The sequence below is a fragment of the Leucopleurus acutus genome, assembly GCF_964270905.1.
Source record: "Leucopleurus acutus genome assembly, chromosome: 11".
Lineage (NCBI taxonomy): Eukaryota > Metazoa > Chordata > Mammalia > Artiodactyla > Delphinidae > Leucopleurus > Leucopleurus acutus.
Genome location: NC_139152.1, coordinates 31,424,750 through 31,568,928, shown reverse-complemented (window position 1 = coordinate 31,568,928; position 144,179 = coordinate 31,424,750). Strand labels below are relative to the sequence as shown.

The 144,179-nt window shown below is 35.0% G+C and overlaps 1 protein-coding gene across 5 annotated transcripts; it reads left to right on the top strand.

Annotated features, from left to right (window-relative positions):
• Nucleotides 1-30,793: 30,793 nt before the first annotated feature.
• Nucleotides 30,794-106,982, top strand: ABCD2 (ATP binding cassette subfamily D member 2; the record flags this gene model as incomplete). Of its 5 annotated transcripts, none has more annotated exons than XM_082850885.1 (10): nucleotides 30,794-31,729; nucleotides 33,238-33,415; nucleotides 46,482-46,603; nucleotides 49,333-49,501; nucleotides 50,229-50,323; nucleotides 53,795-53,940; nucleotides 78,454-78,599; nucleotides 88,632-88,716; nucleotides 97,084-97,209; nucleotides 106,763-106,982. In XM_082850885.1, 10 exons carry the CDS (start codon nucleotides 30,794-30,796, stop codon nucleotides 106,980-106,982), a joined length of 2,223 nt encoding a protein of 740 aa, XP_082707011.1. The 5 variants fall into 5 exon arrangements, with proteins under 5 accessions (XP_082707011.1, XP_082707012.1, XP_082707010.1 ...); XM_082850886.1 differs by having other exon boundaries at nucleotides 33,238-33,418; nucleotides 46,488-46,603; XM_082850884.1 differs by having other exon boundaries at nucleotides 33,238-33,418.
• Between the last annotated feature and the right edge of the window lie 37,197 nt (nucleotides 106,983-144,179).

The following is a 144,179-nucleotide window of genomic DNA, read 5'->3' as shown; positions in this document are numbered from 1 at the left end:
TTCCCCCAGTACGTGGGCCTCTCACTGTTGTGGCCTCTCCCATTGCGGAGCACAGGCTCCAGACTTGCAGGCTCAGTGGCCATGGCTCACGGGCCCAGCCACTCCACGGCATGTAGGATCTTCCCGGACCAGGGCACGAACCCATGTCCCCTGCATCAGCAGGCGGACTCTCAACCACTGCGCCACCAGGGTGCAGTCCTCACCTTTAATACCATCTTCAGCTAAAGACAAAAGAGGATGTTGGGAGTAGTGGTTTGGGACTTCAAAGGGAAGAAAGGCAATTCATATGGAGATGGAAAAGCAAATGTTTGGTACATAAATGTTTGCTGGGCCATGTAGACAATGGGACACAGAGTGGACTCTGATCTGTAGGCCCTGCCAATTTTCCCACACCACACCTAGACGATATTTGCTGATATCTCTGATGATAGCTCTGTTCTGGGAACAGGCTGTCTATCTGAATTCTTTTAGGCAATTAGGAGAAAGGTCAATGTTTCTTCCTGAGTCTTTTGGGCCTAGAATGTTTTCAGCTTGAAATAATCTGCATGCCAAAGAGATATTTTGGGGTGGAAGATTTTGCTCCCTTACAGTGGCAATATAAGAGGTTCCTAAGCTTCCCTCTTCGCACAGACACACCCAGTGTACAGCTACACTTGGAGCATTCCCTATGAAAGAGATACAGAAACTAGGTGAGTGACTCCTGCACATTGGACAAATGATAAAATTTCCGCATAAAAATGAATAGGAAAGGCTGAGACACACTGTTACCATAAACCCTACCCTAGCACAATGCCATATAGTTGGGAGAGAACCCCCAACTCCTAGCTTCTCCCTGAGGAGCAAAGGGTTTGGACTCCATATCTACCACTCCAATCCACAGCTAATATTCAATGGTGAAACACTAAAACCTTTTCCTCTAAGATCAGGAACAAGGATGCCCAATCTCACCACTTTCATTCAACACAGTAAGGAAATCCTAGCCAGAGCAGTTGGGCAAGAAAAAGAAATAAAAGGCATCCAAACTAGAAAGGAACAAGTAAAATTGTCTTTATTTGCAGATAACATGATATTATAGATAGAAAACCCTAAAGATTCCACCAGAAACTGTTACAACTAAAAAATTCAGTAATGTTTCAGGATACAATATCAATGTACAAAAATCACTTGTATTTGTAAGCATTAACAACGATCTATCAGAAAGAGAAATTAAGAAAACAATCCCATTAACAATGGCAGCAAAGAGAATAAAATACTTAATAAATTTAACCAAGGAGATGAAACATCTGTATACTAAAAACTATTAGACACTGATGACAGAAATTGCAGAAGACACAGCTAAATAGGAAGATATTCAGTGCTCATGGATTAAAATAATTAATATCATTTAAATGTCCATACTACTCAAAGTGATCTTCAGATTCAATGCAATCCCCATCAAAATTCCAGTGAAAGATTTTAAAGAAATGGAACTAATAATCCTAAAATTTGTGTGGAACCACAAAAGACCCCAAATAGCCAAGGCAATCTTGAGAAAGAACAAAGCTGGAGGCATTACACTGCTTGATTTCAAACAACATTACAAAGCTATGGTAATCAAACAGTATGGTACTGGCATAAAAACAGGCACATAGACCAATGGAACAGAAAAGACAGCCCAGAGATAAACGTACATACATATGGTCAATTAATTTATGACAATCAAGAATATACAATAAGGAAAGGATAGTCTCTTCAATAAATGGTGTTGGGAAAACTGCACAGCCATGTGCAAAAGAATAAAATTAAACTACTATCTTACACCAGACACAAAAATTAACTCAATATGAATTAAACACTGGAATGTGAGACCTGAAATCATAAGATTCCTAGAAGAAAACAGAGGAAAAAAACTCCTTGATATTGGTGTTGGTAGTGATTTTTTGGATATGGCACCAAAAGGATAAGGAAAAAAAGCAAAAATCAGTAAGTAAGACTACATCAAACTAGAAAGCTTCTGCGCAGTAAAGGAAAGCATCTACAAAATGAAAAGGCAACCTATGGAATGCGAAGATATATTTGCAAAGCTTATATCTGATAAGGGGTCAATATCTAAAATATGTAAGGAGCTCATACTATTCAATAGCAAAAGACCAAATGACCCAACTTAAAAATTGGCAAAGGACCTAAATAGACATTTTTCCAAAGAAGACATACAAATGGCCAACAGGTACATGAAAGAGTGCTCAATATCACCAATTATCAAGAAAATGCAAATCAAAACCACAATGATTTATCACCACACAACACTTAGGATTACTTTTATCAAAAATAAAAAAGATAAATGCTGGGGAGGATGTGGAGAAAAAGGAACTCCTGCAAACTGTTGGTAGGAATGTAAATTGATGCAGCCACTATGGAAAACAGTACGGAGTTTCCTCAAGAAATTAAAAATAGAACTACCACATGATCCAGCAATACCACTTCTGGGTATGTATCCAAAGATATGTATCCATATCTCAAAGCGATAGCTCTAGTCACATGTTCATAGCAGCATTATTAACTATAGCCAAGATACAAAAACAACCTAATTGTTCATCAATGAAAGAATGGATCAAGAAAATGTGGTATATATATACACAATGGAAAGTCATTCAGCCTTTAAAAAGAATGAAATCATGTCATTTGCAATAATATGGATGAACTTGGGAGCATTAGCATAAGTAAAATAATCCAGAGAAAGACAAATACCACATGGTAACACTTATATGTGGAATCTAAACAAAAAAGTCAAACTCAGAAACAGAATAGAAAAGTGGTTGCTGAAGGGTGGCGGAAATAGGGAAAGCTCTGTAAAAATGGTACAGATTTTCAGTTACAAGATGACTACAGTCTGAGGATCTAATGTATACCATGGTATCTATAGTTGATAACATTGTACTGTATAACTGAAATTTGCTAAGAGAGGAGAACTTAAATGCTTTCACCAAAAAAAAAAAAAAAAAGATTGGTTCAAGATGGCGGATTAGAAGGACATGTGCTCACTCCTCCTTGCGAGAACACCAGAAGAACAACTAACTGCTGAACAATCATCGACAGGAAGACACTGGAACTCACCAAAAAAGATACCCCACATCCAAAGACAAAGAAGAAGCTGCAATGAGATGGTAGGAGGGGCGCAATCACAATAAAATTGAATCCCATAACTGCTGCGTGGGCGACTCACAAACTGGAGAACACTTATACCACAGAAGTTCACCAACTGGAGTGAAGGTTCTGAGCCACATGTCAGGCTTCCCAACCTGGGGGTCCAGCAACAGGAGGAGGAATTCCTAGAGAATCAGACTTTGAAGGCTAGCAGGATTTGACTGTATGACTTCGACAGGACTGGGGGAAATAGAGATTCCACTCTTGGAGGGCACACACAAAGTAGTGTGCACATTGGGACCCAGGAAAAGGAACAGTGGCCCCATAGGAGACTGAACCAGACCTACCTGCTAGTGTAGGAGGGTCTTCTGCAGAGGCGGGGGGTGACTGTGGCTCACCGTGGGGACAAGGACACTGGCAGCAGAAGTTCTGGGAAGTACTCCTTAGCATGAGCCCTCCCAGAGTCTGCAATTAACCCCACCAAAGAGCCGGTAGGCTCCATTGCTGGGTTGCCTCAGGCCAAACAACCAACAGGGAAGGAACCCAACCCCACCCATCAGCAGACAAGCAGACTGAAGTTTTACTGAGCTCTGCTCACCAGAGAAACACGCAGCTCTACCCACCACCAGTCCCTCCCATCAGGAAGCTTGCACAAGCCTCTTACATAGCCTCATCCACCAGAGGGCAGATAGCAGAAGCAAGAAGAATTACAATTCTGCAGGCTGTGGAAGGAAAACCACATTCACAGAGAGAAAAAATGAAAATGTGGAGGACTATGTACGAAATAAAGGAACAAGATAAAACCCCAGAAAAACAACTAAAAGAAGTGGAGATAGGCACCCTTCCAGAAAAAGATTTCAGAATAATGATCATGAAGATGATCCAGGACCTCAGAAAAAGAATGGAGGCAGGGCTTCCCTGGTGGTGCAGTGGTTGAGAGTCTGCCTGCTGATGCAGGGGACATGGGTACGTGCCCCGGTCCAGGAAGATCCCACAAGCCGCAGAGCAGCTGGGCCCATGAGCCATGGCTGCTGAGCTTGCGCATCCGGAGGCTGTGCTCCACAACGGGAGAGCCCACAACAGTGAGAGTCCCACGTACCACACACACACAAAAAAAAAGTATGGAGGCAAAGATTGAGAAGATGCAAGAAATGTTTAACAAAGACCTAGAAGAATTAAAGAACAAACAAATAGAAGAATTAACAATCAGAAATGAATACAATAATTGAAATGAAAAATACACTAGAAGGAATCAATAGCAGAATAACTGAGGCAGAAGAACAGATAAGTGATCTGGAAGACAGAATGGTGGAATTCACTGCTGAGGAACAGAATTAAAAAAAAAAGAATGAAAAGAAATGAAGACAGCCTAGGAGACCTCTGGGACAACATTAAACATAACAACATTCACATTATAGAGGTCCCAGAAAGAAGAGAGAGAGAAAGGACCCGAGAAAATATTTGAAAAGATTATAGTCAAAAACTTTCTGAACATGGGAAAGGAAATAGCCAACCAAGTCCAGGAAGTGCAGAGAGTCCCAGGCAGAATAAACCCAGGAAAAACATGCTGAGACACATAGTAATCAAATTGACAAAAATTAAAGACAAAGAAAAATTATTGAAAGGAGCAAGGGAAAAAGGACAAATAACATACAAGGGAACTCCCATAAGGTTAACAGCTGATTTCTCAGCAGAAACTCTACAAGTCAGAAGGGAGTAGCATGATACATTTAAAGTGATGAAAGGGAAAAAACTACAACCAAGAATACCCTACCCTGCAAGGATCTCATTAAGATTCGATGGAGAAATCAAAAGCTTTACAGACAAGCAAAAGTTAAGAGAATTCAGCAACATCAAACCAGCTCTAAAACAAATGCAAAAGGAACTTCTATAAGCGGGAAACACAAGAGAAGAAAAGGACCTACAAAAACGAACCCCCCAAAATTAAGAAAATGGTCATAGGAACATACATATCAATAATTACCTTAAACATGAATGGATTAAATGCTCCAACCAAAAGACACAGGCTCACTGAATGGATACAAAAACAAGACCCATATATATGCTGTATACAAGAGATCCACTTCAGACCTAGGGACACATACAGACTGAAAGTGAGGGGATGGAAAAAGATATTCCATGCAAACGGAAATCAAAAGAAATCTGGAGTAGTAATACTCATATCAGATAAAATAGACTTTAAAATAAAGAATGTTACAAGAGACAAGGAAGGACACTACATAATGATCAAGGGATCAATCCAAGAAGAAGATAAAACAATTATAAACATATATGTACCCAACATAGGAGCACCTCAATACATAAGGCAAATGCTAAGAGCTATAAAAGAGGAAATCGACAGTAACACAATAATAGTAGGGGACTTTAACACCTTCCTTACACCAATGGACAGATCATCCAAAATGAAAATAAATAAGGAAACAGACGCTTTAAATGACACAATACACTAGATAGATTTAATTGATATTTATAGGACATTCCATCCAAAAACAGCTGATTACACTTTCTTCTCAAGTGCGCACGGAACATTCTCCAGAACAGATCACATCTTGGGTCACAAATCAAGCTTCAGTAAATTTAAGAAAATTGAAATCATATCAAGCATCTTTTCTGACCACAATGCTATGAGATTAGAAATCAATTACAGGGAAAAAACCGTAAAAAACACAAACACATGGAGGCTAAACAATACATTACTAAATAACCAAGAGATCACTGAAGAAATCAAAGAGGACATCAGAAAATACCTAGAGACAAATTACAACAGAAATATGACGATCCAAAACCTATGGGATGCAGCAAAAACAGTCCTAAGAGGGAAGTTTATAGTAATAGAAGATTACCTCAAGAAACAAGAAAAATCTCAAGTAAACAATCGAAACTTACACCTAAAGGAACTAGAGAAAGAACAAACAAAACCCAAAGTTAGTAGAAGGAAAGAAATAATAAATATCATATCAGCAATAAATGAAATAGAAAGAAAGTAAACAAAAGCAAACATCAATAAAACTAAAAGTTGGTTCTTTGAGAAGATAAATAAACTTGATAAACCTTTAGCCAGACTCATCAAGAAAAAGACTGAGAGGACTCAAATCAATAAAATTAGAAATGAAAAAGGAGAAGTTACAATGGACAACACAGAAATACAAAGCATCATAAGAGACTGCTACAAGCAACTCTATGCCAATAAAATGGACAACCTGGAAGAAATGGACAAGTTCTTAGAAAGGTATAACCTTCCAAGACTGAACAAGGAAGAAATAGAAAATGTGAACAGACCAATCACAAGTAATGAAATTGAAACTGTGATTACAAATCTTCCAACAAACAAAAGTCCAGGACCAGGTGGCTTCAAATGTGAATTCTATCAAACTTTTAGAGAATAGCTAGCACCCATGCTTCTCAAACTCTTCCAAAAATTGCAGAGGAAGGAACACTCCCAAACTCATTCTATGAGGCCACCATCACCCTGACACCAAAACCAGACAGAGATACTACAAAAAAAGAAAATTACAGACCAATATCACTGATGTATATAGATGCAAAAATCTGCAACAAAATACTAGCAAACAATACAACAGCTCATTAAAAGGATCATACACCATGATCAAGTGGGATTTATCACAGGGATGCAAGGACTCTTAAATATATGCAAATCAATCAATGTGATACACCATATTAACAAATTGAAGAATAAAACCAGTATGATCATCTCAATAGATGCAGAAAAAGCTTTTGACATAATTCAACACCCATTTATGATAAAAACTCTACAGAAAGTGGGCAGAGAGGGAACCTACCTCAACATAATAAAGGTCATATACCACAAACCAACTGCAAACATCGTTCTCAAAGGTGAAAAACTGGGGCTTCCCTTGTGGCGCAGTGGTTGAGAGTCTGCCTGCCGATGCAGGGGACACGGGTTCGTGCCCCGATCTGGGAAGATCCCACATGCCACGGAGCAGCTAGGCCCATGAGCCATGGCTGCTGAGCCTGCGCATCAGGAGCCTGTGCTCCACAACGGGAGAGGCCACAACAGTGAGAGGCATGTATACTGCAAAAACAAAAATAAAAAAGGTGAAGAACTGAAAGCATTTCCACTAAGATCTGGAACAAGACAAGGATGTCCAGTATTTTTTTGTTTGTTTGTGTGTGTGTGTGGGGGGGGGGGTACGCGGGCCTCTCACTGTTGTGGCCTCTCCCGTTGGGGAGCCCAGGCTCCAGACGCGCAGGCTCAGCGGCCATGGCTCATGGGCCCAGCTGCTCTGCGGCATGTGGGATCTTCCCGGACCAGGGCACGAACCCGTGCCCCCTGCATCGGCAGGCGGACTCTCAACCACTGCGCCACCAGGGAAGCCCAAGGATGTCCACTATTATTCAACATAGTTTTGGAAGTCTTAGCCATGGCAATCAGAGAAGAAAAGAAATAAAAGGAATACAAATTGGTAAAGAAGTAAAACTGTCACTGTTTGTACATGACATGATTCTATACATAGAGAATCCCAAAGATGTCACCAGAAAACTTCTAGAGCTAATCAATGAATTTGGTAAATCTGCAGGGTACAAAATTAATGCAGAAAAAAACATTTGAATTCCTATACACTAACAATGGAAGATGAGAAAGAGAAATTAAGGAAACAATCCCATTTACCATTGCAACAAAAAGAATAAAATACCTAGGAATAAACCTACCTAAGGAGGTAAAAGACCTGTATTCAGAAAACTATAAGACACTAATGAAAGAAACCAAAGATGACACAAACAGATGGAGAGATATACCATGTTCTTGGATTGGAAGAATCAATATTGTGAAAATGACTATACTACCCAAAGCAATCTACAAATTCAATGCAGTCCCTATCAAATTACCAGTGGCATTTTTTACAGAACTGGAGCAAAAAATCTTAAAATTTGTATGGAGACACAAAAGACCCGAATAGCCAATGAAGTCTTGAGGTTAAAAAAAACGGAGCTGGAGGAATCAGACTCCCTGATCAGACTATACTACAAAGCTACAGTAATCAGACCAATATTGTACTGGCACAAAAGAAGAAATATAGATCAATGGAATAGGATAGAAAGCCCAGAGATAAACCCACACACCTATGGTCAACTAATCTACGACAAAGGAGGCAAGGATATACAATGGAGAAAAGACAGCCTCTTAACTAAGTGGTGCTGGGATAACTGGACAGCTACATGTAAGAGAATGAAATTAGAACACTCTCTAACACCATACACAAAAATAAATTCAAAATGGGTTAAAGACCTAAATGAAAGACCCTCCAGTATAAAACTCTTAGAGGAAAACATAGGAAGAACACTCTTTGACAAAAATCACAGCAAGATCTTTTTTGATCCACCTCCTAGAGTAATGGAAATAAAAACAAAAATAAACAAATGCAACCTAATGAAACGTAAAAGCTTTTGCACAGCAAAGGAAACCATAAACATGATGATAAGACAACCCTCAGAATGGGAGAAAATATTTGCAAATGAAGCAACAGACAAAGAATTAATATCCAAAATATATAAATAGCTCATGCAGCTCAATATTAAAAAAAGAAACAACCCAATCAAAAAATGGGAAGAAGACCTAAACAGATATTTTTCCAAAGACATACAGATGGCCAACTGGCACATGAAAAGCTGTTCAACATCACTAACTATTAAAGAAATGCAAATCAAAACTACAATGAGGAATCACATCACACCAGTTAGAATGGGCATCATCAGAAAATCTATAAACAACAAATGCTGGAGAGGGTGTGGAGAAAAGGGAACCCTCTTGCACTGTTGGTGGGAATATAAGTTGATACAGCCACTATGGAGAACAGTATGGAGTTTCCTTAGAAAACTAAAAATAGAACTACCATATGACCCAGCAATCTTACTACTGGGCATATACCCAATAAAAAACATAATTCAGAAAGACACATGCACCGAATGTTCACTGCAGCACTATTTACAATAGCCAGGTCATGGAAATAACCTAAATGTCCACTGACAGATGAATGGATAAAGATGTGGTACATATATACAATGGAATATTATTCAACCATAATAAGGAATCAAATTGGGTCATTTGTAGAGGTGTGGATGGATCTAGAGACTGTCATAAAGAGTGAATTAAGGCAAAAATATAAAAAAATCATATATTAATGCATATATGTGGAACATAGAAAAATGGTACAGATGAACCAGTGTGCAGGGCAGAAATAGATACACAGATGTAGAGAACAAACGTATGGACACCAAGGGGGGAAGGTGGTGGTGGGGGTTGGTGGTAGTGGGACGAATTGGGAGATTTGGATTGACGATTGACATATACACACCAACATGTACAAAATAGATAACTAATAAGAACCTGCTGTATAAAAAATAAATATAATAAAATTCAAAAAAAAATTCTGTGAGGTGATGGATATGGTTATTAACTTGATGAGGAGATTACTTTCACAATGTACACATATATGAAATCATCATGTTGTACACTTTAAATATCTTATATTTTTTATTTGTCAATTATTAACTCAATAAAGCTAGAGAAAAATAAAGATAGTAACAATGGGAGAACAATACCCCTATATAATGTGGGAAACTATGTGGAATTTTATGTCTAACAAAAAAGAAAAAGTCCACATAATTAAAACACCTTGCCATATATAAAATATGAATCCCCAGAAGTCATTAGCTACTTTGTCTACTGCAATATTAAATATATACCTAACTACCAGATTTATATTTTGAAGTCTCCTGGATTTTATGCAAATATTCTCCAATATATTTTACTATAATAGTAAGCACAAAAAAATGCAGCACTGATTATTACTTAGGGACAGGACTTCCATAGCCTGTCCATCCCTTAGATTTCAACCTTGTTTTCCATTCTTCCACTTCATGTATTCCAACACCCAACCAAATTAAGATATATGCTTCTCTAAGTCAGAAAGGGAAAAACAAATGCCGTATGCTAACACATATATATGGAATCTAAAAAAAAAATGGTTCTGAAGAAACTAGGGACAAGACAGAATAAAGACACAGATGCATAGAATGGACTTGAGGACTCGGTGGGGAAGGGTAAGCTGGGACGAAGTGAGAGAGTAGCACTGACGTATATACACTACCAAATGTAAAATACATAGCTAGTGGGAAGCAGCTGCATAGCACAGGGAGATCAGCTTGATGCTTTGTGACCACCTAGAGGGATGGGATAGAGAGGGTAGGAGGGAGAAGCAAGAGGGAGGGGATATGGGAATATATGTATACATATAGCTGATTCACTTTGTTATACAGCAGAAATTAACACACTGTAATTATACTCCAGTAAAGATGTTTAAAAAAATAAAATATATGCTACTCTTCTTCATATATAGATACTGCTTCCACCACATTTTTTTATTCAGAACTTTCAGTACCTTCAAGACCCCGTTCAAAAGCCAGTTTCTTCATGAAATTTATATGTACTTTATAAAAAATAACTTTAAGAGTTTTTCTAATATTGCCTTGAAATTTTAACTACCAGAGAATTGGGAGTGGGGAAATGGGAATGAGGCTCATCCTTTTAACAATTATTATTTCATTCTAGAAAATGGATTTTTAAAGTCACATACCGCAACCATCTCTTTCAATAAAAGTCTGAATGAACACTATTAGTTGCCATTATAGCTACATACTAAAAAGAAAATCAGTAGGTCATAACCTCTTCATAAAACACTACAAGTTATCAATTATATGAAGAAAGAATATAGATATTTGTTACATTATTTTTTGTTAAGCAAAAAGAATAAAGTAAAACAGAGAGGTGTAAAAAAGGTTAATTGAGGGAAGGTAGGGAAAAAAGGGGAAAATAGTAAGGGAGAGAGTGAGGGAGGTGCAGAGAGAGACAGATACAGAAAGTAATAAAACCATGCTGGGAGGGATCTTCAAGATGGCAGAGGAGTGAGACATGGAGATCAGCTTCCTCCTCACAAATACATCAGAAATACATCTACATGTGGAATAACTCCTACAGAACACCTACTGAATGCTGGCAGAAGACCTCAGACTTCCCAAAAGGCAAGAGACTCCCCACGTACCTGGGCAGGGCAAAAGAAAAAAGAAAAAACAGAAACAAAAGAATAGGTATGGGACCTATCCCTCTGGGAGGGAGCTGTGAAGGAGGAAAAGTTTCCACACACTAGAAAGTCCCTTCACTGGTGGAGACAGGGGGGGAGTGGGCGGGGGAAGCTTCGGAGCCAGAGAGGAGAGCGCAGCAACAGGAGTGCAGAGGGCAAAGTGCAGAGATTCCCGCACAGAGGATCGGTGCCAACCAGCACTCACCAACCTGAGAGGCTTGTCTGCTCACCTGCCAGGGCGGTTGGGGGCTGGGAGATGAGGCTCGGGCTTCAGAGGTCAGATCCCAGGGAAAGGACTGGGGTTGGCTGCGTGAACACAGCCTGAAGGGGGCTAGTGTGCCACAGCTAGCCAGGAGGGAGCCCAGGAAAAAATCTGGACCTGCCTAAGAGGCAAGAGACCATTGTTTCAGGGTGCGCAAGGAGGGGGAATTCAGAGCACCGCCTAAACAAGCTCCCGAGACAGGCGTGAGGCACGGTTATCAGCGCAGACACCAGGGATAGGCATGAAACACTAACGGTACTGCTGTAGCCATCAAGAAGCCTGTGTGCAAGCACAGGTCACTATCCAGACCTCCCCTCCTGGGAACCTGTGCGGCCCGCCACTGCCAGGCTCCTGTTATCCAGGAACAACATCCTCGGGAGAACACACGGTGTGCCTCAGGCTGTTGCAACATTACGCCGGCCTCTGCCTGCTGCAGGCTCACCACGCATTCCGTACCCCAGCCTGAGTGAGCCAGAGCCCCCTAATCAGCTGCTACTTTAACCCTGTCCTGTCTGGGCAGGGAACAGATGCCCTCAGGCAACCTACACACAGAGGCAGAGCCAATACCAAACCTGAACCCCAAGAGCTGTGAGAACAAAGAAAGGGAAATTTCTCCCAGCAGCCTCAGTAGCAGTGGATTAAATCTCCACAAGCAACTTGATGTACCCTGCATCTGCGGAATACCTAACGAATCATCCCAAAATTGAGGCGGTGAACTTTGGGAGCAACTGTAGACTTGGGGTTTGCTTTCTGCATCTAATTTGTTTCTGGTTTTATATTTATCTTAATTTAGTATTTAGAGCTTATCATTGGTAGATTCGTTTATTGATTTGGTTGTTCTCTTCCCTTTTTTCTTATATATATAAATGTATATATATTTTTTCCTTTTCCTCTTTTTGTGAGTGTGTATGCGTATGCTTCTTTGTGTGATTTTGTCTGTATAGCTTTGCTTTTACCATTTGTCCTAGGGCTCTGTCTATCCGTTTTGTTTTTTTTTTTAGTATAGTTTTTAGCGCTTGGTATCATTGGTGGATTGTTTTTTGGTTTGGTTGCTCTCTTCTTTTTTCTTTCTTTTTTAAATTACTTTTCTATTTCTTTTAATCTTCAATAACATATATTTTTAAATTATGTTATTTTATTTACTTTTTTCTTTCTTTTTTTTTTTCTCCTTTTTCTTCTGAGCTGTGTGGCTGACAGGGTCTTGGTGCTCTGGCCGGGTGTCAGGCCTGAGCCTCTGAGGTAGAAGACCCAAGTTCAGGACATTGGTCCACCAGAGACCTCCCAGCCCCACATAATATCAAATGGCGAAAGCTATCCCAGAGATCTCCATCTCAATGCTAAGACCCAGCTCCACTCAATGACCAGCAAGCTACAGTGCTGGATACCCTATGTCAAACAACTAGGAAGACAGGAACACAACCCCACCCAGTAGCAGAGAGGCTGCCTAAAATCATAGTAAGTTCACAAACACCCCATAACACACCACCAGATGTGGTCCTGCCCACCAGAGAGACAAGATCCAGCCTCATCTCCCAGAACACAGGCACCAGTCCCCTCCACCAGGAAGCCTACGCAACACAATGAGAAAACCTTACCCACTGGAAGCAGACACCAAAAATAATGGGAACTATGAACCTTCAGCCTGCGAAAAGGAGACCCCAAGCACAGTAAGTTAAGCAAAATGAGAAAACAGAGAAATACACAGCAGATGAAAAAGCAAGGTAATAACCCACCAGAACAAACAAATGAAGAGGAAATAGGCAGTCTACCTGAAAAAGAATTCAGAGCAATGTAGTAAAGATGATCCAAAATCCTGGAAATAGAATGGAGAAAATACAAGACACATTTAACAAGGACTGAGAAGAACTAAAGAGCACACAAACAATGATGAACAACACAATAAGTGAAATCAAAAATTCTCTAGAAGGAATCAATAGCGGAATAACTGAGGCAGAGGAATGTATAAGTTATCTAGAATATAAAATAGTAGAAATAACTACTGCAGAGCAGAATAAAGAAAAAAGAATGAAAAGAATTGAGGACAGTCTCAGAGACCTCTGGGACAACATTAAACACACCAACATTCAAATTATAGGGGTCCCAGAAGAAGAAGAGAAAAAAAAAAGGGACTGAGAAAATATTTGAAGAGATTATAGTTGAAAACTTCCCTAATATGGGAAAGGAAATTGTCAATCAAGTCAGGAAGTGCAGAGAGTCCCAAAAGGATAAATCCAAGGAGAAACATGCCAAGACATATTTTAAACAAACTATCAAAAATTAAAACAAAGAAAAAATATTAAAAGCAGTAGGGGAAAAGCAACAAATAGTATACAAGGGAATCCCCATAAGGCTAACAGCTGATCTTTCAGCAGAAACTCTGCAAGCCAGAAGGGAGTGGAAGGACATATTTAAAGTGATGAAAGAGGAAAACCTACAACCAACATTATTCTACCCAGCAAGGATCTCATTCAGATTGAAAGGAGAAATTAAAAGCTTTACAGACAAGCAAAAACTAAGAGAATTCGGCACCACCAAACCAGCTTTACAACAAATGCTAAAGGAGCTTCTCTAGGCAGGAAACACAAGAGAAGGAAAAGACCTACAAGAACAAACCCAAAACAATTAAAAAATGGTAATAGGAACATACATATCAGTAACTACCTTAAATGTAAATGTATTAAATGATCCAACCAAAAGACATAGACTGGTAGAATGAATACAAAAACAAACCCCGGATGTATGCTGTGTACAACAGACCCACTTCAGACCTAGGAACACATACAGACTGCAGGTGAGAGGATGGAAAGATATATTCCATGCAAATGGAAATCAAAAGAAAGCTGGAGTAGCAATTCTCATATCAGACAAAATAGACTTTAAAATAAAGACTATTACAAGAGGTGGGATGGGGAGGGTGGGAGGGAGACATAAGAGGGAGGAGATATGGGGATATATGTATATAGAGAGCTGATTCACTATGTTATAAAGCAGAAACTAACACACCATTGTAAAGCAATTATATTCCAATATAGATTTTTAAAAAAAGAAAATTAAAAAAAGAAAAAAAAAGACTATTACAAGAGACAAAGAAGGACACTACATAATGATCAAGGGATCAATCCAAGGAGAAGATATAACAATTTTAAATATTTATGCACCCAATATAGGAGCACCTCAATACATAAGGCAAATGCTAACAGCCATAAAATGGGAAATCAACAGTAACACAATAATAGCAGGGGACTTTGACACCCCACTTTCACCTATGGACAGATCATCCAAAATGAAAATAAATAAGTGAACAAAAGCTTTAAATGAGAGATTAAACAAGATGGACTTAATTGATATTTACAGGACATTCAATCCAAAAACAACAGAATACACTTTCTTCTCAAGGGCTCATGGAACTTTCTCCACGATAGATCATATCCTGGGTGACAAATCTAACCTTGGTAAATTTAATAAAATTGAAATCGTATCAAGTATCTTTTCTGACCACAACACTATGAGAGCAGATATCAATTACAGGAAAAAACAGTAAAATATACATACACATGGAGGCTAAACAATACACTACTAAATAAACAAGAGTTCACCAAAGAAATCAAAGAGGAAATCAAAAAAAACCTAGAAACAAATGACAATGAAAACACGATGGCCCAAAACCTATGGGATGCAGCAAAAGCAGTTCTAAGAGAAAGGTTTATAGCAATACAATCCTACCTCAAGAAACAAGAAACATCTCAAATAAACAACCTAAACTTACACCTAAAGCAATTAGAGAAAGAAGAACAAAAAAACCCCAAAGTTAGCAGAAGGAAACAAATCATAAAAATCAGATTAAATAAATGAAAAAGAAATGATGGAAACAATAGCAAAGATCAATAAATAAAACTAAAAGCTGGTTCTTGGAGAAGGTAAACAAAATTGATAAACCATTAGCCAGACTCATCAAGAAAAAAAGGGATAAGACTCAAATCAACAGAATTGGAAATCAAAAAGGAGAAGTAACAACTGACACTGCAGAAATACAAAGGATCATGAGAGATTACTATAAGCAACTATATGCCAATAAAATGGACAACCTGGAAAAAATGGAGAAATTCTTAGAAAAGCACAACCTGAACCAGGAAAAATACAAAATATAAACAGACCAACCACAAGTAACATAATTGAAACCGTGATTAAAGATCTTCCAACGAACAAAAGCCCAGGACCAGATGGATTCACAGACAAATTCTATCAAACATTTACAAAAGAGCTAACACTGATCCATCTCAAAACTCTTCCAAAATACAGCAGAGGGAGGAACACTCCCAAACTCATTCTATGAGGCCACCTCACCCTGATACCAAAACCAGAAAACGATGTCACATAAAAAGAAAACTACAGTATCACTGATCAACATAGATGCAAAAATCCTCAACAAAATACTAGCAAACAGAATCCAACAGCACATTAAAAGGATCATAGACCATGATCAAGTGGGGTTTATCCCAGGAATGAAAGGATTCTTCAATATATGCAATCAATCAATGCGATACACAATATTAACAAATTGAAGCAGAAAAACCGTATGATCATCAATAGATGCAGATAAAGCTTTCGACAAAATTCAACACCCATTTATGATAAAAACCCTCCAGAACGTAGGCATAAGGGAACTTACCTCAACGTAATAAAGGCCATATATGACAAACCCACAGCCAACATCATTCTCAACGGTGAAAAACTGAAACCATGTCCACTAAGATCAGGAACAAGACAAGGTTGCACACTCTCACCACTATTATTCAACATAGTTTTGGAAGTGTTAGCCACAGCAGTCAGAGAAGAAAAAGAAATAAAAGGAATCCAAATCAGAAAAGAAGTAAAACTGTCACTGTTTTCAGATGACATGATACTCTACATAGAGAATCCTAATGATGCTACCAGAAAACTACTAGGCCTAATCAGTGAATTTGGTAAAGTAGCAGGATACAAAATTAATCCACAGAAATCTCTCACATTCCTATACACTCATGATGAAAAATCTGAAAGAGAAATTAAGGAAACACTCCCATTTACCATTGCAACAAAAAGAATAAAATACCTAGGAATAAACCCACCTAAGGAGACAAAAAACCTGTATGCAGAAAACTATGACACTAATGAAAATAATTAAAGATGATACAAAAGATGGAGAGATATACCATGTTCTTGGATTGGAAGAATCAACATTGTGAAAATGACTATACTACCCAAAGCAATCTACAGATTCAATGCAATCCATCTCTAACTATCAATGGCATTTTTCACAGAACTAGAACAAAAAATTTCACAATTTGTATGGAAACACAAAAGATCCCCAATAGCGAAAGCAATCTTGAGAAAGAAAAACAGAGCTGGAAAAATCATACTCCCTGACTTCAGACAATACTACAAAGCTACAGTAATCAAGACAGTATGGTACTGGCACAAAAACAGAAATACAGATCAATGGAATAGGATAGAAAGTCCAGAGATGAACACACGCACATATGGTCACCTTATCTTTGATAAAGAAGGCAAGAATATACAATGGAGAAAAGACAGCCTCTTCAATAAGTGGTGCTGGGAAAACTGGACAGCTACATGTAAAAGAATGAAATTAGAACACTCCCTAACACAATACACAGAAATAAACTCAAAATGGATTAAAGACCTAAATGTAAGGCCAGACACTATAAAACTCTTAGAGGAAAACATAGGCAGAACACTCTATGACATAAATCAATCACAGGAAGATCCTTTTCGACCCACCTCCTAGAGAAATGGAAATAAAAACAAAAATAAACAAATGGAACCTAATGAAACTTAAAAGCTTTTGCACAGCAAAGGAAACCATAAGATGAAAAGACAACCCTCAGAATGGGAGAAAATATTTGCAAATGAAGCAACTGACAAAGGATTAATCTCCTAAATTTACAATCAGCTCATGCAGCTCAATATTAAAAAAAGAAACAACCCAATCCAAAAATGGGCAGAAGACCTAAACAGACATTTCTCCAAAGAAGATATACAGATTGCCAACAAACACATGAAAGGATGTTCAACATCACTAATCATTAGAGAAATACAAATCAAAACTGCAATGGGGTATCACCTCACACCAGTCAGAATGGCCATCAACAAAAAAATCCACAAACAACAAATGCTGGAGAGGGTGTGGAGAAAATGGAACCCTCTTGCACTGTTGGTGGGAATGTAAATTGATACAACCACTATGGAGAACAGTATGGAGGTTCCTTAAAAAACTAAAAATAGAACTACCATACGACCCAGCAATCCCACTACTGGGCATACACTCTAAGAGAACCATAATTCAAAAAGTGTCACGTACCTCCATGTTCATTGTAGCTCTATTTTCAATAGCTAGGACATGGAAGCAACCTAAGTGTCCATCAACAGATGAATGGATAAAGAAGATGTAGCACATATATACAATGGAATATTACTCAGCCATAAAAAGAAACGAAATTGAGTTATTTGTAATGAGGTGGATGGACCTAGAGACTGTCATACAGAGTGAAGTCAGAAAGAGAAAAACAAATACCACATGCTGACACATATGTATAGAATGTAAGAAAAAAAATGTTCTGGAGAACCTAGGCGCAGGACAGGAATAAAGATGCAGACACAGAGAATGGACTTGAGTACATGGGGGGGGAAGGGTAAGATGGGACGAAGTGAGAGAGTGGCATGGACATATATACACTACCATGTAAAACAGACAGCTAGTGGGAAGCAGCTGCATAGCACAGGGAGGGGTGGGATAGGGAGGGTGGGAGGGAGAGGCAAGAGGGAGGAGATATGGGGATATATGTATATGTATAGCTGATTCACTTTGTTATACAGCGGAAACTAACATACCATTGTAAAGCAATTATACCCCAATAAAGATGTTAAAAAAAAAAAGTGAACCATGCTGACTACAGAAATGTATCAAGGCATTCTGCCCCTTGCTATTCTTTCTAATAGGAAAAGCTTTAAAGGAAATGTTAAAGAAATACTTTCTTTAAAAAAAGAAAAGACAAAAGTAATAAGGTTGTCAACGTAATATCAAAAAGAATACTGAAGTACATTTTACATGGAATATGCAGGATATATTGAAACTACATTAGGGATTAAAAACTATGGGTGCCTTATGCCTTAATTGTCAGTTAGTCTTAAATTGTTCTTTTTTGTTTCTTTCATTTTGTTTTGCTTTTTAGTTTGCTGCTTATGTTTTTCAGTGGCATGATATCATGCAAGAGAAACTGTTCTAGATTGTTAAAATTTTATAATACCTTACGTATAATTAAAAGTGGAAAATGTAAATAAAATTAATAGAGCAATAACTAAAAATGAAAAATAATATTTTATGGTTCGTGTTACACCGAAATTAATATTAACCTAAAACATCATAATCTAGCACTGTTAGCTAGCAGACTTATTAAGATTCAGGGCAGTAACTAGCCTAGAAAAAGTACTTACATTGGCTTTCCACAAAACTAAAGCAGGTCTACCTGATGCGTTAAGAATAGTAATGATATATTTTAGAATATTATAGCTTTAAATAAATTCTTCTCTTGTAATACAAGAAAAAAGTTTTTAGATGTATGAATTACAAAAGGTAAAGTATTGTGAAAAAAATTTGGCAAATCAATAGGCAGAAATCCATCTAATACTCAGAATACAGAGGCTAATTAAAAGTAAGTTCTTAAGAGACTGAATTCTTATAGTATTTTCACACAGAAAACAATGTTTCACAGTTACAGGCTGTAATGATAAACATGAGCCGCCATCTCTTGAGTCACACAGTGGAAGAGATTTTAGAATGTGAATGATACCCCAACATAGGTGTATATTTCACAATTAAGTTTTAAAAACATTATTTCCAATAATTATAATTCACTAAAACCTTCAAAAGTTGAAGTTTTTTCCCTCCATTTAAGCACTACTTTGAATAAAAATTTCCAACTGTTTGAACAAAATGTCATCAAAATTTAGAGGACTTGCTTATAAAAATGTTCAATAACAATGTAGGACAAACAGACTGATTTATAAAGTAATTCTTAAAGGACTCAAACGTTCATGAAATTCAATTAAGGAAAGGCAGCAAAGAGAAAAACTTTTAATGACATGCCAAAGTATTCTTTTTGTATTCAACATTAGTATTGTCTCAAAAACACTGTAATTCAGTTACATTAACTGTGCATATATAAAATTGTTTGAAACTGTGACAAGTACGGCTTCTGTTTGGTAAAATATAAAGCCTCTTTGGATGCAACTATGAAATATATGTAAACCACAACCAATTCCAGGTATATCTTGGCTACATAGGTACATAATTTAGTAAGAACCCTGTTTTACCCATGATGCTATGATCCATCAAATTTGTATTCATATTATTATTGCAGAAGTAATTTTACCTTTAATGTTCTTCAGTTCCATGTGTCAAATTACTGTCTGCAGCTATAATCGCCTTAAAATAACTACTATATCTGAAAGTAAATCCTGATGCTTTTCAGGAGGTTTGTGGCTTCAGATTGTCATGTGGTCAACGACATAACCATGAGAGATGATAAATGTTGGCACACATCTTGTACACAAGTTACAGATTCACATCAACTTGACTGAAAAACAAAATATCAGAACTTAATTTATCATTAAGTATTTATTCTTCGTTATTTGAGCTCCAGGCTGCAAAAAAGATTACAAAAGCATTATCAAAAAATATAAAAAAAGAAAATAATTGTTGGCAAAACCACTACAGCAACAACAGTTCTACTACTCTTTTTATGTTCTATCACAGGACTGAAAGGCCCCAATTCCTTATAGATATTTTACTGACAACTAATATAAAATTTCCCAACCCCAGCCATGGTGGCTGGACAAATCTCTCCGACCTTAGCATGCAATGGTACAACTAGCTGGTACAACAAGTGGCCAGCAAGGATAGCAGCATTAAATACTTCCCACCCAATGCAAGTTAGTTGCCCCAAGCTGCTCATGTCCCAGCACACTTAATTTTATCAGCAAGTGCTGATAAAATAAACAGCAAGGTCCTACTGTATAGCACAGGGAACTATATTCAATATCCTATAATAAACCACAATGAAAAAGAGTATGTGCGTGTGTGTATATGTGTGTGTAACTGAATCATCACTTTGCTGTATACCAGAAACTAACACAACATTGTAAATTAACTATACTTCAATTAAAAATAAAAACAAAACAAAAAACCTCCAAGAACAAAGCTGAACTGGGCATGCCACTAGGACCACAGGCTTAAACCATGACTGTCCCAAGCAACTGAGATGATGTTCACTGTACATTTAAGTATTATCCCCATTTAACAGATGAAGAAAGAGATGTATAGAGACAGAGGTTAATTTATTTTGAAGACAATTTATTGTAAAGCTTAAGCTTCAGGGCACTTCACCTGAATATGCATGCCCTTTCCAAGCCCTGTACATAATTTTGTAGTCACAATTTTGTATTCTTTTTCCATAAAGAGGGCTCCTTACAACCTGGATCTGCCCCTGTACAGAGGTTTAATAATTAACCCAAATTCACATAGCCCACAGTACCTAAAAAGGAGTTAACACTGGTATTGATTTGATTTGGAGAATATACAGTCATATCAGAAAATGAAAAAATAGTATTAGTTGTTTTTTTCCCCCCCAAGCAGAATCCTAACTAGTATTCCTACCCTGGAGTCTTTCCCTGCTATATTCCAACCTACACACCACTAACATCACAAAGAGTCATAAAATACCACTTTCATTGCGTTACTTCTGAATTTGAATGAGTCTTCAATAACAGATCAAATTTCAACTTCTCAGTCTGTCTTTCAACCTGTCAAGCAAATACCACACACACTGTAAAATATTTAAATATATAATCTTATCTCCAATTAGTTATGTAATGTTTATTTTCTTCTTTGTCTTTCTCCATCTGAACTTTCTTTCATCCTTGTTTCTGATTTGCCAAGCCCTATCTAAAACTACCCCATGTTCTACTATTATTCACAGTATCTATTTTTTAAACCACATATTTTGGCCTCTGACCTTAAACATTTTCAAGCTTAATAGCATGTCATATTCCCCCTTCCCCCGATAAACTATAAATCTATCAGAAAGAGACTAAATTTTGGTTATTTTGTACCCCAACCTGGCACAGCACCTGGTGCATAGCATTCAACAAATGTTTTGAACAGGTGAACATTTTAGGCCTACATTTACAAAGGCAAACCTCTACCTCACCTAAATTTAAACAAGATTTTAATCTGTGTTTTTCTTATGACACTGGTCACATTCTTCAATCTAAGTTATAAAAAGGCGATCTCATTCTGAATAGCATATTCTGGCCCAAAGACTGGTTACATCTTTATATTCTACTTCCTCTCCTCTATCCTACCACCCTCATTTCTGAGGTGGCTATGAATTTGGTGAAACAAGTCACCAATCAATAAATAAGGAAAATAAAAGAGAAACTTTTCCAAATTTAAAAAAATCAGTTGCTTATACCTGACCTCTCTCAAATTTATACCTTAACCTGACTAGGAAAATACAGGGTCTCAGCGGTGACTTGTAAAAAGTATAAAACAAAAATTAGAGTTCTAGGTCAATGATTCCCAAATAAAAATAATTTTTTTAATTGGTAAGACTGACAAATTACTGATATTTTAATTTTGTCAAGAGAGGACTTAAAGGGGGAGAGGTACTTTAAAATCAAAAAAAGTAAGAGAAAAAAAAGTAAGAGGAATATAATTTTAAAACAGTCCTTAAATTGAAAAACCTGACATTATCACTGATTAGCAAGTTTCGGGACAGTAGATTGGGAACTGCTATCAGAGACGTATAAATTAGTTTCAGCTTAGATCAAATATCTTTACCTTAAATGAGACTTTGTTTGAAATGAAATGTTATGCCATCTTGCAAAGATGTCCACAAACCATAACACTAAAGGCAAACCAAGTTAAGTAATTTAAAAAGGAAAATAAGGGAAGCTTAGCCCTTTCCCTCACAAAAGAAGACATTTTATGTCTTATATATAACTGGTAGAGTCCCTGAACTGAAGAGCAGCAAAAAGTCAAATACCAAGAAAAACTGTAAAGACCTTTGCAACTATAAAGATGCTCCTATTAGATGATTCTGTAATTACACTTAACATATATCAGATTCCTATAATATACAAGAATACTCTCCCTCAGTTTAATGTATGCAATCAAGTTGTTATGACCAAAACATAAACTTGCTATAGCCTGCATCATTCATTCCCTTGACAAAAATGTATAGTCCCTTAAGTGTTTTCCTGTCCTTATGCAGACCCCCCACCCACACACACACACTGCAAAATAATCCTTTCAAGTTCTTTAATACCTCCCCTCCCAATCCATCTCTTCTAAGAACTCTTGCTAAAGATTAGGTCTCCAACTTGATCAATTATTTATCTCACATCCTTTTCAACTTTTAAGAACCTGTATTTCATTGCTTCTCTGTGGTGTTTGTTCTGCTATCCTTCAAGGCTTAACATAATTTCCTGTTTCTCAATTCTCTAAATATCCGCAGCCCTTTATTTATCCACAGGCCACTTTTACAATACACATGTTTCTATATAGCACTGTGTAGTAGTTAAGCACACTGTTCTCTAATCCTAACTCTTGTCACTGATTAGCTAGGTGACCTTGGGTGAGTCACTTAACGTTAATGGTTTCCCCATCAGTAAAATGGGGATAACATCTGTACATACCTCATAGGGTTCTTGTTAAGAGTAAATGAGCTAATATACAAAAAGCACTTAGAACAGTGCTTGTTATATATTAAGTGCTATGTATCTAGTATTATAGTCATTTACCTAATTCTAATCTCACCATTCTACCATATATTCTTTTTGTGGGCCAAAATTATATCTTTTCACTTCTGAGCCCTTACAGCTTAACACCCCCATACAGCCTAACAATGTCCTAAACATGTAGGCATGTAAAAATATACTTGTTGAATACTTAATGTTGAATGTTATAAGGGAGCAGTTGTTCTGAGGGGACTCTGTAAATGTTCTCCAGTTATTTCACTTGTCTATATTTTAAGTTCCTAACAGTTCCCAAAATTTTCAACCACAAAACCATCCTAACATCAGAGGGGAAGAAATAAGTACTCCAGGATGGTCTGGGATAAGAATTAAAATTTCTATTCTATAGTAGCTCCAATCAGCTGCTAGTGATTACTAAGCATTGTCTGGGATTCTGAGGCCCTTTAGGGTCTCATGATCAGATGCCATGATCAACTAATCTTGTCAACTGTTATAGTAGAAAGTGGAGGTACTCATCTTTTCATTACAAATCTGCGGTTTGACCCTAAGGAGCCCCTTCACCTCCCTGCACCCCCCACCATGCACAAAAAAATTTATTTTAAATTACATATTGTACCTTAAAATTTCACAGGAGTTTTGTATTTTGCTCTATAATGTATCCATGTTAGTTTAAATTTTAAAATATATTTTTCTCTGATCTCCGAGGAGATCTGATGCTCCAAGGAGATGTGTCATGTTTCTTCTGTGGTTTCTTAAGCCCCCTGGTACCTAATACCTCCAGGTACAGCACCTACCTCACTTTGAGAAACACAGTCTTTGACTACACGTCTCCTGTAGTTTACTGCTTTTACATCCTCCCATAGCAACTAAAATATTACTCCCTGAATAACCAGAAGTTTGAGATATATAACAGAATAAGAATAGCACTTTTACATTTTCATGCTTAAAATGTAACACACTTGGGCTTCCCTGGTGGCGCAGTGGTTGGGAGTCCGCCTGCCGATGCAGGGGACACGGGTTCGCGCCCCGGTCCGGGAGGATCCCACATGCCACGGAGCGGCTGGGCCCGTGAGCCATGGCCACTGAGTCTGCGCGTCCGGAGCCTGTGCTCCACAACGGGAGAGGCCATGACAGTGAGAGGCCCGCGTACCAAAAAAAAAAAAAAAAAGTAACATATTAAATGCTTAAGCATTTGTAAAATGACTTCATATCTCATTTAATATTCACATTTTAGAAAATATTATAATCAAATTGTATGAAATTATAGTCATATATCAACTAAATCTTGTGAAGCCTGTAAATGAATTTTCACTTTTCTCCAAAGTGGAAGTTTGATGGTAGAACACTAGCCAGGAATAATCAAGATAAATTTCTAAAATAAAATGCTAACATATTCTTCAACAGGATAAATGTGCCTGCTAAAATTATTGGGCACAGTTACAATATTTGGTGAATACAAAAACTGTCTTTCCTCTTACAAATTCGTTAGAATTTAAATGTGTTATATTCTAACCATATACCACTCTCCTGGGTCTACTTGTGAAAAAAATTGTATTTAATGGCTTAGAGTTTCAATCAAAACAATTTTTTTCATCAAGGAATTTGATCAAATGAAATTATAGACCCACATGATTTCCATCCTAGTGGACTTCAAGGTCAATAGCAATGAATAGGTTATATAAAACTAAATTGTCAACCCATTATGTTTTATGTGATTACTCCTAAATACAAAGTACATTGTAAATTCTCTGTAAGTTATTAAAGTAAAAACTATTTATTTTATCTCACTTTAAAACAAACTATATTGGATTTTTATGGTTGATAGTGCCCCCCCATCAATATATTTAAGGGCCGCAAGGAATGTCCTCTTCCATAATACTTTGCAAATTCATGCAAAGATTATATATTGACCTAAAAGAAACCGCTCCCAAGAAAGAGGGGCAGGGCGGGAAGAAGGCAGAAAAGGGCTCAGGTGCTCAGAGGCCTCATTAGAGGAGGACGCGGGACACTTGGTAAGCAGAGAACCGCATGGAAAGTAGCACCACCCGTGAAGCCTTTGGAAACACAGCGGGGAAAAGCTGGATTGCTTCTGGTTTAGGAATAGAGACTTTGTGCTAGGATCTCCCATCTCAGATAACGATTGAAAGCCGCACTCCTGACAAGTTCTTTCCAGCTAAGTCTCTGCACTCCCCACCAGGGCTAACGGAAGAGGCGCCATTATGGGAATGGTACTCAAATGCTACAGTCTCAGGCTCCAGTAGCACAACTCACCGGGACCCCCCGACCCAATTCATCTCTTCAGAACTTCAGAGCAAGAAGACACCGCGGTCGCGACAGGCTGTTGCTCTGACTTCTTCGTCTTGGGATGAGCGACACGTTCTTAGGCCTCAGACAGCCCCTTCTCGGCTCCAGGGAGTATGGCGCAGCCTCCCAACAGCCTCTGTGGCCTCGGGTAGGCTGCTTCCGGGCCTCCCGACAGCCTCTGCGGTTTCTGCGGAGAACGTATCCTGACAGAGCCGCAAGCGAAGCTCTGGGAAAGCAGTCAGCCCGCCTCAAGGAGGAAGAACACAGATTTAACAGCTCAGGCAAGGGAAACCTAAGTAAATGAAATATTGGATTGTGGCCACAGGGTTAGTGTTTCAAACCACCTGCACCATAATTTTATTTAGTTCTGTATTGGTTTCAGACTTTTCTTTCAGGTCAAAGACCAGACTTGGTGGAGAAAAAGAGAGGACAAAGTTATAGATCCATAATCCTAAAGATAATATTTCCTTTCCCACTTACCACTCTTTCTCCAAATCCTTTAAAATCTTTCACTTGTAGTTTTAATATTCAGTAAACAGTTGTCTGTTAGAAACATTGCACCATAGTAATTGATTATTCTGTATATTTTGTTATTTTTTGAGAGAACTTCATCAAAACTTAATTTAGCTGTAAAGGCCCAAAGACTTTAAACTCCTTACTGAAAAAAAACCTCAAAACAAAAATTGGGTTTAGCTGTTCATATCTGTGTTATGTTTGTATGTCCTTACAAAAATTTATATTACAAAGTGTTCTATGATATTTTGGTTAGAAACTAGGAATCTCTTATCCCAAACAAATGCACAAAATACTTTTTTTTTTCCCAATTGTCATGATTGTTTTCCACATTTTAACCTGGGGAATATCTCATAATTTCAAATATAATACGTTTTCTGTTGTCCTTAGGAAATAGTACCTAAAATAGGATTATATCCCAGGATATACATCTTGTGTAATCATATAAATACTGAGTTTTATAACAAAAATTCAGTGAACTAAAAAATTAGACTAGTTGGGCTTCCCTGGTGGCGCAGTGGTTGAGAGTCCGCCTGCTGATGCAGGGGACACGGGTTCGTGCCCCGGTCCGGGAAGATCCCACATGCTGCGGAGCGGCTGGGCCCGTGAGCCATGGCCGCAGAGCCTGCATGTCCAGAGCCTGTGCTCCGCAACTGGAGAGGCCACAACAGTGAGAGGCCCGCGTACCGAAAAAAAAAAAAAAAAAAAATAGACTAGTTATTAGGTAGTTATTTGTAACAGCTGAAATGTTGACTTAAGATATCATCAATGTTATGCCTCACATGAATAAGGCTAGCATGACTGATAGATAATAAGAGCCAAAGACTGAGCTGTTTTAGGGCCAGAGGGCAATTAGGTAACCTCTTGGGTCAGGAAACTGTTCAAGAAAGAAATACAGCACTGATAAAATATTTAGCATTTGTTGAAAAGGAAATCCATCCAAAATTCTTAAACCTTAATTTATCTTTATTACTAAAAATTATTTACTTTCTGATGATTTACTATCTAAACACATAAGCATATATTATCTACATGATATATATTTTTATTTACATACCTGTATATGTAGATCTCTTTATTATAAAAAATTACATTTTACAGTTTATAAATCATATAGTTTTCCTAATATATGTAAATATGTGTATATGTTCTCTAACATATATAAAATGTATTTAATCCTGCTCTTCCATGGACATTGGTAGTATCCACTTTGACACGGACATTGAGAGTATCTCACTTGAGAACAGAGTAATTTAATAATTATTGCTTAATTTTATTATTATTATTATTTTTATTATTATTATTTTTTTTTTGCGGTACGCGGGCCTCTCACTGTTGCGGCCTCTCCCGTTGTGGAGCACAGGCTCCGGATGCGCAGGCTCAGCGGCCATGGCTCACGGGCCCAGGCGCTCTGCGGCATGTGGGATCTTCCCGGACCGGGGCACGAACCTGTGTCCCCTGCATCGGCAGGCGGACTCTCAACCACTGCGCCACCAGGGAAGCCCTATTTTTAATTTTTATTTACTTTCAATATCTTTGTCTAAGATTATTTCTTCCCTCTTAAGAAAATTTTAATACTTCCCCATATAAAAACATGTAAACTTGACAAGCTTGAGTGGAAATTAGACTGAACTATGTTTACTATAGTAAGCAGTGATTTTCTTTTCCACCTCCCTTTTCTCTAGTTTGGAACTCAAATTAAATTAACATTATCGCTGCTTTAATTGCATCATGCCAGTATAAAAAAATGAAAGAAGTACTTTGACATTCGTAGTTTCTTATTTAAATGGCATATATTCCCAACTGGAATTACCTATCTGGTTTTCTATCATCTCTGCCTTTCCTGAAGGCTTGAGCCTAGTCTCAGATGCTCAAATCAATCCTGGCCTTTGGGGGCAGGGTGGGATAAAGGGTGGGAGTGGAATTTAAGTGGTGATAGTTAGGCCTGTACTTTAGTGGCTTAACAAGTTAAATCTTATATTGACCTTTTCCCTAGTTTTAGTAACTGGACTTCAACCTTCCTTGTACCACATTTCTGGCAAACAAATTTCTCTTCTTGATCATTTTCTTTATACCCAGTTCCTCAGTCTAACAAGGCTTTCACTCCAGGCTTTAAAAGCTTTTTCCTGTACCCCAGCTTCATTACCAGTTGGTAAACTGACCTGCCTACATATTTAGGCCTGCATATTTAGGTCTCTAATTTTCTTTGCTTCTAGATTTCCCACTGCCCTGCTCCTCCCCTGATCTTGTTGTCCTATGCCAGTGATGCAGGCCACTTCCCTTGACTGCCAGCTGCTTTCTGACCCATGCATCCCTCTGTGTATCATGTTCTGCCAGCTGAACATCCTACTATCACCCTCAGTTAAGTTTATCCTGACCCTCCACATGTCCTATCATAGTCAGGAGATGTGACATAAAGAATTAAAATTTATAAATGTAAGGCAGCCTTATTTTGACACATGAAAAGCATGAGATTAGGAACAAAAAATTTTTTGAATATAATCACTATGACACTATGATCTCTATGTACAGACTTAGAAAGTCTTAATGGAATGATAGATTACTGTGCTAATATGGCCAGCTATCAAAGAACCTTGCATGAATTTGCTACTCATGTATTAGTAAATCTGCTGAATTGAATGCAAACAAATGAAAAGAGATCTGTGATGATTCTTGGAACTCATATAGGTACCTGGAAAAGGAGGAGTTTGGAAAGTTTAAGAATACGGTTACTAATAAAAGTGAGGATAGTTCTTTATTCACCATAAACTGAATAATGAAGATCACAACACTGAGGCAAGTTTTATATTCTAGCACAGGGTTTGGCAGACTTCTCTAGAGGGCCAGATAATGAATACTCTGGGCTCTATTTCATCTACCCAGTTCTGCCACTGTGGCTTGAAAGCCAAGAAGTAAATAAATGGGCGTGGCTTGAAAAACAATAAGTAAATAAGTGGGTATGGCTATATTCCAATAAAACTTCATTTATGGACCCTGGTATAAAAATTTCATATAATTTTCACATGTCACAAAATATTATTCTTCTTTTGATATATTTTCAGCCATTTTTTAAATATAAAAACTATTCTTAGCTCATGGGCTATATAAAAATAGGTGGTGGGACAAATGTGGCCCACTGGTTGGGTTGTAATTTGCCAACCTCTGTTCTAGTTTAATGCATATCTTCCCAGGCTTCCAACTGACTAGATATGTGTGTGTATGTTGTGTATGGGGGAACAGGGGCAGTGGAGAAACAAAAATGTTTTTGCATTTTTGAGAATAACTCATCTTTGCCTAAAAACATGCCTTTTACATTTTTAAAAATATCAAAATTTTGCTTGACTGTTTAGCAGCTAAGTTCTCCATTAGGGATGTAGAGAATTTTTTAAAACACTTTTGATTTTTATCAAATAATCAAAATGGAAATGGGAAGTAGCCAGTAGATTATCTGTAAACCTAAACAAAGCAAAAGCTTACAAAAGTCAAAAACTCTTGCAAAATGAGGTAAGATCCTGGAGAAGCTATTTCTACCATCTAACTCCTGTTTGATTCCCAAATGGTTAACTTTTGATTATAAAGTAACATACCTCTAAGTAACAACTCTAAAGGACCCAAGGGGGTGGTAGAAGTGAAACACTGCTCTCATTTATTTAATAGTCACCTTGTAAATAATCACCAATGCATCAGATCTCTATTGCTAAAAATAGCAGTTATGGGGCTGGAAGATTTTCATTATAAGGACAAGTAAACTTTGGAATGGATGCATAGCAAAGAATTATTTTCTATTATACAGAAGACTTATCTCCTATTTATTTACCAAAAAATAGGCTCGACTTGTCTGATAGGTTCTGGGACTTCATGTGAAATTACAGAGACGGAAAAAAAAAATTAATGGGGGAGGGAGGAGTGCAGAAAAACAGATCCAAGTACTTGATACTTTGTTTTTTTCCAGTGCCCCTCCCATTTGTCACTTTCATCTCTCTCCCTTTCAGATTCATTCCATACTCTTTTCATTATATGTTGATCCTCTTGTCTCTCTTCCCTCATCTCCCCAGTTCCTCCTCCCTCATTCGTTTTTAAGCTCTTAGAAATCTCCCTTTCTTTTTGCTCTTCCTCTGTGGTATCTGCTGAAACCTTAGAGAAGTGATGTATTTTCTGAAACTTCTGTGGGTTTCTAAGTGACGCTGAGCATGCTCAGTCGCTAGGGCAGGTTTTGTCGCCAGCAGCTGCCCTGATTCGACCTCTCCAAAAATAAACATTTAACTCTCTGAACTGTTTAAGGATGTAATTCGTTTTGCTCTCTCTTCATTTTCAAGGTTCAAAGGAAAGCGGCGAGGATTCCAGGGGTCCCGTCGCCCCTACAGCCAATGAGGGGCCTGAGAGGGAGGAGCTTGGGGCTGCTTGGTGCAGCTTGAGCTTCTGAGGGAATCATCCTCACTAGACGCAGTGGAGTCTGAGCTGTGCTGCATGTCACAGAACAAAATCTTAAAAAATAAAAACAAAAAACAGAAGAGGAGAAACGCTGCAGAGTATGGAACGCTATAGAACTTTCTGAAACATTTGCTTGGGATTCCCGGGGAGCATGATCTTTTAAAACCAATTCTTTCTGAAGCCGGTTTGGGTAACTGGGAAAATGATACATATGCTAAATGCAGCAGCTGATCGAGTGAAATGGACCAGATCGAGGACTGCTAAAAGGGCTGCCTGCGTGGTGGCTGCAGCATATGCTCTGAAAACCCTCTGTCCCATCATTGGCAAGCGTTTAAAGCAATCTGGCCACTGGAAGAAAAAAGAAGCTTACCCGGCTGCAGAGAATAGAGAAATACTGCATTGCACCGAGGCCACTTGTAAAAAACCTTCGCCTGGAGTGAATGCAGATTTTTTCAAACAGCTACTAGAACTTCGGAAAATTCTCTTCCCTAAACTTGTGACCACTGAGACAGGATGGCTCTGCCTCCACTCGGTAGCTCTAATCTCAAGAACCTTTCTGTCTATCTATGTAGCTGGTTTGGATGGAAAAATCGTGAAAAGCATTGTGGAAAAGAAGCCTCGGACTTTCATCATCAAATTAATCAAGTGGCTTATGATTGCCATCCCTGCCACCTTTGTCAACAGTGCAATAAGGTACCTAGAGGGCAAATTGGCCTTGGCCTTCAGAACTCGCCTAGTCGACCATGCCTATGAAACCTATTTTACAAATCAGACTTATTATAAGGTGATCAATATGGATGGGAGGCTGGCAAACCCTGACCAGTCTCTTACTGAGGATATTATGATGTTCTCTCAATCTGTGGCTCACTTGTATTCCAATCTGACCAAACCTATTTTAGATGTAATCCTGACTTCCTATACGCTCATCAAGACTGCTACATCCAGAGGAGCAAGCCCAATTGGGCCCACCCTTTTAGCAGGGCTTGTGGTATATGCCACTGCTAAAGTGTTAAAAGCCTGCTCTCCCAAATTTGGTAAATTGGTGGCTGAGGAAGCTCATAGGAAAGGCTATTTGCGGTATGTGCACTCCAGAATTATAGCCAATGTTGAAGAAATTGCCTTCTACAGAGGACATAAGGTAAGAAAGAAATTAAGGTGACGGGTGAAATGTGAGACTGTTCAAGCTGCCACTGCAGTGCTAGATACCATCTGTTGTACTGTTGATGGACCCACTTCTTTAGGGTTTTAGATTCTTATGACATTCAAACCTGTATTAAAATATATGCTTCATTACCCTTTTTAATCACAAGCTGTTAAAGAATTATATGTACAGTGCAAACTTTTCTAAAGTTTCATGAAAATAACATTTTCAGCATTCTAAAACAGTCTACTTAGTCTCAGTTATCCAAATATGCTCAGAATTATCTCTAAAGCATTTTCTTAAAACTGAAATCCTAAGTAGATGGTCCTAGAACATTGAAGAAAATATATGTTTAGAAACTAAGTAAACATACTTCCACTGAGATGGAAAATTTAGGATGGTATTGTTTGTTTGTTTGTTTATCAAGAGAAAAAAAAGTGCTTTCATATGAAAGACAGGTGTGACAGTTTTGCATGCCTGGTCCATGATGGAGTTCCTCAGTTCTAAGAAGTGCAGGAGAGTGGCTTACAAATGGCATTTCCATTACTCTTAATGTTCAGTACCATGTTTTGACACAAATTAAAAAAGGTGGTGAAATGAAATTTTGTCTAGCTTAGAGGGAAAAGCTAAGATTAGAGATGAAGAGGAAAAAAGGAGCTCCAGAATGTTATTTTTAAATATTAAAGATTTTCAACATTAAGCAGGTCCCTTAAATAGTTAACCTGATTACATAAACTTGCAGTACATTAAAGACTTTTTAAGGTGATGCATCTGAAATCTTAATACAAATGACTTGGCAAATGAAATAGTAAGTTATTCTAAAGTTGAAATGGTATTATAATTAAAAAGCAGAATTATTTAATTTTGAAACATCATCAATAACAACAAAAAAAGGAATTTTATAGTAGTACCAATCTGAAGAAGAAAATTTAAAGCAAATTTAGGACTCCTATTCCCACTTGAAAATTGGCTTATATGTTGTAGTAATCATATTTATGTCATTCTTGAATCACTGAGCTCAGTGATATAAATTATAGCATGTTGTAGGCTTCTTGCATTTAAGACAAAACCCAGTAAATTGAGTTAATTCAAAAGTGGAGTCTAATTACACATAAACATGTCATGTGTTTATTTTCAGATATTTTTGCTATAATCAAAAAGGATAAGGTTCTAACTGTTTATTCATGTCTTATGGAATATCATTTAATTTTAACACCTTATACATATAAATTTGAAAACATAAGTATAAATCACTTGTATATATTTATATTTAACATTATATTTACTGAATATCGACATTTAAAAAATAATACAGGTGTGATTACAACTAAGTAATGACTAATTCTGACATTAATCTGTATTTATTGGTTGTTAGAATCACAGATAATAGTATACTAAGTAAAACAAAATAATATGTAATTATCTTTAAAGAAAGTCCTCAAACATACGTTATTTATTTTTATAGTTCATACTAGGTTAATTCTTATCTCTTTTTGTCTCCATAGGTAGAAATGAAGCAACTCCAGAAAAGTTACAAAGCTTTAGCAAATCAGATGAACCTCATTTTATCCAAACGTTTGTGGTACATTATGATAGAGCAGTTCTTGATGAAGTATGTTTGGAGCAGCAGTGGACTAATTATGGTGGCTCTACCTATTATCACTGCAACTGGCTTTGCAGATGGTGGTAATGGCATTTATGCTTAATATTAAATATATGTTTCTGATTATTTCTCTTTAAGGTGTCACTGCTGGAGTTATGTCAGTGAATTGTGTAGTCATCATTCTATAGTCCTTAATGGTCAGAAACAATGGCAGACTTTGCAACATCCAGTAATAAGACCAGCAATATGAAAGAAGTGACTCAAAAGACCTTTCCAGTTCTGTGATATTTCAGAAACCTCTGATGTAGTGTTTTTGGGAGATGATCTTGAGCAATTTTAATTATACTGCCTAATATAGAATGATTCTCTAGTTTACAGTTCAACTCAACACAAATTAATACCTTCAAAAGGAGGATAATAGAAAGTCTCCCCATGTGTTGTAAATTTCAGTTCTGCACATAGCATGCATTTAGTCTATAAATATTCTATAACTAGATTTGCCCTGATTTGTGATTTGAATAGTTGGTTGACTACATAAGACAACTAATAATACTGTTTCAGGGAGAGCTTCATGCCATGGAACAAGGTCTCCTCTACTTGTAGGTAATATAGAAAACCTCCTATTTGGTGGTATTGTGGGGATAGGGATTGTCAAGTTTCAGGGGTCTAATTCTATCCTACCACTGTCCCAGTGTTTTTTTTAATCAACATTTTTCATCCTTTGGAACAACTAAGAAAGATAAAGACAAGGAGGACAATATTAAAATGTTATGTAATACTTGAGATGGGAGTTTGGGTCTTAATTGGCAGGACAAAAGGGGATTAATTAAAGAAGCAGCATTTTCCTCTCTTTTTCCAAAGTAAAATATTCCCCCTCCTCTTTAAAAACCACTTGACCAAAATTGGTCTTAGTGTTGAAAGAGCTAGACAAAAACATGGACTTTGTGGTGAGACAGAGCTTTGCTCAAGTCTTTGCTTTCCCTCTTTCTGTCTGTGTCCTTTTAGTCATGTTAATTAAACTGTCTAAACCTCAGTTTCCTCATCTGTAAAATGAGAATCAGAAAGGCTACTTCAGAGTGGGGTGGTGAGGATTTAGTAGAATAATGTATCAAGAGCATGTATCAAGAATATTGACATGGTGACAATTATTGCCTAGAAAACAAAAGGCAACACTAAGAAAAATGTAACAGAATTCACACTATTTTACAGTTATTTTTGGTGTAGAACTAAGTATTAATAGTTATTTGTTTGAAGTCATCCAATAAAAACAAGTAAAAAATTACATATGCTTTAATATTTTAAAACAGTGCTTTAATGCTTTACCAATTCTCACAAAAACACCTGTCAAATTTGAGTCATTCTTAACCTAAAATTGTTCATTTTGGTAAAGTAGGATTTGTCAATCCCTTGTGGTAAGTGCTATACATATACCAAATGTACTGTGCAACTCAAATGTCTAATAGTGTATTTAGACCACTAGGAAAACTGAATTTTATCTGTTTATTTAATGTTTTCAAAATTCGTTTTAATCATTTTTAAAAGCTTCTATTGAAAAAGGCATTGTTAGTATTTTTAGATTTAATCTTTTCATAATGAAATAAAATAAATTGCTTTTTCAAAAGAGTATTAGAGAAAAAAACACAAAAATGTATGGTCTTAAGATTAGTTTTACTAAGAAATTTAACAAAATTGTCAGATATTCATAGTGAATATCTATCCATCAGTGTATGGATATTTTAAAAGTTTCATGTATAATGTATATTAGAAACTACCCCAGTGACAAAATTATGGTGGTGTTCTGTTAGCCTTTGGAAGAACCGGTCTTATTAGAAAACCCTGGAGTATTCAACATAGAACAGAGAAAATGCAGCTATTAATGGTGACAAATTAACCCCACAGAGACCAGTAAGAAGTAAACAATGTATGCAAACAATCTAACAATCTTCTGTAGGTGATGTAATAAGATATTTTAAAATAAATCCTACAAATCTTGAAAATACAATAGTAAATTAAAGAAACAGCGTTAAAATTTTAGATTGAAATTGTGATAATAATCACATTGATGCAAGTGAAAGAAAATAATTCTTAAAGCTTCTTTTCAAAAGAAAATTTTATAAAAAGAAAAGCAATGTAAGAATTTCATAGAAGAATAAAATGAATTCATATGATAATATTAAGAGAGTGTGTCTTGATATCTTCTATAATTTCTAAGGTTACTGTGTGTATGCTTATAATGTTCGTATGTATGTATTTATGAAATATATTTGACTTATGATGACATACCACATGAAAACACTAAGTTATCATTTTACTCAGACAAAATAATTAAGTTTTTTTTTAGATAATGATATTATCTTTGAGGCTTTAGATCTTGGAATTAAATACTATCTATCCTAATCTAGTCTTCAATCTTAATTTATACTTATGCCCTGAGTTGTCTCTTACATTAGAGATAAATTAAGCGCATGATAGTACATATTTTAATGCAAAAATAGATGGGAAAAAATGGATGAATAAGAGGGATGGCAAAGAGGAAAGGGAGAAAAAGCAGAAAAGAGGAAAGAAAGAGAAGAGTAAAGGAAGAAACAGGCCACTGTTCAAATCTTGACTCTGCTATTTAGTAGTTATCCATCCTTAAGAAAGTTACAGAAACTTTATATGCCTCAGTTTTCCTTTCTTAACTATTGGAATAATAATATATATTTTACAGAATTGTTATGAAATTATAAATAATGTATTTCATGTGCCTTGAAACAGTCCATGGCAAATAGTAAGAATTTAGGTGGAAGCAACGGTTAATATTTATTACATTCTTACTATGCGGGCTCTGGTATCAGATTGCCTGGGTTCAAATGCTGGCTCTTTTGCTTATTGGGCTGTGACTTTGGACAAATCATTTAACCTTTTTGTGCTTCAGTTTCCCCATTTCCAAGATGGGGGAAATTATAGCAGGGTTGCTATGAAGATTAAGGAAAATTCCATGTGTAAAATTTATAGCAATGCCTGCATCTTAGGAAATGCTCAGTAGATGTTTGCTGGCCTGATCATTGTTAAAAGAGCAAGGCATTTGAAAGTGATTAGGAAGTTGGAGGTAAAGATGCAAATAGGAGGAATAGCCTACATAAATTGTTTGAGAGGAGAAAAGAAAAACAGTTCTGGAGTAGATTGGTTACACCATCTAGCTACAACTTTAAGTAAAATCTTGCGGTAAGGACAGGATTATGTTTATATTCAACTTCACATTACAAAACTGCATATGGTATCATGTCATTTTCATGTCAGAAGTGGAGCTTACAGGTGATCTAGTCTGGAGCCCCAGGCATGCCTAAGATCACACAAATGGTTAGTGGAAACACTAAGGATAGAAGACATTATGTAGTTCCTTGTGCTTTGCTTTTTTCCCCTTCACTATGCTGCCTCTATATTAGCTATATTAGAACTTATTCTATAAGGGACTTAACTTATTTGAGACCAAGTAATCATGGGAGCAAACGGTTGAAAAAGGCATTGAAATAGTTGATTTTGTATCATCTCTATTATCTGTATAGAGAACATTACCCCTTTATTTGCTTCATATTAAGAGAAAGACTGAAATTATGTGAAGAAAATAGTTACTTGGGAGCTATAATCTCAGTTGTTTAATGTTATAGGCCACTTCCACTTTTCTTCTCTTTATATCAAGAGCAGTTCTGGGCAAGGCCAGGGAAAGCTACTTATAGGTCTCTCCTGCCAGACCTTATTACAGACACCTAACGAGTAGGGAAGAAAGCAGCTAAGCCACTGGCACTGCCAGTGTTGGTAATCTGCTAGTGTGAGGTGGCACATCAGAAGTAGCAACTGAGAGATACTGTTCTTAGGAATAGAACTATATTCTACCCATCACCCTAGTAACATGGGTGATGTTTGTATTCTCAAAATGTACCTGCAACAAGATTCTATCCATAGCTCCTGCTGCATTAGTATGTCTCATATTCCAATGTCAAATTATTCGAATAAAATGTTATATTATAGGTCAGTTTAGATATGATTACTCTCCTGTCGACCAATAACAGTAATTATCAATATATATCAAAGACATACTTTTAGTTGTAAGTAGCTATGCATATATGTAGTTATGATTTTAAAGTATAACACATATCTCAACAAGACACAATCATTAGTGTACCACTCAACCAATTGTCACAAAGTTAAGACATATACATAATCACGACTCAGAAGAAATAGAACCTTACCTTCATGCCAGAAGCCTCCATACCCCTTCCCAGTCCTATCCTCATCATTAGCCCCCCACCCCAACTCCACTTACTCCTGCCCTTGCCATGCCACAGCAAAGATAATTATTTTACTGACCATTCATTAATATTTACTGGTTTTTGAATCTTCTATAAATAGTATCGTATAGTATGCATGAGCATTCTAGTCGCTCCACATCTTTGTCAATGTTTGACATCAGTCTTTTTCGTTTAGGCATTTTTTTCAGCTTAGGCATATGGTGAGTGTATCGTGGTACTTTACTGTGGTCTTAGTTTTAACTTCTTTGATGACCAATAAGATTAAGCACGTTTTATTCATTTATTGGCCATTTGGATAGCTGTTCTTATGAAGTGCTGATAATTTTTAAAATTAATTTTAAATTAGCTTATCTGTTTTTTTCTTATTGATTTGTGAAAGCTGTTATGTATTCTGTAATAAGTCTTTTGTCAGACACACACACACAAAATCTCAAATATCTTTTCCCACTTGATTCTTCCTTTTTCAGTCTCCTAACAGTGTCCAAGAGAACTTATCATTTTAATATAGTTCAATTTATCAATCATTTTCTTTGTGGTTAATGGTTTTATGTCCTGTTTAAGAAACATTTGTCTAACCCAAGGTCATAAAGGTACTCTCCAATTTTATCTTTTAGAAATTTATTGGTTTTTCTTTTCACATTGATATCATCAATCTATTTAGAGTTGATATTTATATATGGTATGAAGTAGGGTAAGGCTATAGTTTTTGCTGAGATTTGTCAAGATGACAAAGGTAAAATGTAAATGAAATTAAATAAGCTCAGATTAGAAAAGCAAAGGATAAAAGTACAAAAGAATAGCCTACTTTTTTAACTTTTAAAAATTAATAGACTTAAACCTGAGTTATAAAATTCTTTCTCATCTTTTCAGTGAAATAGCAACAGATGTGACTGTTTCAGTACATACTTATTATTAGCAGTGATGAAAAGTAGCAGTAAAATGAGCAGATATGTTAACTATTAAATCCTTAAATGTGGAACTTTTGAAAAAATATTTTAAATATTTGGTGAGGAAAATGAAATATGTTTACCTAGGATACAAAATAGGCGAGTGCTTTAGGTCATGAATTTATATCTCTGACACTAAGGAATCTGGCCTTGTCATAGAAGTTATTTGCTTAATGTGTACATGACAAAATACTCTTGCACTGCTCTCAAACTACCTGCCAAAGAAAAACCAGTAGAATAAGTCAAATGAAGTCTTTCCAGAGCTATTTGTAATTTTGTTACAAATTTGTAATTTTGAAAGCATGGAGAAAACCCAGTAGATAATAGTCTGCCAAAGCAACATAGAAATTACCATGCCATACCAAACACCAGTCCATCTGTGCTAGTGTTATTTCTTTTTTGAATTTTATTTTATTTATTTATTTTTATACAGTAGGTTCTTATTAGTTATCTGTTTTATACATATCAGTGTATACATTTCAATCCCAATCTCCCAATTCATCCCACCACAACCCCTGGGCTTTCCCCCCATGTTGCTCATACGTTTGTTCTCTACACCTGTGTCTCTATTTCTGCCTTGCAAACTGGTTCGTCTGTACCATTTTTCTAGATTCCACATACATGCATTAATATACGATATTTGTTTCTCTTTTTTTGACTTGCTTCACTGTGTATGACAGTCTCTAGGTCCATCCATATCTCTACAAATGACCCATTTTCATTCCTTTGTGTGGCTGAGTAATATTCCATTGTATATGTGTACCACATCTTCTTTATCCATTCATCTATCAATGGGCATTTAGGTTGCTTCCATGACCTGGCTATTGTAAATAGTGCTGCAGTGAACACTGGGGTGCATGTGTCTTTTTGAATTATGTTTTTTTCTGGGTATATGCCCAGTAGTGGGATTGCTGGATGGTATGGTAGTTCTATTTTTAGTTTTTTAAGGAACCTCCATACTATTATCCATAGTGGCTGTATCAACTTATATTCCCACCAACAGTGCAAGAGGGTTCCCTTTTTTCCACACCCTCTCCAGCATTTATTGTTTGTAGATTTTTTGATGATGGCCATTCTAACCAGTGTGTGGTGATACCTCATTGTAGTTTCGATTTGCATTTCTCTAATTAGTGATGTTGAGCAGCTTTTCATGTGTCTCTTGGCCATCTGTATGTCTTGTTTAGAGAAATGTCTATTTAGGTCTTGTGCCCACTTTTTGATTGGGTTGTTTCTTTTTTTAATATTGAGCTGCATGAGCTGTTTGTATATTTTGGAGATTAATCCTTTGTCCATTGATTTGTTTGCAAATGTATTCTCCTATTCTGAGGGTTGTCTTTTTGTCTTGTTTATGGTTTCCTTTGCTGTGCAAAAGCTTTTAAGTTTCAGTAGGTCTCATTTGTTTATTTTTGGTTTTTATCCATTACTCTACGAGGTGGGTCAAAAAAGATCTTGTGTGATTTATGTCAAAGAGTGTTCTTCCTATGTTTTCCTCTAAGAGTTTTAGAGTGTCCGGTCTTACATTTACGTCTTTAATCCATTTTGAGTTTAATTTTGTGTATGGTGTTAGGAAGTGTTCTAGTTTCATTCTTTTACATGTAGCTGTCCAGTTTTCCAGGACCACTTATTAAAGAGACAGTCTTTTCTCCATTGTATATCCTTGCCTCCTTTGTCATAGATTAGTTGACCATAGGTGCGTGGTTTTATCTCTGGGCTTTCTATCCTGTTCCATTGATCTATATTTCTGTTTTTGTGCCAGTACCATATTGTCTTGATTACTGTAGCTTTGAAGTACAGTCTGATGTCAGGGAGCCTGATTCCTCCAACTCTGTTTTTCTTTCTGAAGATTGCTTTCACTATTGGGGATCTTTTGAATTTCCATACAAATTGTGAAATTTTTGTTCTAGTTCTGTGAAAAATGCCATAGGTAATTTGATAGGGATTGCATTGAATCTGTAGGTTGCTTTGGGTAGTATAGTCATTTTCACAATATTGATTCTTCCAATCCAAGAACATGATATATCTCTCCATCTGTTTGTGTCATCTTTTTTTTAACACCTTTATTAGAGTATAATTGCTTTACAATGGTGTGTTAGTTTCTGCTTTATAACAAAGTGAATCATCTATACATATACATATATCCCCATATCTCCTCCCTCTTGTGTCTACCTCCCACCCTCCTTATCCCACCCCTCTAGGTGGTCACAAAGCACGGAACTGATCTCCCTGTGCTATGCGGCTGCTTCCCACTAGCTATTTTACATTTGGTAGTGTATATATGTCCACTTTGATTTGTTTCATCAGTGTCTTATAGTTTTCCGAGCACAGGTCTTTACCTCCTTAGGTAGGTTTATTCCTAGGTATTTCATTCTTTTTGTTGCAATGGTGAATGGGATTGTTTCCTTAATTTCTCTTTCTGATCTTTCATTGTTAGTGTATAGGAATGCAAGAGATTTCTGTGTGCTAATTTTGTTTCCTGCTACTTTACCAAATTCATTGATAAGCTCTAGTAGTTTTCTGGTGGCATCTTTAGGATTCTGTATGTATAATATCATGTCATCTGCAAACAGTGACAGTTTTACTTCTTCTTTTCCAATTTGTATTTCTTTTTCTTCTCTGATTGCTGTGGCTAGGACTTCCAAAACTATGTTGAATAATAGTGGACATCCTTGTTTTTTTCCAGATCTTAGTGGAAATGCTTTCAGTTATTCACCATTGAGAATGATGTTTGCTGTGGGTTTGTCATATACGGCCTTTATTATGTTGAGGTAGGTTCCCTCTATGCCCACTTTCTAGAGAGTTTTTTATCATAAATGGGTGTTGAATTATGTCAAAAGCTTTTTCTGCATCTATTGAGATGATCATACTGGTTTTATTCTTCAGTTTGTTAATATGGTGTATCACATTGATTGATTTGTGTATATTTAAGAATCCTTGCATTCCTGGGATAAATCTCACTTGATCATGGTGTATGATCCTTTTAATGTGTTTTTATATTCTGTTTGCTAGTATTTTTTTGAGGATTTTTGCATCTATATTCATCAGTGATATTGGTCTGTAATTTTCTTTTTTTGTAGTATCTCTGTCTGGTTTTGGTATCAGGGTGATGGTAGCCTCATAGAATGAGATTGGGAGTGTTCCTTCCTCTGTAATTTTTGGAAGAGTTTGAAAAGGATGCTGTTAGCACTTCTCTAAATTTTTGATAGAATTCACATTTAAAGCCATCTGGTCCTGGACTTTCATTTGTTGGAAGATTTGTAATCATCGTTTCAGTTTCATTACTTGTGATTTGTCTGTTCATATTTTCTATTCCTTCCTGGTTCAGTCTTGGAAGGTTATACCTTTCTAGGAATTTGTCCATTTCTTCCATGTTGTCCATTTTATTGGCATAGGGTTGCTTGTAGTAGTCTCTTATGATGCTTTGTATTTCTGCGGTGTCCATTGTAATTTCTCCTTTTTCATTTCTAATTTTATTGATTTGAGTCCTCTCAGTCTTTTTCTTGATGAGTCTGGCTAAAGATTTATCAAGTGTGTTTATCTTCTCAAAGAACCGCTTTTAGTTTTATTGATCCTTGCTATTGTTTTCTTTGTTTCTATTTCATTTATTTCTGATCTGATCTTTATGATTTCTTTCCTTCTCCTAACTTTGGGTTTTGTTTGTTCTTTCTCTAGTTCCTTTAGGTGTAAAGCTGATTGTTGATTTGAGATTTTTCTTGTTTCCCGAGGTAGGCTTGTATAGCTATAAACTTCCCTCTTAGAACTGCTTTTGCTGCATCCCATAGGTTTTGGATCATTGTATTTCCATTGTATTTTGTCTCTAGGTAGTTTTTGATTTCCTCTTTGATTTCTTCAGTGATCTCTTGATCATTTAGTAACATATTGTTTTGCCTCCTTGTGTTTGTGTTTTTTTACGATTTTTTCCCTGTAATTCATTTCTAATCTCATAGCATTGTGGTCAGAAAAGATGCTTGATATGATTTCAAATTTCTTAGATTTACCAAGGCTTGATTTGTGACCCAAAGTGTGATCTATCCTTGAGAATGTTCTGTGTGCACTTGAGAAGAAAGTGTAATCTGCTGTTTTCGGATGGAATGTCATAAATATCAATGAAAGCTATCTGGTCTATTGTGTCATTTAAAGCTTCTGTTTCCTTATTAATTTTCTGTATGGATGATCTGTCCATTGGTGTAAGTAAGGTGTCAAAGTCCCCCACTATTATTGTGTTACTGTTGATTTCCTCTCTTATAGCCATTAGCATTTGCCTTATGTATTGAGGTGCTCCTATTTTGGGTGCATTTATATTTATAATTGTTTTATCTTCTTTTTGGATTGGTCACTTGATCATTATGTAGTGTCCTTCCTTTTCTCTTATAACACTCTTTAATTTAAAGTCTATTTTATCTGATATGAGCATAGGTACTCAAACTTTCTTTTGATTACTATTTGCATGGGATATCTTTTTCCATCCCCTCACTTTCCATCTGTATGTGTCCCTACGTCTGAAGTGGGTCTCTTGTAGACAGCATATATATGGGTCTTGTTTTTGTATCCATTCAGTGAGCCTGTTTCCTTTGGTTGGAACTTTTAATCCATTCTCATTTAAGGTAATTATCGATATGTATGTTCCTTTTACCATTTTCTTAATTATATTGGGTTTGTTTTTGTAGGTCCTTTTCTCCTCTTGTGTTTTCTGCTTAGAGAAATTCCTTTAGCATTTGTTGTAGAGCTGGTTTGGGGGTGCTGAATTCTCTTAGCTTTTGCTTGTCTGTGAAGCTTTTGCTTTTTCCGTTAAATCTGAATGAGATCCTTGTCGGCTATAGTAGTCTTGGTCGTAGGTTCTTCCCTTTCATTACCTTAAATATATCATGCTACTCCCTCTGGCTTGTAGAGTTTCTGCTGAGAAATCAGCTGTTAACCTTATGGGAGTTCCCTTGTATGTTAGTTGTCATTTTTCCCTTGTTGCTTTTAATAATTTTTCGTTGTCTTTAATTTTTTTCAATTTGGTGACTATGTGTTCAGCATGTTTCTCCTTGGGTTTATCCTGACTGAGACTCTCTGTGCTTCCTGGACTCAGGTGGCTATTTCCTTTCCCATGTTAGGGAAGTTTTCAACTATAATCTCTTCAAATATTTTCTCGGGTCCTTTCTCTCTCTCTTCTCCTTCTCAGACCCCTGTAATGCGAATGTTGTTGCATTTAATGCTATCCCAGAGGTCTCTTAGGCTGTCTTCATTTCTTTTCATTCTTTTTTCTTTATTCTGTTCCATGGCGGTGAATTCCACCATTCTGTCTTCCAGGTAACTTATCTGTTCTTCTGCCTCAGTTATTCTGCTATTGATTCCTTCTAGTGTATTTTTCATTTCAGTTATTGTACTATTCATCTCTGTTTGTTTGTTCTTTAGTTCTTCTAGGTGTTTGTTCTTTAAATCTTCTAGGTCTTTGTTAAACATTTCTTGTACCTTCTCAATCTTTGCCTCCATTCTTTTTACGAGGTCCTGGATCATCTTCACTGTCATTATTCTGAATTCTTTTTCTGGTACGTTGCCTATCTCCACTTCATTTAACTGTTTTTCTGTCGTTTTATCTTGTTCCTTCATCTGGTACATAGTTGTCTGCCTTTTCATTTTGTCTGTCTTTCTGTGAGTGTGTTTTTTGTTTCACAAGCTGCAGTATTGTAGTTCTTTTCTTCTGATCAGTTTTATTTCTTCTTAACAGAGGCTATCAGTGAAAGCTATTATTCAAACTACTTTTAACCCAAATTCATAAAATCCCATAATTATTTTAGATCATCAGCCAGATTCTCTGAGCCAGAACTATTCTTAGCACTTTAACTGATACAGCAGTTACTATTTTGGTAGCTTGCAAGAATCCTTTGTTAATTTTTTGTGGCTATCTAAATTTTATCCCACATTTAAATGTGTTTAAGAATATCTACATTCTGTTCCCAGCCATTTTAGCCATTCAGGTCTTTCTCTCATCACTTATACTAACAGTCAAAGCCTTTCTTTTTTCATTCTTCAAGGAAACAGACTAACTTCAAGGGAACTAAAGATAGTTTTCTAGAGCAGTACTTAACTCTAGAACTGGGAGGTTCCCATGAACTCATGGTTTTTCTGATACACAAGTAAAATCAGTGCTTAACACCAACCCATACTGTAACTTGACCAGGTTATTATTCAATTGGCATTGCTTGAAATTTCCCTTCTTTGAGACATTGCTTATGCTGTACTTGTGATCTTTTAAAATTGTATGCAGTCTTCAAGGCCTCACTCCCAGTCTACTCCTCCATGAAGCATTTCTTGTCTCTTGCAGAGAAATTATTTTTGCATCCTTCAAATGTGTCATATTAACTCTCCTCATAGGCTGCCCTGCATTGTTATTTGGGAACTTGTCTTCTTTCTCCTATCAAACTGTAAGCTTCCTAAGGAAAGAATCTGAAAATTACATTTAATCCTTGCATATCCTGTAACACCTTGCCTAATTTCTTGTAAATCCTGCTGTTCAGTAAATATCTGCTGAGTGAATTTTACCTTATATTATGCATGGATCTCTTTCAAACTCAGCTGAGCTGTCTATGAGCAAGTAAAGGTGAAAGTATCCAGTAGTTATAGCAGGGCACATGTTAAATATTTGCATGTCATGGAGAAAAAAAAAAAAAACCTTTTCACTGAGATAAATCCAAGCAAAATAAATAGCAAAGTGGGCTCATGGCTATTTATATTATTCTAATTTCTTCATTAATTTACAGCTTTCAATTTAGAATTTTGGTGATAGTCCATAGAAAGACTGGATAGAGAATCAAACTGATGCCAAGATTAAAGTAATGACCTGGAAAGAATAATTTTAAAGAATAATACTAAATGGAGTAGATAATAATAACAATAATAACAATAACACTTAGAGAAAGTAATAACACCTAACATTTAAGAGCAATTATTATAAACTATGGATTAGGCTAACACTTTGTTTACATTTCCCCTTTAAATCTCACAACAACCCTCTGAGATAGAATTGTTTGAGATAGTACTATTAATTCCCTCATTTACACATGAGGAAGTAGCATGGAGAAGATTAGTGGCTTGCTCTACTAACCTTACTACTTGCCAATAAGTAGTAGAGTCTGGACTCTAACCTAGTCTGACTTCTGGCTTTTAACCATAATTCTGCGTTGACAGTAATTTAGGATATTTATCTATCCATCCATCCATTCAATACACATTAAGGAGTATTGTGTTCTAGACACTCTGGTGAGTACTAGGAATAATGAATAAAATACAGTCTTGCCCCTTAAAGAACTTATAGTCCACTGGAAAAACCAGACAAGTGTTTCCAGGGAAACCTGTACTAAAGAGTTAACTCTTTAAGAAAGAGCTTGGCAAAAAAGAAAGTATATTAAAGTCAGAAAATATTATATATGCAAATACCAGAGAGTAAGCAGAATATTGCATGGTTGGGGTGTTGCTAAACTGTAGGGTGAAAGTTGAAACAGGTAGACAGAGCTAGATTATGAGGGTCAGCTACTTTGCATTTCTATTAAAGAAATCACACTTGAAATATTTGCTTAGATTCTAGTTAATGGTATTTTATTGACTGAATCAGTAGTATTTTATTACCTAGCTCTAATAAGGGCAGGACGTTGACTTTGGTAAGGGTTGAAAGAATGCTAAATGAAAATAGTCTTAATTTCTATAGATTTAATTCTTCTAACTCTCCTTCTAGAAAAATAATAAGACAAAGGAAGATTTAAATAAAATCTGGTACAAACACTATTTTTTAAATAATTCATTAATTTCTAGGAAATTGCTGATACTAATGAAAAATTTTCATGCGGTTGTTTTAGTCACAGTCTCATAGTACAAAACAAAACATTTAGTTACTTAAAAAATTCAACAGTTTTGTAATTTGCTTTTAGATCTAGAGGATGATCGAAAGCAAGCTATGGTTAGTGAGCGGACAGAAGCGTTTACCACTGCTCGAAATTTATTGGCCTCTGGAGCTGATGCTATTGAAAGGATTATGTCTTCATACAAAGAGGTACTTGCATTTCTTGTTATCAATTTGATTAAAATAAGATATATGGAAATCAAGCAAAAATGTAAATTACCACATATGTTTATTATTTTGGAAACATCTTTTCTCTACCAAAAATTGCTAAGAGTATAATCAAGATAAAGGACAACAACTCCCAAGTCTATTGCTGCTAATACCTTTCAGTTTTTATACTCTCAATTGTCAACTCCTTTTTCTGTCTATAGTATGACATATTTGCTCTTAAATTTTACTAAAATGTCCTTTGGTATGGATTTTGGAGCCAGAGTGCCTAAATCTAAATTCTTGCTGCAGTATTTACAAATTATATGAACTTGACCTGTTTGTGTCTGTTTCTTCATCTGTAAAATGGGGATAATGATAGTGATGACTTTGTAGAGTTGTTTTGATAGTAAGCACTTTAATAAGTGTTAGCCAATAATATTACTTATATACCTTGCAAACTTTTACTTATACTTCAGGACAAGTCAAGCCTTACCAACCACGTATAAAAAACCCTTTTGTGATTCTACTTTCTTTCTGACTTCCCTGCAGAGTCTGGGTCTTCCTCCTCTGTGTTCATAGTACATCTGATGCTTTATTTACCACATTATAATTATCTGTCTTTTGCATAAGACGCTGAGTGGAAAGCAGGAACTATCTTATTCATCTTTACATTCCTAATATCTATTTTAATGCTTGGAATATTGTATATGGTCAGTAGATATTTGCTGAGAGAATGGTAATAAGACCTACAGATAGCACAGGGTTAAGATTAAAAATCACTTTATTCAATTCAGATATTAAATAATATTCCCATGGACAGTCATTCTCACTATTAATTACTCTTGTGGCTTTTGTATCAATATAAATTGCCAGAGCATCATTATAAATTTAGCTACCTATTAAATTATCCTTGAATAAATTATATAAGATAGTTGCAAAGTTTGTGATTTGCTGACAAAACTTTTCAATCTCATTTAACAACTGATTTGTTGAATTGGGTTTTTTTAAAAAAGGTAAAACCAGTTGTTTAGGGCCACAAAGCAAGACAACTCAATTAAAACGTTTTTTTCAAATAGTAATTTTGATAATCTGGAGACACAGTTTTGGGGATAGCTTTTTCAGCTAATAAATTACTTATTATTAAAGTTAAATGAGAAATCAAAATTTTTATATATCTCACATTCAATTCATTTTGCCTGTATGTACATTGAATCATAGAACTTTTACCTCTAAAGAATCTTATTACTCCTGTGAAAGCACATGAAAGCATCATGGATTCTCCACTAGCTCTAGAGGGAACAAGGTTTCTTTTTAGACAAACCCCCTTGTCTTATATCCCAAAGTAATTTGTCCACAGTCACATTCTCATTTCTTTTTTTTTTTTTGACACTCTTTGTCCATTCATCCCTGCATCCTGGTCTACTAACTCAATGCCCCCTGCCTTTCTTTAATTGACCTCCACATTTGTTTCAGACTTTTTTAATGCAACTATATTTACTTAGGTTTCTTTTGGATCCATATTTTGTTAATCCTTAGTTCTGATTTCCTCTACTTGGGAACTCAAGAGATTCTTCTAGATAACAGTTTAGAAATTATCCTATATAATAGCTATAACATTAATATATAGAAATGAAATACTAATCTAATTATAGACCTCTCACACAGTAGAGACATGTGGTAGAAAGCTTTTAACAATAATACCTGCTCATTCACTGTTTAAGTTTTGCACACACAAAAATCTTACACAATGTTGGTAATGTATTAGTCCATAGTTTATTGTTTAAGAGACATTTATTAGTGACATGCCTTGCTTATTGATACCAATTTCCTACTAAACAGTTCTGTAAGGGAATGGTTTTTGTTGCTTCCTTTTCACTGAGAAAGATGGTCTTGACAGGCCATGAGTCACCTTTCAGATGAGTCACCTTGATAACAAGGTGTTCTTTTAATAGAAAAGCAGCAGAGATTCAACCTAAATTGGACAACTGGCAGAATAGGAGCAATATACCACTCTATTGAGCCTTTTGAACTAAAGCAGAGATTTATCTCATCTAGAAAAAAAGTCATATTTAATATTTTTCTTTGGGCATATAAATCATGTTTGGCTTGAAAAGAAGCTGAATTTTGTGGGATTTGGACTGAAAAGGATTTAAAGCTTTTCACTGAGGTCACACCCAATATTGGTATGCACTAGCAGGGGTATTTTCTCTGACTAAACTTAGGAATTTTGACAATCAGTTTGACTAAGAAATGTCATTTCATAATAAGAAAAATATGCATTTTTCTTCTATTTAAAATCTATTTTTAATTGAAAAAAGATATCAAAATAAAGAATCATTATTTCACTGAATGGATTTAAGCTTTTCACAAAACTTCTAATTTCTGGAAATCAAATTTTCTTGCAAACAGGGGCCAAATCAGAAAATTGATTGAAAGATTTTTAAGTCTCACTAATATTCTGAAGTCTTTACATTTCACTTTGAACCCTGACGTGAATGAATAATTTTTATGTGTTTTTTAATTCCAATCAAACTTAAGCTGTCAACTTGCTATGCTGCTTTCTTGGTAAGTTTTTTAGTGTTACTGGCTTTAGTTATCAGATGTACTATCTACTTTTCAAGTATAATAAAATATGATCTTTAACATTAAATCAAGAAGCTTATATGATTGCATATTTGTTTAAAAGTCTGTCTTGAGTATACTGTTTTATCTCCCTATGTTGGTTTTAGATAACTGAATTAGCAGGCTATACTGCTCGAGTATACAACATGTTTTGGGTCTTTGATGAAGTAAAAAGAGGCATTTATAAGAGAACTGCTGTCTTGCAAGAGTCTGAAAACCATAGCAAGAGTGGAGTTAACATAGAATTACCCCTCAGTGAGACATTGGAAATCAAAGGTATTAAACTCAAATGTTTTTATATTTTTTCTATATTTAAATGTTTATCAACAGAACCAAAGTTTTTTAGAAGATAGCTTTGAACAGATGTAAGGAACCAACATTTAGTTATTTAAACAGTTATTCCTAAAGTTAGTGTTGCATTTTGAGAAGTAGTGACTAATGTTACCATAAAAAATATTATGCTACTTTTATTTAGGACAAAATGTCTAGAATTATTTTTAGAAACTGCACATATGGCAAAATGAATTGTTTGCATTTAAAATTCAAATAACAGAATTAGAGCTAATGTCATACTGTTCTCCATCATTCTGTCATTTGGTTTGGTTATTATAGTTTTAAAAATTAGTTTTCTATGTCTTAATTTCCTTTTTACAACTGTTTTTTTCTATAGGAAAGTTTAATTGAGAGAAATAAGTAGTTATAAACAGTGTGGCTGGGTTATACCAGATAGAGTTTAGCTTTGCTCTTATTATGATATTAACATCATATTACAGTAAAATAATATTTCTGAGAAAGATTTTCCAAATAGATATGTCAAAATGTGCAAATTTACATTAGACTTTCTTTAGATATAGATGTCTATATTTACATTTATTTCTATGATTCATTAATGTGAATTATCTTTATAGTGAATTTATCTGTTATGCTACATTATACTTTAAGTTATTTAATTAGCAATAACACATGATAGCTTTTGAAACTTAAACTCTTCCTTAACTTATAGGAAAAGTTATTGATGTGGATCATGGAATTATTTGTGAAAATGTTCCCATAATTACACCAACGGGAGAAGTGGTGGCTTCCAAGCTAAAGTTCAAAGTAAGATGATATTCAAGAATCTTCTGATTGTTGCCAACACAATAATACAAAACAACTCAGAATTCATGTACTTTATATTAAATACTTGGAGGAGCATATGGAAAGGAGGGGAAATCGAGAAAGGTATGCATAGAGGCTCAATTACAGAAGCAGTTACTTCCTCAGAAAGCAGAGAGAAAGAAAAATTTGATTTCTACCGCTTTATGGCCTGGTTGAAAATCAAAATTAGAGTACACTGAGAGCCTGTACAAAGTAACTTTTGGGAACAATAGGAAATTTCTTCAGAAATTAATATCTGGAAATACATTTTATTTTTTTTCCTTATAGGAGTTACTCAAAAAATACAAGCCTATATTGTTATATATTTACTAAAATATGAGAGAAGTCATCAGCAAGTTTATATTCTCTAAATTTAATTTATATTTTCAATAATCACATCTTCTATTAGGAAAAAATGATCAGAAGATTCATGAATTGGAATTTAGCTTTTAATTCTGTTGAGAATAATGGTTATTTGTTATTTAATACTCTGTCTTGATTACAAAAACTAAGGTGCAAAAATAGCTAATAAATCTGAGACCCTGGTTTAAAGTATTGTAAAATTCAAACACACATTTTGGAATTCAAGTACAAAATAATTTGCTGATAAGTATAATGGAGTTATCTGTGCTTAGTTCAAACAATGACATGATTGGACTTGATAACAGAATTAGAAACATGACCCTATATGTGCATTTAATGATTTTAATATGGACCTTAGCCTAGGTTTAATTATTAAAGATATATTTGAAAATGCATAAGCCTGCTGGAAGAGGATGAGAAGTACTGAACAGGGAGAAATTCTGTGTTAATAAACCTAAGAGAAATTGTATTTTAACTACAATTTGGTTGGGCTCTATTTTTCCATTAATGGACCTGTAGAGTAGCAATAAGGTGCTAATGATGCAGCATAATCTTAAGTAGATTTAAAATAAAGCCTTTGAAGAGGCCTACATGGGATATTTAACTATTTGCTAATACTTTAGCAATTTTTAATGTATGATTTTGTATAGAGGTTTTTCATCAGGTTAGGTTTCATAATATCAATTCTTGTTGCTCCATTTATTAAATAGAGGAAGAGTCTTGAATTCTGCCACCTACTAACTAAATACATTATTGTGGACACATAACACTCTTTCTGTGAAAAAATTCAGAGCTCAGTATATTTTTATATAAAATGAATTTTAAAATACTTAATCTAGTGAAAGTGTCATAAATTTTGAGGTTCTACAAAGGTATATGTTAATATAGTATACTTTTATGATAATTATTTATTTCTGAGTCAGACAGGGAGTTTTATTTAAAGTCTCAGGTCCCCAAAGTATAATACAAAATTTTGTTCCTCTGCATGGATTGATAAATAAACAGGTTTCTAGAGGAAAACATTCTCATTCTTATGTTAGCCTTTTGGAATTAAAAAACCATTTGGAGAAGAAAATTTCAGTAAATGTGGGAATTCTTTTGCCTCACACTGTTTACTAAACATCAGAGAACTTATGCTAAAAAATAATATGAATGTAGAAAAGTCTTCTATTATGACTCAAAATGTGTTAAATTTCTGAGAATTCCTAGTAGAGAATGACCCTATTAAATATTTTGTTTATATACCTTTTCCATGGCACATACCTTTAAAAAATCATTGGAAAAGTGTTTATGCTTCTATAAAATTAAACTTTCTTAATCCTCTCTCTACTGAAAGAGCAGAGCAAATCACAAAACCCTTTCTGGGTTCTTCCCAGGATTTTTTTTAACTTTATTCTATTAAAATGGCATTTCAGTTTGCCTACAATTAGGGAGAAAAAATATCTGTGGTCAGATTTTATAGACTCAAGCTTGCACCTGTCTTATGTCCTTGTGGTAGCTATCTTTATTGCCTGGAATGCTCTTCCACCAGATCTTACTTGTTGCTTCTTGTCACCAGGCTAAGGCAAAATGGTATCTCCTCAAAGAGGACTATCCTGACCACCTAATCAAAAGAAGCCCCCTTCCCCTGCCAACCTCACAATGCCACCATCTTTCCCTAACACATCTTCCATTTTTGCTATCATAATAGCATTTACGACTAGTTAATTTTTTGTTCATGTGTTTATTGCCATCTTTGCCATTGAAATGTAAGCTCCATAAGAACAGGGACTTTGTCTTGAGCAGCACTGTAACTTCTGTGCCTGAATGTCAAGCACATTTAGATATTCAATCAATGTTTGCTGAGGAAATGACTAATTACTTAGAATATAAATCTGAACCATTTTTGCTTTACATATATTTATTACATACATTCTTAGTTCTTTTATCTAACCTTCATATCAACCTTTTTTTCCTTCCCTTCCTCCCTCCCCCGCTTCCTCTCCCTACCACCTTCTTTCAGCAAAAATATTTTAGCTTATGTTATACACGGCAAATGAGTAATGGATATACATGGATATGGTTCCTTATACTGACATAATACAAGTAATATAATGCTCTTTCACCTTTGAGTTTTCAACATAATGTATTCTACATCATGGACCTTAGATATATGTATCTAATACTGTACAAAGCTATATATACAGGCATACTGTAAATTTCTGCCTCTCGTACTTTCATACTATATTCATTATTTAGTCACTGATTATAAAATATCATTTGTTCTTAGAAGTAAATCAGAGTTTTAAATAATGTTCCTTTTTCTTGACCCTTACAATACCTTTAAGATAGCACATTGACAACTTCCTGATCCTATTGGGTGGAATAAGAAGTCATGAAATTTAACTGTTTAAATGATAAATAAGCTGAAAGATTCTAAGAGAATCATCCAATCAACAATCAATAAATAGCTTAATTCATCCCTAGACATAAGACTAAATTACAGTCTTCTTGCTTGTCTCTGTCTTAATTTCATAAACGTATTTTCTCCATCTGTGAATAAACCAAAATTAGAATCATTTTATGTCTCTCATTATGGGCTTTTGTAATTTCTGTAACATTTCAGACTACTGAATTAAACAACCCAGCTGACTTGTAGAACTCCAACTTACAAATACAGCAAAGTTGTATCTTAATTGAAGTAAATTTAATCAAATATTAATATAAATAAAATAAATTCAATGTATTTTAATTTAAATTAAATTTTTCCAATTTCTTATTTCCACGTGGTTATGTTCCTATGTATTTGTGTAGTATGTGATGGCAAGACCTCAATGAAAATTTTGGGAAGTCAGTGCTCATTTGAAGAAGATCCATTTCTTTGGAATTGGATTATTTTGTGATGCTTTTAGCGTCAGAGCATAGTCAAAAGCCAGATTTGATGGTCTCAATCCCGATATATTTTTCTTTGATTCCTTGCCCATCCTAGGTTATCATGTGTTTGAAAGTTTAAAAACAAATCCCTTTTAAATGCTGCCAAATGAAACCATTTTTACATATTGTAATTTCTAATTTTATTTCTTATGTTAGGTAGAAGAAGGAATGCATCTTTTGATAACTGGTCCCAATGGTTGTGGGAAAAGTTCTCTCTTCAGAATTTTAAGTGGGCTCTGGCCTGTGTATGAAGGAATCCTATATAAACCACCTCCACAACATATGTTCTATATTCCACAAAGGTAGGTAAAGTTTCTTATATCACAATGAACAATTTCCTTTTGCTTTTGAATTATCTTGATTCCTTAAGCTCTTCTGTAGGTAATCTTTAAGCATGTTTTTATTGAGAGATGCAATTAAGGAAATAAAAATTATCCTAAAAGTTTTATTACTGCTTTGATTATAATAGTTTCCAGGATAATAACAATTCTTTTCATTTTCACATCATTGTAATGAACATTCAAAGACTATAGATGTTAGTCTAAAGGAGTAGCAGGCTAGTCCAAAGAGTAAGTATATTGCCTTAGATGTCAGATTATCTCTTCTCACAAAAAAATTAATAGTTCTTGGATAGTATAGTAGTCTTTCCATCAGGCTGCATATGTTCATATGTTCTAAAATTGTTCAATTATGTTTTAAGAGCCTCTGTGAAATAATCTTTATCACAATTCTGTTATATAATTAATTAATGATTTGAAACTACCTTAATTAAAAATATTTTACTCTAATAATGAGTGTAAAAGTAAGCATAGAAATATTTAAAAGGAACATTTTTCTTCTGAAGTTTTAAACTATCTTCCTTCATAACAATTTACAGATGTCTAAACAGAAAGTTATACTTGAAAATTTGGAATATTCATTGTGGGTGAGAGAAAATTAAATTCAAATAAAATTAAAATTAAATTCATCTGACCCAGTAATTTTTCCATCTGTCATCACCCTGGGTTAGGTCGACATCACAAAAGTACTCCTACTGTGTTAGAGGACTATTCTGTGGAACGTAGTAGAGCACCTATGCTGAAATTATATTACAAGAGCAAATATAAAAGTTACATCAAGTATGATGCTATCACATCTCTCTTCCTCTTCTTCCTTTGTTAGAAAGTGTTTGTACAGTCCTGCCCAATGGACTAATTTTTAGATCATATGTTGTAATTATGCAGATGAGGCTTTGTGGGGTTTTTTCTTTAAAGTAAGACCTATCAGAGTAGTAGGAAGCTATCTGAAGTGTAGAAGGATGAAGAACTGTATTGGCAGTAAAAAATATTGGATGTGAGCAGTGCTATGAATACTTATATTTAACACAAAATAGATAACAGACAGCAGAATCATTGTCTCTTTCTGTCTGTGCTTTAGAATACTTTTGGGAAATGTTCTGGATCTGAAAACTAAATAATACTGCCAAAGTTTAAGTTTCAGACATTAATGCATTAAGTAGACCGATTTTAATTTCTTATTTAGGTTTTAAAGCATAGAATCATGAGGAAAATATTCTGTTACATCATAGAATCTACTCTTTTAATGCAGATAAAATTGTATACATAAATTTTATATTTTTCACTATTTTAGATTTCATTTATAATATAGATACAGTTCTTAAATATAGCTATACCCTGAGCAATAAAAGACATTTCTCAGACTTAAGAAAGTGCATTATCAGCAAAGCTAGCCTTCAGAAATGAAGGAGAAATATTTTCCCAGACAAATAAAAGCTGAGGGAATTCATGTTCATTAGACATGCCTTACAAGAAATGCTGAAAGGAGTTCTTCAAATTGAAATGAAAGGCTGCTAATTAGTAACAGGAAAACATATGAAAATATACAACCCTGGTATATGTAAATATATAGTCAAATTCATAATACTCTAATACTGTATTATGGTGGTGTGTTAACCATCTAACTCTTAGTATAAAGGTTAAAGGACAAGAGTATTAAAATAACTATAACTAGTACAACTTATTAATGAATACATAATATAAAAAGAGGAAAATTATGACATTAAAAACATAAAAGGGGGAGAGTAAAACTTGCAAGAAGTTTTATATACGCCTCATAGGAACCAGAAAGCAAAAACCTACAGTAGATTCCCAATAGATAAAGAGAAGGAAATCAGAGCATACCACTACAGAAAATCACCAATTCACAAAGGAAGGCTACATGAGAGGAAGAAAGGAACAAGAGACAAAACAACCAGAAAACAATAAGATGACATTAGTAAATCCTTACCTGTCAATAACTAGTCTGAATGTAAATATATTGACTTCTCCAATCAAAAGACATAGAATGGCTGGATGGATGAAAAAAAAGACCCAACTTATTTGCATTATAAGACATTATAAGACACTCATTTCAGCTTTAAAGACACACATAGACTGAAAGTGAAGGGATGGAAAAAGTTATTCCATCTAAATGGAAACCAAAAGAGAGCAGGGATAATTATACTTATATCAGAAAAATTAGATTTTAAGCCAAAATTGCTAAAAAGAGACAAAGAAGGTCATTATATAATAAAAATGGGGTCAATTCATCAAGAAGATATAACAGTTGTAATATATGTACACTCAACATCAGAGCACCTTAATATATTAAGCAAATACTAGCAGATCTGAAGGGAGATAGACAGCAATAAATTAATAGTTAGGGACTTCACTGCCCCACTTTCAACAGTGGGTAGATCATCCAGACAGAAAATCAACAGGGAAATATTGGACTTGAACCAATATTTAGACCAAATGGATTTAGTAGACATATACAGACATTCCATCCTATGCCAGCAGAATACACTTCTTCTCAATCATGTCCGGAACATTCTCTAAGAATATTATATGATAGGACAAAAATAAGTCTTAGCAAATTTAAGAAGATTGAAATCATACCAAGTATTTTTCCATTATAACAACATGAAACTTGCAATCAATAACAGGAGGAAAGCTGAAAATTTTACAAATAGTGGAAATTAAACAACACACTCTTGAGCAACCAGTGGATCAAAGAAGAAATCGAAAAAGAAATTAAAATATCTTGAAAGAAATGAAAATGGAAATACAGTATATGAAAACCTATCTGATGCGGCAACAGCAGTTCTAAAAGGGATATTTATAGCAATAAGTTAAGAAAAAAAGAGATCTCAAGTAACTAACTTTACATCTCAAAGGAACTAGAAAAAGAAGAACAAATAAAGTCCAAAGTTTGCAGAAGGAAGGAAATAATAAAGAGAAGAGCAGAAATAAATGAAATAGAAACCAGAAGACCAATAGAAAAGATTGATAAAACTAAGAACTGATTATTTGTAAAGATAATATTGATGAGCCTTTAGCCTATCCCTGGGATGCAAAGATGGTTTAACATTGCAAATCAATAAATATGATACACCACATTAATAGAATGAAAAACAAATATCATATGGTCATCTCAATAGATGCTGAAAAAGCATTTGACAAAATGCAATATCCTTTCATAATATTAACTCTCAACAAACTGGATCTAGAAGGAACATACTTCAACATAATAATGGCCACATTTGACAAACTCAGAGTTAATATCGCATTCAATGGTGAAGAATGAAAGCTCTCCCTCTAAGATCAGGAACAAGACAAGGGTGCCCACTCTGAACATTCTCATTCAACAAAGTACTGGAAATCTTAGATAGAGCAACAGACAAGACAAAGAAATAAAGGTATTCAAACCAGAAGGGAAGAAGTAAAATTGTCTTTGCAGATAATATGATCTTTCATGTAGAAAATCCTAAAGACTTAACCAAAAACATTTAGAAAAAATCAATGAATTCAGTCAAGTTGAAGGATACAAAATCAACATACAGAAATCAGTTGTGTTTCTATACACTAACTACAAACTATCTGAAAAGAAATAAAGAAAAATAATTCCATTTACCATAGCATCAAAAAACAATAAAGTATTTAGGAATAAATTTAACCAAGGAAGTGAAAGACCTATACACTGAAAACTATAAGACTTTGAGGAAAGAAAGACTTTGAGGAAAGAAACTAAAGACACAAACAATTGGAAAGATATCCCATATTCATGGATTGAAATAATTAATATTATTAAAATGTCCATACTGCACTAAGCCATCTATAGATTCAATGCAATTCTTATCAAAATTCAATGGCATTTTCCACAGAAATAGAAAAAACCATCCTAAAATTTTTGTGGAAGTACAAAAGACCCTGAATAGTCAAAGCAATCATGAAAAAGAAGAACATGGTTGGAGGCATCACACTTCTTGTTTTCAAACTCTGTTACAAAGCTATAGTCATCAAAACAGTATGGTACTAGTATAAAAATAGACATAAACCAATGGAAGCGAATAGAGGGCCCACAAATAAATGCCTGCATATGGTCAATTAATATTTGCCAAGAGAGTCAAGACTACTCAAAGATAATCTCTTCAATAAATGGTATTGGCAAAATTGGATAACCACATGCAGAAAAATGAAATTGGACTTCCTCTGTCTTACACCACTCACAAAACTGAACTCGAAATGGATTAAAGACTTAAATGTAAGACCAGAAACCATAAAACTCTTAAGACATAGGAAAAACTCCTTGACATTGGTCTGAGCAATGATTTTTTGGATATGACACCAAAAGCACAAACAATAAAAGCAAAAATCAGCAGGTGGAACTACATCAAACTAAAAATCTTCTACACAGTGAAGGAAACCATCAACAAAATGAAAAGCCAACCAATGGAATGGGAGGAAATATTTGCAAGTCTTATATCTGATAAGAGGTCAATATCCACAATATATAAGGAGCTCATACAACTCAATAGGAAATAAAAAACAGTACAGTTTAAAAATGGGCAGAGGATCTTAATAGACATTTTTCCAAAGAAGATATACAGATTGTCCAACAGGTACATGAAGAGGTGCTCAACGTCACTAATCATCAGGGAAATGCGAGTCAGACCACAATGAAGTATCACCTGTCTGAGTGGCTAATCTCAAAAGTTAAGAAATAACAGGTATTGGCAAGGATGTAGAGAAAAGGGAACGCCTATGAACTCCTAGTGAGAATGTAAGTTGATGGAGCCACTATGTAAAGCAGTATGGAGTTTCCTCAAAAAATTAAAAATAGAACTACTGTACGATCTAAACTCCCATGTTCATTGAGGCATGATTCACAATAGCCAAAATATGAAAACAACCTAAATGTCTGTCAACAGATAAATAGAAAGAGATATGGTATGTATGTATATACAATGGAATATTCTTAAGCCATGAAAAAGGAAATCCTGACATTTGTGACAACATAAGTGAAATAAGTCTGACAGAGAAAGATAAATACTGTATTGATATCACCTATATGTGGAATCTAAAAAAGCTGAACTTGTAGAAACAGAGTAGAATGGTGGTTACCAGGAGCTGGAGAGTGGGGGGAATGGGGAGATGTTGGTCCAGAGTACAAACTTACAGTAAGAAGTTGAATAAACTCAGGGAATTTAATACACCCCATTGTGATCAGAGTTAATAACACATTATATACTGGTAGTTGTTAAGAGAGTAGACCAATGTTCTCACCACACAAAAAAAGTGGTAATTATGTGAGTAATAGAAGTGTCAGGTAACAATACGGTGATAATTATTTTGCTGTATGTAAGTATATCAAATCAACATGTTTATAACTTGAACTTACACCATGTTATATGTCAATTTTATCTCAGTAAACCTGGAAAAAATATCACTGAGCTGTACACTTAAAAATGGTTAATATGGTAAATTTTATTTTACCACAGTTTTTAAAAGTGGAAAAAAAAAGAAAAACAGTGCAAAAATTCTAGTCTTTGCCCTCAGGAGACCTATGTTATTTTGCAACAAACATAAATCACTAGGAAACTTTTTCTTAATTATGAAATTTACTGTTGCCTAGGCAAAAGGTCAACTACAACTTAGTTAAGAAAAATGAGAATGAAAGTCTATTTTTAAGGCTTAATTTTTTTTAATAGTGTTAAAAGTCATTTTATCTTGATTATAAAGCTTCTAGAAACATGAAAACTTGTATTTGTTTAAAATCCTATAGGACCAATATCTTGCAAAAGAGCATAAAATTTATTTAAATGTATATGTAAACTAGGAGAGCCTAAATATAGTATTTACATCTAGTATTCTAAAAGCTATTGATTTTTTCAAAAAAGTTTGAAAATAATCTTATGTGTCTTTATGATTTAAAAGAAAGCTGCTACATAGACAGGAGGGGAGTTTGGGGGAGAATGGATACATGTATATGTATGGCTGAGTCGCTTTGCTGTGCACCTGAAACTATTACAACATTGTTGATTGGCTATACTCCAATATAAAATAAAAAGTTTTTTAAAAAAAAGAAAGAAAGCTGCTACAACCTATTTCAAAATATTTGTCAGTAGGTAATTTTAAACTTTTCTTTTTAGGATATTCTTATTAATGAATATTATCTAGTATCTTATTGCATTAATTTATAGCAATAGAATATAGGTTAAGTACTAGTTTGGCAGAAAAAAAACCTGTAAATTAAATATAGAATTGAGTCTTATGTACCTACAGAATAAACTTCATAAGTCACAAACAGACCTTTATAATAATCCCCCTGTTTTCACTTTTCATGATTGAAAGACTTCTTGGTAGAGGATCAGTCTCTTTATGCAATGATCAAATGTAAATTAATTGTTATTTTTATGGGGAAAAAGGAGTGGGTTTTGTTAAAGTGGATTTCTAATAATGTCATGTAGTGTACAGAAGAAAAAGTAAACTGGGAGAAAAAATGTTCTGATTAAGTATATTGAGACTGCTTATTTTTTTAATGAAATTTGCAGAGAATTTGAAGAGTTGCTATGGCTCAGTTTCAAGTTGGGAAACCTGAATTCCTGAGAAATTGTGAAATCACCTCAATATTTTCCCAGTTAATATCTTCTGATACTTCAGCAATGTTAATAATGAGAACCAGATAAAAAAAAATCTTGGCCTTTGTTCAAGAATACAAATAAAAAGTTATTTGGGATGGTAGATGGTAAAATTCTTAGTTTTGCTCAGATAGTTCTTAAACTATTTTGGCAATCTTAGGCTGTTTGAGACTGAATTTCCTGAGCAATGTGACTATACTCTTTAAACTGATAGTTGAAACTTATTGTTCCCTACTGTATTAGCCATCTGACCCTCAGGAAAATTGTTACACTTGAATACAGATCCTGAATTTCTTTTGTCAGTTCTTGGTGCACTTTGTCTTAACCACTTAAAGGTTGATTTATGATCTGCTCTAGCTTTCACTAATCCACAAATTTATGGCTCATTAGTCATTTAGTAATTCCCTAGTACATCTCTGTCTTCAGCCATTAAAGACTCTGAAGCCCAATCTTTTTTTCTTTTTTTTTCTTTTTTGGGCTGCGTCTGGTCTTAGTTGTGGCGCGCAGGCTCTTTGTTGCTGTGCGCGGGTTACAGAGCTCATGAGCTCAGTAGTTGCAGCTTGCGGGCTTAGTTGTCCCGCGGCTTGTGGGATCTTAATTCCCCGACCAGGGATCAAACTGGCGTCCCCCACATTGCAAGATGGATTCTTAACCACTGGACCACCAGGGAATCCCTGAAGCCCAATCTTTAATTTGTTTAGTTCACTTGCTAACAAAATACTATTGTATGCTAACACTTACCAAAATGGGAAATTGAAACATTTGGTGGGGGTTGGGGAAACAGAGCGTGAAGGAGAGGAAGGGAAGGAGGGAAGAAGGAAGGAAAGAAGAAAGGGATGGAGGATGGAAGGTAGGGCAGGAAGCAAGACAGAAGATAATAGGTGTTCACTGACAAAAGGCAGCAAAATCTTGGGTTCCTTTGTACTATTTTTTAAAAAAACTCTCCAGGGTATCAGTTGTATACATCACATATTTCTCCCCAGCAACAGTCTCCAGTTTGGCAACAACCCACCATGTAATTCTGTTCCCAAAGCTCCTGCTGTCACTATCCTTTCTTGGTAGAAATATCTAGGGACAGAAATTTTAACCATGATCTTCTTACTACTGTAAACTTTATGCCCAAATACTTACACTAAGGCCAACAGATCTAAAATAGATTCAGACTTCCCACAAATTTGCATGAAAAGATAATTTGTACACATTTCTGCCCGTACTTGACTTTGAAATATGAGAAGTAAAAGGTTAAGAAAGTGAAAGGATTATAAGGATTGAATTAAATTTGACTAAACATTTTTTAAAAGAAAGAGAAAAAGAAAAGAAAATAAAAAATGGGGGTGGAATAGTAAGGATATTTTATTTCATATCTTGGGAAAATTACTGTACTTTATTCTTTGTCAATGCTCTACTCTTTTTTTTTTTAAATCAATGTTTATTAATGCCCTGCTAGAAGATGCTTTAGAGGATAGTGAGTAAAGACACAGTCACTCTCAATGTGTGTTTGTGTCTAATTTGGTTATAAACAAAAATATGCAACTATGTCCTATAAAAACCCAGAACAAATGCCTCAAGAAAGACAAGAAATGCTATAGAAATATTCAAAATGAGAAAAAATATTGTAGAACAGCATGTCACTTGACCTGGGTTTTGAAAGTTAGAATTTTAACAATTGTCATAAATTGGATGTTTCTCAAATGTCTAAGTAGAGCAGAAATGCCACAGATTCAAGTAAGCATGAGTCTTCTGGTTTTGTTTTTTGGATACTTCCTTCTAAGCAGGGCTGTTCTATTCACCCTCCTAATACACCAAGCTGAGGAAAGCAATTATTTATTATTAATATTATGTCATTGGTACATACTGAAGATAATAGCATCCATCCCCTAGGTCCTTAATCATTCCTAAGATGTTCTTTCAGCTGAATTTCTTTGAATTACTTTTTAAAGTTCTCTAGTGCTTTGGGGGTCTGCCCTTTCCCTAGTATCCACCTAAGAAGCTCGTCTCCTCTTTTTGAATAAATGACGTAGTGTTAACAGGTTAAATTTTAGTCTACTAGTGCTTCTTGCAAAACATAGCAAAAGATGACAGTAACTTGTTTCTACAACACTCTTTTTTTTTTTTGGTCAGAAGATATTCTGAAATTATAAATAACATATTATCAGCTCAGTATTTATTTACTAACTACTTCATTCACAAGGTATTATATTCAAGTATCATGTTACTTAATCTTCTAGACTAAATGTAAATGCTGCTTAATAAAGTAGTTATGAATCAGAGTTTTAAATTAAATACAACATTAAAATCCTAAATTTGGTTGTACACAGGAATAATAGCATGACTAATTAGATTGTACAGAGAATTAAATATAGATAACATCACTTCTATCTTTTAACATATGAACAGTACCTATTGATCACTCTCTGCATGTCATGCTGAATAGATTATTTTAAATGATTAAATTTGAGTTCAAAGGGATTATAAACTTTAGTACTTAGAGTTGCACACCAGTTTAAAGCCAGGGTCAGAGTTCACCAAATCTTTGGATACAAATCCTCTGTATTCACTGCCTCTTATTGCAGGTTAATAAAATAATCTTATTAAAAACATCTACCTCAGGTAGAAAATAAAAAAGCCCTGCTGTTTGACCTTAAAATATTTTCTCAGACAGTCTTAATTAATAAAATAAAAAGATTCTCTAACACTGTCCCAAATATATGGGGAATAACGAACTATCATTCTTTTATAGTTTGCATTCACTTCCAAAAATTTCTATATTCTTCAACTGTTTCTCTTAGAAGAGTTTATGACATGAAATCTCATCTTTTAGAAGTGCCAACATGTAATCCATTGTTTTCTTTGATGGCATTTCCACACATCCCTTTAATAATATAGGTTATGTATTTTTTAAATAAGGTGAATTAATATTGATTTTTATTTTGACAATCTTATGACCTCTTGAGATAATTGGTGGATCCTAGGGCATCTTGAGCAAGGGCTGAGCATCTCTGGTCTATTACTACTAACACAAGCAATTACTATATATTAGTCACTGCTTACATATATTACATGTTTCTGATTTTTCTGTATGACAACTCATAAAGTTGGTGTTAGTATCCCTATTTTATAGATGAGAAAACTTGGAGAGGTTGAAGTCATTCCACTGATAACTTTTGGAGCCAGCATTTGAACTTTGGTGTGTCTGACTCTAAAGTCACTTTGTCTTGCTTATTGCTAGCAGCAGGGTACATGTTTCTGAAAAATTACTACTCTCCTGCCTGCCCTTGAAAGTGAGTATCACCAGTTAAGGTTGTTTGCTTGGTATGCTGAATCTGTACTAATATCAAGCTATTGTTTGGAAGCAGAGGTCCTTATAATTCTTGGGGTATAGGGCAATCCAAGCCAATTTTAGCATAAAGTTTAGCACAGATACTTGGCTGTCATTCATTTATGTTAATGTGAAAGAAGCTATATTCTTGTGTAAAAGTGAAATTCGTTTAAATTAAACTATGTTAAAATCACTTTCAAATTAGAATATGTTCTCTGTTCTTTCCTATTCTTCTAAAATCTATTTCTCTATAAAATATAAAATAATCTCTCAAAAATATACCCATAGTTTTAAATCAGACTTCTTGCAGAAATGTAAAATAAGCAAATCTTAATTTTCATGATGCATTATGGCATAAAAAATTATTATTTACCCTTTAAGTTGTCAAAAGAAGAGATTATCTTTTGCAACAAAGACTGTGTTTTGTGTTAGGAAGTTCAGCAGAATGGACAGAATACTTAAATAACACTAGTAACAGCAGCATTGCCACAACTGTACTGCATGCTAAGATGTGCCTGTGTCAAATAAGTTCTGTAGATATTTTAAAATATGAACTTTCTTTTGAATTGTTTCTTTATGAATGCCTTCCAAATCCAGGATTTCCTCTTTGGAGGGATAAGAGAACTATGTTATACAACAGCATTGTTTAATCCACACATTTAAAACTAGATAATGACTATTAAGGAACCAGAAAGCACATGAGACCAGAAAGGAGGTTAGAAGACCAAATTTGCCTCCTTTCTCCATGGAAGAGAGGGTGCCCTCATAGTAAAGAATTTTTGGTGTGATCCTTACTTTTTTTCTTTTTGCCTAAGATCTCAGATTAAAAAATGAGGGTGTGATCTGGAAAAGGACGTACATAAGAATATGGGGTCGTGCTACTTTAGATATCTTGATGACTGTTTTCTATTGAGTCTCTAGCTTTCAGGCTTTTTGATTCTTTTTGATGAATCTCTAGGTGCCAAAACGAGATAGGGAGAGCCTCTGAAGGACAAGGAGTGTATTAACTTAAGTAAGATGCAGGCTAGGCTGAGTGGAATGTTGGTCTGAAAGGGCACCATAGTAAAGGAAAAATGTAATATGGCTTAATCCAGGCATATTCATGGAGCCCCATACATAAAAGGTTATACATACACTGATCTTGTTGCCCCCAAATTAGACAAATCTGGACTTGAGGAGAGGGAGTTGTCACTGGAACAGATTTTGCCCTTTTTGAGTCACTGTTGAATAAATCTTTATAGAATATAAGCTAGAAAGGGCATGTCTCTGTACAGCACTCTGTACAGCACTGGGGGTATTCTACTAAGTCTGTAGTATACCTATTGGCATACTGTAACTGTGCAATGAATGATGAATGATTTAATAAAGGAGTGAATGAACATCTCCACTGATTTGGTTTCTACTGCCAAATTGGTCTGACTTCTTATACTAATTAGGAAGCAAACTATTTATTTTCTTGCTTGCACTAGATATGTCACAGAATCTTCTTTGTGATGGCAATAAATATTTGTCACTTAACATATATATTTTGTGTGTGTGTGTGTGTGGTACGCGGGCCTCTCACTGTTGTGGCCTCTCCCGTTTTGGAGCACAGGCTCCGGACGCACAGGCTCAGCGGCCATGGCTCACGGGCCCAGCCTCTCTGAGGCATCTTCCTGGACCGGAGCATGAACCCGCGTCGCCTGCATCGGCAGGCAGACTCTCAACCACTGCGCCACTAGGGAAGTCCAACATATCTTTTTTAAAAGAAATTATTTTAGCCATGAATAAGGCTCAGTAGTATTGCTATAGCTAATTCACTTCTATTCCTTTGCTTTCTGACTATTAGATTCAAATCAAGTAAACTTTGCATAAATATCTTTGGACACTTGGCTCAGAATGATAAACTATACATTTTAGTACGTCCTGTGTAATAATTGGTACAGTTCAGTTTTTAAAAATCTCTTTTAGAGATCTATAAATATAAAAATGATTTCCCGTAGCTTTTTTTTTTGCTTTAATATTTATTTATCACTTGGAAAAATGTTAAGGATACATTTTTTTATATTTAACTCTTTTATAGGCTAATTTATAAAAATGATAATGGAAAAATCTTCCTTTGCATATAAAAGTTTTCATTATTTTATGAGTCAATTATTAAGTTAAACCAAATGGAATTGCAATTTTTGTAGGTCAAAAGGTCAAATATCAGGAATTTCATACAGTAATCTAATATAATGATAAATACAACAAAGTTGACTTTTAAAAAGTTTGCATTCTTCCCAGTTTGGGAGTACTTTGATTATTACACTAACAGTATTTTTATTACTACTTGGAAATAAACACAGTCCCTGCTCTTAAAAGGCTGTGCACATATCTCCTTTGGTACCTAGAAATATCTTATCTTAGAAATGTAATTTCAGGAATGGTAAGTATATCTTTTCAGTTGGGAATTTCTTCTTTTTTGCTACATATTTATTTTAAGACTATTATGAGTGACTTATGCATTGAGGACTCAAATCTAGTTGTTGCTGTTCATGAAAAAATTCTGATGACATGATTAGTTCCAGAATGTACATTTATATGAATTATTAATAGCTAGATTTTATGGCTTTCAAACTGCTAACTTATTACTATGGTAACACAGCAGTACTTAGCTGTACCTTATTCTTAAACTTAACACATCTCATGCCTTAAATACATGAGTATTGCTGTAAAATTTTTATCAATATTGTTCACAATTAAATTCTAGATGACTATGCATTTTGGGTGATCATTCCAAAGACTTCAAGTACAGAGCTAACATTTCTCAGTGCTGTCTTCTTCCTACTTTGTCCCTATTAAAGAGAAAAAGAGACAATAGTATAAACCCTAATAAATGTCAATACATTTTGCCAAGAATCATATATTGTCAGATATTTAATATAGAAAAGTAGGCAGTATAATACAAATTATAGAAGTACCCTGAGACATTGTAATATAACTGTAAAGAGCCATAATCCCTGGGAGTGGATTTGATCTCTAATAATTTTACTTTAATTTTACTATTATAATTAACAGTTTTAAATATAGATGCATTCAAAGTAATTTCAGATTACAAAGGAAATTTTGATAATTGCTCAAATAGTGATAATCTAAATTATAGTATGATACCTGTAGCTTTATTCCAATATCTTTTCCACAACAAATAGGGGTAATTCTGGATTTTACTTAGAGAAAGTAAATTGAAACTAGATAATGTTTCTTTTTGATATCTACTAATTGTAAGCAATCTATTTCTTTTGTTTGGACTACGTTTATACTTTCTGATGGGCCAGAGCAAGTGTTGTGGTAATTGATCTACCTGAAATATTTAGAAGATAATCTGAATAGGTCTATATATCTAGAAAGGAAAGTTTAGTAAAGAGTACTTTGAGTCCTTATCAATTATGTATAACTGTGGTAGCACTAGAGAAACTTGAGCTAACTTAAAATGTTAAATTCCAGGCCTATGAGCAGGAAAAAGGATCACATGCAAACTAATCATATAAACATGGGATATAGGGTCCTCCATTTTTTTGTGCTTTCAAATAGATTCAACATCAACCCAAATTTCCTTGATGTAGCCTTTCCAGAGAATTCAGTTGTAACTTTATAGTAGTATTTTTAAATAATTATATTAATAAAATCTATTATTAGAGTATCCTTAGTTGCTATGTACCACAATAAACACATATAGAATGTGTTATTTTTACCATTTCACATGATCATAAAACAATTGAGAAAAAAATGGAACTTTAATAAAGCAATATATTTTGGGTCCTTAATGAATATATACTTTTACGAAATATTTTTGTATAATTTCACCAATATTCCGTTCACATAAATTTTCAAAATAGCAATTTTCATATTCTATTAAATCATTTTGAGTAACAGTAAATCAAATAACAAATTATGTAGACATTTAATTTAAATCTCATCCTGATTGAATTTTTTAAAACTTAGTAGCTAAGAGTGTCTTCTTTTTAGTTCTGTTTTTACTTTTTTAGATTTTGAGAATGCATATTCAACATATTATTAGGCTTATAAACACAATAAGAAATTAAGCATTGCAAAGCAAAACTCAATTATAATTAAGAGTTTTTATGAGATAAATTTTCATATCTGTTCATCAAAGAGAATTGACAGATTTCAGAAGTCATAAATAATATTAAATGAATCTTTTAAAGAAGTTACAAAGTTTTAAAAATAAATTTTATTTGTTTATTTACTTATTTATTTATTTTTGGCTGCGTTGGGTCTTCACTACTGTGTGTGGGCTTTCTCTAGTTGGGGCAAGCGGGGCTACTCTTCGTTGCGGTGCGCAGGCTTCTCAGTGCGGTGGCTTCTCTTGTTGCGGAGCACCAGCTCTAGGTGCGCGGGCTTCAGTAGTTGTGTCACGCGGGCTGTAGAGCGCAGGCTCAGTAGTTGTGGCACACGGGCTTAGTTGCTCCGCGGCATGTGGGATCTTCCCGGACCAGGGCTGGAACCCATGTCCCCTTCATTGGCAGGCGGATTCTTAACCACTGCACCACCAGGGAAGTCCCGAAGTTTCAAAGTTTTTTAAATTAATTTTTATTGGAGTATAGTTGCTTTACAATGTTGTGTTAGTTTCTACTGTACAGCAAAATGAATCAGCTATACATATGCACATATCCCCTCTTTTTTGGATCTCCTTCCCATTTAGGTCACCACAGTGGATTAAATAGAATTCCCTGTGCTATACAGTATGTTCTCATTAGTTGTATATTTTATACATAGTATCAATAGTGTATATGTGTCAATTCCAATCTCCCAATTAGAAGTTACAAAGTTTTGCTTCTTCAAATTCCTTTTACAAAGAAAACATTTGGCAGCCTTATGCATATTGATACCTTTGAGGTCCCATAAATTGCTGCAGTGAACTAAGTGGTGCTCCAGTTACTAAAAGAAATATTTCTAGGTAAACGAGATACTTAAGTGTTTAACAGAATATACTCTCTAAAATCTAGGTAATTATGTATTTATTATTTATTAATCATGTTGAGAATAATCCAAATTTACTATGGGAATAAAACCACATGTCTTTTAGCTGGCTAAATAGAAATTCTTTTGTATCTTCTTTTTTCTTTGTTTTTTTAAATTGAAGTATAGTTGATTTACAATGTTATGTTAGTTTCTAGTGTATAGCTAAGTGATTCAGTTACATATATATTCTTTTTCATATTCTTTTTTAAATTGACCTATAGTTGATTTACAATGTTAATTACTGCTGTACATCGAAGTGATTCAGATATATATATATGTGTGTATATATATATATATATATATATATACACACACACATTCATACATATCTATACATTCTTCTTATATTCTTTCCCATTATGGTTTTTCATAAGATATTGAATATAGTTCTCTGTGCTATACAGTAGGACCTTATTGTTTATCCATTCTATATGTAAAAGCTTACCTGCTAATCCCAACCTCCCACTCCATCCCTCCCCCAAACCCCTCCCCCTTGGCAACCACCAGCCTGTTCTTTATGTCTGTGAGTCTGTTTCCATTTCATAGAGGGGTTCATTTGTGTCATATTTTAGATTCCACATATAAATGACATCATATGGTATTTGTCTTTCTCTTTCTGACTTCACTTAGTATGATAATCTCTAGTTGCATCCATGTTGCTGCAAATGGCATTATTTCATTCTTTTTTTATGGCTGAGTAGTAGTCCATGGAATAAATACACCACATCTTTATCCATTCATCTTTCAATGGACATTTAGGGTGTTTCCAAGTCTTGGGTATTGTGAATAGTGCTGCTATGAACATAGGGGTTCATGTATCTTTTTTTTTGAATTTTATTTTATTTTTTTATATAGCAGTTTCTTATTAGTTATCCATTTTATTCATATTAATTTATATATGTCAATCTCCACTATTTCATCTTTCAGGTCACTTATCTGTTCTTCTGCCCAGTTATTCTGCTATTGATCACATCTAGAGTATTTTTAATTTCATTTATTGTGTTGTTCATCATTGTTTGTTTCATCTTTAGTCCTTCTAGGTCCTTGTTAAATGTTTCTTGCATTTTGTCCATTCTATTTCCAAGATTTTGGATCATCTTTACTATCATTCTGAATTCTTTTTCAGGTAGACTGCCTATTTCCTCTTCATTTTTTAGGTCTGGTGCATTTTTATCTTGCTCCTTCATCTGCTGTGTGTTTTTCTGTCTTCTCATTTTGCTTATCTTACTGTGTTTGGGGTCTCCTTTTTGCAGGCTGCTGGCTCATAGTTCCCATTGTTTTTGGTGTCTGTCCCCAGTGGCTAAGGTTGGTTCAGTGGGTTGTGTAGGCTTCCTGGTGGAGGGGACTAGTGCCTGTGTTCTGGTGGATGAGGCTGGATCTTGTCTTTCTGGTGGGCAGGTCCACGTCTGGTGGTGTGTTTTGGGGTGTCTGTGGACTTATTATGATTTTAGGCAGCCTCTCTGCTAATGGGTGGGTTTGTATTCCTGTCTTGCTAGTTGTTTGGCATAGGATGTCCAGCACTATAGCTTGCTGGTCGTTGAGTGAAGCTGGATGCTGGTGTTGAGATGGAGATCTCTGGGAGATTTTCGCCATTTGATATTATGTGGAGCTGGGAGGTCTCTTGTGGACCAGTGTCCTGAAGTTGGCTATCCCACCTCAGAGGCACAGCACTGACTCCTGGCTGCAACACCAAGAGCTTTCATCGACACGGCTCAGAATAAAAGGGAGAAAAATTAGAAAGAATTAGTATAAGTAGAAAGAAAGAAAGGAGGGAGGAAGGAAGGAAGGAAGGAGGGAAGGAAGGAAAAAAGATAAAGTAAAATAAAATAAGATAAAATATAATAAAGTTATTAAAATAAAAAAATAATTATTAAGAAAAGAATTTTTTTAAAAAACAAAAACGGACAGATAGAACCCTAGGACAAATGGTGGCAGCAAAGCTATACAGCATAAATCTTGCTCTCAAAGTCCACCTCCTCAATTTGGGATGATTCGTTGTCTATTCATGTATTGCACAGACATCAAGTTGATTGTGGAGCTTTAATCCGCTGCTTCTGAGGATGCTGGGAGAGATTTCCCTTTCTGTTCTTTGTTCTCACAGCTCCCAGGGGCTCAGCTTTGGATTTGGCCCCGCCTCTGCATGTAGGTCGCCAGAGGGCGTCTGTTCTTCGCTCAGACAGGATGGGGTTAAGGGAGCCGCTGATTCGGGGGCTCTGGCTCACTCAGGCCGGGGGGGAGGGAGGGGCAGGGAGGGCGGGGCGAGCCTGCGGCGGCAGAGGCCGGCATGACGTTGCACCAGCCTGAGGCGTGCCGTGCGTTCTCCTGGGGAAGTTGTTCCTGGAACCTGGGACCCTGGCAGTGGCAGGTTGGACAGGTTCCCTGCAAGTGGGGTGTGGATAGTAACCTGTGCTCGCACACAGGCTTCTTGGTGGCGGCAGCAGCAGCCTTAGCATCTCATGCCCGGCTCTGGGGTCTGCGCTTTTAGCTGCGGCTCACGCCCGTCTCTGGAGCTCCTTTAAGCAGCGCTCTTAATCCCCTCTCCTCGCGCACCAGGAAACAAAGAGGGAAGAAAAAGTCTCTTGCCTCTTCAGCAGGTCCAGACTTTTCCCCGGACTCCCTCCCGTCTAGCCGTGGTGCACTAACCCCCTGCAGGCTGTGTTCACGCCGCCAATCCCAGTCCTCTCCCAGCGCTCAGACCGAAGCCCGAGCCTCAACTCCCAGCCCCGCCCGCCCCGGTGGGTGTGCAGACAAGCCTCTCGGGCTGGTGAGTGTTGGTCGGCACCGATCCTTTCTGCGGGAATGTCTCCGCTTTGCCCTCTGCACCCCTGTTGCTGCGCTGTCCTCCGCGGCTCCGAAGCTTCCCCCCTCTGCCACCCGCAGTCTCCGCCTGTTGAAGGGGCTTCCTAGTGTGTGGAAACCTTTCCTCCTTCACAGCTGCCTCCCACTGGTGCAGGTCCCGTCCCTATCCTTTTGTCTCTGTTTATTCTTTTTTCTTTTGCCCTACCCAGGTACGTGGGGGGTTTCTTGCCTTTTGGGAGGTCTGAGGTCTTCTGCCAGCATTCAGTAGATGTTCTGTAGGAGTTGTTCCACGTGTAGATGTATTTCTGGTGTATCTGTGGGGAGGAAGGTGATCTCCGCGTCTTACCCTTCGCCATCTTCCCGTAAACCTCTATATATGTCAATCTCAATCTCCCAATTCATCACACCACCACCACCACCACCACCACGCCCCCCCATGCCACTTTCCCCCATTGGTGTCCATACGTTTGTTCTCTAAATCTGTCTCTATTTCTGCCCTGCAAACCGGTTCATCTGTAGCATTTTTCTAGGTTCCACATATATGTGTTAATATACGATATTTGTTTTTCTCTTTCTGATTTACTTCACTCTATATGACAGTCTCTAGATCCATCCACGTCTCTATTGACCCAATTTTGTTCCTTTTTATGGCTGAGTAATATTCCACTGTATATATGTACCACATCTTCTTTATCCATTCATCTGTCGATGGGCATTTACGTTGCTTCCATGACCTGGCTATTGTAAATAGTGCTGCAATGAATATTGGGGTGCATGAGTCTTTTTGAATTATGGTTTTCTCTGGGTATATGCCCAGTAGTGGGATTGCTGGGTCATATGGTAATTCTATTTTTAGTTTTTTAAGGAACGTCCTTACTGTTTTCCACAGTGGCTGCACCAAATTACATTCTCACCAACAGCGTAGGAGGGTTCCCTTTTCTCCACATCCTCTTCAGCACTTGTTATTTGTAGATATTTTAATGATGGCTATTCTGATTGGTGTGAGGGGGTACCCCATTGTAGTTTTGATTTGCATTTCTCTAATAATTAGTGACTTTGAGCATCTTTTCATGTGCCTTTTGGCCATCTGTATGTCTTCTTTGGAGAAATGTCTATTTAGGTCTTCTGGCCATTTTTGGATAGGGTTTGTTTGGTTTTGTATTTGAGTTCAATGAGCTGTTTGTATATTTTGGGAATTAAGCCCTTGTCAGTCACATCATTTGCAAATATTTTCTGCCATTCTGTTGGTTGTCTTTTCATTTTGTTTATTGTTTTCTTTGCTATGCCAAAGCTTGTAAGTTTGATTAGGTCCCATTTGTTTATTCTTGTTTTTATTTTTATTGTCTTGGGAGACTGACCTAAGAAAACATTGGTACAATTTATGTCAGAGAATGTTTTACCTATGTTCCTTTTTAGGAGTTTTATTGTCTTTAAACCATTTTGATTTTAAACCATTTTGATTTTATTTTTTTTGTACAGTGAGAGGGTGTGTCCTAACTTCATTAATTTACATGTGGCTGTCCAACTTTCCCAATACGACTTGCTGAAAGACTGTCCTTTTCCCATTGTATATTCTTGCCTCTTTCATCAAAGATAAATTGACTGTAGGTTTGTGGCATATTCTTTTCCAGTACAGATTATTACAAGATGTTGAATATAGCTCCCTGTACTGTATGGTAGGACCTTACTGTTTATGTATATATAGTAGCTTGTATCTGCTAATCCCAAACTCCTAATTTATCCCTCACTTTCCCCTTCCCCCTTTGGTAACCATAAGTTTGTTTTCAAATGAATTTATTTACAAAATACAAAGAGACACAGACATAGAAAACAAACTTATGCTCTTTTTTAAGATATTGCCCTTTCACATAGGTAGATAACTAAGTTGAAATGAACTTTTTTGTCTCCATAATGGTTTATTGAATGCCTACTATGTGCCTGTAGTGCTGTACTAAGTGCTCTACATTGCTTTATAAAAACCTACTGCTTCATTTAATCCTCATAACAAATGCAATAAAGTGAGTTACTTTACAAATGACGTAACTATAGCTCAGAATTTGGGTCACATTGCTAGTAAATGGTGAGATTGGGACTCCAGTCCAGAACCATCTCCCCAAAGCCTATTATCACAACCATGACTCTATACTGTCTTCCCCAAAATGTAGATATAAAATATAATTTTATCAAATATTTCCAGTTAATCAAGTCTTATGGTAGAATCCTGTAGAAACACCATTGAAGTGAATGTTCAGATGTATTTTAATCATTGCAGTCTCAGTTATGTATTGTGTCATGGCTGTTCTGTGGATTGAATTATATTTGGGGTTTACGCTAAGGCTGTCTATACTTCTGATTTACATTAAGTTGGAACTGGCATCACTTTGTAAGTTAGCTAAAGTACTGACTCCTAATATTTCCTTGTATTTCTTCTTAGTAGTCTCAGGATACCAACTAAAAATTTGTTCACTGGCCCTGATGGTCAGTATCTATTTTATGTTACTGTTATTATTACCAGATATTAATTTAAGATAATATCACATTATATAAATGCTTAAAGTGATGGAAATAAACAAATAACTTTTTGTCCTAATTCTGTTTTTAAAAAATATATGGTTAGACTGGAGAGGGAAAAAAATCAGAGAGCAGGAGAAGACATACGGAATATGGTAGAAGAAAAGTGACTAGAAAGGTGCGGCCACTTGGGAAAACAATTGGTCAGTTCCTCAAAAAGTTAAACAGAGTTACCATATGCCCCACTACTAGGTGTATGCCCACTATTCATAATAGCCAAATAGTGGAAACAACTGAAATATCCAGATTAACAAAATATGGAATTTAATTCAGATATTAAAAGGAATGAAATACTGCTACATGCTACAACATGGGTGAACCTGACGATATTATGCTGATAGAAAGAAGACCACATATTGTGTGATTCCATACATATGAAAATATGTGAAATTTCCAGAATAGGCAAATCCACAGATACAGAAAGTAGATTAGTGATTGCCAGCTGTTGGGAGGAGGGAAGAACTAGGAGTGCCTGCTCTTAGGTATGGAGTTTCTTTTGGGGGTGAAGAAAATGTTCTGGAATTAGATACTGGTGATATTTACATGAGCTTGTAAATATACTGAAAATCATTGAATTTTACACTTTAAAAGGGTGAATTTTATAATGTGAATTATACCTCAATTTAAAAAATATGACTAGAGATTCCTTATATTTGCAAAGACTCCATTGAAAATCTTATTACATGAATGCATATATGTATAATTGAAATATAAATATTTTGATTTTCAAATATTTGTTAAATCTGTTATAAAATAAATTTTTGTGCTTCAACTAAATCATTTGCATCTTATGGGAAAATAGGTAGAGAATTGATCTACAAACACAGTTTGTATTTAAAACCTTTAATTCTCTCTCTCTGTACACACACACACACACACACACACACACATTTTTTTTAAGTTGCTATAAATAAATCTTCACCCCCAACTTCTTTAGGGTGTACAGTTGACACTTGAGCAATGCAGAGGTTAGAGGCGCTGACCCCAGCACAGTTGAAAATCCATGTATAATTTATAGTCGGCCCTTTATGTATAATTTATAGTCGGCCCTTTATATCTACTGTTCCACATCTGCAGATTCAACCAACCACAGATTGTAAAGTACTATAATATTTCCTATTTTAAAAAAACCATGTATAAGTGGACCCATGCAATTCAAACCCATGTTGCTCAATGAGGAACAGTATTTTCAGAGAGCAAGAATAGTCTCTAATATAGACATAGTATGATGATCAAATTTATGAAAATTAACACTGATATAATATTATCTGAACATACTTTTGTTGGTTCTCAAACCAGCCCTTGTACACAGTGGGCAAGAAGAGACAGAAGAAAGAGGCAGACCACTCCAGATTGGTGGATGGCAGGTTTAATAAGCAAGGAAATTTACATTTGAGGCTTGTCATGGGCAGCCTCAAGATGAGCCTCTCCACTTCTATCCACCAGAATCTTAAAAGTTTATATAGAGGCCTTCATGGGGTTCGGTCATGTATACCATCCATATGGTCTCAACACCACATTGCTCCCTCAAGTCTGTGTCCTTGAAAATAGTTGGCAGCTGTGGGAACTGTGGGTTGAGCATACATTCCAAGGTCAGGGAAGAGGGTTGGAGCATCAGATTGCCTGGGTCCAGCTCAGAGGTCAACTGGCAGTGAAGTCCTCTTGATTACCTCCTCCAACAACTTTCCACGTTCAAAGTTTGCCAATTGTCATAATACTATTCTTTATAATAACTTGTTTTTCTCAGTCCATCATCATACATTGTATTTTAGTTGCTATGTTGCTCTAGTTTCTTTTAATGTGAAAGAATTCCTTAGCCTTTCTTTGTTTTTTATGACATTGATATTTGTAATGAGTGCAGGACTGTTGTTGTTGTTGTATATTCATAAAATCCCACAATTTGGGTTTATCTGATAGCTTCCTAATGAAACAATACAGTTTACACATTTTTTTGCAATAATACTACCTGCATTAGTTTTCAAGATCTACTGAAACCAAAAACTTGCTGGTCTAAAGCAACAGAAATTTATTTTCTCACAGATCTAGAGGCCAGGAGTCCAAAATCAAGGTGTTGGCAGGGCCACCCTCCTTCTGGAAGCTCAAGGGGAGAATTTTTTCTTACCTCTTCCAGCTTCCAGTGGTGCCAGGCTTGTGACAGCATAACTCCAATCTCTGCCTCTGTCTTCACATGACTTTCCTCCCTGTGTTTTTCCTCTTCTTTAAAGGTATTTATTAGATTTAAGACCCATCTGGTTAATCCAGGATAATCTTATCTCAAGATCCTTAACTTAATTACATCTGCAAACACCTTTTCTTTTCCTAAATAAGGTCACATTCACAAATAATACGGGTTAGGACTTGGACATATCTTTGAGGTCCACAATTCAACCCTGTATACTTCCTAAATGCTGTTGTGATCTTCTCAAAGGGTAGTATCAGGATGCAGCAAATGTACACAGAACGAGGAAATAGATTTTTGTTCAAAAAATTATGAATTCATGCTGATATTCTAATTCAAATTAAACGTTACAGAATATTTTTCTCACCTTCCCACATTTCATATTTGTATCTTCCTTCTTCCACGGCGAGAACCTTACCTCCTAACGTTATTAAAATGTTTACTTATTTGATCAATCCTACAACATAGTTTCAGAATTGCTAGCCTATAGCAACAAGAAACATGAACAATTAGTTTTAAGGTTTCTTTAGGGTTTTCAACTGAAATTATGTAACCAAATTTGAAAGTTACTTGGATCAGTCCCTCCTCCCCATTTTATGTGGTTATGTTATTCATTTGATATACTTTTCAGTTCATTTGTTTCTGTTTGTATTCAATTTTAGGGTTTCTTCCTTCATTTTACTGGTTAAATAAAAAAAATAATAACACTTTAACATAATTCTAAGAGTAAAAACTATATAGAAAGTATTCTTAAAGAGGTCTTTTCCCTCCCTTATCTATTCTGCCTTGTTCCTCCCATCTCCTATAGGTAACTGATTTCATTAGTTTCTGGTTTACTGTTTCCTTTTGTAAATATAAGCAGACAGATGTATATTTTCTTATTTTGCTTTCATTTTACATAGAAGTGGTATACTACATATTAGTGGTTCTATCAAATGGGGATGGTTTTGTCCCCTAAAGGGACAAAATAATATTTGGAGACTTTTTTTTTTGTCACTGCTGCAGTGGATGCTAGTAGCATCTGGTGCGTAGAGATCAAGTGTTCCACTAAACATCCTATAATACACAGGATATACCTCAGTGACAAAGAATTATCTGATTTAATAACTCCATAATACCACTGTTGAGAAACCCAACTATATATCTACTTTGCACTTTGCTTTTCAACTTAACAATATATTATGTAAATCACCCTATATCAATTCATAGAGATCTTCCACATCCTGTTTTATAGCTGCATAGTGCAGGTTCTATAGTTTATTCAGTCAGTCTCCTTTGTATGCACATTTAGGTTGTTCTCAATATTTTGCAATAACAAAGAATGCTGTAATGGATAACTTTACACATTTTTTTGTTGATGGTGGTGTATTTTTGGAAGTATATCTTTAAAATAAATTCCTAGAAGTGGGTCAAAGACCACATGATATATTGGTTTGTAGAATTCTCTCCAAAGGGTTGTACCATTTTGCATTTTCACATTGTATGAAAATACCTGTGTCTCCATAGGCTTGCCAATTGAGTGAGTTGTCAAACTTTTGAACTTCTGCCAATGTGATAAGTAAGAAACTCAGTATAGTTTTAATTTGCATTTCTCTTATTTTGAATGATACTTTTTAAGTTTTGTTTGTTCACATTGCTGGGTCAAAACCTCAGATTTTATGTTTAACGCAAATAGTTTTAGATGAAATACAGAAGCAACATTTATAAAATACAACAGAACAAGTATGTATTTCTATGCTGAAAATATACAAGTATTTCTTGTAGAAACTTTTCGTGTGGCTATGTCTCTATATGTTTTTACATGAATATAACAGTGTTTTATCCTGCCACGCCTGAGAGAGAAATACTCATCACCAGGTAATAAATATAATCCTAGAAATATGGTATTTAAAGTCTGCTCTGGAGTTTTCAGACCACCAGGATGTCACATTGAGTAAACTAAACTGATTTTGTACTAAGATTCTTGTGTTCTTGGTGTTTTACAGGCCATACATGTCTCTTGGAAGTCTTCGGGATCAAGTCATTTATCCAGATTCAGTGGATGACATGCATGATAAAGGCTATACAGACCACGATCTAGATTGTATTCTACATAATGTTCACCTCTATCATATAGTTCAAAGAGAAGGAGGTAAAGTCTATAATTTGTGTTTTTTTCATGTATTTAAATTAATTTTTAAAAAGAAAACTTGGGTTTAATTTGAATGTATGCTGTTGTTGGAACATAAGCACACAAGTAAAGATGGAGTTTACAGCTTTTGTTGCTTTTCCATTCTTGACATGCTCTTTTCTGCTTATGTTATATTTCATGCAGCACACTAAGCTTTTTACTAAGTCTGCTGCTAGCATTTGAAAACAGTTTTTTTTTTTGGTCATATTTTAATGTACATGTGTCCCTGAGGCCATAGTCAATCTAAATGTATGTAAAGTTCATGACAGAAATATTCTCCTGTCAAGCTCTCGGCTTATATTAAATGTAATAATTTGAGAAGTAGGTATCACAAACTTATTTATTTTCAGAACCACAGTCTTACCAATACATTTTTTTTTCTCTAAAGCAACACACAGAGAATTAGATAAAATATAGAAACTTCTGTACTGTAGTATTTCAACATAAAACATACTTTTGAAAGAGTAGGAATAACAGTTATACATATTAGCTCAAAAAAGAATTACTTTCAAAAACACAGAATTACTTTCAAATAACTTGATAAAAATATAATTTGATAGCCTAGAAAAACTAATGAAGTAGCAAGCTAGAATTCTAGGTTAAATTTTGCATGGGTTTTATGTTTTACTTTTTAGCCCATTTACGTTATCAAAAGAAGCAGCATACTACAGTAGTTAAGAATGTAAGCTTCAAAGTCAGAGTTCTAGAATCAAGTCTTAAATAGCTGGGGGACCTTCAAGATGGCAGAGGAGTAAGACATGGAGGTCACCTTCTTCCCCACAAATACATCAAAAATACATCTACATGTGGAACAACTCCTACAGAACACCTACTGAATGCTGGCAGAAGACCTCAGACTTCCAAAAAGGCAAGAAACTCCCCACGTACCTAGCTGTGTGGCTGACAGGGTCTCAGTGTGCCGCTTGGGTGTCAGGCCTGAGCCTCTGAGCTGGGAGAGCCGAGTTCAGGACATTGGACCATCAGAGACCTCCCGGCCCCATGTAATATCAGTCAGTGAAAGCACTCCCAGAGATCTCCATATAAACGCTAAGACTCAGCTCTACTCAAGGACCAGCAAGCTCCAGTGCTGGACACCACATGCCAAATAACTAGCAAGACAGGAACATAATCCCACCCATTAGCAGAGAGGCTGCCTAAAATCATAAGTTCACAGGCACCCCAAAGCACACCACTGGACGCAGGCCTGCCCACCAGAAAGACAAGATGCAGCCTCATCCACCAGAACACAGGCACCAGTCCCCTCCACCAGGAAGCCTACACAACCCACTGAACCAACCTTAGCCACTGGGGGAAGACAATAAAAAGCAACAGGAACTATGAACCAGCAGCCTGTGAAAAGGAGACCCCAAACACAGTAAGTTAAGCAAAATGAGAAGACAGAGAAATATGCAGCAGATGAAGGAGCAAGGTAAAAAACCCACCAGAACAAACAAATGAAGAGGAAATATGGAGTATACCTAAAAAAGAATTCAGAGTAATGACAGTAAAGATGATCCAAAATCTTGGAAATAGAATGGAGAAAATACAAGAAACGTTTGACAAGGACCTAGAAGAACTAAAGAGCGAACAAACAATGATGAACAACACAATAAATGAAATAAAAAATTCTCTAGAAGGAATAAATAGCAGAATAACTGAGGCAGAATAACGGATAAGTGACCTGGAATATAAAATAGTGCAAATAACGACTGCTAACCAGAATAAAGAAAAAGAATGAAAAGAATTGAGGACAGTATCAGAGACCTCTGGGACAATGTTAAACACACCAGCATTCTAATTATAGGGGTCCCAGAAGAAGAAGAGAAAAAGAGACAGAAAATATTTGAAGAGATTATAGTTGAAAACTTCCCTAATATGGGAAAGGAAATTGTCAATCAAGTCCAGGAAGTGCAGAGAGTCCCATACAGGATAAATCCAATGAGAAACATGCCAAGATACATATTAATCAAACTATCAAAAATTAAATGCAAATAAAAACTATTAAAAGAAGCAAGGGAAAAGCAACAGATTACAAGGGAATCCCCATAAGGTTAACAGCTGATCTTTCAGCATAAACTCTGCAAGCCAGAAGGCAGTGGAAGGACATATTTAAAGTGATGAAAGGGAAAAACCTACAACCAAGATTACTTTACCCAGCATGGATCTCATTCAGATTCAACAGAGGAATTAAAAGCTTTACAGACAAGCAAAAGCTAAGAGAATTCAGCACTACCAAACCAGCTATACAACAAATGCTAAAGGAAATTTTCTAGGCAGGAAACACAAAAGAAGGAAAAGACCTACAAAAACCAACCCAAAACAATTAAGAAAGTGGTAATAGGAACATACATATCGATAACTACCTTAAATGTAAATGGATTAAATCCTCCAATCAAAAGACATAGATAGGTTGAATGGAAACAGAAACAAAACCCGTATATATGCTATGTACAACAGACCCACTTGAGACCTAGGGACACATACAGACTGACACTGAGGGGATGGAAAGAGATATTCCATGCAAATGGAAATTGAAAGAAAGCTGGAGTGGCAACTCTCGTAACAGACAAAAAAGACTTTAAAATAAAGACGAGACAAAGAAGGACACTACATAATGATCAAGGGATCAATCCAAGAAGAATACAATGATTGTAAATATTAATGTACCCAACATAGGAGCACCTCAATATATAGGCATATGCTAACAGCAATAAAAGGGGAAATTAACAGTAACACAATACTAGTAGGGGACTTTGACACCCCACTTTCACCTTTGGACAGATCATCCAAAATGAAAATAAGTAAGGAAACATAAGCTTTAAAGGACACATTAAAGAAGATGGACTTAATTGATATTTATAGGATTCCATCCAAAACAACAGAATACACTTTCTTCTCAAGTGCTATGGAACATTTTCCAGGATAGATCATATATTGGGTCACAAATCAAGCCTTTGTAAATTTAAGAAAATTGAAATCATAGCAAATATTTTTTCGGACCACAATGCTATGAGACTAGATATCAGTTACAGGAAAAAAAACTGTCAAAAATACAAACATATGGAGATGAAACAATGCACTACTAAATAACCAAGAGATCACTGAAGAAATCAAAGAGGAAATCAAAAAATACTGAGAAACAAATGACAATGAAAACACGATGGCCCAAAAGCTATGGGCTGCAGCAAAAGCAGTTCTAAGAGGGAAATTTATAGCAATACAATCCTACCTCAAGAAACAAGAAACATCTCAAATAAACAACCTAACCTTACACCTAAAGAAATTAGAGAAAGAAGAACAAAAAAACCCCAAGTTAGCAGAAGGAAAGAAATCATACACATCAGATCAGAAATAAGTGAAAAGGAAATGAAGGAAACAGTAGCAAAGATCAATAAAACTAAGAGCTGGTTCTTGGAGAAGATAAACAAAACTGATAAACCATTAGCCAGACTCATCAAGAAAAAGAGGGATAAGACTCAGGTCAACAGAATTGGAAATGAAAAAAGAGAAGTAACAACTGACACTGCAGAAATACAAAGGATCAGGAGAGATTACTACAAGCAACTATATGCCAATAAAATGGACAACCTGAAAGTAATGGACAAATTCTTAGAAAAGCACAACCTTTCAAGACTGAACTAGAAAGAAATAGAAAATATAAACAGACCAATCACAAGCACTGAAATTGAAATTGTGATTAAATATCTTCCAACATGTATGGACACCACAGGGAGAAAGAGGTGGGTAGGGATGTTGTGATGAATTGGGAGATTGGGATTGACATATATACATTAATATGTATAAAATAGAAAAATGATAAGAACCTGCTATATAAAAAAATAAATAAAATAAAATTTAAAAAAATCTTCCAACAAACAAAAGGCCAGGACCAGATGGCTTTACAGGTGAATTCTATCAAACATTTACGAAAGAGCTAACACCCATCCTTCTCAAACTTTTCCAGAATATAGCAGAGGGAGGAACACTCTGAAACTCATTCTAGGAGGACACCATCACCCTGATACCAAAACCAGACAAAGATGTCACAAAGAAAGAAAACTACAGGCCGATATCACTGATGAACATAGATGCAAAATTCTCAGCAAAATACTAGCAAACAGAATCCTACAGCACATTAAAAGGATCATACACCATGATCAAGTGGGGTTTATCCCAGGAAGGCAAGGATTCTTCAATATATGCAATTAATCAATGTGATACACCATATTAACAAATTGAAGGAGAAAAACCATATGGTCATCTCAATAGATGCAGAAAAAGCTTTTGACAAAATTCAACACCCATTTATGATAAAAACCCTCAGAAAGTAGACATAGAGGGAACTTACCTCAACATAATAAAGGCCATATATGACAGACCCACAGCCAACATTGTTCTCAATGGTGAAAAACTGAAACCATTTGCACTAAGATCAGGAACAAGACAAGGTTGCCCACTCTCATCACTATTATTCAACATAGTTTTAGAAGTTTTAGCTACAGCAATCAGAGAAGAAAAAGAAATAAAAGGAATCCAAATCGGAAAAGAAGAAGTAAAGCTGTCACTGTTTGCAGATGACATGATACTATATAGAGAGAATCCTAAAGATGCTACCAGAAAACTACTAGAGCTAATCAATGAATTTGGTAAAGTACCAGGATACAAAATTAATGCACAGAAATCTCTGGCATTCCTATACACTAATGATGAAAAATCTGAAAGAGAAATTAAGGAAACACTCCCATTTACCATTGCAACAAAAAGACTAAAATACCTAGGAATAAACCTAGGTAAAGACCTGTATGCAGAAAACTATAACACACTAAGGAAAGAAGTTAAAGATGATACAAACAGGCAGAGAGATACACCATGTTCTTGGTTTGGAAGAGCCAACATTGTGAAAATGACTATACTACCCAAAGCAATCTACAGATTCAATGCAATCCCTATCAAATTACCAACGGCATTTTTTACAGAACTAGAATTTAAAAATTCACAATTTTATGGAAACATAAAAGATCCCTAATAGCCAAAGCAATCTTGAGAAAGAAAAATGGAGCTGGAGGAATCAGGCTCCCTGATTTCAGACTATACTACAAAGCTACAGTAATCAATATAGTATGGTGCTGGCAGAAAAATAGAAATATGGATTAACGGAACAGGATAGAAAGCCCAGAGATAAACCCACACTCATATGGTCACCTTATCTTTGATAAAGGAGGCAAGAATATCTAATGGAGAAAAGACAGCCTCTTCAATAAGTAGTGCTGGGAATGCTGGACAGTTACATGTAAAAGAATGAATTTAGAACTCTCCTAACACTATACACAAAAATACAATCAAAATGGATTAAAGACCTAAATGTAAGGCCAGACACTATGAAACTCTGAGAGGAAAACATAGGCAGAACACTCTATGACATAAATCACAGCAAGGTTTTTTTGACCTACCTCCTAGAGAAATGGAAATAAAAACAAAAATAAACAAATGCAACCTAATGAAACGTAAAAGCTTTTGCACAGCAAAGGAAACCATAAACATGACGATAAGACAACCCTCAGAATGGGGGAAAATATTTGCAAATGAAGCAAGTGACAAAGGATTAATCTCCAAAATATACAAGCAGCTCATGCAATAAATATCAAAAATAAACAATCCAATCCAAAAATGGACAGAATACCCAAATAGACATTTATCCAAAGAAGACATACAGTTTGCCAACAAACACATGAATAGATGCTCAACATCACTAATCATTAGAGAAATGCAAATCAAAACTCCAATGAGGTATCACCTCACACTGGTCAGAATGGCCATCATCAAAATATCTATAAACAGTAAATGCTGGAGAGGGTGTGGAGAAAAGGGAACCCTCTTGCACTGTTGGTGGGAATGTAACTTGTTACAGCCACTATGGAGAACAGTATGCAAGTTCCTTTAAAATCTACAAATAGAACTACCATATGACCCAGCAATCCCACTACTGGGCATATACCCTGAGAAAACCATAATTCAAAAAGAGTCATGTACCACAATGTTCATTGCATCACTATTTACAATAGCCAGGACAGGGAAGCAACCTAAGTGTCCATCGACAGATGAATGGATTAAGAATATGTGGCACATATATACAATGGAATATTACTCAGCCATAAAAAGAAACGAAATTGAGTTATTTGTAGTGAGGTGGATAGACCTAGAAACTGTCATACATAGTGAAGTAAGTCAGAAAGAGAAAAACAAATACCGAATGCTAACACATATATATGGAATCCAAAAAAAAAAAAAAAATTGGTTCTGAAGAACCTAGGGGCCAGACAGGAATAAAGACACAGACGTAGAGAATGGTCTTAAGGCCACAGGGAGGGGGAAGAGTAAGCTGGGAATGAAGTGAGAGAGTGGCAGGGACATATATACACTACCAAATGTAAAATAGATAGCTAGTGGGATGTAGCCACATAGCCCAGTGAGATCAGCTCGCTGCTTTGTGTCCACCTAGAGGGGTGGGATTGGGAGGCTGGGAGGGAGACGCAAGAGGGAGGAGATATGGAGATGTATGTATACGTATAGCTGATTCACTTTCTTATACAGCAGAAACTAACACATTGTAAAGCAATTATACTCTAATAAAGATGTTGAAAAAAAATCTTAAATAGCTCTGTTCTCTGTATCCTCACCTGTAAAGTGGGGATAAATATCTACCTTATAAAGATTCTGTGAAGATTAAGTTAGACTGTATGTAAAGTATTTAGAACAGTGGCACATAGTAAATGTGCAAGAATCAGTTGCTAAAGGTAATAGAACTAGTTGATATTGATACCATGATGTTTTGTCTTTGTGTGATGGTACTTGATATTTTATATAGAAAGTTCACATGTATTATTTTATTGATCCTTACAATAAGCAAATGAGTTAGGCAAAAGAGGCATTATTCTATTTATTTTATTGTGTTTATAATATCATAATTCATAAGTGCTGTAAATATGGAAAGCAGGTTGTCTATTTGTTTCATATGGTCAACTTTTCCCCAGTTTTAAAACACTGTGGCTGAATAACAGCTGCCTGTTAATTTGGGGTAAGTTATTTTGGGTAAGTTTGAAATCGAACAATCTGAATAGAAATTTATAGTAAACATGAGATATTCTATCCTTTTAGAAGTCAAAAGAAATTCTGGAACTGTTTTTAAGAATTTTCCAACCTTAATAATGTAATAGTAATTGTTATGGTTTATTGAGTACTTACTCTGCAGAATATAACATATTAAGCAATTTACAGTGTCATCCTGTTTAATATTTGTGACTGCCTCATGATGTGGGTTTTACCAACTATCTTTTACAGATGAAATTCAGAAGTTTAGTAGCTTCCCCAGGGCCCTCAGCAAGTGGTGGGACAGGGATTCAAACACCGATGGGACGTGAAAGTCAATATTCTATATTAGGCTATGCCACTGCGCTATGCTATCTTAGGTTCTTAGATACTAATAAGATTTGCTATATCCTTACACATAAAAAAACAAATGCTAAGGAAACCCACTTTACTTGCCTAGTCCTTAAAACCTGAAACGTGTTTTAAAGTAAAGCAGGAAAGCATTTAAATTTGCAAGGACATCACTTACTCTGGAAGAAGCATGCTGAAGTTCTAGTAAGATTAGCTAACACTTTGCTTAGAGATATTCTTTGCTTTAGTAAAAGATGGATTTTAAAACTATGTTTTTATCCATCAAAGATATTACAAAATAGAAAGGAGTAGAAGTGTTAATGAATAGACGTGAACTAAAGCAGTTTGTTCATCTTTAGGAAGCAGGAATACTGTTCACTTCTTAGCTGACTTATTGTCACCATTTCAACATCAAATATGATATTATGACTTAGAGTTTTGATTTATATGTTCTCTGATCATGAAATATTGCCTACTAAAACTTTAGTGGATTTAGTGGGTTTAGTGGAACAAAGGACATGATTTATTTAAAATACATAAAATTAAAGCTTCCTTTGACCCAAATACTTTTGTCTTGTGCATTCTCAGTTGAGGGGGGAAATTTTTTTAAGCCCAGAATTTTTCTCCACTGTGTAGCAATCTGAACCTATTTGTCAAATCCTCACTTATGTTTCATAAATGCTATAAAGTTAAGTCATAGAGAAAATTTTATTTCAACAGTTTTCACTAGAAGCAAGAACTTTGAACCACATGGCATTTAGAGATTGCTTTTTCCTAATTTAAAATTATGGTTTTAAATAGATAGAAAATCCCTGGAAGTTTGCCCAAGAATGAACACTGGTCCCTACTGGGGAGTATCATTGGGAAACAGGGAAAGTCTTATTTTCAATCCAGGGCACAAGAAACAATGAAACTCTACTTCTTATTTCCTTTCCCTTTGACCAAGTTTATTTAGAAATTTTAATAAAGATGAAAGTTCAGCTGAGGAAGAATAAAGAAAGCAAAGAGCCTGGATTTTTTCCAAATGGAAAAATTAAGCCTTGAATACTCTGGGATTTGGAAATGTCGTGTGTGTGTGTGTATGTGTGTGTGTGTGTGTGTGTGAAGTTTTGACAGTCATTTTCCTCTTTGAAAATCAGGTTTTGCCTAGTCTGCTCCATTTTATGATATTCCCACTTCAGAAAAATACTTGCTATGGCTGTCTTCCTAATAGGCCCCATGGTTTTGTTTCTAAGTAACATTTTTTTCTTATTACAAAATTAAGAAAGACCATAAAAATAATTTTAAAATAATAAAATTTTCAAATATTATAAAAATATATAGCTTAGAAAGTAAATGTCTCATAATTCTATTCCCAGAGAGATTGTGTATGTGTATTTATTTACAGAAATGCAATCATAATTTATATATGTATATGTGTTCTTCTAGTGAAAATCATAGAAAGAAAATTTTCTCTATGACTTAATTGTATAACATTTATGAAACGTAAGTGAGGATTTGAAAAATAGATTCAGATTGCTATACAGTAGATAAGTGTTCTGGGCTTAAAAAATTTTCCCCCTGCCAACTGCGAAGGCGAAAGAGAAAAGTATTTGAGTCAAAGGAAACTTTAATTTTACATATTTATATAAATCATGTCCTTTGTTCCACTAAACTCAAAAGTTTTAGCAGGCAATCGAAAAATCTGCATATAACTTATAGTAGGCTGTCTTTAACCAAGTTTCCTCCATATCTGCCATTCTGCATTTGTGGATTAAACCAACTGCAAATTGTATAGTACTGTAGTATTTACTATTGAAAAAAATACCTGTATAAGTATTTCACAGTTCAATCTGTATACAAATACACACACAATTCTGCAATTTGGTTTTCCATATAAAAAATATTCTAGGTACATTTCTATATCAGTATGTATTGATCTAACCTATTTTATTAAAAAATAGAAGGCTTGCTTTTTGAATAAATAGCCAACAGAAAGTCCTGCATATAAATAGATCTGCATATAAATCCTAGCTCTAATATATAGCTGTGTAAAATTTGATATATCAATTTCTCCATGAATTTCAGCTTATCGACCTATAAAATAAAACTAATAATAGCTACCTAATAAGGTTGTGAAATATATAATGAGAAAACTCATATACAGTGCCAGTCAGATGGAAACCATTTAAGTCAGCTCCTGTCATACCCTTTGTAGACTTTGCAGTAAGCCTATGCAAATCTGTTGATCTTTTCTCCCACCACCCTCCAAAATAAGTCTATCAACTCTTTGGAGATATTCAGAAACAAACACATTTTCAAAGTGTCAGTATTTGGAATTCTTAGAAGACGTTTTGTCAATGTAAGTAATTATTACTTGTAAAAAATATCAAATCTAAATTAAAATGCTTAAAAATAAGGCTCTCTAGCTTATCCAAGCATTTCTGAGGAATATCAGGTTCTTTGTGTTAATAACTTAAACTTGCTAGGAATCACTTGTCTAGATAAAAACTGTAAAAGATGCTCTCTTTAGTTAAAAGATGCTTTATAAAATATATACTTATATATATTTTAAAGGATGGGATGCTGTTATGGACTGGAAAGATGTCCTGTCAGGAGGGGAAAAGCAAAGAATGGGCATGGCTCGCATGTTTTACCATAGGTAAGTATATTATACTCAAGTAATGACTATTCCATTGTTGTAACCAAAAAATGTTTGAATAGGATTCCGTGCCCTCATCTTTAGTCTGAAAATATTTTTCTGAAAAACTAGTGCTTAGAATTTACAGTTTTTTAATTTCCTAGGTTATTTTTTTAATGTGACAGAAATCTCCAAGTATTTAAAAAAAATTTTTTGTTGAGTAATGTTAGATGAAAAAATTAAATTTTTATATGTCCTAAGTTTGAAAATAGGATTATTATTAATTTTAAAATGTGAAGAATACATAACCACTGTTATACTGTTGTGAACACAGGAGGTAGACATTCAGTAATACTTCTCAATTAAATTATTAAATTCAAACTAAATTAACTTTCTAACCACTCAGTAGCCTATAAAACTTAGTAGTGCTCTCCTCCTTGAAAATCAGAGGCATATCCAATGGAAAAAGGAACCAGCCAGCCTAAGTCTTCATGGACTCAGAAATAAAGAGATGCAGGAAAAAATTTCTCTTGATAAAACTTTTCTATTTGCAACCAGCTTCATAGCCTTTTGAATTCAAGGTACCAAACCTAAGACGTATTAGAAGAAGTATTAAAACTATTCTGATTTATTCCTCTTTTTTGTCCTATTCTTCTGTGAAAAATAAATTCCCCCTTTTTTTTTTTTACATTAAGCCTCTGGCAATGAAAACCTGAGTTGTTACTCACTTTTAATACTTTTATCTTGGGCAAAAAAGCCCAAGAGTTATGTACATGAATGCCTGAATAGACCATAAGCTGGGGCATATGCCATACTCTTGAAGAAGCTGCAGTGGAAACAATAATATCTTCATAGGGAACATTTAAAAGCTGATAAAAACCACACACAAAAAAATTATCAAGTAAGCCTCATTAAACACTTAGCAACAAGTTGGCTACCAATTTTTTAAAAATCTTTTATTATGGAAAAACCATTACAACTTCATCAAAGAAGAGAAAATTGTAAGATGAACCCCATATTCTCATCACACTGATTTAATACAGCACTTGATTTATCTATTTTTTATTTATGAAGCATTTTAAAGCAAATCCAAAATCATGGAATTTTTTCATTAAATACTTCGGCATCAATCTCTGAAATATTAGGATATTTTCTTACATAATATATCATAATCATAACTAAAAATTTGATAATAATCATTTAAAATCATTTAATACCTGGTTCATATTCATTTTCCCTGATTGTCGCAAAAATATTTTTTTATACTTGGTTTGTTCAAACCAAGATCCAAGCAAATTTTATATACTGAATTTTGTTGTTGTATATCTTTTAATTATTTTTTAAAGCGTCTCTTCTTCTCCCTGCCTCTGTCCCCTTCCCCCATCTTTTATGCCATTGACTTGTTAAAGAAACTGGGTCAGTTGTCCTGTAAGAATGTTGTCCTTTGTAGATTGGTCTGATTCCTTCCTCATGAGATCCCTTTACCTCTTTCCTCAATCTCCTATTTGTCCTGTAAACTGGAAATTAGAGCTAAAAGCTTGATTATATTTAGGTTCAGGCTTTTTGGTAAGAATATACCATAAAATATTTATCATTAAAAAATAATTTAAACAACTTTATTAAATATAATTATATGTTTATTTCATAAAAGTAGAAAATATGATAAGTAAAAATAAGAAAAAATCTGTTGTCTCACTACCTGTAACACATAAAATTTTGGTATAGTTTTTTCTCTATTTTGGTATACAAAAGTTGGTTGCTATTTTTTAATGTAACTACTTTCATACGTATATTGCAGTTTGTATCCCTCTTATTTTTTTTTGGCCACACCACACGGCTTGAAGGATCTTAGTTCCCTGACCAAGGATCGAACCCAGGCCTGTGGCAATGAAAGCACAGAGTCCTAACCACTGGACTGCCAGGGAATTCCCTATATCTCTCTTTTTATTTTGTATGCTATTATGTGTACTATTATGTAATAGCTAGCCAGGGTTTATTTATTAGTATTATCATTAGTGTTATTATTATTATAACAGTTATGTACCAAATACATAAATGTATTTAAGTATACAATTCTATGACTTTTGACAAATGTATATACATTATGTAACCAATATCCCAATTAACATAAAGAATGTTTCCATCACCATAGAAAGTCTCTCATGCCCCTTTCCAGTCAAATCTCTCCGCAGACAATTTCTGTTCCGATTTCTATCCTCATAAATTACTTCTCCTGTTCTACAATTTCATATAAATTAAATCATACAAATATGTATTTTTTGTGTGTTATACCTGGATTTTATTAATGAAAAAATATTGTGTAATAACATGGTATTTGTAATAATGACACAGTTAGTTCAAGAATATGGCAAGCTAAAGAAGTATGAACCAAAACTTGTGAACTCAGAATTTTTAGTGAAGTGCATTTTGGAATGACCATTTTGAGATGATTTGGTGAGATTCAAGAGTAAACTTTACAGTGTGACGTTTATGACTAGCTGTTACCCACTATTACCCTGAATCTGTTTGAGCCTCATCCATAAATACTCACTAATATGATCCCCAGCATAATTGGTGAAATGTAATATGATGGAATGTAAGGTATGACCATAAATTTCTCACTGTGTCAGTGTGTTAATAAGATAAGCTCTGTAAGAAAAAACAACAGGCATTAATAAAAGATGCTAACCTAAGTAGATTTTAAGTACCTATAACTTAAAATAAGTACTTGAAACTTTTGTATCTAAAATATTTTGGATATAATGTGGTACTGAATAAAAATAAAGTTATAACAGTGGAAAGAATTTAGTGCTCCACAGAAAGATGAGGGGAGATGAGCAAGTTGAAAAGCAGAATTTATTGAGAAAAAAATAAAATGAAATAGAAATGCTAAATCCAGTGAAGGACCTGCACTGTTGGTGAGAATGTAAGTTGGTGCAGCCACTGTGGAAAACAGTATGGAGGTTCCTCAGAAAACTAAAAATAGAATTACCATATGATTCAGCAATCCCACTCCTGGGCATATATCTGGATAAAACTATAATTCAAAAAGATACATGAACCCCTGTGTTGATAGCAGCACTATTCACAATAGCCAAGACATGGAAACAACCTAAATGCCCATCAACAGATGAATGGATAAAGAAGATGTGGTACATATATACAGTGGAATACTACTCAGGCATAAAAAAGAATGAAATAATGCCATTTGCAGCAACATGGATGCAACTAGAGATTATCATACTAAGGGAAGTAAGTCAGAAGGAGAAAAACAAATACCATATGATGTCATTTATATGTGAAATCTAAAATATCACACAAATGAACTCCTCTATGAAATGGAAACAGACTCACAGACAGAAAGAACAGACTGGTAGTTGCCAAGGGGGAGGGGCTGGGGGAGGGATGGAGTAAGAAGTTGGAATTAGCAGATGTAAGCTTTATATATAGAATGGATAAACAACAAGGTCCTACTATATAGCACAGAGAACTATATTCAATATCCTGTGATAAATCATAATGAAAAAGAATATCAAAAAAGAATGTATAGGGGCTTCCTTGGTGGTGCAGTGGTTAAGAATCCTCCTGCCGATGCAGGGGACGTGGGTTTGTGCCTTGGTCCGGGAAGATCCCACATGCCATGGAGCGGCTGGGCCCGTGAACCATGGCTGCTGGGCCTGCACGTCTGGATCCTGTGCTCTGCAACGGGAGAGGCCACAACAGTGAGAGGCCCGCGTACCGCAAAAAAAAAAAAAAAAAAAAAAAGAATGTATAGGAACTTCCCTGGCAGTCCAGTGGTTAAGCCTCCATGCTTCCAATGCAGGGGGTGCGGGTTCGATCCCTGGTCAAGGAACTAAGATCCCACATGCCACGCAGCGTGGCTGAGGGGGAAAAAAAAAAGTGTGTGTGTTTGTGTGTGTGTACCTGAATCACTTTGCTGTACAGCAATGATCAACACAACATAGTAAATCAACTATACTTCAATAAAAAGTAAAAATAGGGCTTCCCTGGTGGCACAGTGGTTAAGAATCCACCTGCCAATGCAGGGGACACGGGTTTGAGCCCTGGTGTGGGAAGATTCCACATGCCGTGGAGCAACTGAGCCCGTGCACTACAACTACTGAGCCTGCCCTCTAGAGCCTGCAAGCCACAACTACTGAGCCCACCTGCCACAACTACTGAATCCTGCATGCCTAGAGCCCATGCTCCACAACAAGAAAAGCCACCGCAATGAGAAAGCCCACACACAGCAACAAAGACCCAATGCACCCAAAAATAAATAAATAAAATTTTTTAAGTAAAATTTTTAAAAAATCGAGTGAAGGAAAAGTATAATAATGAGAAAGTGCCTCCCCTCATTCTCAAAGGATTAATAACAAGATTTGAGTTGTAATGTGGAACACTTGAGCTAACTAAAATGGAGAACTTTCGCAAGGAGTATTAAGCATCAAAGTTGTATACTCTTTTTGAGAGGATTTTAATTTTTCTTAAAGGATTACTATTTTTATTTTTGGGGGGGTACTTTTTCCTTTTTTTTAACAACTTTATTGGAGTATAATTCTTTACAATGTTGTGCTAGTTTCTGCTATATAACAAAGTGAATCAGTTATATGTATACATATATCCCGATATCCCCTCCCTCTTGCGTCTCCTTCCACCTTCCTTATCCCACCCCTCTAGGTGGACACAAAGCACTGAGCTGATCTCCCTGTGCTATGTGGCTGCTTCCCACTACCTATCTTTTTTACAGTTGGTAGTGTATATATGTCCATACCACTCTTGCACTTCATCCCAGCTTACCCTTCCCTTTCCCTGTGTACTCAAGTCCATTCTCTACATTGGCATCTTTATTCCTGTCCTGCCCTTAGGTTTCTCAGAACGTTTTTTTTTTTTTTTCAGATTCCATATATATGTGTTAGCATACGGTACTTGTTTTTCTCTTTCTGACTTACTTCACTCTGTATGACAGACTCTAGGTCCATCCACCTTGCTACATATAACTCAATTTCATTTCTTTTTATGGCTAATATTCCATTGTATATATGTGCCCATCTTCTTTAACCATTCATCTGTCAATGGACACTTAGATTGCTTCCATGTCGTGGCTATTCTAAATAGTGCTGCAATGAACATTGTGGTACATGACTCTTTTTGAATTATGGATTTCTCAGGGTGTATGCCCAGTAGTGGGATTGCTGGGTAGTATGGTAGTTCTATTTTTAGTTTTTTAAGGAACTCCATACTGTTCTCCATAGTGGCTGTATCAACTTACATTCCCACCAACAATGCAAGAGGGTTCCCTTTTCTACACACCCTCTCCAGCGCTTACTGTTTGTAGATTTTTTGATGATGACCATTCTGACTGGTGTAAGGTGATACATCATTGTAATTTTGATTTTGCATTTCCCTAATGATTAGTGATGGTGAGCATTCTTTCATATGTTTGTTGGCAATCTTTATATCTTCTTTGGAGAAATGTCTATTTAGGTCTTCTGCCCATTTGTGGATGGGGTTGTTTTTTTTTTCAATATTGAGCTATATTAGCTGCTTGTATATTTTGGAGATTAATTCTTTGTCAGTTGCTTCATTTGCAAATATTATCTCCCATTCTGAGGGCTGTCTTTTTGTCATGTTTATGGTTTCCTTTGCTATGCAACAGCTTTTAAGTTTAATTAGGTCCCATTTGTTTATTTTTGTTTTTATTTCCATTTCTCTAGGTGGTGAGTCAAAAAGGATCTTGCTGTGATTTATGGCAGAGTGTTCTGCCTATGTTTTCCTCTCAGGGTTTTATAGTGTCTGGCCTTACATTTAGGTCTTTAATCTATTTTGATTTTATTTTTGTGTATGGTGTTAGGGAGTGTTCTAATTTCATTCTTTTACATTTGGCTTTCCAGTTTTCCCAGCACCACTTATTGAAGAGGCTGTCTTTTCTCCATTTTATATTCTTGCCTCCTTTATCAAAGATAAGTTGACCATATGTGCATGGGTTTATCTCTGGTCTTTCTATCCTGTTCCATTGATCTATAGTTCTAGTTTTGTGCCAGTACCATACTGTTTGGATTACTGTAGCTTTGTAGTATAGTCTGAAGTCAGGGAGCCTCATTCCTCCAGCTTCGTTTTTCTTTCTCAAGATTGCTTTGGCTATTTGGTGTCTTTTGTGTTTCCATACAAATTGTGAAATTTTTTGTTCTAGTTCTGTGAAAAATGCCATTGGTAGTTCGATAGGGATTGCCTTGGATCTCTAGATTGGTTTAGGTAGTATAGTCATTTTCACAATGTTTATTCTTCCAATCCAAGAACATGGTATATCTCTCCATCTGTTTGTATCATCTTTAATTCCTTTCATCAGTGTCTTATAGTTTTCTGCATACAGGTCTTTGATCTCCTTAGGTAGGTTTATTCCTAGGTATTTTATTCTTTTTGTTGCAGTGGTAGATGGGAGTGTTTCCTTAATTTCTCTTTCAGATTTTTCATCATTAGTGTATAGGAATGCAAGAGATTTCTGTGCATTCATTTGTATCCTGCTATTTTACCAAATTTACTGATTACTCCTTCTAGTTTTCTGGTATCATCTTTAGGATTCTCTATGTATAGTATCATGTCATCTGCAAACAGTGACAGTTTTACTTCTTTTCCAATTTGTATTCCTTTTATTTCTTTCTCTTCTCTGATTGCTGTGGCCAGTACTTCCAAAATTATGTTGAATAATAGTGGTGGTGATTTTATCATGAATGGATGTTGAATTTTGTCAAATGCTTTTTCTGCATTTTTCAAGATGATCATGTGGTTTTATCTTTTCTTTTGCTGATGTGGTGTATTTCATTGATTGATTTGCTTATGTTGAACCATCCTTGTGAACTTGGGATGAATCCCACGTGGTTGTGGTGTATGAACTTTTTAATGTGTTGTTGGATTAGGTTTGCTAATTTTTTGAGAATTTTTGTGTCTACATTCACCAAAGTTGTTGGCCTGTAATTTTCTTTTTTGGTGGTGTCTTTGTCTGCTTTTGGTATCACAGTGATGGTGGCTTCATTAGAATATCTTTGGGAGTGTCCTCTCCTCTTCAACTTTTTGGAAGAGTTTGGGATGGATCAGTGTAAGTTCTTCTTTGTATGTTTGGTAGAATTCTCCTGTGAAGCCATCTGGTCCTGGACTTTCATTGGCATTTATTCTAAAATATCAGAATTTCTTCAGAGGAAGTTGTCCTGGTAAATACTTGGTACTGATTTTCAACCCTGAAATAAACAATAAATGACAGGCATGAGTTGACCTTTGGTCCCATTAACAAAACTAAGTCATGCTACTGAGTACCAAATAAGCCCGGACAGGCTTGAAAGAAAACAGAGAAAAGGAAAAAAAGATAAAGAGCTGTGGGGTGAAAATGAAAGGGAGAGAGTTATCAGGAGGAAATGGTGGCAAATAATAGGTGCCTCTGATAGTAGTAAACAATCATTTCCAGAGTAAAAATTGAGCTAGGAAATAAAATTGTTGAGTATAATCAGAAAAATATTTACTGATTTTTTTCCTTAAGAAAATGGTCTCAAAGTTACTAGGTTAAATACCTACTCTAAATTTGTCAGATTAAGCATACTTACTTTTGTAGGGTCTTCGATCAATGAAATTCCATTAATTGTGTAGGTACTCACATTGTTGATAAAATTATCTTCTCAATAAATGTTTGCCAACAGGATTGTGACCTGTTTGATAGTTAGCTACTATGTGTAATGTATTTTCTGTGTTAATTAGTCAGAACCTTGTCACCAAGAATGAACCTGCGTGCTGCAGGAAAGTGCATTCAGTAAGCTGTCTTATTTTTCCTCTGCCTCATATTCACGATTCACCCATCTGCAATAAAGCATATTGTATTATGAGCAGGTATCAAAAAATCTATTTTAAAATCTAAGAAGAGATGTAGAGAACAAATATATGGACACCAAGGGGGAAAAGGGGGATGGGATAAATTGGGAGATTGGAATTGACATATATCCATTATTGATAATAAAATAGATAACTAATGAGAACCTACTGTATAGCTCTAGAAACTGCTTATTGCTCTGTAGTGACCTAAATCGGAAGGAGAGCCAAAAAAGAGGGGATATATGTATACATATGGCTGATTCACTTTGCTGTACAGTAGAAACTAACACAACATTGTAAAGCAACTATACTCCAATAAAAATTAATTAAAAAAGTAAAATCTAAGAAAATATGAAATTCTAGTCTGAAGAGGGGTAATGACTTCTTTTTTGCTTTATTATTTATCACCATTAATATTGTCATTTTTCTCTTTTGCTCCTTTAAAATTGTTAACCTTGCAGCTCATATTGCCCAAAGAAAGATTTATAATTCAAAATGAAAATTTTTAATGTATTTGTGCTTATTTTTAAGACCAAAATATGCATTGCTGGATGAATGCACCAGCGCTGTCAGCATTGATGTTGAAGGAAAGATATTTCAGGCTGCGAAAGGGGCTGGAATTTCCTTACTTTCTATAACACACAGGCCTTCTCTTTGGTAAGTGTTTCCAATGGTCATTTAGGATAGATGATTTTTCTTTATATTTCTGAAAGAATAACTTTGCCAAAGTTTTTACTATAGAGCATAAGACATTTCAGTTATTTTCTGCCTGTATTTCTCTTAACGTTAAACTATGTCTAAAAGAGTAAAATCAATCTCAAGCTAAAGGATGAAGTTTATGTATTTGATAACATATGACAGAGATTAGTGATCTTTTCTGTATACTTCTGAGTAACTATGTTTAGGCTTTTAAGATTTCCAAAAATTTGACTGCCCAATGGGTGGGACCTTACCAAAATTAAATTGAAAACAATGTATTTCTATGTCAAGGGAAAAATTGAAATGTGAAAATACTGCTATTAAAATATGAGAGCTAAAATAAAAGTAATGGAAGAACAAAAGGTACACCAAACCTAACATTATAACAATAAATGTTTTGAAAATTATCATCACATTCCAATAATTCTGCAAGGAAGTAGAAAAATCCACTGATTTTTTAAAACTGAAACAGTCATTATTCCATAGCATACACTGGGAAAGAATATATTACATAATTTACATCATCTTTTTAGTTCTTTTTTAAATATCCAGGAAAAAGAAATACCACAACTTGATATCCCTCCAAATGATTAAGTTGGAGAAAGCACAGGAAAATAAAGCATGGTTGTTTTTGCTTTGTTTTAAGGAAAAATGAACAAAAATGTTTTATAAATAATATTTCATAAAACTAATGGGCCCTCCCATCAGGAAACTTGCACAAGCCTCTTAGATAGCCTCATCCACCAGAGGGCAGACAGCAGAAGCAAGAAGAACTATAATCCTGCAGCCTGTGAAACAAAAACCATGTTCACGGACAGATAGACAAGATGAAAAAGCAGAGGGCTATGTACCAGATGAAGGAACAAGATAAAACCCCAGAAAAACAACTAAATGAAGTGGAGATAGGCAACCTTACAGAAAAAGAATTCAGAATAATGATAGTGAAGATGATCCAGGACCTCAGAAAAAGAATGAAGGCAAAGATTGAGAAGATGCAAGAAATGTTTAACAAAGACCTAGAAGAATTAAAGAACAAACAAACAGAGATGAACAGTACAATAACTGAAATGAAAAATACACTAGAAGGAATCAATAGCAGAATAACTGAGGCAGAAGAACAGATAAGTGACCTGGAAGACAGAATGGTGGAATTCACTGCTGCAGAACAGAATAAAGAAAAAAGAATGAAAAGAAATGAAGACAGCCTAAGAGACCTCTGGGACAACATTAAATGCAAAAATATTCGCATTATAGGGGTCCCAGTAGGAGAAGAGAGAGTGAAAGGACCCAAGAAAATATTTGAAGAGATTATAGTTGAAAACTTCTATAACATGGGAAAGGAAATAGCCACCCAAGTCCAGGAAGTGCAGAGAGTCCCATACAGGATAAACCCAATGAGAAAGACTCCAAGACACATAGTAATCAAATTGGCAAAAATTAAAGACAAAGAAAAAGTATTGAAAGCAGCAAGGGAAAAATGACAAATAACATACATGGGAACTCCCATAAGGTTAACAGCTGATTTCTCAACAGAAACTCTACAAGCCAGAAGGGAGTGGCATGACATATTTAAAGTGATGAAAGGGAATAACCTACAACCAAGATTACTCTACCCAGCAAGGATCTCATTCAGATTCGATGGAGAAATCAAAAGCTTTACAGACAAGCAAAAGCTAAGAGAATTCAACACCACCAAACCAGCTCTAAAACAAATGCTAAAGGAACTACTCTAAGTGGGAAACACAAGAAAAGAAAAGGACCTACAAAAACAACCAAAAACAATTAAGAAAATGGTAATAGGAACTTATATATCAATAATTACCTTAAACATGAATGAATTAAATGTTCCAACCAAAAGACACAGGCTCGCTGAATGGATACAAAAACAAGACCCATATATATGCTGTCTACAAGAGACCCACTTCAGACTGAGGGACATGTACAGACTGAAAGTGAGGGGATGGAAAAAGATATTCCATGCAAATGGAAATCAAAAGAAAGCTGGACTAGCTATACTCATATCAGATAAAATAGACTTTAAAATAAAGAATGTTACAAGACACAAGGAAGGACACTACATAATTATCAAGGGATCAATCCAAGAAGAAGATATAACAATTATAAATATATATGCACCCAACATAGGAGCACCTCAATATATAAGGCAAATGCTAACAGCTCTAAAAGAGGAAATGGACAGTAACACAATAATAGTGAGGGACTTTAACACCTCACTTACACTAATGGATAGATTATCCAAAATGAAAATAAATAAGGAAACAGAAGCTTTATATGACACAATACACCAGATAGATTTAATTGATATTTATAGGACATTCCATCCAAAAACAGCAGATTACACTTTCTTCTCAAGTGCACATGGAACATTCTCCAGAATAGATCACATCTTGGGTCACAAATCAAGCCTCAGTAAATTTAAGAAAATTGAAATCATATCACGCATCTTTTCTGACCACAATTGTATGAGATTAGAAATCAATTACAGGGAAAAAAAAGTAAGAAACACAAACACATGGAGGCTAAACAATACGTTACTAAATAACCAAGAGATCACTGAAGAAATCAAAGAGGAAATCATAAAATACCTAGAGCGAAATGACAATAAAAACATGACGATCCAAAACCTATGGGATGCAGCAAAAGCAGTTCTAAGACGGAAGTTTATAGCAATACAATCCTACCTCAAGAAACAACAAACATCTCAAATAAACAACCTAACCTTACACCTAAAGCAACTAGAGAAAGAAGAACAAAAAAACCCCCAAAGTTAGTAGAAGGAAAGAAATCATAAAGATCAGAGCAGAAATCAATGAAATAGAAACAAAAGGCAGTAGCAAAAATCAATAAAACTAAAAACTAGTTCTTTGAGAAGATAAACAAAATTGATAAACCATTAGCCAGACTCATCAAGAAAAGGAGGGAGAGGACTCAAATCAATAAAATTAGAAATGAAAAAGGAGAAGTTACAACTGACACTGCAGAAATACAAAGCATCCCAAGAGACTACTACAAGCAACTCTATGCCAATAAAATGGGCAACCTTGAAGAAATGGACAAATCCTTAGAAAGGTATAACCTTCCAAGACTGAACAAGGAAGAAATAGAAAATATGAACAGACCGATCACAAGCACTGAAATTAAGACTGTGGTTAAAAATCTTCCAAAAAACAAAAGCCCAGTACCAGATGGTGTCACAGGTGAATTCTATCAAACATTTAGAGAAGAGCTAACACCCATCCTTCTCAAACTCTTCCAAAAAATTGCAGAGGAAGGAACACTCCCAAACTCATTCTATGAGGCCACCATCACCCTGATACTAAAACCAGATAAAGATACTACAAAAAAAGAAAATTACAGACCAATATCACTGATGAATGTAGATGCAAAAATCCTCAACAAAATACTAGCAAACAGAATCCAACAGCACATTAAAAGTATCATACACCATGAGCAGGGATGCAAGGATTCTTCAATATACACAAATCAATCAATGTGATACACTATATTAACAAATTGAAGAAGAAAAACAATATAATTATCTCAATAGATGCAGAAAAAGCTTTTGACAAAATTCAACACCCATTTATTATAAAAACTCTCCAGAAAGTGGGCCTAGAGGGAACCTACCTCAACATAATAAAGGCCATATATGACAAACCCACAGCAAACATCATTCTCAATGGTGAAAAATTGAAAACATTTCCTCTAAGATCAGGAACAAGACAAGAATGTCCACTCTCACCAGTACTTTTCAAAATAGTTTTGGAAGTCCTAGCCACAGCAATCAGAGAAGAAAAAGAAATAAAAGGAATACAAATTGGAAAAGAAGAAGTAAAACTGTCACTGTTTGCAGATGACATGATACTATATATAGAGAATCCTAAAGATGCCACCAGAAAATTACTAGAGCTAATCAATGAATTTGGTAAAGTAGCAGGATACAAAATTAATGCCCAGAAATCACTTGCATTCCTATACACTAATGATGAAAAATCTGAAAGAGAAATTAAGGAAACACTCCCATTTACCATTGTAACAAAAAGAATAAAAGACCTAAGAATAAACCTACCTAGGGAGACAAAAGACCTGTATGCAGAAAACTATAAGACACTGAGTAAAGAAATTAAAGATGATACAAACAGATGGAGAGATATACCATGTTCTTGGAGTGGAAGAATCAATATTGTGAAAATGACTCTACTACCCATAGCAATCTACAGATTCAATGCAATCCCTATCAAATTAACAATGGCATTTTTAACAGAACTAGAACAAAAAAACCTTAAAATTTGTATGGAGACACAAAAGACCTGGAATAGCCAAAACGGTCTTGAGGGTCAAAAACAGAGCTGTAGGAATCAGACTCACTGACTTCAGGTTATACCTCAAAGCTACAATAATCAAGACAATATGGTACTGGCAGAAAAACAGAAATATAGATCAATAGAACAGGATAAAAAGCCCAGAAATAAACCCACCCACCTATGGTCAACTAATCTATGGCAAAGGAGGCAAGGATATACAATGGAGAAAAGACTGTCTCTTTAATAAGTGGTGCTGGGAAAACTGGACAGCTACATGTAAAAGAATGAAATTAGAACACTCCCTAACACCATACACAAAAATAAACTCAAAATGGATTAGAGACCTAAATGTAAGACCGGACACTGTAAAACTCTTAGAGGAAAACATAGGAAGAACACTGTTTGACATAAATCACAGCAAGTTCTTTTTTGATCCACCTCTTAGAGTAATGGAAATAAAAAGAAAAATTAACAAATGGGAACCTAATGAAACTTAAAAGTTTTTGTAAACCAAAGGACACTACAAACAAGACAAAAAGACAACCCTGAAAATGGGAGAAAAAATTTGCAAACGAATCAATGGACAAAGGATTAATCTCCAAATATATAAACAGCTCATGCAGCTCAATATTAAAAAAAACAAACAACCCAATCCAAAAATGGGCAGGAGAAAAAAAAACCTAATGGTATTTTTCCTTTTTAAAAAATTATGATACCATTTTTATCATTCCCCTACTTTTTTATTGATTCATCATCATAATAATAGTTGCTAATGCCGATTCAGCGCCTATTCTATTCCAGGCTCATTTTATTTAAGCCTAATAACAACACTATAGAGTACAGGTAGTCTAATTATTCCCATTATACAGATGAAGAAACTGAGAGCTAGAAAAATGAGAAAAGTAATTTACTGTGATCATACTCCCTATACTCTACTATATTGCTCTACGTATTTAAGGAACTCAAAATGTATCTCATGCATAAATCATAAAAACACTTTTTCATTCACACTGAGTTCTATCTCTACATTCGCATTTCTATTTCATAAATCAAAATCTTTTCCTTTGACAAGTTAGTAACGATATAATGGACTCTATATGCTTTGGCCTCCTATTTCCCAAGGGACAGGAAGGATTCTTCCTCTCTCTCTGACTGGAGCATTCTTTGGCATGTGGCTGATCACATTTATGCCAAATCTGTCATTATATACACGACTTCAAACCTAGACTAAGTAGCAAGCTTTATTTGAGTTAAAGCCTTTGGGTCTTTGAAGCCTTTCCAGACCCTCTACCTTATAGAAATGTTTACTTTAAAATTGTGAGTAAGCTGAGCATTCCATGCAGATCAGGCTTTAATTGTTCAACCTTCTTTGACTGAATTCTACTTCTATAGAGAAGATAATAATCTATTTCACACTTTATTTAAACATTCATATTTTTCATATTTTTCTTTCCTCAGATAGTTTACCTGAAAATAGAGGATTTCATGAAGTGACCCTTTCTACAGAATTTTGTAGTTTGTCTCTCTGTTGTTAAAGAATTAATTAGCATCTGGAGTGATAGGACCCTGATTTGCCAGTCTCCCCAGAGGCAGTCTGGATCTAGTCCAGGATGAGGTAGAGTCCATGTCAATGAGTGTGATTGCTCTGATTTCCCCTTGGATAAAACCAACAGGAACTGGTTTAAGACAGTCATGACATATGCCTGTGGAACCAGGCCAGATGAACTCTTGAGTCCTTTCTGGCTCTTAGTCTTGGTGTTTTTCTGACGTTTATCAATGGGTTTATTATGCCTTCCTGTCATTTAGTTCCTATTCAAGTAGCCTAAAGAGGCATTGGAAGCATATTCAGCCATTTTTTTCTTAATTTAAGAACAAACAAGTTTTTGTTGTTGTTGTTGGTATTGTTGTTTTTAAGACTTTTTTTTAGTTTTAGGTTCACAAAAAAATTGAAAGGAACAGAAATATGCCTTATACTCTCTGCCCAAACATGCATAGCCTCCCCCATTATCAACATCCCCCACCAGAGTGGTATAATTGTTACAATTGATGAACCTATACTGACACATCATTATCATCCAAAGTCCATAATTTACATTAGGGTTCACTTAGTGTTGTGCAGTCTGTGGGTTTGGACAAATTTATAATTACATGTATCTATCATTATAGTATTATATAGAATATTTTCACTGCTCTAAAAATCCTCTGTGCTCTGCTTATTTATCCCTCCCTCCGCAACACCTAGAAACCACTCATCTTTAATGTTTCCACAATTTTTCCTTTTCCAGAATGTCATATACCTGGAACCATACAGTATGTGGCCATTTCAAATTGGTTTCTTTAACTTGGTGATGATAATCATTTAATTTTCCTCCATGTCTTTTCATGGCTTGCTAGCTCATTTCTTTTTAGTGCTGAATGATATTCCACTGTTTTGATGTCACAGTTTGTTTATCCATTCACCTACTGAAGGACATTTGGTTGCCTCCAAGTTTTAGCAATTATGAATAAAGCTGTTATAAACATTCATATGCAGGTTTTTGTGTGGACATGAGTTCTCTCAAGTCCTTTGGGTAAATATCAAGGCGTTCAGTTACTGGATCATACTGTTAAGAGTATGTTTAGTTTTGTAAGAAACTGCAAAACTCTCTTCCAAAGTAGCTCTACCATTTTTCATTACCACCAGCAATGAAAGAGAGTTCCTATGGGTCCACATCTTTACATTTGGTGTTGTCAGTATTCTGGATTTTGTCCATTCAAATAGGTAGGTAGTGGACAATATTTTAAACAAATAATAAAATCAATTTTATACTTTCTAACAAGAAAAACATGTTTTTAATTGCAGCTACCCATAGTATATTTCCCCGTAAACTGAAAAGCGCATTAGTTCTGCTTTATGAACTAGTTTAGTCATTTTACGTTGTAAAAACCTATTATTTCTGATTATCCTTTCTTCCTACGTGAAATTCTTATTTTACCTGAAAAGATTTCAGAAAAGGAAAAATATATATTATATTTTCCTCCATAACAACAAATGGGTAATTGTTGATTGTAAAGATGAAAATCAATACCAGTATCAGAAGAGGTCAAAAATTATAGAAGTTTATTAAATTATCTGATTCTTGAATAGAATTACAGTTTTATAATTATCACTATCCAGTGGTTTACCTTATTTGTGTAGAATGTCTGCAGATTATTTCCAATGAGGCTCTGTTAAAATAGTAGTTTCTTTTAAATTCCTCTGACTAAGATAAACTCTGAAATATTATTTTAGCCCATGATATAGAACACACCTTTGAATATCAGGTCATGAAACACCTATACAGTTTCTTCCCCCATGTAAAAACCAAATAATGTTGTAGGACCAGAGTGATGAGCCAAACCTCCAATATAAATTGAAGATGGAAGTTGCTCAAGATCTGAACTACTGTGTTTTAAAATTGCTCCTGGTTGTAGATCAAAGGTTAGGAAAGCCCAAGAGAAGTTGAGAATGTAATAAACAAAATGATTTTTTTACTATTATTTCTCTTATATCACCATCCTTCTTTTGTTTTTCCATTACTTTTGTTTTAGCTCTCATATTTTAATAGCACTTTTGTCACATTTAAATTTTTTCCCTTGATTTAGGAATACATTGTTTTCAATTTAATTTTTGTCAGGTCCCACCCATTGTGAGGTCAAATTTTTGGAAAACTTAAAACCCTAAAGATAATTACTCAAAAGCATATGGAAAAGATTAATCTCTGTCATATGTTATCAAACATATGAACTTCAGCCTTCAGCTTGAGAGTGATATTTACTCTTTTAGACATAGTTTAACTTAGTTTAGCTTCCCCATCTTACAGCATGTTGAAACCACCCAGACAAAATGGGATGAAACCCAAATTTCTATCAATTGGTGAATGGATAAAATGTGTATACAATGGAATATTATTCAGCCATAAAAATGAATGAAGTACTAAGACTACAACTAGATGAACTTTGAAATCATTTTGTTGGGTAGAAGAAGTCAGTCACAAAAAGCCACATTTTGTATGAGTCCATATATATGAAATGTCCAGAACAGAAAAATCCATAGAGACATAAAGGAGATTGGTGGTTGGCAGGGGATGAGCAGAAGGAGAAATTGGGAGGGACTGCTAATGTGTATGAGCTTTCTTTCTGGGGTGAAGAAACTATTCTGGAATTGGATAGTGCTGATGGTTGCATGAGCTTGTAAACATACCAAAAATCATTGAATTTTACATTTTAAAAGGATGAATTTATGGTATATGAATCATATCTCAGTTTAAAAATGGAGGTAAAAGCTATTTGATATACTCCCACTGATCATAGTAAATAATGACTGATGAGAGCTTAAAAGAGGGCAAGAAGTGAGAAAAACTGTAAGAGAAAAAACTGAGGACACATAAGAACATGTGCCTCTTCAGCATAGTGACAAAATGCAGTGGCTCAGCCATGCAAGGACAGCTCTGCCAGATTACCCTTTTTACACACACCCCACAATTCCCAGAGATTGGTGACCTTAGCCTTCATTTAGGAGAAGGTGAACTGCCTTCTGTCTCATCAATAAAGTCATCTCTATACCTCTCTGAAGTTCCTAATTATGAACTTGAGCCATGAGAAAAGAGATTAAATTATATGAAAGCATGGAAGTATTGATAGCTGAAGATTTCTATCAGTTCATTCTTTTTAATGTTTTAAAACTTTAATTTTTGAGAAATTTTTATTTATGTTGACTAACTCATTCCCAAAGGATAGTGTACTAATGAATTGGTATTGTATTTCCTTTATTTTTCTTAGTTATTTTTTTAATAGCCTTTTAAATTTTTACTTTCTTCCCTCTGCTTCCTTTCCTTATTCCCATTCTAAGTGTGCTTTGATATTTATTCATACTGGGTTATGAATATAAATAAATGCAACAGTATGTCTTCCTTTGCAATTCATGTATATTCACAATATAAAATAAATTTAATACAAGCAATAGAACTTCCTAGAGGCTAGACTAATGACTTTTGGAGTAAAAAAATTCACAATATTTTACCTCTTGAGGGATTCTTGAAAATCAAATGTAAAATAGGCACCTTACTTAAAATTTGCCTTTGGATATCAATTAGAATGATAAATCTATAACTAAAATGGCTTTTTGTAATTATTGCTAATAATATTATTTCATTTTGATTATGCAGGAAATACCACACTCATTTATTACAGTTTGATGGTGAAGGAGGTTGGCGCTTTGAACAATTGGACACTGCTATTCGTTTAACACTAAGTGAAGAAAAACAAAAGCTAGAATCTCAGCTAGCTGGAATTCCCAAAATGCAGCAGAGACTCAATGAACTATGTAAAATTTTGGGAGAAGACTCGGTGCTGAAAACAATAAAAAATGAAGATGAGACCTCCTAATTTATTTTGACATGTTTTAAAAGTTAATTTTTAGTTAAAGGCTCAGAGACATTTATAGGGCATGCATTGTGTTAAGCTAAGCACAGAGGAAAAAAAGACAGCAAGAAATGTTTTATAAGATTTTAGCATCAAGGAAATATAAGATCTGACTTTTCAGAAGAAAATAAACGAATGCATTATGTAAGATTCGTCATTATGGCTTATACTAATTCCTAGTGAAAGCCTAATTCACATGTAAAACAGGATTTTCTAGGTAACTTCATAATGGATACTAGATTTGCTAATGTGTATGTGTTGTGTCTGAAATTCTTAACAAACATGGGACATATCTTGAGAATGGACAACTTAAGAGCAGTGTTTGGGTTGAAACAAGGTGATAAAGTTAGAAGTTTGAGTAACATTTCTATCCATTTATGGTTTTTAGATTTAACAGCTAGAATTCATGTTCCTTTATTGCTAGTGGTCAACTAAACCTGTGTACAAAACCTCTAACAGTTTGATAAATAATTTCAATACGAAAGAAATTCTTTTAATGGCAGTGGTTGAAAGAAAGAAGCATGGCTATACTTCTTTTATATGTATAAAATATCCTATTTTTAATTTTAGATTTTGAGCATCTCATGGGCACATAAATTCATTTTAATGAGAATCTTACATATTTGTTAATAAACTTTCATTTTGAAAAGAGAATTGCCAATACAGAAAAGGAGTATCCAAACAATGTTTGTCTCAGCCTGTTACTTTACTTGGAAGGATTATATATTGCAAATTCTGTCCAGAAATACTTAGCTTGTTTTTGTCCCCAAAGGAGGAGTCCACCACATTTTGAAAATAGCAGTGCTATAATAGAATAGAGGGATTTTCAAAATCATAGTAGTAATAACATACATTGGAATAGTACTTTATAATTTACAATCCTCACTTACATCAATTAATTTTAATACTGTGGCAAACTTTTGAGGCAAATAGTATTTTTCCTAGTTTGCTTTTGAGAAAATTGACACTCAGATTTGCTCTAATCATGTAGTTTATTTAGGGGCAGATCCAGGGGTCAAATGAATTTCCCCTGTTTCCCTGGTTCAGTGCTATTTTCAGTATTATCCTTGAAATTCAACTGGGCTATAATAGCAATAAAAGTTAGATGAGATGTTGAAAAGAGAATAAATTTAGTAATGTTAGTGTTATTGTTATTTGATTATTGTTTACAAGGTATGGAAATTTAAGTACAAAATGGAAAGATTATTGATCTGTGGTTTAAAATAGGTCAGGAGGGCTTCCCTGGTGGCGCAGTGGTTGGGAGTCCGCCTGCCGATGCAGGGGACACGGGTTCGTGCCCCGGTCCGGGAGGATCCCACATGCCACAGAGCGGCTGGGCCCGTGAGCCATGGCCGCTGGGCCTGCGCGTCCGGAGCCTGTGCTCCAAAACGGGAGAGGCCACAACAGTGAGAGGCCCGTGTACCGCAAAAAAATAATAATAAAATAGGGCAGGAAAGTTAGCAAATCTTTCAGCACCTATGCACTCATACGCAATATTAATGTACCCCTACAGTCAGCATTCAGAAGGGGAATTGTGTTATAAATCAATTTAATATTTATTGAACATAATGAGAAAGAATCTGTATGGAATAGTCATATGAAATAAATCTTATATATTCGATTGCCTTGGAGTTGGAAGTATGAGAGCCAGGACTACCATTTTAATCTCCTACTGCATATGCCACCATGTTTATAGGCCAGAGAAAATGGAAATGCTGTTATTAGTGGTTTAGGATTTTATTTGCATATTTAGACACAGCCATAATAGATGCTAAGTCAGTGATTCTCAGACTTTTTCAGCTGGTAGAGTACCTGTATGTCATTCATGATGCTTGTAATAGAACATGTAATAGAATCATGACATTTTCATATTTTCAATTCTTCCATGCTAAGACATTTTTATTATCAATAAATGTAACCACCTTATGTGAAGGAATGTAATGTAAAATCAAAACCAGTACATCTAAGTTTTTCTGTTAGTATCATTAGCTGTTCATTTATTCATTTGTCAGTTACTACTACTTCCTATTAGAAAAGTGAGGCAGACATCAAAGGTTTAAAAAAAAAGCATGGAACGAAAAATTAAACTTGATAAAAATTATTCATTAATCTAAGTTCTATATTAGCAGTTATTCAGTTTATACGGCTGTAGGGAAAATTCTGGGGCAAATAGCTTAAGTTAATTTTTAAAGATATAAGAAGAAAATGAAAAGTCCTCATTTGAAACATGTACATAATTTTTATGCCTTAATTTTCTTAATTTGAAAAATAAAGCTTTTAGGAACCAATACATTGTGTTTTGAAACTTTGAAAAGAATGCCAAAACAAATATTAGATTTTTAATTAGCCCTTATTTAATATACCCTACCAACTGACTGAAGTAAAGAACTCATTATTTATAATGTACAGGATTCAAGGATGTTTAAAATTCTTTATTAAAAGCTATACACACTGCAGTTTAAATGTTAAAGTTCTAAGAGAAACATGTTTCTTTTTTTTTGTTTTTTTTTTTTTTTTGCGGTACGGGGGCCTCTCACTATTGAGGCCTCTCCAATTGCGGAGCACAGGCTCCGGACGCGCAGGCTCAGCGGCCATGGCTCACGGGCCCAGCCGCTCCGCGGCATGTGGGATCTTCCCAGACCAGGGCACGAACCCATGTCCCCTGCATCGGCAAGCAGACTCAACCACTGCGCCACCAGGGAAGCCCGAGAGAAACGTGTTTTGCATGCGCTTTTTTGTGCCTGGTTTTTTTTCTGAATTTTCTTCCATGACCAATATCCTCTAACTTGCAGGGGAAAAAAATCTTTAATTTGAACTTGTATTTATGTTTCATTTAACTGTTTACAAAATGGTCCAATGAGTATACCATATTTTACTATTCTTATATTTTGTGAAAAATGTGACAAGAGTGAGAAATGAAGTAGCCATCTTTGAATATAGATGAGGAAAGGAAAAAGAGAGAATATTTCAATTTTCAAACAAGTTTTACCATGTTATCTATTTTCCCCAATTATTTTGACTTCCGTTTGTTTTGTTTTGGTCAAAAAGAGCTGTAAGTTTATAGAGCTTGATTTTTAAATGTGCTTTTTTTGGTTAACTTATAAACTTGGAAAATAAGTTGCATTCTATGAAAATGTTGTGTTACATTTCTACAGCATGTAATGTTATGCCAAGCATGAGTCTAAAATAGTGTGCATTCTCGTCGACAAGATAATGTGTAAAAATCTTTCTCCATTAATCTCAAGGAGAATGATATATCTTGAAATTCAACCCGAGTTTACATTTGTTTCCAATGGGAATGGTTTTCCCTTGATAGTAATTTAGTTTTTGTGTCAAATTTTGTTCTTCCAGTAAAGGTATAAATGAACATGATAGTTTTTTTTGAGACTTTGCTTCCAAATATAATTTCATATTTGGCAGTAGTTTTAGCTTATTAAAACCTGTTTGGAATAGTTTTTTGATTCCATAAGCCTAGAAAAATTTGTTACACATTGGAACACCGATCCAGAGAATGTTACACACTTCTGAGATATGCATAAAATGGTAATGGTTATTAAACCATCGATTAAAAGAGATGTCTTTGATATAACTACTTTATGGGCAAAATTATTTTCATTTAGAAGTGTAAAGTAGTTTCACATAACCCAGAGTATTTACAGGTCTGATGATTTACATTTAGGTATGATTAAGAGTTGTAATGTTTGCCACATGAGCACTTTCAGGTGGATGTATAAAATATTTTTATTAAAAGCATCCCTTCTTCATTGCTGGTACCTTTCCTGATTACCAAGTACAAAACGGCTTTACAGTTTTTATTGTGAAATTTTCAAAACCAATTATCTATACTTATAAGCAGGGGTTGAGTAGTAGTTGTATTAATGAAAGCAAATGAGAAAAATGCCCTTAATGGTAAAAATCACTATGTGGCTAAGCTACAATGTGGTTATGGTGTGAATACATTATAATATAGTCTCCATCCAGTATGCAGTTATTTGAGCTCAGCATTACTTGTGAATTCCTAAATCATCATGAAAAAAACTTGATTAATCAAAGCAATTACAGATTATTCCAGTGATAGAAAATATCCTATTTCTATATTTTAAATGATTCTGTTGGGTGTCTACATACACCTCAGTTGCAAGTTGTATGATGCACAATTTTGTCAAGTACTGTGCACAGTAGTCACCAAATAGTTGTTTAAATATTTATTTTCTTTATTAATTCAACACATTTATTTATTAAGTACCAACTTATGCCAGACACTGTGCTATGTTCTAGAAATGAATAAAATATGGTCCCTCTCCCAAGAAGCATATGGTCCCCTGAAAATTAGGAAAATGAGTACCTTCATTCGGAGAAAAATTCAATAGCTGCTATTTATTATTTACCAAGTAGGCACAAAGCATTGCATATACATTGACTCATTAAATCTTCACAAAACTCTAATAAAAAAGGAAAGTGAGAACAGAGAAGTTAAGCAATTCATCCAACCTAATGCAGCTACTAAGCTATAGAGCTGAAATTTGAACCTAGAAATATTTGATTACAAAGCCTTTGCAACTCCCCATCACCTTCCTTTTAATTCGTTTAGGTCATTTTTCATTATTACAGTTTTTAACTCTAAAGTTGTAGTATATTTTTTAACTGTCTCAGGGTTTCTGGTTAACCAAAAAGAAGCTTTTTTTTTTCATCTAAAAAGGAAATTTGTCACACAAATTATATTTTTCCTTGTTTTTATTATAAACGATGGATATGGTCCTATGGGAGAAGGAGAACAGAAGGCAAATTTTCAGATATTTTGAGGAAGAAATTCCAAATCGGTTAACATTTATTAATTCAGTAAATATTTATTGACACATTCAAGGTACCAGTTACCATGCTAGGGATTCAGAAGTGAAGGAGACAAACCTTTTCTCAGCCCTCATGAAACATTTTAGTACCTCAATACTAAACAATTTTATTCCTGTTAGATATTGTGGTCCCATCTAAATGGTATATTTGTTTTATAGTGTCTTCTCAGTTCTTATATTTCCTGCCTAAGACCACTCTCTTGCAATATTTAAGCAATAAGCATTTTTTGGCAGCAGAATTCCCTTGATTATACACTTAAGGGCTTCATAAGCCTCATGCCCTCCAACTTGGTCTAAATTACAAGGTCCAATAAAACCAGTCTGTAGGACTATATCATCCTTCACCAGTAGGTGCTCCCATACATTTAGCATGTTGTCTTGAAACCTGAGAAATATGAGCTTCTCAAGTTCAGATCATGTAAAGTGAGCCAGTTTTGTACAATGAAAAGCATCTCTCTCGTGTTAACACAAAATGAAGATAACTATAGCAGAAAAGTTCTAAAAAGCAAAACACAAAGCAAAACAAAAACAACCAAAAAAAATCCCCAATAATTATAAAAGTAAATAGACAAGGGTTCCAGAGTTAAGCATATTTAAAACTATATGCTTTATCTCTGTACTTGTGTTCTAATGTAGGTGATATGGTGATTAAGTATTCACCTTATGTATTTTTATGTAATTTAATGCCTATAAAATAGATAAGGCATCAATGAGGCAATGAAATATTAAACACTGAATGATATTCTCTTGGCTCTATCATTTAATTACAGCTTGATCTGTATAAAAGAGGAGACAACTTTATATATCAAATATATTATTTAATTTTTACATATTGAATATATTAAACTTAATACTTAAAAAGTATTGGGTCTAGACATTATGCAGATGTATAAAGTTAGACAAGTTTACACTAGAAACGTGTCAGAACTCACAAAGGGTGAGGTAAAAGAAGTCCTATAATCAGATGACATTTTATTGGGAAACTAATGTAATGGGAACTTTTGCAACACAGATATTGATAATTCAAGAGTAATAAAAAATGGTTGAAACAATAATCAAAGTCCCCTTGTTTAGGACAGCTTGTTGCTCAATATGGGAAAAGTTTCCAAGATCCATGTAAGTGGGGTTTAGATAAATGAGGTTAATATAGATCCAAACAGATACATATATTTTCCTGCAACCTAACACACACACACACACACACACACACACACACACACACACACACACACCCCTTAGAAGTTTAATAGTTTAATACAAAAGCAGCATAACGATCTTGAGAACTAAAGTAACTGAATAATTTTTTTATTGTGATAAAAAACATAAACTTTACCATCTTAACCATTTTCAAGTGTATTTTTCAGTAGAGTTAACTACATTCACATTGTTGTGAAACAGATTTCTAGGATTTTTTTATCTTACAAATCTGAAACTTTATCAATAACTCCCCTTTCCCCCTCCTCCCAGCCCCTGGTAACCATCATTCTACTTTCATGAATTTGCCAATGTTAGATACATCATCTAAGTAGAATCATACAGAATTTGTCTTTTTTTAACTGGCTCATTTCATTTAGCATAACGTCCTCAAGTTTAATCCATATTGTGGCTTGTGAAAAGATTTCCTTCCTTTTGAAGGCTGAATAATATTCCATTGTATGTATTACCACCTTTTGTTTATGTTTTCATCCGTTGAAAGAATAGGTTGCTTATTCCTCTTGGATATTGTGTATAGTGCTGCTATGAACATGGGTGTGCAAATATTTCAAGACCCTGCTTTCAATTATTTCGGATATATACCCAGGAATGAAATTGTTGGTTCATATGGTAGTTCTGTTTTTAATTTTTGAGAAACTTCCATTCTATTTTCCATGGTGGCTATACCCATTTACATTCCCTCCAACAATACACAGGGATTCTCTTTCTCCACATCCTAACCAACACTTGTTGGTTATCAGTTGTCTATTTGATGATAGTCGTTCTAACAGATGTGAGGTTATGTGTTGTTGTGGTTTTGATTTGCATCTCTCTGATTATTAGTAATGTTGAGCATTTTTTCACATGCTTCTTGGTCATTTGTATATCCTCTTTGGAGAAATGTCTATTCAAGTCCTTTGCCTGAAGAATTTTTTAATTAAAACTTGTTTCATGATGTTTAGGACTGCAGTCTGTTTCTTTTGCTTCCAAAAGCTGTCTCCCCTTACCCCTCATCCATCCTTCTGCACCTCATTCCTTTGGCTGTACATGGCAAGTGTTCCCTTTTATTTCCTCCCTTATTCATTTTCTTTCTCAAATCAGGAATGTCTTTATTCCACCAACTTCATCTACCAAAACTCTATCTAGCTTTAAGGATGTCTTAAATTCTTTCCAGTTATACAAAACTTTCTTTTTTAATGCTTACAGAGCACTTTATTTAAAATCCTGTCATCACATTTATCACATGCTACCTTTTATTCAATTTTATTCATTTGTCACATAATCTAAAATAACCCCCAACAAGTTCCTCTCTATCACATCAGTTTTATTTATGAAACTTATTTCTCCATTTATCTTATTCATTAATTTCTTAGTTGTTTCTCTCTGTCTACTACCTTTGCCCTCCGTAGACTGTGAACTCTGTGGACCAGGAATTTGCTTGTATTATTTATGGCAATATTTATAGCACCTAGAACAATACATGGCAGTTGGAGGACATTTAAAAAGTATTTGTTCAATAGGTGCATAAATGGATGAGTAAACAAATGAATAAAAATAGTGCAAAAGAACAAAAATGAATGAATGAAAGAATATTAATGAGAATGAGTGAAATCACTGAGGAAGAGATATAAAAAGAAGTGCATTCTCTCCTTCATATCCTCATAAACTAAACCCATACTGCTAGGTAAAACTATAATGTGTATTTTTTTTCTTTTCTGCTGAAAAAACTTGAGCATATTGGGATTTCATATATTTGCTTCATCCACCTTCTTTCCTTTTCTCTAGAATAAGTTAAGAAGTAATACACTGGTCTCAGTCTTCCCAACAGGATGCTGATTATAAAAGTTCCCCATAATTTGCTGATTCAGTAGAAATTAGATATCACATTAACTGTCTAATTGGATCACCTAGCTGCATGTTTTCTTTCTTTCTGAGATCCCACAAGTGTATATCCTTCCTCTTTCTACTTCTCTGGGTAGGTGTCAACACCCCTCATGTCAGGTAGAATAGGCCCAGGAATTCGTAGATCCTATACCCTCATTATCAATCCCAATGACCATAAAGAGGTCTTTCTCCAAACTAGAGACATGAATAGACTTTTGCTTTCTTTAATGTTTACATAAAATTCATTAGCAACTGAACAACTTCACCCTAAGGACCACTAGACTCCTGATGGTAAGAACAAAAGGGTGAATTCTAAGGCTAAAGCAATTTAATTCCGACCCATAACAGAGTCTATTAGAATGCAGCACTTCTTCTCTCCTCACAACAAGCCTCGGGTGTGGCTATGTTGGGCAGTGATTTGTGAAATGCAGCAGGACCCTGTGGGGTCCTCCCAGGTATAAATTCTTTCTGTGTCCCCTGTTTCTTTTGTGTAGGAAATAAGCTTTGTTCAGCCTCCTTGACCTTCCCTGAGTTCCAGAGGGAAGATTCAAACAGCTGCTTATCAGAGAATGGAGGGAATGCAGAAACAAAGAGGAGCAGTCAAGAAACAGTAGTGCAGCCATGGGGCAGGGTCCTGGTTCCTCCTCAAGGAATATATATAACAGAATACCTTTGAATTCTTCTGAAGGAGAAAAGACCCCCAACCACGTGGAGGATGGTAACTTGAGACTGAGAACAAGGGTCCTGGAACACTGCCCTGGTTACCTCACCACCAAATAATCAGAAGAAAATCTGCACACAGTGGAAGATAACAATGACTCTGACCCCCCTCCTCAGGTGATTCTCCCTTTAAAAACTTTCATGGCTGAGCAGAATATTTGGAGCTGGTTTTTGGACATGAATCCACGTTCTCCCCAGGTTGCTGGTCTCCTGAAAAAAAGTAGTTTTTCCCTTTTCCCTTTCATCTCTTGAGTATTGGCTTTCAAGTGGCGAGCAGCTGAACCTGAGCAGTAACATTAGGAAAACAGACTTTGGAGAAAGACTGTTTTGTTGAGTCCTGCCTCTGCCACCTCCTTGATGACCATGTTACTTAATTTCTCCATCCCTTGGGTTTCTCATTTTTAAAGTAGAGATAATAATACTACTTACCTCATAGTATGTTGTGAAGATTGAATGTATTCATACTTATAGAGTGCTCAGGAGAGAGCCTGGCATATGCTTATAGTTATTACCATTTATGCATATACTCATATGAGTTATCTAAATAAAAATCTAATCAGCATCCCTCAGGAAATGGTTGGTTTTGATTGAGTCATGGAAAAGACAGGGTTAATTTAGAAGAGAGGGGTGGTCCTTTTGGATTAAGAGACCCCCCCCAGGTCTGACTTGTTAGAAGACAACTAGCTTAGTGTCTGATATATTACTATACATCAGTAGTTACTCAATATGTTTGTGGAATAAACGATGGAATAACTGAATGAATAAATTAGCTATTAGCAGAAGAAAAAGGGAGATAGGCACACAAAAAAAGGTAAAAATTCTTTCTTTTGCAATTTTGCCTAGTGTCCAAATGCTAGTTGGCATATCACTTAAATTGTATAGACTTTGCATTGGGTCTTTGCAATGGGTCCACTGGTTACTAAAGCCTAAAATTATGTATAAACTGATGTGTCCAAAAAGTTAAAACACTAATCTTCCTCTCAATTTAGTTTCTCCAGTCCCAAGTCTGCCAGTGTCCCAAGACAATTTTGGCAGATCCACTTCTTTTATTTCTTCCATACAATCCCCTAAAGGGAAGAGGACATGAGGAGGAGAAAGGGACTTGTAGAAAAAGAAAAATAAAGAGAAAGATGAGAAAGAAAAACGGTAATATGAGACTGTGGTTGTAGTACAAAGGAAGGTATGTTTAGAGAGGAGAGGAATAGTAATTCTGGAGACCTATGACCTTCATCACACTGGCTTCCCTCATCTCTGTTACCTTCTCAAGTGAATTTCCAGATTCCCAGGGAACACCTGAATAGATGCTCATTGAAAATCCTCTTTCATTATGATGAGGATGGAAAGTTGGAATGTACCCCAATCTCTTACTGATCTATTTTGACTTATCATATTACCTGAAAACTATATTGATCACACCCATCCAGCAAAACTCCAATCATGTGTGATCCTAATCACTGGTTCTCTTCATACCTAGACAGGAACAGCTGAGTGTTGATGGAGCAAGTCACTCTTCACAGTAAAATCTTCACTAGAAAGTTATGATGATTCAGTACCACTCTGCAATTCTATCATATTTCTTTAGTTCATTCACTCTCTCACTCTCAACAACTCTCTGCTCTCTGAACAAATGCAACCCTACCTCCTTCTCCTTTTCTCACAGCTCATTTGTTCTACCCCTTGTCCCTTCTCACAAACAGAGGACTGCTTCTTTTGTTTCCTCAATCAGTTGCTCCAAGGAATACTCCTTGTTACTTCCTCATTCCTCACAGTCCCTATCTAATTTAGCACCAAATTCTGTTCATTTTGCAGCCTAAAAAATAACTCTCAAATAAGTCTCCTTTCCATCTTCACATTAGCAAGTTTCAAGGAGAAATGATTTTTCTCACTTGGATTACTGCCATTGCTTCCCAACCAATCTCATAGTATCCATTCAATAACTCTTAAAATTCAATCTATTCTTTTAAAAAGTTTAAATATGTTTTTCAGTGTGATATTGTACATATACTGAAAACTGCACAAAGTGTGAATATACGGTGAAATACATTGTCACAAATCCAACACCTGTTTAACCACCACCTAACAAATAGGGCATTGCCAGCACTGAAGCCCACCTAATGCTCCTTCTAATAACTATTCCCTCCTTCACCACTCATAGTATAACTACTATCCTAACTTCTAACACCACACATTAGTCTTGCCTGCTTTTAATTTTATGCAAATAGAATGAAACTGTATGTGTTTTTCTGTGTCTGGCTTTTATCTAACATTATGTGCTTGAAGTTCATCCATGTAGTAGTGTTCAGTCTTAGTCTGTTCATTCCCATTTTACATAGAAATCCATTTTATATGTAAGTGACAATTTACTTATTCATTCTACTCTTGATGAACATTTGGTCTGTTTCTACTTTAGGGCCGTTAAGAACAGCAAACTGCTATGAACATTTTTCTACATGTCTCATGCTACACATGGGCACACATTTCTCTTGGGCCCATCCACTCTAGTCACAATAGTCACAGTGATTTTCCTAATGCAACTCTAATCCTATTGTTCTTCTCTCAATGACTTTCAATAACTCTTGGGAAAAACTAAAATCTTAATTTGGCCTATAAAACCCTGCATAATCTGGATTCTCTCCTTCCAGAGCCTCTTCTTGAACAATGCCTTCTTTGCTCCAAGTTCTTCTTTCATTCCCTGAAATGGGAAACATACCTTCTTGTCACAGGGTCTTTCACATCTTCTTTATCCATACATCAATTGATGGACACTTAGGTTGTTTCCATATCCTAACTATTGTAAACAATACTGCAATGAACAAAGGGGTGCTCATATCCTTTTGAATTCGTGTTTTTGTTTTCTTTAGATATATACCCAGAAGTGAAATTGCTGGATCATGTGGTAGTTCTATTTTTAACTTTTTGAAGAAACTCCATAATGTTTTCCATAATGGCTGCACAAGGATTCCCTTTCTCTACGTCCTTGCCATTACTTACTATTACTTACTATTTCTTATCTACTTGACAATGGCAATTCTGACAAATGTGAGTTGGTATTTCATTGTGGTATTGATTTGCATTTCCCTAATGATTAGTGACATTGAGCATCTTTTCATGTGCCTGATGGCCAACTGTATGTTTTCTTTAGAAACATGTTTATTCCTCTGCCCCTTTTTAAATTGGATTGTTTTTTCATTGTTGAATTGTATAAATTTTAAAATATATTTTGGATATTAACCTCTTCTCAGCTATCTAATTGCAAAAATATTTTCTCCCATTCTGCCTTTTAATTTTGTTGATGGTTTTATTTCCTGTGCAGAAGCTTTTTAGTTTGATGTAATCCTACTATTTACTTTTGCTTTTGTTGCCTTTACTTTTGGAGTCAGATCCCCCAAAAAACATTGCCAAGATTGATGTCAAGGTGCTTACCACCCATGTATTCTCTAGGACTTTTATGGTTTCAGGTTTTATATTCAAGTCCTTAATCAATTTAGAGTGATCTTTTGTGTATGGTGTAAGACAGTAGTCTAATTTTATTCTCCATATGTGGCTGTCCAGTTTTACCAACACCATTTAGTAAAGAGACTATCCTTTCCCCATTACACAATCTGCACTCCTTTTTCATAAATTAATTGACTATATATCCGTGGGTTTCTTTCTGGGCTCTCTATTTTATTCCATTGGTCTATATATCTGTTTTTATATCAATACCATACAGTTTGATGACTATAGCTTTGTAAAGTCATAAAATCAAGAAGTATAATGCCTCCATCTTTGTTCTGCCTCAAGACTACTTTGGCTATTCAGAGTCTTTTGTGGTTTCATACAAATTTTAGGAGTGTTTTTTAATAGTTCTGTGAAAAAAGACATTGGAATTTTGATAGGGGTTGTGTTGAATCTGCAGATTTCTTTGAGAAGTATGGCTATTTTAATGATACCAATTCTTCCAATCCATAAACACAGAATAGCTTTCCATTTATTTTTGTTTTCTTCAATGCCTTTCATCAATGTCTTATAAATTTTAGTGTACAGGTCTTTTACCTCCTTTGTTAAAATTATTGGTTAACGTTTTGATGCAATTATAAATGGGATTGTTTTCTTAATTCTCTTTCTGATGGTTTGCTGTTAGTGTATAGAGTGGAACAAATTTTTGTATATTGATTTTGCACCCTGAAACTTTACTGAGTTTGTTCATTTGTTATAAGTTTTTCTTGGTGGGGTCTTTAAGGTTTTTTATATGTAAAATAATGTCATCTGCAAACAGTGACAGTTTTACTTCTTACTTCTTACTTTCTAATTTGCATGTTTTTATTTCTTTTTCTTGTTTGATTGCTGTGGCCAGGACTTCCAATACTATGTGGGGTGAAAGTGGTAAAAGTGGACATCCTTGTCTTCTTCCTAATCTTAGAGGAAATCCTTCCAGTTTTTCACTATTGAGTATGATGTTAGCTATAGACTTGTCATATATGGCCTTTCTGATGTAGAGTTATGTTCACTCTATGCCAACATTGTGGAGAATTTTTATGGGTGTTGAATTTTGCCAAAAAATTTTTCTGCATCTATTGAACTGATAATATGATTTTTATTCTTCAGTTTGTTAATATGTATTACATTGATTGATTTGCAGGTGTTGAATGATCACTGGAAAAAATCCCACTTGATCGTGATGTATGATTATTTTAATGTATTGTTGGATTCAGTGTGCTAATAGTTAGTTGAGGATTCTTGCATCCATGTTCATCAGTGATAGTGGCTTGTAATTTTCTTTTTTTTTTTTTGTAGTGTTCTTGCCTGGTTTTGATATTAGGGTAAAGCTGGCCTCATAAAATGAGTTCAAAAGTGTTTCCTCTTCAATTTTTTAGAAGAGTTTGAGAAGTATTAAATCTTCTTTGATTGTTTGGTAGAATTCACCATTTAAAGGCATCTGGTCCTGGACTTTTGTTTGTTGGTAGGATTTTGATTACTGCTTTAATCTCCTAACAAGTAATAGGGCTGTTCAGATTTTCTATTTCTTCCTGATGAAGTATTGCAAGATTATATGTTTCTAGAAATTTATCCATTTTAGAAGGTTGTCTAATCTGTTGGTGTATACTTTTTCATAGCAGTCTCTTATGATTCTTTTATTTCTGTGGTGCTGGTTATAACTTCTCATCTTTCATTTCTAATTTCTAAAAAAAAGGCCCTGCCTTTTTTCTTAGTGAGTGTAGCTAAAGGATTGATTTTTTTTTTTTTTTTTTTTTTTTTGCAGTACGCAGGCCTCTCACTGCTCTGGCCTCTCCCATTGCAGAGCACAGGCTCCAGACGCACAGGCTTAGCAGCCATGGATTACAGGCCCAGCTGCTCTGCGGCATGTGGGATCTTCCCGGACCAGGGCACAAACCCGTGTCCCCTGCATTGGCAGGTGGACCCTCAACCACTGCGTCACCAGGGAAGCCCCAGGATTGATAATTTTGTTTATCTTTTCAATGAACAAGTTCTTGGTTTCACTGATTTTTCCCTATTGTCTTATTAGTCTCTCATTTGTTTATTTATGCTTGGACCTTTATTATTTCTTTCCTTCTACTAAATTTGTGCTTCAGTTATTTTTCTTTTTCTAGGTCCTTTACATGTAAAGTTAGATTGCTTGAGATTTTTCTTGCTTCTTGAGCTAGGCCTGTATCAGTATGAACTTGCCTCTTAGAACAGGTTTTGCTACATCCCCACAGATTTTGGTATGTTTTATTTTCATTTTCATTGTATTAAAGAATTTTAAAATTTCCTCTTTGATTTCTTCATTGACCACTGGTTGTTCAGTAACATGGTGTTTATCTTAACATATTTGTTTGTTTGTTTGTTTGTTTCGGTACGCGGACCTCTCACTGTTGTGGCCTCTCCCGTTGCGGAGCACAGGCTCTGGACGCGCAGGCTCAGCGGCCATGGCTCACAGGTCCAGCCGCTCCGCGGCATGTGGGATCTTCCCAGACCGGGGCACGAACCCGTGTCCCCTGAATCGGTAGGTGGACTCTCAACCACTGCGTCACCAGGGAAGCCCTGTCTTAACATATTTGTGATTTAAAAATTTTTTTTCTTGTGATTGATTTCTTGTTTCATACCATTATGATTGGGAAAAGTGCTTGATATTACTTCAACATTCTCAAATTTATTGAGACGTGTTTTGTGGCTTAACATATGATTTATCCTGGAGAATGTTCCATGTGCATTTGATAAGAATGTATTCTGCTGATTTTGGATAGGGTTTTCTGTACATATATATTAAGTTCCTTTGTGTAAAACTCATTTAATGCCACAATTTTCTTATTGATTTTCTACCTGGATGATCTATCCATTGATGTAAGTGGGGGATTAAAGTCCCCTACTATTATTGTATTGCTGCCAATTTCTCCATTTAAATGTGCTAATATTTGCTTTATTTATATAGGTGCTCTTATATTGGGTGCATAAATATTTACAAATGTTATATCTTCTTGTCATGACCCCTTTATCATTACATAATGCCCATCTTTGTCCCCCATTAAGCCTTTATTTTAACGTCTATTTTGTCTGATGTAAATATAGCTACCCCAACTTTCTTTTGGTTTCCATTTGTGTGAGACACCCTTTTCCATCCCTTCACTTTCAACGTGTGTGTGTCCTTACATCTTAAGCAAGTGTCTTGTAGACAGCATATAGATGGGTCTTTTTTTTTTTAATTCACTCATCCATTCTATGTCTTTTGACTGAAGAATTTAGTTCATTTTCATTTAAAACAATTATTGATAGGTATGTACTTATTGCCATTTTATAACTGCTGTTTAAAATGTTAGTTAAATATAGCCAATTATACACAGAATTATATGGACAAATATATAAGTGCCTTTTCTTAAAATATAACTTAATTACGAGAATATATTTGAACACTTCCATCTTGATGGAATGTCAATCTTGGAGCCTCCAACTATTTGGTCCTCTCCAGTGCAGCTGTAAGGTACAGACAGGACTCTCACTACCAGCAGCATTCCTGTGGTAAAACTATGTGGGGCCTAGATTGTCCTCAAATTGTCAGAGCAACATTTTTTTAAATAAGAGAATAATGAACAAATAACAAACAGAAATACAAAGTAGCATCACAGAAATAAGATGCTGCTGTATGTGTGAAAAGTCGGTGAATAACTATAAAGTGTAACTTCTGGATTGGATATTTTACATGAATTTTTCATTTCTTTATTGTTTACATTTTTAGTTGATACTTTTAATCATATAGGGTATTTGATATTTTATATATATATATATATATATATATATATATATATGTATACACATATATACCCACTCTTTTTTTTTTAGATTTTTTTCCCACTTAGGCCATTACCCTTGTGCTATACAGCAGGTTCTTATTAGTTATCTATTTTTTATATAGTAGTGTGTATATGTCAGTCCCAATCTCCCAATTTATCCCTCCCCCCCCCTTATCCCCTGATAACCATAAGTTTGTTTTCTACATCTGTGATTCTACTTCTGTTTTGTAAATAAGTTCATTTGTACCCTCTTTTCAGATTCCACATGTAAGCGATATCATGTGATATTTGTTTTTCTCTGTCTGGCTTATTTCACTTAGTATGAAAATTTCTAGGTCCATCTATGTTGCTGCAAATGATATTATTTTGTTCTTTTTATCGCTGAGTAATATTCCATTGTATATATGTACCACATCTTCTTTATCCATTCCTCTGTTGATGGACACTTAGGTTGCTTCCATGTCCTGGCTATTGTACATAGTGCTACAATGAACATTGGGGTGCATGTATCTTTTTGAATTATGGTTTTCTCTGGGTATATGCCCAGGAGTGAGATTGCTGGGTCATATGGTAGTTCTATTTTTACTTTTTTAAGGAACCTCCATACTGTTCTCCATTGTGTCTGCATCAATTTACATTCCCACAAACAATGTAGGAGGGTTCCGTTTTCTCCACACCCTCTCCAGCATTTATTGTTTGTGGATTTTTTGACAATGGCCATTCTGACAAGTGTGAGGTGATACCTCATTGTAGTTTTGATTTGCATTTCTCTAATAATTAATGATGTTGAGCATATTTTCATGTGCTTTTTGGCCATCTGTATGTCTTCTTTGGAGAAATGTATATTTAGATCTTCCACGAATTTTTTGATTGGTTTATTTGGTTTTTTGATGTTGAGCTGCATGAGCTGTTTGTATGTTTTGGAGATTAATCCCTTGTCAGATGCTTCATTTGCAAATATTTTCTCCCATTCTTAGTGTTGTCTTTTGTGTTTTTTTTATGGTTTCCTTTGCTGTGCAATAGAAATTATACATTTGTAATTGAATGTATGGATGTATTTTGGACTTTAAATTATTTGAATTGAACAACTTGCAAACTGGCTTTGCTGCTAAAAGCTTTCTGCCCTCACATTTGTCTTTTGTCTTTTTTTTTTTTTTTCAGAAAATGGTTTACAGGAAAATTTCAAGGAAAAATAAAATTTATTTTTTTAACTACATATATTGTAGAGGGAATGATTTAAAAAATATAACATTTACCTGTTCATATTTGTTTAAATACCTAGTTCTTTCATATTTAATATTATGTGTTTTATTAGATGTTTTCTAATATCTCTTCAACATTCTGTAGTTATTTGATTCTTCTTTGATTCTTTGATTTTATCCTCTGATCCTAGTGTGATCAGGATGAGTGGAATTATATCTTATTATATATCCCTCTAGTGGCTAAAATTTAAAAGGAGTGCAATATTAAGGGAGAAAAAGAATCACAATTGTTCCAGAGAAAGAATATGCATTTAGAGAAGGAAAAGGGTCAGGAAGAACAGAAAGTAAGTGAACTAGAGAGTGAGAGAAAACTTAAATAAGAAGTCAGGTAGGTAAAATAGGTAGATAAGGAGATGAGTCAATATTTTCTAGCAAACATTGCACCAGGAACTTATCATGTATTTTCTCACTTAATGTTCACAAAAGCTCTACAAAGAGGATACAATCACTATTTCATAGGCAAAGAAGTTGAAGCTTAGAGGATAAAATAACATGTTCAAATCATACAATTAGAAGCTGTAGAATTGGAATTTGATTCCCTTAATATTCAGTGAAGTTGGAAACATTGACGATTAAGTGGATGTTTTCCTTTATTCCTTATAGGGTTGCAATTTCCTGTTGGCTCAACAACTGGATGAGCAAGGATATGATAGATGGATGTGACAGGGCTACCACCCTAAAACACACCTATCCACCTACTTATGGTTCTTGTGGAACTGGAAATGAGGGGTGGAGTTCATTGATGACATCCAGGTTCGTAGCTCCAAACATGATACATTAGTTTAAATAGATGAAGGAAAAAAAAAACCCAACAACCCAGCAACACCATGACAATTTGGGATAAAGAAGTAGTTTGTATATCCTAGTTCTGCAAAACATAGTATTCATATGCAGGAATTCTTCATGACCTTGGGTTAAGAGAGATAATAGCCTTCATCTCTCACATATGCCTGTTATTTCTTATTTTTCTTTATCATTTTCATGACATGTAATACTGTCATGAAAATACTGTACCTATAAACAAAGGCTAGGGATGGGCTGTATTTAGCAAAACAATACACTGGTTCTAGGCAATATCTAGACATAGTGAATAGTTTTAAGGATATGTCTCAGGCAATGAAACATGTACCAAGCAGTGCCTGTTAAATTCTAAATACTGCTTGTCAAAATCTAGAGCTTATTGCTTTCTGAAGCATTTTTTTTCTTAATGTTTGAAGGAACTCCTAACACATATAAAGAAAAAAATTTCCTGTAAGGTAGATCTCACTTGTATATTGCCTACTTGACTATCTAACTTAGAATTTTGAATATGTTTATTTATTTATTTATTTATTTATTTATTTTGCGGTACGCGGGCCTCTCACTGCTGTGGCCTCTCCCGTTGCGGAGCACAGGCTCTGGACGCACAGGATCAGTGGCCATGGCTCACGGGCCCAGCTGCTCCATGGCATGTGGGTTCTTCCCAGACCGGGGCACGAACCCATGTCCCCTGCATCGGCAGGCGGACTCTCAACCACTGCACCACCAGGGAAGCCCTTGTTTATTTTTTTGTTTAAAGATTATTAGGAATGAGAAAAAATTCATGGACGTCTTTCCTTAGACTATGCCCTCAATAGATTATTTATTGATCTTACAAGGCCCATCAATTGTTCTGCTTCTTGATGCTATTTTTATACTTCTTTTTATTATTATTATTATTTAACACAATACTGTATTTTTAACTTTTTTTTTTTTTTTTTTTGCAGTATGCAGACCTCTCACTGTTGTGGCCTCTCCTGTTGCGGAGCACAGGCTCCGGACGCACAGGCTCAGCGGCCATGGCTCACAGGCCCAGCCACTCCGCGGCATATGGGATCTTCCCGGACTGGGGCAGGAACCCATGTCTCCTGCAACGGCAGGTGGACTCTCAACCACTGCACCACCAGGGAAGCCCTGTATACTTCTTTTATCCTTTTATAAGATTTTAATTTCCTTTGAAGAAAATGTTTTATTTATTATGTTAATTTTATTTTTAGAAGTAAAAGTAGTACTGACAAGTCAAAAAAATCAAAGTGTATAAGGAAAGCATTCATAATTTCTATCTTTTCCATTTAATCCTATCCCATTATATATCCCATGTGATCAAATTGGTGGGTAATCTCCAAACCTTTCTCTACTTTCATACCAATATATACAAGATTTATTTCCTTTTTATTGCTTACTCCACATATAATTCTGTAACTGCAAAAAATTCTTATTATAGATATTTGCTCTTAAATCACTTATTTCTAAGGTTCATTTTAGTAGGAGCATATTATTCTATACTACCAAAGCATTGTCCCACTATTGATAAATATTTTGTTACCAATTTTTTAACACTGCTATAAGAAGATTTGTATCCAACCGAAAAGCTCTTAGAACTAATAAATGAATTTGGTGAAGTTGCAGGATATAAATTTAATTTACAGAAATCTGTTGCATTTCTACACACTTATAGCAAACTATCAGAAAGAAATCAAGAGGAATATATCATTTATAATGCATCAGAAAGAATACAATACCTAGAAATAAATTTAAACAAGGAGGTGAAAGACCTGTACTCTGAAAAATATAAGAAGGAAGTTGAAGATGACAAAAATAAATGGAATGATAGCCTGTGTTCTTGGGTTGGAAGAATTAATACTGTTAAAAAGCCCATACTACCCAAAGCAAACTACAGATTCAGTGTAACTCCTATCAAAATGCCCATGACATTTTTCACAGAACTAGAACAAACAATCCTAAAATATGTAATGGAACAACAAAAGACCTCGAATATCCAAAGCAATCTTGAGAAAGAAGAACAGAGCTGGAGGTATCACACTCCCTGACTTCAAATTATACTACAAAGCTACAGTCATCAAAACAGTATGGTATTGACACAAACACAGACACATAAACCAATGGAACAGAATAGAAAGCCCAGAAATAAACTTATGCTCATATGATCAATTAATCTACATCAAGGGAGGCAAGCATATACCATGAGGAAAAGACAGTCTGTTCAATACATGTTGTTGAAAAAACTGGACAGCTACATGCAAAGAATAAAACTGGACCACTTTCTCACATCATATAAAACATAAACTCAAAAATGGATGAGAGATTTAAATGAAACCATAAAACTAGAAGAAAATATAGGCAGTAACATCTTTGACATCAATCTTGGCAACATTTAAAAAAATTTGTCTCCTGGGGCAAGGTCAACAAAAAGCAAAAGTAAACTAAAAGTACTACATCAAACTAAAAACGTTTTGCACGTCAGAGGAAACTACCAACAAAATGAAAAGGCAACCTACAGAATGGAGAAAGATATTTGCAAATGATATATCTGATAAGAGGATGATATCCAAAATATATAAATAAATACATACGGCTCAACATCAAAAAAAAAAAAAAACCAAGGAAAAATGGGATGAGGATCTGAATAGTCACCAAAGAATACATATAGATGGTCAACAAGCCCATGGAAATGTGCTCAACATCACTAGTCATCAGGGAAATGCAAATCAAAACCACAATGAGACACCATCCCACAACTGTCAGGATGGCTACTATCACAAAGACATAAAACAAGTGCTAAAGAGGATGTAGAGAAAAGGAAATCCTTGTGAGTGTTAGTGGGATTGTAAATTGGTGCAACCACTATGGAAACAGTATGGAGATTCCTCAAAAAGACTAAAGATATATTATCATATGATCCAGCAATTCCACTTTGGGGAATTTACCTGAAGAAAACAAAACCCCCACTAATTTGGAAATATACATACATCACTATATTCACTGCAGCATTATTTATGATAGCCAAGATATTGAAGCAACCTAAGTATCCATCAATAGATGAATGGATAAGAAAGATGTGATAGCTGTATATATATATATATATATATATATATATATATATACACACACATACACACATATACCACAGTGGAATATTATTCAGCCATAAAAAAGAATAAAATCTTGCATTTGAGGCAACATGGATGGATCTGGAGAGTATTATGCTACGTGAAATAAGAGAAAAACATTGTATGATTTCACTTATATGTAAAGTCTAAAAAACAAAACAAATGAATAAACAGAACAAAATAGAAAAGAGACTCAGATACAGAGAATAAACTGGTGGTTGCCAGAGGGGAGAGGGATGGGAGGATGGATGAAATAGGTAAAGAGGATTAAGGCATACAAATTTCCAGCTATAAAAATAAATAATTCATGGGAATGTAATGTACACACAGGTAATATAGTCAATAAACTGTAACAACTTTGTATGGTGGTAGAGGGTAATGGAACTTTATTGCGGTGATCATTTCATAATGCATAAATATATTGATTCATTATGTTGTACACCTGAAAATAATATAATATTTTATGTTAATTGTAACTAAAAAAACAGATTTGTAAGTAAGTTCCTGCAGAATAACTTCTCAAAAATGGACTGGGAGAATTAATAGATATTTTCAAATGTCTAATCAAAAAGATAGTAGCACTCCCTTCAGGGATACATAAGAATATCTGTTTGCCTGCTCAGCTCCTAGTACAGAACATTATCAATCTTTTAATGTTTACCAAACTGGTGAAAAATAATACCCTATTGTTTTCTAATTTGCTTCTTCCTGACTACTGGAGGTGACAAATATCTTTTCACATGTCCCTTTTTAAATCTCTATTACCTCACATAGTTTCTTCTTTGTCCCAAGTCCTGCCATCGTTCTGAATCTTTTCAATACTCCCACAATAGCTGTTAATCCACTTAATTGAGACTTCCAGTCCCGTCTCTTTGTTTTCTGTAAAAAGATCATCTCATAAGCAAGAATGCTCTGCTCTTCAAAAAATGAAGCAATCAAAGCTTTGGAAAGCAATGTTTCTTACTCTTCATTGGGATAATATAATATCTTCGTTGGGATAATATAATATCCATGATTTTCAATATGAGGAGCTGTAGGGAGTGTTTAGAAATATTGGGATTGTTTCGGGTTATCACAAATACTAAGGGTTCACTACTGATATATGAGACAGGCTTCTAGGAGAATGGTATATGTCTTTCAAAACCTGGAACTATTCCACACAAAGAAGTATTATCCCATTCAACATACTAACAATGGACATTGTTAGGAAACACCACCTCCCTTTTTTTTTTAAATTCAGCAAATCTGTAGGATACAAGATTTTTTTTTCACACACACACACTGTATTTTATTTTTACAAGAGATAAATAAACTGACACCAAGCATTGTAAAAGGATGACCACAACAAAAGCAACAATGATTGTAATTACCAAACATGAAACACACTCATACTATGTCATAATATTGACAGTCAGTCCAGTAATCCTCCACTGTAACAGATCCTCTACTTTGCAGTGAAAATTGATTTGTATATTTTTCCCTCTGAGTCCTTGTGGGATTTTCTTTTTTTATTCAAACAGAAAGTCACAAAAATTCTAATCATCCTCATCAGTTCACTCAGTCCCATGCAATTAATATTTTTTCATCTTGATCTTTTGTTAGCACTTTTATGAATTCATTAGTTTTCCATTACAGCTCTGAAAATGCTTATTCATTCAGTTCAGCAGTATAATCATTTACCAGAAACCTGTATTCGTCAGAGTCTTTTCCATAAATTACTTGAAGATGAAACCATTTTATAGGAACATTTTTGCAAAAGCATCAGAGTACACACAGAACTGTCTGTAAATGACCAAAGACTTAAAAATGACCATGGTTGAGGATTTGATGAAAGTTCATAATAATGCAATTGACAAGGAAATTTAGTTATTTCTGAGATATACATTTTAAAGTAATAACTAAAATTATGACTTATAACATTATACCAGAACGTATAAGATTTTTAGAAATTTCATGTAATGACTGAAACATTTATATTAGCATATTTACATACAAATAACTCAAAGAAAGTTAAGTATCAGTTGTTGTTTTTTTTTGTTTCCTTGTATTTTTATACTGCAGGTTCTTATTAGACATCAATTTTATAAACATCAGAGTATACATGTCAATCCAAATCACCCAATTCAGCACACCACCATCCCCACACCACCATGGTATTCCCCCCTGGGTGTCCACACGTTTGTTCTCTACATCTGTGTCTCAACTTCTGCCCTGCAAACCAGTTCATCTGTACCATTTTTCTAGGTTCCACGTACAGGCGTTAATATATGATATTTGTTTTTCTCTTTCTGACTTACTTCACTCTGTATGACAGTCTCTAGATCCATCCACGCTCAACAAATGACTCAATTTCATTCCTTTTTATGGTTGAGTAATATTCCATGGTATATATGTACCACTACTTCTTTATCCATTCATCTGTCGATGGGCACTTAAGTTGCTTCCATGACCTAGCTATTGTAAATAGTGCTGCAATGAATATTGGGGTGCATGTGTCTTTATGAATTATGGTTTTCTCTGGGTATATGCACAGTAGTGGGATTGTTGGATCATATGGTAATTCTATTTTTAGTTTTTTAAGGAACCTCCATACTGTTCTCCATAATGGCTGTATCAATTTACATTCCCACCAACAGTGCAAGAGGGTTCCCTTTTTCCACACCCTCTCCAGCATTTGTTGTTTGTAGATTTTCTAATAATGCCCATTCTAACAGGAGTGAGGTGATACCTCATTGTAGTTTTGATTTGCATTTCTCTAATAATTAGTGATGTTGAGCAGCTTTTCATGTGCTTCTTGGTCATCTATATGTCTTCTTTGGAGAAATGTCTATTTAGGTCTTCTGCCCATTTTTGGATTGGGTTGTTTGTTTCTTTAATATTGAGCTGCATAAGCTGTTTATATATTTTGGAGATTAATCCTTTGTCCATTGATTCATTTGCAAATATTTTCTCCCATTCTAAGGATTGTCTTTTTGTCTTATCTACAGTTTCCTTTGCTGTGCAAAAGTTTGTAGTTTCATTAGGTCCCATTTGTTTATTTTTGTTTTTATTTCTATTACTCTAGGAGGTGGATCAAAAAAGATGTTGCTGTGATTTACGTCAAAGAGTGTTCTTCCTATGTTTTCCTCTAAGAGTTTTATAGTGTCCAGTCTTACATTAAGGTCTCTAAGCCATTTTGAGTTTATTTTTGTGTATGGTGTTAGGGAGTGTTCTAATTTCATTCTTTTACATGTAACTGTCCAGTTTTCCCAGCACCACTTATTGAAGAGACTGTCTTTTCTCCATTGTATATCTTTGCCTCTTTGTCATACATTAGTTGACCATAGGTGTGTGGGTTTATTTCTGGGCTTTCTATCTTGTTCAATTGATCTATTTTTCCATTTTTGTGCCAGTACCATATTGTCTTGATTACTGTAGCTTTGTAGTATAGTCTGAAGTCAGGGAGTCTGATTCCTCCAGCTCCGTTTATTTCACTCAAGACTGCTTTGGCTATTCAGGGTCTTTTGTGTCTCCAAACAAATTTTAAGATGATTTGTTCTAGTTCCATAAAAATGCCATTGGTAATTTGATACGGATTGCATTGAATCTGTAGATTGCTTTGGGTAGTATAGTCACTTTCACAATATTTATTCTTCCAGTCCAAAAACATGGTATATCTCTCCATCTGTTGGTATCATCTTTAATTTCTTTCATCAGTGTCTTATAGTTTTCTGCGTACAGGTCACTTGTTTCCCTAGGTAGGTTTATTCCTAGGTCTTTTATTCTTTTTGTTACAATGGTAAATGGGAGTGTTTACATAATTTCTCTTTCAGATTTTTTATCATTAGTGTATAGGAATGCAAGAGATTTCTGTGCATTAATTTTGTATCCTGCAACATTACCAAATTCATTGATTAGCTCTAGTAGTTTTCTGGTGGCATCTTTAGGATTCTCTATGTATAGTATCATGTCATCTGCAAACAGTGACAGCTTTACTTTTTTCCAATGGTGTGTTTCTCCTTGGGTTTATCCTGTATGGGAGTTGCTGCGCTTCCTGGACTTGGGTGACTATTTCCTTTCCCACATTAGGGAATTTTTCGACTCTAATCTCTTCAAATATTTTCTCTGGTCCTTTCTCTCTTCTCCTTCTGGAACCCCTATAAATCAAATGTTGTTGCGTTTGATGTTGTCCCTTAGCCTGTCTTCATTTCATTTCATTCTTTTTCCTTTATTCTGTTCCACAGCAATGAATTCCACCATTCTGTCTTCCAGGTCACTTATCTGTTCTTCTGCCTCAGTTATTCTGCTATTGTTTCCTTCTAGTGTAGTTTTCATTTCAGTTATTGTATTGTTCATTTCTGTTTGTTTGTTCTTTAATTCTTCTATGTCTTTTTTAAACATTTCTTGCATCTTCTCAATCTTTGCCTCCATTCTTTTTCCGAAGTCCTGGATCATCTTCACTATCATTATTCTGAATTCTTTTTGTGGAAGGTGGCCTATCTCCACTTCATTTTGTTGTTTTTTGTGGGTTTTATCATGTTCCTTCATCTAGTATATAGCCCTCTGCCTTTTCATCTTGTCTGTCTTTCTGTGAATGTGTTTTTTGTTCCACAGGCTGCAGGATTGTAGTTCTTCTTGCTTCTGGTGTCTGCCCTCTAGTGAATGAGTCTTTCCACCCCCCTTAATAATCTGATTAAAAAGAGGAATGCAGATGTAAATACATTGTTTTATGATTTAAGCGGTTCTACTGACCCCTGATGCCCATTAATGGAGCCCAGATTTAAAAACTCTTGCATAAATTAGGTAGTATTTAAAAATACAATTGGCAGTATTCAACTCTTGCAAAGCTTCCTCATGTTGATCTTCCTGTCATGCTTGAACCCCACAGAATAAACTGCTCTTCTTTTTCTGTCTTTTAGGAAAGTCTAGTTAAGCATGAATACAATAACCCCTTCAATATTTTTTTCCATACAATGGCTGAAATGTTATAATTTTCACAAAGAACTTCACCACTCTAAGAATAATTTTTAAGACACTATAAAATGCACAGATTTTGTGTAACAATATTACTATTAATTATAAATGCCCTCTTCTATTTCCTACTCTGCCTAAAGAATGTATTACTGAGAAAATTTATTTTCCTTCTGTTCCTTGAAAAGGGATTAGTTAGGACTCACAGTGCCCTGGACAATCTAGATAAATTGTAGACTTTAAGGATGTTCTTAATCTTCACAAGGAACATATTCACATAGAGTAAAGCATCAACAAGTATACTAAATTTTCTTCTCCTCACAATTGGGTAGAGTTGTTTCTTCTTTCCTTAATTAGATATATAAAAATTGATGTTCATTCTAATATGGTTTAAGTTCCATTTACTATGTCATCTCTTTTTTATCTCTCCACATACCTTCACTCCCTTTGCTTCTATTATATTTAACTGGTCACCATCTCCTGGATTTGGAATGTATTTCACCCTTCTTTGCTTTTTGTCAAACCTTTTTCTTTTTATACTCATTATTCTATCAGCGGAAGTATAGTCATCCTTCAAAACCCAACTCAGCATTATTTTGTCCATAAATTCTTTTCCTGATTAACTACAATCAGAATTATTTAGTGATTTAGAATTATTTAGTGATTTTTCAAAAGAGATAAATAATTTTATCTCTTTTATGGTTTTATTTGATTATGTCACATGTAGTTTATTGTATATTTAATGTATGCCTTTCACTAGACAGTAAACTCTTGGAGATCAGAGCTATCCCTTTTTCATATTTGGGTCCATGTCCCACAGGACACAGCACCATGCCTTGACTACATCTAAAATATCTCCCTTTTTATTTCTTTAACAACATACTATTCATTTCCCCTTCAGCAATTATCACAAGATGTAATTACTTTCTTTATTTACACATACATTTACTGCCTGAATCTTTCAATAGAACGTAAAGTCCATGAGGAAAGGGACTATGCCTATCCTAGATACCATTGTTTCTCCAGATGAAAAAGGAGTTAATCAATAACTACCTGTTTTTCCATAAATTTAGCCTCCAGATTGTCAACATCTTGAAGTTATGGACTAATGTACAATTTATCTTCAGATTATTCCCTAATGTGTAGTAAGTAAATGTTAGTTAAAACCATACATGGAGAGAGGAGGTGGTCAATATGGTGGAGTAGGAAGACACTGAACTCCATCCCTCCCATGGACACACCAAAATTACAACTATTTACCCCCCAAAAAAATCCCCAAAACAAAAACAAAAAATCCCAAATTATGGCTACTTACAGAGCAACTAGCTATGAGAGTAACCTGAGACTAGAAGAAAAGATTTTCTACAACTAAAGATATAGACAGGAACCACAATGAGACAGGTATGTGGGGTGAAGACACACTAGAGTCAAGACCCACACCCCTGGGTAGGCAGTGCACAAACAGAAGAAGAATCACAAATTGCAGAGGATCTCCCCAAGAAGTAAAGGGTCCAAGCCAAATCTAGGAAGCATAGAGAGTACCAAACTAGATGAACAAAAAGAGGTCCACATCAAGACACATTACAATAAAAATAGCAAAAACTAAAAAGAAAAAGAAAATCTTAAAGGCAGCAAGGGAAAAAGAATTTTTAAAGAAGCCCAAAGAATGCTCATAAGAACATCAGCTAACTTTTCAGGTGAAACTCTGCAGACCAGAAAGAAGTGGCATAATATTCAAAGTAATGAAAGGAAAAAAACACTACAATGAAGAATACTCTACCAGGCATGTTTATCATTCAGATTTGAAGAGGAAAAGATTTTTTCACAGACAAGCAAAATGTAGAAGAGTTTAGCATCAGTAAACAAGCTTTAAAAGAAATGTTAAAGGAATTCCTCTAAGCAGTCTAAAAAAGACCACAATTACAAACATAAAAATTATGAAAGGAAAAAATCTCATTGGTAAAGAAAAACATATAGTTAAGGTAGCAGATCAACCACTTATAAAACTAGTGGGAGAGTTAAAAAGCAAGCAACTATATTCACAATAAGTAGTTAAGGGATGCACAAAACAAAGATGCAAAAATGTAGAGTGGCTTGAATGTGTTCAAAATGAGATCATCAATTTAATATATATAACAAACATAACAATAAAGAATAATAATCAAATCACAAGAAAGCAAAAGAAAAATAGAAGAAAGGATAAAAAAAATAACTACAGGGCTTCCCTGGTGGTGCGGTGGTTGAGAGTCCGCCTGCCAATGCAGTGGACATGGGTTCGTGCCCTGGTCCTGGAAGATCCCACATGCCGTGGAGTGGCTAGGCCTGTGAGTGGCTGAGCCTGCGTGTCTGGAGCCTGTGCTCTGCAACGGGAGAGGCCACAACAGTGAGAGGTCCATGTAACGCAAAAAAACCACAAAACTACAAAACCAAAAAATGGCCATAGTACATACCCATCAATAATTAATTTAAATGTAAATGGATTAAATGTTCCAATCAAAAGATGTAGCCTGGCTGAATGGATTTAAGAAAAAAAAGAACAATATATATGCTACCTACAAGAGACTGACCTAAAGACACACATAAGCTGAAAATGAGGAGACAGAAAAATATATCAAATGCAAATGGAAATGAAAAGAAACCTGGAGTAGCAATACTTATATCAGACAAAACAAACTTTAAAACAGACTGTACTTAGAGACAAAGAAGGGCATTACATAATGATAAAGAGACTGACCCAACAGGAAGACATAACAATTATAAATATGTATGCATCCAACATGGGCACACCTAAATAAATAAAACAAATATTAACAAACATAAAGAGAAAGATTTACAGTAATACAATAATAGTAGGGCACTTTAACACCTCAGTTACATCAATGGACAGATTTTTCAGACAGAAAATCAATAAGGAAACATTGGCCTTAAATGACACATTTGGCTAGATGGAATTAATAGATACATACAAAATATTTCACCCAAAACAGCAGAATACACATTCTTTTCAAATGCACATGGAATATTCTTCAGCATAGATCTCACACTAGGGCACAAAAGAAGTCTCAATACATTTAAGAAGATTGAAATCATATCAGACATCTTTTCCAACCACAAAGTATGAGACTAGAAATTACCCACATGAAAAAAAAATCTGTAAAAAACAGAAACACTTGGAGGCTACTCAACATTCTTCTACACAACCAATGGTCAATGAAGAAACAAAAGAGGAAATAAAAAAATACTTGAAGACATGAAAATGGAAACACAATTCTCCAAAATCTATGGCATACAGCAAAAGCAGTTCTAACAGGGAAGGTCATAGCAATGCAAAACTACCTCAGAAAACAATACAAAATCTTAAATAAACAATCTAAACTTTACAGCTAAATGAATTATAAAAAGAACAAACAAACCCAAAGTTAGTAGAAGGAAAGAAATAATGAATATCAAAGCAAGTATAAATAAAATAGAGACTAAAAATAGAAAACATCAATGAAACTAAGATGTAGTTCTTTGGAAAGAAAAACAAAATTGGTAAACTTTTAACCATATTCATGAAGAAAAAAGGAAAGGGTACAAATTAATAAAATCAGAAATGAAACTGACATCACTGAAATACAAAGGATCATAAAAGATTACTATGAAGAGTTATACACCAATAAAATGGACAACATGGAAGAAATGGAAAAATTCCTAGAAATGTATAATCTCCCAAGACTGAATGAGGAAGAAATAGAAAATATGAACAGACCAATTACTAGTAATGAAATTGAGTCAGTAAAAAAAAGAAGTCCCAACAAAGAAAAGTCCAGAATGAGACAACTTCACAAGTGAATTTTACTAAACATTTAAAGAAGAAACACTATTCTTCTCAAACTATTTCAAAAAATTGAAGAGGAAATAATGCTTCTAAACTCATCCTACAAGGCAGAATCACACTAATACCAAAACCAGACAACGACAATTTAAAAAAAGAAAATTACAGGCCAATAACACGGATGAGTATAGATGCAAAAATCCTCAACAAAATATTAGCAAACCAGTTAAACAGTAGGTTAAAAGAATCATACGCCATGGGATTTATCCTGGGGATACAGGATGGTTTAATATCTACAAATGAAACAGTGTGATACCCCACATTAACAACTTGATGCATAAAACTAATATGACCATCGCAATAGATGCAGAGAAAGTTTTTTTAAAAATTCAACATCCATTTATGAGAAAACCTCTCTACAAAGTGGGTATAGAAAGAATATACCTCAATATTATAAAGACTATATATGACCAACCTGCAACCAAAATCATACTTAATGTTGAAAAGCTATAAGCATTTCCTCTAAGATCAGGAACAAGGGTGCCCACTCTTGCCACTTTTATTCTACATATTATTGGAAGTCTAAGCCACAGCAATCAAACAAGAAAAAGAAATTAAAGGTATCCAAATTAGAAAGGAAAAAGGAAGTGTCATTGTTGCAGATGACATGATAATATATATAAAAACCATAAAGTTGCTACCAAAAAGCTATTAGAACCTATAAATGAAATCAAGGACAATTCAGGATACAAAATTAATATACAGAAATCTGTTGCACTTCTATATACTACTAACAAACTATTTAAGAAATTAAGAAAACAATCCCATTTACAACTGCATCAAAAAGAATAATACCTAAGAACAAACCTAACCAAGGATGTTAAAGAGTTTAACTCTGCAAAGCATAAAACTTTGATGAAAGAAATCAAAGATGACACAAACAAATGGAAAGACATACCATGGTCATGGATTAGGAGAATTAATATTGTTAAAATAACCATACTACCCAAAGCAATCTACAGATTCAATGAAATCTCTACCAAAATAAAAATGGCATTTTTACAGAACTAGAACAAATAATCCTAAAATTTGTATGGTACCACAAAAGACCCCAGAGCCAAAGCAATTTTGAGAAAGAAGAAAAAAGCTAGAGATATCATGCTCTCTGATTTTAAAGTATATTACAAAGCTAAAATAATCATATCAGTATGGAACTGGCATGAAAACAGACACATAGATCAATGGAACAGAAAGAGAATATAGCCATGCTTATATAGACAGTTAATCTGTGACAGAAGAGGCAAGGCTATACAATGGGGAAAAGACAGCTTCTTTAATAAATGGTTTTGGAAAAACTGGAAAGTTAAATACAAAAGAATCAAACTGGACTACTTTCTCACACAATATATAAAAACAACAACAAAAGCCACCTTAAAATGGACTAAAGACTTAAATGTAAGACCGGATACTATAAAACTCCTAGAAGAAAACATAAGCAGTACAGCCTTTGACATCGGTCTTAGCAATATTTTTTTGGATATGTTTTCTCAGGCAAGGTAAAAAAAGCAAAAATAAACAAATGGAACTTCATCAAAAAAATAGCTTTTGCACAGTGAAAGAAACCACAAATGGAATGAAAAGGCTGCCTACTGAATGGGAGAAGGTATTTTCAAATGATATATCTGATAAGGGGTTAAAATCCAAAATATACAAAGAACTCATACAACTCAACATCAAAAAAAAAACCTAAAAAGAAAACTTGATTTAAAAATGGGCTGAGGGCTTCCCTGGTGGTGCAGTGGTTGAGGGTCCGCCTGCCGGTGCAGGAGGCAGGGGTTTGTGCCCCAGTCTGGGAGGATCCCACGTGCCGCAGAGTGGCTGGTCCCGTGGGCCATGGCCGCTGAGCCTGCGCGTCCGGAGCCTGTGCTCCGCAACGGGAGAGGCCACAGCGGTGAGAGGCCCGCGTACCGAAAAAAAAAAAAAAAAAGGGCTGAAATCTGAATAGACATTTTTCCAAAGAATACATAGTGATGGCCAACAGACATGTGTAATGATGCTCAACATCACTAATCATCAGGGAAATGCAAATCAAAATCACAGTGAGATGTTACCTCACACCTGTCAGAATGGCTATTATCAAAAATACAACAAATAAAAAGTGTTGGCAAAAATGTAGAGAGAAAGGAACAAGTGCACTGTTGGTGGTATTATAAATTAGTACCACCATATATAATACATCTGAAGAAAATGAAAGCACTAATTTGAAAAGATACATGCACCCCAATGTTCATAGTAGAATTATTTATAATAAACAAGATATATGGACGCAAGCTAAGTGTTCATTAAGAGCTGAATGGATAAAAAGTTCTGGTATATATAACAATGGGATATTACTCAGCTATAAAAAGGAATGAAATTTTGCTATTTGCAACAACATGGATGGACACACAAGGTGTTATGCTTAGTGGAATGTCAGACATAGAGTGACAAATACTGTATATTATCACTTAGATGTGGAATCTAAAAAATAAAACAAATGAATGAATATAACAAAACAGAAATAGACTCACAGATATAGAGAAAAAAAAACAACTAATGGTTACCATTGGGGAGAGGAAAACGGAGACAGGCAAGATAGGGGTACAAACTACTATGTATAAAACAGATAAGTGGCCTTCCCTGGTGGCGCAGTGGCTGAGAGTCCGCCTGCCGATGCAGGGACATGGGTTCGTGCCCCAGTCCGGGAAGATCCCACATGCCGCGGAGCGGCTGGGCCCGTGAGCCATGGCCGCTGAGCCTGCGCATCTGGAGCCTGTGCTCCGCAACGGGAGAGGCCACAACAGTGAGAGGCCCACACACCGCAAAAAAAAAAAAAAAAAAAAACAGATAAACAACATGGATATATTGCATAGCACAGGAAATTATAGCCATTATCTTGTGATAACTTATGATGGAGTATAATAAATAAAAATTTGGAATCACTATAAAACACCTGAAACTAATATAATATTGTAAATAATATTTAAATCAACTATACCTAAAAATATTAGAATTGAAAAAAATAATTTTTAATTAGGCTTCTGTAGGCAAAGTTGTATGAGATATGATAAATAATTTTGTGACTTCTATTGACTTAAAAGAAAAGACTAATAACCAATTCACCTCAAAGTGGTTTGCATTCATTATCCAGAAAATTGTTATATTCTTCACTGATAGTCACATTAATATTTACTATAATAGCTTCATACTTAAAAATTACTTTTGACATAAATTAATATTTAGATTAATTTGTGGAGTGTTTTCCTCACTAGTTGAAACAAAAGATTTATATAACTGCATCAGGTCACACATATCCTCATAAATGCTATTGAGTAGAGCAATAGTTTAAGTCAATTTATTTGTTTAATTTTACTGTAAATCCTGTCTTATTCTGTTTGGGCTGCTATAAAAAAATATCATAGACTGAGTGGTTATAAACCATGGAAATTTATTTCTGACAATTCTCTAGGCTGAGAAGTTCAAGGTCTAGTTCCCCCCAGATTCAGTGTCTGGTGAGAACCCACTTTTCATTTCATAGACAGCTGTCTTCTTTCTGTGCCCTCACATGGCATAAGGGACAAGGGAGTTCTCTGAGAACTCTTTTATAATGGTACTGTTCCCTTTCCCTTATGACCTAATCACCTCCCAGAGGCCTCACTTCCTAATACCATCACACTGGGGGGTGTGGGGTGGGTTGTAATTTCAACATATGAATTTTAGATGAGACCAAAACATTCAGTTCATTATAGTGTCCCAAAGCATTGGCTTTTATTATCATTCTTTATTTCAGCATGCATTACATTTAGTATAAAATAATCATATTTACTCACATTGTTGTAAAAGTATGTACTGTGGCTAGACTGAACAACCCATTTTAAAATGCACATCTTTGTCAGTCTCACATTTGATATAAAATACTAATTTTACAGTAGTAATTATACAAGAATCTTTCTTAAAATATCTTAATTATTCTAAGACCTCAAGAAAGGAATATATAAGTAGAAGGTCTTTTATTTTGTTTTTATTTCATATCAAAATGTATAGAAATTAGATTGCTTTCTTAATAAGATAACAGGACATCTGTTTTAAAATATTAAAGACCTGAGTTGGAGCTTTAATAGTGGCTGATAAATTTATCTGACTTCATTACCTTTTTGTTGGATCCCTAAATGAAGCATTTTTCATGAGAGAAAAACTGATTTATAACAGATTAAAGAGTACTAATAGCTCAGGCAAGCACATCCTTGGTATTCAAATGCCATTTCATGAGCACACTCTCCTAAACAAGGTCAGTAGCTTCATTTTAATGTATGAAAACAATCCATTTTTATGGACACTTAAGACAGAGATGACAAATCCAATAAAATACAAAATCTCCCACTAGAATGGAATGCCTGGAACTGGAGCTTGTTAGATGTTTGTTAAATGACTTAAATATGTGCTTTAAATGGAGCTTGAATATATCTTGTCAAAAAGGGAAATCTTTAGCTCACATTCATAAATCACTGGATTGTAGATATTATACTAACCATTAAATAGCCAGATAAAACTTTGCTTTAACTTTCCAAAGTGCTAAAAATACATTGCCAAGACTTTTAAAAGCACTAAGAAAAATGGACAATTAGACCTCAACAAATCATAAAAATCCTATTCTAAAGGAGGAGCTGGGCAGTAAGAAAAATATGAATTTTTCCTAATGTAGGGAAAACAGTTTGCTATATAAAAATATGAGATATTAAATTCTCTTTGTGTATTTTATTATGTTTTATTTATTTTTTTTGAAGTATAGTTGATTTATAATATTATATTAGTTTTAGGTGTACAGTATAGTGACTCAGTATTTTGTCAGATTATACTCCATCACAAGTTATTACAAGATAATGGCTATAATTCCCTGTGCTATACAATATATCCTTATTACTTATCTATACTACTTATAGAGAGTAGTTTGTATCTGTTGATCTCATACCCCTAATTTGTCCCTCTCCCCTTCCTTATCCCCTTATCCCCTTTGGTAACCATAAGTTTGTTTTCTATATCTGTGTGTCTGTTTCTGTTTTTCATAACATTCATTTGTATTATTTTTTAGATTCCACATATAAGTGAAAACATACAGTATTTGTCTTTCTCTGTCTGACTTATCTGACTAAGCATAATATTCTCTACATCCATCGACATTGTTGCAAATGGTAGTATTTCATTCTTTTTTTATGGTTGAGTAGTATTTCATAGTATATAAACACCACATTTTCTCTATCCATTCCTCTGTTGATGAGCACTTGGTTTGCTCCCATGTCTTGGTTATTGTAAACAGTGCTGCTATGAACATTGTGGTGTATGTATCTTTTTGAATCAGTGTTTTTGTCTTCTTCAGATATATATCCATGAGAGGAATTGCTGAATCATATGATAATTCTATCTTTAGCTTTTGGAGGAATCTCCATACTGTTTTCCATAGTGGCTGCACAAATTTACATTCTCACAAACAGCGTACAAGTGTTCCCTTTTATCTACATCCTCTGCAACATTTGTTATTGTGGTCTTTTGGATAATAGTCATTCTGACAGGTGTGAGGTGACATTTCATTGTGGTTTTGATTTGTATTTCTCTAAAAATTAGCAATGAGCATCATTTCATGTGCCTGTTGGCCATCTGTATGCCTTCTTTGCAAAAATGTTTAGTCAAATCTTCTGCCCATTTTTTTATTGTATTGTTTCCTCTTTGATACTGAATTGTATGCGCTATTTGTATATTCTGGATATTAACACTTGTCAGTCACATCATTTGCAAATCTTTTCTCCCATTCCGTAGTTTATCTTTGTCATTTTGTCCTTTGCTACTATTTGTTTCAAATATAGTTCTCCCTGTGTTCTCTTCTAGGAGTTTAATATTTTCATGTCTTACATTTGGTCTTTAAACCATTTTGAGTTTATTTTTGTATTTAGTGTGAGGGAATATTCAAATCTCATTGTTTTACACGTAGCTTTCCAGTTTTCCCAGCACCACTTATTGAAGAGACTCTCTTTTCTCCACTGTATATTCTTCCCTCCTCTGTCATAGATTAATTTACCACAGGAGCATGGGTTTATTTCGGGGCTCTCTATTTTGTTCTATTGATTTATATGTCTGTTATTGAGCCAGTACCTTGCTGTTCTGTTTACTGTTGCTATGTAGTGTAAAGTCTGGGAGAGTGATAACCTCTAATTTTTTCACAAAATCACTTGGGAAATCAATGGGGGTCTTGGAATGAATTTTAGGATTGTTTTTTCTAATTCTGTGAAAAATATAATAGGTATTTTGATAGGAATCTTGTTAAATTTGTAGATTGCTTTAGGTAGTATTGCCATTTTAACAATATTAATCCTTTCAATCCCAGAGCACAGGTTATCTTTCCATTTCTTTGTATTATCTTCAATTTCCTTCATCAATGTTTTATAGTTTTCAGAGTATAGGTCTTTCACTTTCTTGGTTCTTTCTTTCTAGGTTTCTTTCTTTCTTTCTTCTGATGAAACTGGATTGGGTTTTTTTTTTACTTTCTCTTTCTGATATCTCATTATTAATGTATAGAAACACAACTGATTTCTGTATATTACTCATATCCTGCTACCTTGTTGAAATCATTTATTAGTTCTAGTAGTTTTTGTGTGGAGACTTTAGGGTTTACTATGTAGTGTGTAGTGTAGTGCAAATAGTGACAGTTTTGATTCTTCTCTTCCAATTTGGATACATTTTATTTCTTTTTCTTGTCTGACTGCTGTGGCTAGTACTTCCAATACTTTGTCAAATAGAAGCGGTGAGAGTGGGCATCCTTGTCTTGTTCCTGAATTTAGCAGGAAAGTTTTCAGCTTTTCATCATCAGAAGTCTGGGCTGCTTCTAGTGTACCACTTGAGTAAATGCCAACACCACTGCTGCCCCACCTGGGCTCTGCCTGAGGACCAGGTTACCTCTGTGCCCCAAGGTCATGTCTTTTCCCAGGTTCCAGTCACCCTAGATCCAGTGTTGCACTGTGGCATAGAGCGAGTGGGGTCTGGGCATTCACTCACCTCGGGCTGGGGAACATGGTGAAGCAGTTTCTTGGGAATCCTAGCAGCTTCTAGGGCAGATTCCTCTCTGCCTTGCTTGAGGGCATCCAGCACCTGCACACTCCTCTCTAGTGGAGTCCCTGATTCTCCAGCATTTCTATCTGTTCCAGAAGTTCTCCAACCAGCCAAAGGGGCTTGTCTACTATGCATAGGGCCTCAGGACTG